The sequence below is a fragment of the Panicum virgatum genome, chromosome 5N (assembly GCF_016808335.1).
Source record: "Panicum virgatum strain AP13 chromosome 5N, P.virgatum_v5, whole genome shotgun sequence".
Lineage (NCBI taxonomy): Eukaryota > Viridiplantae > Streptophyta > Magnoliopsida > Poales > Poaceae > Panicum > Panicum virgatum.
Genome location: NC_053149.1, coordinates 5795116 through 5897851, shown reverse-complemented (window position 1 = coordinate 5897851; position 102736 = coordinate 5795116). Strand labels below are relative to the sequence as shown.

At 49.2% G+C, this 102736-nt stretch overlaps 7 protein-coding genes and 2 long non-coding RNA genes across 14 annotated transcripts in view; 4 read left to right on the top strand and 5 right to left on the bottom strand.

Moving 5' to 3' along the window:
* Positions 1-16340: 16340 nt before the first annotated feature.
* On the bottom strand, positions 16341-22459 carry LOC120672192 (protein kinase PINOID 2-like). 5 transcript variants are annotated; one of them, XM_039952496.1, is made up of 5 exons: positions 22388-22459; positions 19225-20272; positions 18803-18913; positions 17996-18565; positions 16341-17492 (listed from the first exon to the last, which is right to left on the bottom strand). In XM_039952496.1, exons 3-5 carry the CDS (start codon positions 18844-18846, stop codon positions 16601-16603), a joined length of 1506 nt encoding a protein of 501 aa, XP_039808430.1. In that variant the 5' UTR covers positions 18847-18913; positions 19225-20272; positions 22388-22459; the 3' UTR covers positions 16341-16600. The 5 variants fall into 5 exon arrangements, with proteins under 5 accessions (XP_039808430.1, XP_039808431.1, XP_039808433.1 ...); XM_039952497.1 differs by lacking the exon at positions 22388-22459 and having other exon boundaries at positions 19225-19392; positions 19574-22124; XM_039952499.1 differs by lacking the exon at positions 22388-22459 and having other exon boundaries at positions 19225-19389; positions 19574-22124.
* Positions 22460-26852: 4393 nt separating this feature from the next.
* Positions 26853-30261, top strand: LOC120672194 (monothiol glutaredoxin-S4, mitochondrial-like). Its single transcript, XM_039952502.1, has 7 exons — positions 26853-27013; positions 27328-27402; positions 28321-28497; positions 28614-28713; positions 29056-29122; positions 29659-29737; positions 29846-30261. Exons 2-7 carry the CDS (start codon positions 27334-27336, stop codon positions 29909-29911), a joined length of 558 nt encoding a protein of 185 aa, XP_039808436.1. The 5' UTR covers positions 26853-27013; positions 27328-27333; the 3' UTR covers positions 29912-30261.
* A 571-nt stretch (positions 30262-30832) lies between these two features.
* Positions 30833-34437, bottom strand: LOC120672193 (acyl-protein thioesterase 1 homolog 1-like). Its single transcript, XM_039952501.1, has 10 exons — positions 34254-34437; positions 33770-33859; positions 33580-33685; positions 33208-33244; positions 33025-33094; positions 32823-32927; positions 32344-32494; positions 32172-32254; positions 31283-31376; positions 30833-31192 (listed from the first exon to the last, which is right to left on the bottom strand). The coding sequence occupies exons 2-10, from the start codon at positions 33801-33803 to the stop codon at positions 31105-31107; spliced, it is 768 nt and encodes a 255-aa protein (XP_039808435.1). The 5' UTR covers positions 33804-33859; positions 34254-34437; the 3' UTR covers positions 30833-31104.
* Positions 34438-41026: 6589 nt separating this feature from the next.
* Positions 41027-41479, top strand: LOC120674462. Its single transcript, XM_039955642.1, has one exon. It carries the CDS (start codon positions 41027-41029, stop codon positions 41477-41479), a length of 453 nt encoding a protein of 150 aa, XP_039811576.1.
* A 12189-nt stretch (positions 41480-53668) lies between these two features.
* Positions 53669-54689, top strand: LOC120675726. Its single transcript, XR_005675460.1, has 2 exons — positions 53669-54046; positions 54533-54689. It is a non-coding gene; the product is annotated as an uncharacterized LOC120675726 (long non-coding RNA).
* Positions 54690-68098: 13409 nt separating this feature from the next.
* Positions 68099-71634, bottom strand: LOC120676670 (cytochrome P450 734A6-like). Its single transcript, XM_039957995.1, has 5 exons — positions 71134-71634; positions 69893-70116; positions 69560-69807; positions 69083-69461; positions 68099-68978 (listed from the first exon to the last, which is right to left on the bottom strand). Exons 1-5 carry the CDS (start codon positions 71402-71404, stop codon positions 68517-68519), a joined length of 1584 nt encoding a protein of 527 aa, XP_039813929.1. The 5' UTR covers positions 71405-71634; the 3' UTR covers positions 68099-68516.
* Positions 71635-94779: 23145 nt separating this feature from the next.
* LOC120676006 lies at positions 94780-95719 on the bottom strand. Its single transcript, XM_039957215.1, has one exon. It carries the CDS (start codon positions 95487-95489, stop codon positions 95112-95114), a length of 378 nt encoding a protein of 125 aa, XP_039813149.1. The 5' UTR covers positions 95490-95719; the 3' UTR covers positions 94780-95111.
* A 4476-nt stretch (positions 95720-100195) lies between these two features.
* On the top strand, positions 100196-101165 carry LOC120674313. The gene is made up of 3 exons (XR_005675050.1): positions 100196-100304; positions 100402-100539; positions 100673-101165. It is a non-coding gene; the product is annotated as an uncharacterized LOC120674313 (long non-coding RNA).
* Positions 101166-101633: 468 nt separating this feature from the next.
* Positions 101634-102736, bottom strand: part of LOC120674312 (boron transporter 4-like) — a 6837-nt gene continuing 5734 nt past the window's right edge. The window contains exons 9-12 of one of the 2 annotated variants that reach the window (XR_005675049.1): positions 102627-102736; positions 102405-102533; positions 102147-102282; positions 101634-102051 (exon numbers count right to left, since the gene is read on the bottom strand). The exon at positions 102627-102736 is cut by the window's right edge and continues 158 nt beyond it. Coding sequence is in view for 1 of the 2 variants with exons in the window: in XM_039955484.1 (XP_039811418.1) it covers positions 102019-102051; positions 102405-102533; positions 102627-102736 (272 nt within the window). In the remaining variant the exon portion in view is untranslated. The remainder of the gene's footprint in view (positions 102052-102146; positions 102283-102404; positions 102534-102626) is intronic. The other variant, XM_039955484.1, reaches the window with a different exon arrangement.

Here is a 102736-nt window from a genome sequence, read left to right as displayed (position 1 = left end):
CTTGCAACGATGACCAACGCAGCAAGTGCGGTTTCCCCTCGGCAAATGCCAATAGTTGAGCCGCAAGTTGATTGGAGCACAAAGATAGCTGAAGTGATGAGGGAGCAGTTTGGTTTGGGGCCAAAACAACAATCCGTTATGTACAAGACTCCCTATCCTCCGGCTTATGATCAGATTCCTCTCCCACACAAGTACAAGATGCTTGACTTCACGAAGTTTTCAGGGCAAGGAGAAGTTTCTACGATGGAACATGTTAATAGGTTCCTTCTATAGTTGGGAGAAGCGGGCAACCAGGATGCACTCAGTGTCCATTTGTTCTCCTTGTCTTTGTCTGGATCGGCCTTTGCTTGGTTCGCCACTTTGCCAGCAAACTCCATATTATATTGGGCCGATCTAGGGAGACAATTTCATCAGTTCTTTTTCTCTGGGATTACTGAATTAAAGTTGACCGATTTAACCGACTTGAGACAAAGAAACGATGAATTGGTTGCTGCTTTTATCCAAAGGTTCAGAGATGTCAAGAACCGATGTTATAGTTTGGTTTTGTCTGATCAGCAGTTGGCCGATGCAGCATTTAATGGACTCTTGCCGCACATTAAAGATAAATATGCATCGCAGGAGTTTGAAAGCATTAGCCAGATCGCGAGTCGGATGACAGGAGAGACTCGATCCTACGAGTCCAAGAAGCCTTTTCAGAAGAAGATCAACTATGTGGAATATTCTACTAATGATGAGTCTGAAGAGGAGCAAGAAACGGTCGCATCGACTGAGTGGATATAGAATAGCAAGAAGCCGGTGACGTGTCCATTTGAAAAGAAAGAGCCTGAGTCGTATGTGTTTGACATCACCAAAGCCGACAAGATCTTTGACTTGTTATTGTCGGAAGGGTTGATCAAGTTGAAGCCACACCACAAGATTCCATCGAAGGACAAGCTCAAAAATATAAAGTACTGCAAGTGGCACAACGCCACGTCGCATAATACAAATGAGTGCAAGGTCTTCCGACAGTAGATTCAGATGGCTTTCAAACAAGGGAGATTGAAGTTTGAGACTCCCAAAAAGACGATGAAGATCAACGGACATCCTTTCGCCACAAACATGGTTGATGTGACCAGAGATGAAGGTTCTCCTCAAGCTAAGATTCTGACGTCATCATCGGCCAAGAAATCTGGAGCTGTTGATCCTAAAGCGCAGATAGCGGCTGATGAGGTCAAAGAAAAGGGTCCGATGAAGGATGCGAAACGTTCATCGGCACCACATAGACATGTAACGTCTCAATTGCTATTGAACAAGTTTCGGCGTGATCGTGAAAGGTGGCAGTGTAGAGAAGAAGAAGAGCGACGCGAGCAAGATCATTGGAGGTGTCCTTTCTTTGTCTACTGCTGGGAAGAAGGGTTGACATTGCCATCGGCATATGATTGTCCCGAATGCAATGGTCAAGGTAGCCGATCATATGAAAGGTCGCGTCATGAGCCCTATCGGTGTGAACACACTCCTGTGCATGATCGGCTAGGAAGAAAAGTACTTGTACACGATTGGCTAGAACAGATGGCCGACGACAGAGTGCAAGATGATCAGCCGATGCGAAGAGATCCAGAATGCGAGCCTGATCGCTCAGATCAATCCCAATGGTGTCCAGGAGGTTTGACCAGGTCTCAAAAGCTACGTGTTCAAAGGTTACGCCAGCTGGAGATTATGGAGGAAGAACAAGAACGGACTCTGAACAAGAAAGGAGTCAAATCACAAGTCTGGCGTGTCAAGGCTAAGGCCGATGGTGAATCGGCCAATAATATTTCCACAACGATCCAAGCAGTCGGTTCTTCAGAAAGTTCCTGATGGATGAGTTCCTAGAGGAAGAAGGGAAGTTGGGGTATGTGTTTACGTCGGTCGATTTACTAGAGGAAATTGACATCGGAGATGGTGATAGACCGAGGCCGACGTTTATTAGCGCCAACTTGGATCCCAAATACAAGCAGGAATTGAAAAGTTTATTAAGAGAGTACAAAGATTGCTTTGCTTGGGAATATTATGAGATGCCTGGCTTGGATAGATCTATTGTGGAACATCGTTTGCCTATAAAACCGGATATCGGCCATATTAACAAGGAGCGAGGCGATGCAATCCTAAGATTTTGCCAGATATAAAGACCGATATTACACGGTTAATTGAAGCTAATTTTATTCGACACTGTCATTATGCCGAATGGATTTCTAATGTGGTTCCTGTTTACAAGAAGAATGGCAAACTGCGAGTGTGCATTGATTTCAGGGATCCCAACAAAGCTACACCGATGGATGGTTACCCTATGCCGATAGCTAATATGTTGGTAGATGCTGCTGCTGGGCACAAAGTGATCAGTTTTATGGATGGCAATGCTGGATATAATCATATTTTTATGGCAGAAGAAGACATCCACAAGACTGCATTCAGATGTCCAGGACATCTCGGTTTATTCGAGTGTGTAGTCATGACCTACGGATTAAAAAATGCCGGTGCTACGTATCAGAGAGCCATGAATTATATCTTTCATGAACTCATTGGCAAAATTGTGGAGATATACATTGATGACGTGGTTGTGAAGTCAAAGGGGTACCAAGAACATTTGGCCGATCTGCGTAGACCTCTAGAATGCACCAGAAGGCACGGTTTGAAGATGAATCCAAACAAGTGTGCTTTTGGTGTATCAGCTGGCCAATTCTTGGGTTTTATGGTGCATGAACGAGGAATTGAAATTAGTCAAAATACTATATTAGCTATCGACAAAGTTGAAGCCCCTACGACGAAGGTTGAACTTCAGTCATCGATCGGCAAGATTAATTTTATTCGAAGATTTATATCTAATCTGTCGGGAAAAATTCAGCCGTTCAGTTCTTTACTGAAGTTGAAGGCCGATCAGGAATTTGTATGGAGAGAGGAACATCAGAAGACATTGGATGAAATCAAATATTATCTGGTAAATCCTCCGGTGTTGGTTCCTCCCCAAAAGCACAAGCCGTTTAAATTGTATTTATCGGCTGATGAGCGTGCTATCGGATCGGCCCTTATTCAAGAATTTGAAGGAAAAGAAAGAGCTATTATTTTGTGAGCAGAAGGTTGCTGGATGCTGAAACCAGGTATCCTCCTATTGAGAGATTGTGTCTTTGCTTATACTTCTCCTGTACCAAGCTTAGACATTATTTATTATCGGCTGAATGTGTTGTTGTGAGCAAAGATGATGTTATTAAATATATGCTCTCATTGCCGATTTTAAAAGGGAGAATAGGGAAATGGATTTTGGCATTGTCAGAATTTGATTTGAGATATGAATCGGCTAAAGCAGTTAAGGGTCAAGCCATAGCCGATTTTATTGTGCAACATTGTGGACCAGAACTAAACATGGTAGATCTTGTTCCTTGGACTTTATTCTTTGATGGATCTTCGTGTGGGAATGGTTCTAGAATTGGTGTGGTGCTGATTTCCCCTCGGGGGACAAATTTTGAGTTATCATTTCCGATCGAAACCTCTGCAACCAATAATCAAGCTGAGTATCGTGCTATTCTCAAGGGAATTCAATTACTTCGAGAGATCAAAGCCGATGCTGTTGAGATTTTTGGAGATTCTATGCTGGTGATTAATCAGTTAGTTGGGGAGTATGAATGCAAAGATGATATTTTACAATTATAACATGAAGAGTGTCTCCGGCTGCTGAAAGAATTTAAGAAGGTAACCATCGAGCATGTTCCCAAATTTCATAACAGTGATGCAAATCGGCTGGCTCAGCATGCTTCAGGATATCGGCCGATGGAAAGAATAATAGCCTCGGAGTTAACGACCGATGATTGGAGGAAAGAAATTATTGATTATTTGAAAGATCCATCCAAAAAAAGTGAACAGAAAAATCAGATTCCAGGCAATCCAGTATGTATTGTTGGAGGAAGATTTATATTATCAGACGATTGACGGAGTTTTGCTCAAATGCATCAATAAAGAAGAAGCTAAGGTATTAATGGGTAAAATTCATGAAGGGGTCTGTGGATCCCATCAATCGGCCTATAAGATGAAATGGGTGATTAGGAGGAACGGATATTTTTGGCCGACGAAACTGGAAAATTGCTTCACATATTACAGAGGTTGCCAAGAATGTCAGAAGTTTGGGAGCATGCAAAGAGTTCCTGCGTCAGCCATGAATCCTATAATCAAGCCGTGGCCGTTTAGAGGATGGGGATTTGACTTGATCGGCTAGATATATCCTCCATCCAGAAAAAAATCATAAGTTTATCTTGGTGGCTACTGATTATTTCACCAAGTGGGTTGAAGCAATTTCTCTGAAAAATAATACATCAAAAGAGATGATTGAATTCGTCAAAGAACATATTATCTATCGGTTTGGTATTCCGCAGACCATTACGACCGATCAGGGTACTATGTTTACGTCAGATGAATTTGAGAAATTTGCTACTGGAATGGGTATTAAATTGCTGAATTCTTCTAGATATTATGCCCAAGCTAACGGTCAGGCAGAAGCGTCTAATTAAGGGGTCATCAAATTGATCAAGAGAAAGATTGATGAATATCCTAGAAAGTGGCATACTGTACTTCAGGAAGCTTTATGGGCATACAGAATGGCTTGTCATGGTACTACAAAGGTGTCTCCATATCATTTGGTATACAGACATGAAGCTATTCTCATATGGGAGTTGAAACTTGATTCACGGCATGTCACGTTTCAGAATCAATTGACGGCCGATGAGTATTCTGCTCTGATGAAAGATGAATTAGAGGATTTGGCTGGCCATTGGCTGAAAGCTCTCATAAATGTTGAGGCAAATAAAGCCAGAGTTAGCCGATGGTATGATAAGAAAGTAAAAGCCAAAACCTTTGAGCAAGGGGAATTGGTTTGGAAATTGGTACTGCCGATAGGAACAAAGAGTTCAAAATTCGGCAAATAGTTGCCGACGTGGGAAGAACCATTCAGAGTAAACAGATGCGTTCCTGGCAATGCCTATATTTTAGAGACACTCGAAGGGGAAGAGTATTCTAGAGCTCTTAACGGGAAATATTTGAAGAAGTATTACCCTAGCGTTTGGGTAGATGAATAGCCGATTAATTGAGTTATCGGTTGAATTGTTATGGCCGACACGATATGTGTCGCCCTTAGTGCAAAAAATCTACACAATCCAGATTGTTTGAATTCGGGCCAGAGTTGTTTTTTTGCCATGTCAATTGGGAGATTGCAATGGAAATTAGCAAGAAAAAGGAAATACTTCATTAATAATACTATTTACAAAGGGGCCGGTCTAAGGATCTGGCCGATACAACAAAAAATTGTTTCTAGGAAGGTGCTACTCCTAGAAATCTAATCATCGGCAAAGACATTGCCGATGACCGCCTCTATACTGACATCTTCGGAGATGGCGGCGGCTGCCATCTCCATGTTGTCGGCGAGCTCTTCGAAGGCCCACCAGTCTTCGCTGCCCAACGGGAAGCGGAACGGTTCGACCTGCAGGAGATCGTGACCGGTCTTGAACTGGGCCGTGGCGAGGGCTACGGCGGCGCCACGGCGAACCCCATGTCTGGTGACCTCCCGAATGCGGTTGGGGATGTCCTGCAGATGGGCGGCGACGGTGTCGCGGCGCGCGTTAACCGACTCCATGGCGGTGGCTGCTGCGGCGTGGAGGGTCTGAACCTGCGACTCCAGGACTGAAGCAAGATGTCAGAAAAAGTGTCAGAAAAACAGGAAAGAGCAATGCTTCGGAAGGGGTGACTTACAAGCAACCCAGGAGTCGACGGCGGTGAGCTGGGCCTGGATTGCCCGATCGGATTGCGATGCCTCCAGTTCGGTGGCAAGGAACTGAGACCAGATGGTCTCCTGGGAGTAATTCCGCCGAGCTCCATCCTTCTCGCGAAGCAGCTGGCGAATGAACTCCTTGGTGCTCTTAGGAACACCAGGGAAATGGGGTCCCTCCGAGTTGGAGGAACTGGAAGAAGCATTGTCACTTTACAGAAAAGAGGCAGAAAAGTTAGAAATCAAAGTTGAACAAAAGCATGGCAATCCGAAGATAGAGGAAAGAAGGGCTTACTCCACGCGGCGATGAATCACCGGCGGGGCATTAGAAGGACCCTCATCGGGGCGCTTGGAGCCCGCCATTGCTACAGAAAGACCTAGGGTTTTTGTTGGAAGAAGAAGGAAGGAGGCTCTGTAGCTAATGGAGACTTATTGTCGATACAAGGGCGGAATGTGATATTTATGGCCCAGTCTAGGTAAGTGAAAAGACGAAAGGTGAATCGGCGCGTTGGGTTTGTGCGGATGGAAGGTGAAAGGCTAGGGGCAAAGAAGAGTTTTACCCAGTTGTACGGGGCAAGCCGTGTGCACGGAGTACAAGGAATGGCTTTGAACGCTGGTTGGAGTAATTTCGGAATAAAATAAATTATTCTGAAACTGGGTGGCATGTGTTGACACCGTTTTTTGACACGTGTCAAGGAAGGTGATTTTTGTGAAGAGAATGTGGCTGATTTGGAAGAAACCAAAAGATGTACAGTGTTGGAATCGGCCGATGGAGTCCGTCCGATGGACCAGAGGAATATGCCGCGAAGATGCTGATTTGTTCGTTCTGGTGTTCGGCCGATGGATAGTTGCCGATGAAGTCAAGGAAGGAGGAGAGGATCCGGACACTGCGAGAATCTTGATGATTCGGTTGTAATATTTAAAGTAGTTTATCTTTTAGAAAATCTTTTCTTTTTAGTCAAGTAATGTTTGCCGTAATCGGCTAGGACTTGATAGCGTTAGGCTATATATACCACTTGTAAGGGACCGGAAAAACTTGATACACATCCAATACAACAAACTTTATGATTCCTTTGCACTTTTTCGGCGACTTCGGCTTTTCTTTTCTTTTTCGACGAGTTCTTTCAAGTTGATCAAGGATGCCTCACATTCGAGCGACTTGATTTGCTGGTGAGTTTTCGTTTTACCGAGTATATTTGAGCTTTAGCTACCGGGCGCATCGTTGTGGCTTCGTTCAAATCTATTCAAAAGTTATCGAATTTATCTATGCTTTGACTTCCGGGCGTATCGCTGTCGTCTCATCTAGATTTATTCACCAATTATCGATATCGGCTAGATTTGTAGGTTTTTCTACGCTTTTTGGCCATTATCACATCTAAAAACATACTAGATCGGCTTTAGGTTTTGGAGTAACACCTTTGTTATCTCAAGAGCCGGTTTAGATCTGTTTTTAGCTTCACATCATCTGAGTTATACATTCGTAACTTAGATCTTGTCATACATACACGATCGGCTGCTCTAAGCCGGTTTTGTCGTTTAGTGTATCGACTGATTCTGCCGATACGCTCGTTTACTATGCTCTTGTATTTAATATCTTTTTGTCGTCTATAGTATCGGCAAAGCTTGCCGATACGGTCATCTGAGAGATATTCAGAATCCTAGCCGATACACTCTCGAATTTGACTTTGTTTTCTCCCTTGTCAATTTCAGGTCAAATTGACTGGCACGCTTGGTTGACTTTTCCGTGCTTGGCGAACACTTGCCATCGGATTCCAGTGTGTTGATTTTTGTGTCAACAGTGATGCAATCAACTCGTACCAATCCCACACCGTGCATCAATCTATACATCTCATATGAATAGATTGCAAAACCCTAAACAAGCATATCTTTATATGCACATCCAGACCAAAAGTTAAACATGATCGCTCTGGTACTACTGTTAGGAAACACTACGCTAGCGATAAGGATCTCATGCAAGCAGATGATCATGGAGCGTTATCCCTCGACGCGCAGTGTAGCGGAAGATGCGTTAGAGTAGACTTGTCCAACGTAGGTGCGCATCGATGAAGAGGAAGTAGATCGCAGCTCGCGGTTCCTCCTCCTAATCCCACCGATCAACACCACAGCTGTGGCGGAACCACCAAAAACTACTGGTCCCGGGTGCACTGATCTTTGTTACTAAGCAACTCTGACCTAAATTGGCACTCACCGGTAGTTCCTCGAGTGAAGCCTCGATTAAAGCCACGCTATTCCAGGATCAGCAGACAACACTCACATGAAGGTGAGCCCAGAGATTACAACACAGAACACTTCATACAACTCAGAGTGATTGCAGCGGAAAAGAAATTTATTACAAACCATGTTTAGAATAGTAAAGTACTACAGAGTTCCATCTACTCAAATTATTCAAGTTTCATTGTTCAGCGGAAGCATTAAAAGATAACTAGCGAAATACGTGACGCATCGATAAAGCCCGTACGAAAGCGTCACTCAGCAGGAGGGCGATCAGCACCAGCTGAAGAGCCATCCCACTCAACAGACCAACCCGGAGGCAAGGTACACAGTCAAGTAAGACTCGCAAACAGATCTTCAAAGTTAGTACCTGAAAAACAGTGCCACAAGCAAGGCTGAGTATACTAATACTCAGCAAGACTGACCCGTCACCGGATATAACATAGTCCGATAACTAGACATGCAAGGCTTTTTGGTTGGTGGGGTTTGTTTTGCCAAAATGCCGCTAAATGTTGATCCTTACTTTCAGATTTTTACTTAGCCATATTCTAGTTGGATTAACCATTCTAAATTTGCAGCTAACTCTACACAAACATAGTAGAGCAACCTATTTAATCAACCAGCAGTATTATCATCATCATGTTCCACTTGTTACTCTGTGTGACCGAAAACATTAAGCAATCTTCATGCCGTGAGAGGCGGACAATTCCGAATCGAATTTCAACCTGGCCAGGGGAACCTAGACCACACGTATGGGAACCCAGTCACCCACACAACATTTCCCCTTTCTTTCCAGTCCGTGGATCCGGAACATCCTCCCCGACTACAGAGCCCGACGTCTCTGCACCCGTACAGTCGCGACAAAATATAAACCCTACTTCTACCAGGAGGGTGCGAGATCGTTCCACTCGCCGATCCAATCAGGTACTTCAGCTTATCGATTACCATATTTCTCGGCATGTGGCTAGTACTTTCAAACGCTTAACGAAATGAGCCACACACCGCGACCTTAGCCATTTTTGACTACACCAGCGGGGTATCACAACTACACAACCCCGCCTGTTGTCCTTATATTTCAGCAGGAATTAAAGTCAGTACAAAACCTATTTGCTCACGAGAGGCAGGAAACCTCTCGACTTTTACCGTACCTAGTTAGCGGGGCAACTAGTCGAGAAAAAGATCCGGATAACAACATAGCTACCTAGGGATCATGCATCTAAAGTTTTCGATCAACGCCTAGAAAACTTAATTGCAGCAGGAAACTATTACTACACATTATAAGTAGATAAATGAATAATAATTCGGAAAATAGTGGGATTATGCTCCGGGGCTTGCCTTCTTGGTCACTGTCAGGCAGAAAAGCCTATGTGGCTTGGCCTAGGTCTTGAGACAAGTTAGCACAGTTCAAAGAGACCTCCTGATCCACACGAGTCCGCGGGCACCAATTCGTAGTCCCCGTCCGCGAGATTAACCGTTTCTATATGCAATGCAAGATTATGAGTTATTCATGAATAACGATTTCTTTCCTTCACGATAAAGTTGTAGTTCAACAAAAGTGAATTCAAGGATGATCTTATCAATTCCATTTCATGGGCAGTCATTTATAGAGTATTAAACATGACTATGTTTCTTCATGAGTGGGTGGGGGTTTTGGTTTTCATTTTTAATTTAACACATAGCATGCTTTCATTATTTCATAACAACAAAACTACTAATGAGCTAGTGATGAACAACTAAGTAACACAGATCCAAACTTAAGCATGTATGGTATAAATTTCAGATTCTAACAATAGAGCAAAACCACAACTATTCATGTAAGTAGATTACTCTAGTTACTTCACCTTTTTGTACAGATCGTTTAACATGGGTTCTGGTGCTACAAATTTTATGGGAGCATCTACAAAGCATCTACTCAGTATTGAAATTTTTCCAGATTTTATTCCCTTATACAATAGAGGTGACAAAAAGATCAAAAACAGCAAGCCATTAACCAAGATTAATTCTACAGAGAGTTATACTAGGAATATGGTTCTCAAATTTTTACCAGAGCCTATTCATAAACTAAACATACTCCAGAAAAATTATCAAGCTTTATATCCACAAGATAGATTAGTTATGCAATTAATTTAACATGAGTTAGCATAAATTTCTCACAGTTCAAATGAACAGTAAAGCATGTGAAATTTTTATTACAAATAGATCATACTCTACACAAGAACATGTCAAAAGAGAAAGATCAGATATGGTGTATTTTACTCAGAAAAAAATGGTAAAACTAACCATAAGACGCTAAGCATGGTTATTCACCAAAGCAAAACTCAGTAACTGCAGCTCAAAATTTTTAGGCAGGATCACAGAGCCAAAAACAGACTTCAGAAATAAATATAGATTTTTCTGAGCATACAAACTATATATGAAGAATTAAGTTGATTAAACAAGCTTAAAACATGGTATATAGAAAATTAACTCTAATAAATATGAAATTTTTGTATTAACAAGGTTTCAGTTACACATGTACTCAGTAAAAATTTCAGAGCAAGTTCATGCATATGTTTTCCAGTATTAAATCGAGTAAGCCAACAACAGATTAGAGAATCTTGATTGTTCAAATATGATAATTGTTTTGGTTGGGTGCCATCTTTTTACTGTGAGTTTAAAATTTCAGTAGTGATAACATATTCAAAAATCAAGGTCAATTATTGAGTATAACTTCATGAACATGCATAGGGTGATTTTCTTATTCTTTTTCCCAGATTAAATTTGGTTGAGTTTCTGCAGATGCGACTGTTACAAAATTTGTAGATCTTGTTATAAGGATTCCAGATCAGTTGAGTTTACATTTTTATGATTTTTCTGTGATTTATTATGCATTTTAGAAGTTCACTGGTATACACTGGAATTCTTGCAAACACACCCTTGAACAAAAAAAAAAGAAATTACAACCGGGTCCTTCGCTGGCCTTCTCCGCAGTGGCATCTTGCCGGTGGTGTTCTGCTAGGCAGGGCTTATCGGGGCTGCCACGGGGAGGCGCGTGGGAGAGTAGAGATCGAGGAACACCTACCCTGGTCGGCGTTCGAGGCTTCGGTGCACGGAATCGAGCTCGTCGGCGTCAATGGCGGAGCGGATGTTCGGGTCGCCGGCGTTGTAGGTGAAGGAGAGCTCGGGGTAGGGGAACAGGGCGCGCACGAGCACTGCTAGAGCTTGGGGATGCGCCTGGGGTAGATGTCGTGCTCGGTCTCCCTCGGAGCTGGCCGGTCCGCGGTGAGCTCGAGCTCGCCGGCGGCGGCGCAAAAGGGGAACGGCGTCGGGAAAGGGAATGGGTTCGATTCCGCACGCGTGGAGCTCAACTGGAGGGTGGAGAAGCTCGTGGGGTGGTCGGATGGAGGAATGCAGGGCCGAGGTGGCTGGTCCGCGCGAGCTAGATCTCGCCGGCCATGGCGGAAGGAGGAAGAAGGAGAAGAAGCCGCGCGACGGTGGAGCTCTGGGGGTACTTATAGGCCAAGGAGCTCCTGGACGAGGGAAGTAGCGTCTGGGGGAGGCGGGTTTGGGTTCGGGGCGCACGACGGCGAGCGGGCGGAGCGGCCAGCGGCGCTGCGCATGGCGAGGGTGGCGTGGCGGCTCGGGAGCGCGCTTGGGACGCGTGTGCGCGTGAGGAGGCGCCAAGGGGCGGGCCAGGTGGCGCTGAGGGGTTTCCCCGGGTCCATTTGGCCGCGGGCGCGCGGTGGACGAAGTCCACCAGCGGCGTACGGCGGGCGGCGCGAAACAGAGCACCGGGAGGAGAGAGAGATGAAGGTGAGGGCCTATCTGTGATTTTTGAAAATCCAGGGACCTATCGGTAAACTAAAAATATATCCTATTTTGAGGGCTCAAATGAAAAAGTGTTGAATACCAATTTTGCATAACTTTTCAAGATCTACAACTTTCGTGTTATGAAAATTTTCATTTGAAACTCACATTTTGAACTATTCGTAAATTTACAATCTTGCACAAAAGGGCTTTGGTTTTATTCTGTTTTTGACTGATTTTTGACTGAAATTCAATTGAGCACATGTCATTTGAAGTACCTCCCATGAGCCAACAAAAATTTTGTGCACATTTTTGAATTGAAATTTGAGTAGTTTTTCACTCCTTTTTCTTTCTCCTTTAATTTCTTTTGTATACTTTGACTTTTATTTGACCCCTTCTTTTTGAATTAATTTCCCCCATTTTTCTTTTAAGGTTAAATAAGGTACAGTGATATGTATTTAAGTGTACTGACACCTGAGGTGTCACAATAGTAATGCAGCGGCGCCTCCTCGGAGTCCACACGTACGGGGTGGGAACGCCGTGCGCCGGTGTGCTAGCACGGCGCGCGCGGCTAGGGTTTCGTGGAGAGGTAGAGGGGGCAGCAGCTAGGGCTTGTCACGTGTAGGTTGTGGCGCCCACAGCCCCGCCCCTCTATTTATAGACCCTGCTAATGGGCCGTCGCGCCGGAAGCCCATTAGGGTTCTAATCCTACTCGGATCATATCCGGCCCACGAGTGATTGGCTTAAGGGCACAACCCAACACATCTTCCACTAGAACGGGTCTCTGTTGCATTGAACCCAGATGTGAGCACTGTATAAAGCACTAGCCCGAGCAGCAAAGCAGAGCACAACAGCGAGCCAGCATGGACAGCTTAGAGATCTCTACCATCGCCGTCCTTAGCCTTTTTGTCTTCCTTCTGGCTTGTGGCGGTAGTTTGCTGGCCCGCGAGTTCGTCCTTCTCCGAGCCGGCGTGGCGCCACTAGAGGGGCTGGACGCTGAAGCACACCAGAGCTCACGACCGCTTCCTTCATGCGGGCACAGTTGATAATCAAGTTGTATTAGGGTGTCTCCAAGCAGGGGCGGATCCAGGGGGGCTCAAGCCCCCCTACCCCATGTAGTCCCCCCCCCCCCCAAACAAATTTCAACCATAAATGATGAAGAGGAAGGAGAAATGGAGAAAGAAGAAAAGGGAGGAGTGAGAAGAGGAAAATAACCCCCCCCCCCTCCCCCCTAAGTTTCATCCTAGCTGTAAGACTCTGGGAAGTGGGAACAAGGGCAAAAGATTGGAAAGGATGTGCATGGTGCGGCAGTAATATGGCAGAGTATAGTTGGATTCATTCCTTTTTTTATCAACTGGTTAGTGATCAATTACCTCAGGTCAAGTTTATATGTATTTTTCACTTTGTGTTTCAAAAGGATTAGATAATAAGGTGTTCACGTAATGATGTTCTGTGTAACGTAGCATTCGCTTGCTAGAAGAAAAATATAAGTGGTCATTCGATATGACGAATGTTTGTATGAGAGTTCTCACATCAGTCTGGCTATTATTTAAAATAATATATGATTTGACATGGGGCGGTTCTATATATGTTTACCTTAGCTTATTATTGGAACCACAGTACACATCAAGCAAATAACAAGTTGAAATATTTATAGGGGAAAGCAAACCAATTAAGACCTACCTAGGTATTTTGGCCTGCTCCGACATCCAACTTTTGTTATGCCATGGTAATATTCTTTGAGCCTAAGAGTAGGTGGCAGATGCACGAAAAGCTATTGTTTATATGCATGGTTGCGTATTGATATCAATAAAAATTCAAAATATCATGTGTTTCTGATAAACTGTTTATTACTGTGAAATTATTTTTATCTCCCGTGATAACGTACGAGCATGCACTTAGTTTTTTTTAAATCTAATTAATCTAATAAAGGATTTCCACTTGATGTTTGCGCAGCGGCGAGATCGAGTTTCAATAAGCACAGCCGAGATGCTAAACCATGCGTTCAATCAGCCTGCGTTTCAACAAGCTAAGCACAGCAGAGATGCTAAACCCCCAGGCGTTCGATCTGCATTTCACTGCTCATACCTGGTCCCGTTTGGTTTGTAGCGTGCTAGTAAATAGTGATATTTTGACTGCTAATTACGGTGTCAAACAAAACTAATTTCAGAATTCCCGCTAGTGACCCAGAAGAATCTAACGAGGTCTTTGACCGTGCGATTAGAGGATAGTTACTGTAGCATTACTGTAGCAAATCATCGATTAATTACTATCATTAGATTCATCGCGAAAAGTTACACTCATCCCTGAGTCTATTTTACAAATAGACTTTATTTAGTACACCATATATCTCTGAGTCTATTTTACAAATAAACTTTATTTAGTACACCATATATGCGAGATTTTTTTTAGAATGGAACAGAACGGTGGAAACAAATAAGACCCTGATCATCGAACGCATGAACACACGGCTCCATTCCTCCAGACGTCCGAGACGCCCCAGCAAGGCACGTGCGTGAGCAGCGTACGCGTGGCGCGCGTTCTCGGCACGGCGGAGCTGGCGATCCGTAGGGTCTTCTTGGATCACTCTTCGCGCCCGCGATCTGCAGCCGGATCAGGCTCTGTCCATCGATCACGGGCTGCGACGACGATGCGATGCGATCGATCATGTGCGACGCTTCGGCATGGCACTGCACAGGCTCCGGCTCGTCGCTGCATTGGCGACGCGAGAAACTAGAGCAGGAAATGGAGGAGAGAAAAAATAACGGAGAGCGAGCACAGTGCGAGACTGACATGGGCATGCAGTGGGAGGAACAGTGGCTTCCACATCCGGGTTATGATGCGGGCCGGGCAGGCGCACCTCATCATGATCCCCATGGCCGTCCCCTCATCATTCGCCCCTCACCCCTCCTCTCCTCTGATCGATCGAGCCCTCTCTCTCGCGCGCGGGGGGGGGGGGGGGGGGGGGGGGGGGGGGGTTGACAGCCTGACAGAGTGAGTGAAAGAGTAAAAAAAGATCGAGCTGTGCATGACGGCAAATCCACATCATTGTCACCCGATACGCAGCCATGATCCATCCATCCGTTCTTGGATTCTCGCCGTGTCCAACGAACCGAGTCATCAGTACATCCATCTCTACACCTGCACGTATACCGATCGTTCCTGGGTGTATGGCTCTTGCTTTCTGGCCGAATGATTGTGTACGCTATACGTACAGATAAAAAAAAAAGTAGATGGCTCCGACACCAATATGTATGAGTAGCATCGCTAGCTTTCACATATTGATAGCCAGAGTTCACCAGATCAGATCGATAAACAGGAGTAACTTTCCTTTGCCGGCTTCGATCTCGACCGTCTGGTCTGAAACTTCCATGCATTTTATTTTCTCGGATGCTATGTAGGAGTACTTGTTACTCCCATACGGTCTTCCTGCTTTATTTTTAAAAAAACTTCCATACGGTCGGATGGCAGGCAGATCACATCCGGTGCGTGCAACGGTGCGTGCGTACGTGCACCGCGCCGCCGCCGGCCATCCTCCGCACGGGCCAGCCGGGGACTCGCGATCGGGTCGGGCGGGTGCGACGCGCCGGCAAAAGGCGGGAGGGCCGGGGCGCACGTACCGACGGATATCACGGACCGGCCAGGGGGCAAGCAATAGCGCCGCGCCGCGCCCTGTGCGCCGAGAGCGACGGCGCCGCCGGCCGTAGCGCCCCGCCGGCTGCGACACCTCTCCTACCAGCTAGCCCGCCCCTGGCAGGGCAGCAGCCAGCCTGATCAGCGCACTGCGCACCGTCCGTGTAACTGGCCTGATCGAGATCGCGGGCTACGGCGAGATGCGACGAGCGAGCGAGGGAACGCGCCCGCCGCCCACCGCCGAACGGCGATGCGGGTGGTAGCCTGCCCTGCTGTCATCAGCGCACCTGGGAGACCGACACGCAGCTGTCGAGGATCCCCTTTCGCAAGCGCTGCGACTGACATGTGGGCGCCGTGGCCGCGCATGCCAATGACTGCCGGTAGAGACACGGACACGGCTGTTCGGCAGGTAGAAGAATCAAAGCTAGCCGTAGAACAAACAGACTCTTCGCCAACGGCCAACGCGCTAGCAGACTAGCATAGTCTCTGGCGACTGGTGGCGCAGGAAACTGGGCGTCCAGAGAGAGAGAGACGCGTGACGCCCGGTTCGAGCCGGCAAAGCTGCATCGGCCGGGGGAATGGTGCTGCCGACTTGCCGAGTGCGCGGGCGCGCGACCAGGTGGTGGGCGCTGGGCCGGGCGCAGGGGAAACGGGACAAAACACGCGTGCGCGGGGGCACCATGAGAGCCGACCGGCACGGCGCCCAGGGCCCCCGCCCGCCCGCCGCACCATCCACCCGCTCCCGTCCGTCCGCGCCCCATGCCAATGCCAACGCCGCCGCGCCAGCATGTCCATCTCATGTCTGCCGCCTGTGCGCCTGCCTGCCGCGCTCCGTGATTTCAGCTCGATCGATTCGATCTCCCATCTCCCCTGGCATGCCTGTACTGCAAACACACACGCTTTCTTGTGACCAATCCATGGCACGTCCAGGAAAAAAGATTCTTCAAACAAAATCGATGATCGATGATCATGTTGGCAGGCAGCAAACTGTAGGACAAAAAATGAGGAACAAAAGGTTCAGATTTTCCCTGCAAGCTAGCCGCACCGAGGAGCGGTTTTTTTTTGGCCAGCACAGGTAGCCACGATCCCTACAGCTTGATGCTCCTCCGGTCGTAGTACGTGCTACTGTATGTACACTTCCACTAATCTGCCGACGACCTTCAGACAAGATCGACGACCTACAGCTTAGAAGTACTCGAAGCGCTCGTCGGACCGGACGGGGTTGTAGGGCTCCCGCCGCTCCTTCCTGCTCATCACCATCACCTTCTTCGGCGCCGGGGGCACCGCCGGCAGCGGCTTGGGCACCTCAGGCGGCCGGACGGACCTGACGAGCGCCCAGTTCACGCCCCTGAAGAAGCCGTGCCGCTTCACCTCGGCGGAGCCCGTGCAGCCGCCCAGCCGCTTCTTGGGGTTCTTGGCCAGGAGCTGGGCCATGAGGTCCTGCGCGCGGAGGTGCTCGTCCCACTCCCTGCCGCTCGCCGCCGCGACGCGCGGGAACGCCAGCGGCTGCTTGATGATGTTGGCGAGGGTCTTCTCGTTGCTCTCGCCCTTGAACGGCGTCCGCCCGTAGATCATCTCGTACATGAACACCCCCAGCGTCCACCAGTCGACGGCGCTGCCGTGGCCCTGCCCGGAGATCACCTCCGGCGCCAGGTACTCGTGCGTGCCCACGAAGGACTTGGACCGCGCCGAGACGGGCTCCACCACCAGCTCCGGGTTGGTGGTGTCCGCGGGCTCCGACGACGCGCCATCCGCGCTGGCAGCCTCGTCGTCGCCGGGCTTCTTCGGCGCGGCCTCCTCCTTCGCGTGGCACTTGTGCACGCCCTTGAAGAGGCACGACAGCACCGGCTGGATCGGCGGGACGCAGGACGGCTTGGCCGGGGCGTTGGCATTGTGGGGGAGGCTGTTGTGCCGGAGCAGCCTCGGGACGACGTCGCACTTGAGGGAGAGGTCGAAGTCCGAGAGCATGATGTGGCCGTCCCCACGCACCAGGACGTTCTCCGGCTTGAGGTCCCTGTACACCACCCCCATCATGTGCAGGTACTCCAGCGCCAGCACCGTCTCCGCCACATAGAACCTGCCATCATTCGTTCCAAACCATATCAGTTCACTGTCAGACAGAGATGTATAATCTGCCGTCCTTTCATGAAAAACCAACAGTCTATTAGTAAAGTTCATATACTGCTAGCACGTTTCTCCTTTTCGCGCAAAGATGATCATGTCTTTAAATTGCATTCAACAATGATTTGGAGAGGATAAATATCTTCTGATTGTGCGTACAGTGGGGATCAGCATACATGTCCTTGCAGCTCAAATCATTAGCTTACATGAAGCCCTAGTGGTTCAAACAGATCTGTTTGGAAAGATTGACGCGGCAAGACAAAAAGAGCCTGCTGAAAGCTAACACGGATGCACATGAAAAGAGGATCACTAGCTTAAAGCGCCATGCTTTTACAAAAGTGACGCTGAAACAAAGCTTGACCCTGGAACAGAACTTTGCTTACCGTTCCACAGCCACAGATGTGAGGAAAAAAAGATGCTCATGCAGTCAAGCTAGCAGGTTTAGCAAATGGACAGTACCTGGCGGAGGAGATGCTGAACCGCTTGCCGGGCTGCCGTTGCCGGGCCACATGCAAGTCCCCGCCGGGGCAGAACTCCATGACGAGGCAGGCGTAGTGCGACGCCTCGAAGTCGGCGTACAATGTCGGCAGGAAGGGGTGGTCGAGCGTCCGCAGGATCTCGCGCTCCACCTCCGCTCGCCGCAACTTCTTGCGGAACGCCAGAGCGTCCTTGTCCACGACCTTCATGGCGTAGAGGCACCCCGTCGACCAGGGCTCCCGCAGCTGGCAGAGGTAGACATTCCCAAGGTCGCCGCTGCCCAGGCGCCGCACCAGGCGGAAGTGCTCCAGCCCGATGCGGCCAGCGGCAGCTCGGACGCGCCTGATGGCCTCCCACTCGGCCTGGTTCGCCTTGTGGGGCTTGTGGCGGCATGAGGGGGCTGGTGCATCCCAGCCTCCGCCGAAGGAGCGCCCCGAGACCGAGCTGGAGCTGCCAATGTCACTGATCCAGCTCCGGCGGGAGCCTGGCGCAGTGAGCGAGGACCGGCTGCTGTCGTAGTCGGACTCCTCTCTGATGGTAGCCATTGATGCTCTAAGACAGGAAGGTGATGCAATGAGAAACCAAAGAGAAGCTAGGCCTTCCTCTCGCCTCCCAATACCCAGTGTTACTATATAAGCAGCTGCTGGACTGTGGTTGCCATGAGCTAACGTGTGGTCGTGTGGATGGCAAGTTTAAAAAGGTTTAAAGTAACATAAGCCAGCTTTATACTGTAGAGTATCTATTGTTAAGTATATAACTATTCCCCAGGATCTAGCAGAGTTGATTCACCTTTTTTCTCCATTTGCATGGATGATTATATAGGCAAGAATCATTGCATCATTGGACCCCCAAGGCTAGTTGGAAACTACCTGGCTCAGTGTCCTCAAGCAGCTAGCTGCACTGCACCAAAGTAAACCCAGGCATAAAGTAACTAAGTATAGATGGGTAAAAAGCATTTTTTTTAAAAAAAAGAAGAAAACTGGAATCGTGCAATAAACATTGTAGCAGTGCAGGTGCGAGCGTGGTGACATTGCTTTATGCCTTGGATGGATGGGTCACATGAAGAACCAACACCAAGTAGGCTGCTTTGAGATTAAAGAAGAGATGATAACTGCTAAAGCTTTGCAGTTGAAAGTTACACATGCATGGCCCGTGCAGAAGCAATAACACAGCCACCTCACAACTTATGAAATTATATTAAAGACGCTTACCCTTTCCTTCCTCTGCTATCCTCCCACTCCTGCCTCTTTTCTTCCTCTTTTGGTACGTATCTTTAAGGGTTCATTCATGTGAGTCCATTTAGTGGCCACGTCAACCACCCAAGCTTTCCATCTATTTCTGCCATGCCTTCTTGGTGCCATTACCCAGGCTGGTCGCTTCTGTGCGTGAAGCAAGAAGGATAAAATAGCATTAGGCCAGGTCTTGTTTGTGCCAACAACTGTCCACGTTGAACCATGACTAGTGTTGATTCTTGCATGCAGGTCATATTTGCAGGGCAATATTGAGCAAGTAAAACATTTGGACACCCAATTACAAAATTCTCAGGGCATTGTAACTCACCGTACATACGATTGCAGGAACCAGAAGACAATAACAATAGATGAAAGCAAGCAATAATACAGGCATCGTAGTACTACTAGGAAAAGGGACGCCCAATTGTCATGTCAAACTAGCAGTGAGAAATAGTGTTTCAGTACCCAACTTCCCATCAGGCATCATGGACCAAGCATTAACACCCAATTGCCTCAGATTTTCCATGTTTTTTGGAACCTTTTTGCTTCTGCCAGTCGAGCACAACAGCCATATGTCATATATACGCCCAGGCCAGTATCAGGTCAATGTATTGTACGATCCTGCCTGTTCTCTCACAACCAACACTGCAGAAACAATGCAGCATGAAGAAGTTGCTGGGGCAGCTCCAAATGGGATTGTGGGAACACTGAGAACACCATATCTTGATGGCAGATCTGCGTGCCAACACAATGTCTGGTCGGTTTGGACAGACCCCTTTTGCAGTTTGCAGCTGCTATCTCACAATAGTTACAGCTATCTTTTGCCCAAAAATAGATAATCACGATTAGCAACTGAGTAATAATGTATATGTATGTCTAGGCACCAGACATTATAGCTTATAGGGCGGCATGATCCTTGCTGCATTTACATTGTAGATCCCCTTCTGTAGATTCTTGAAAATTAATAAGGATTGTTACTGGTCCAGAACACAGATTCGTAACAAATTCATAAGTCATCAAAGATAGCCTGCATAGAAAAGACCACCATGTTCACAGCTTACAATGTACTAGTAAATAAAGAATTGAGCAGAAAAACTGACCAAACTATTAAAATTGTCAAGAAAACTGTATACATTGAAAAACGAGCTCCATTCATAAAGAAAGCACAAGACAGCGGCGATTGATCTCATAACTTAAGCATATGCATGAGGATTTTTGTATGAAAGAAAGCAAATCATGCAATAACATCATACAACTAAAAATAAACTTGTTAGCTACCATTCAACTAAGCATTGATCCAGAGTAATTGCATTCTAGAGTATTGCGTGCAAGTGGATCACTCTCTAGAGCCACAGCCACCTTTTAACTTTAGAGGACGAAACCATTGGGAAACACAAGAGAAAAGGTCTCTACTGTAAAGCACAACCCATTGGAATCATTGCCGAACAAGTCCAATTCAGAAAGCACCCTCATCAGGGTGAAAAAGTTTTGTTTCCCGCAATGATACCAACACTGTAGGTTACCAGATACCCTTACCGTTGCTTGCAGAAGAGCTCCAGTAATGATGGCCACAAAGCAGGACCACACTCCACAAACAAAAGGTAACGAGACAATAATAGAAGGAAGAAGGGAATATTCATCGGAGGAGCTGTCTAATCAACAGGATTGTGATATAGCTTAAACCTCTCAGTGAGGATGATATTTAATCGTCGGTTGTGTACTACCTCTCAACTGTTTTAGTAATCCATGAGTCAATGTACGGTTGGAGTTGGACCTGGTCCCATACTAAGGACAATTGTTTACTTAAAAATGATTAACAGGAAAAAAGTATGATAAATAAATGTGGACAGCTTGAACAAATGGTCCCAGGTCAAACAGTGTCTAGAATTTGTTTTTAGTGAGGCAACAGTACATCTGCAGAAAAAGACTCAACAGTTAGAATCATTCTGTCATGGGCCAAAACTGCAATTCATAAACAACAAATTGTGAGCACGTTTCCTGACATTGTCTAAGTCAGTGGTCCACAGTCCACAGTAGAAAGTATGCTGTAGATACAAGCAGGTACGGTCACTTGCTTGGTCCCCAAATAAATAAATATGTAGCTACCATATGGAACATATCATTAACGTAAATACACTATGATAAACAATATATTAAATATAGAATTGTGAATAACTTATAGATTTGAAATCAGCTATACCAAGGATGCAAAGGAAAAAATGGATTAAGTTCAATAAGCACAACATACTGCAGGGGCTAAGACTCACAAACATGCTTATGATTCTTCTTCCTGTAAATGCTGAACCAATTAAAAAGAATAGGCTGGATGTAAGGGTTTCAGATCAGCAGTAAGACTACCACTCTACCAGGAAATTTGAAATGTCAGTATAAGGTTCATAGCTACATTGGAATAATTTATGAGGTTGCCCCAAGAAATTCCAAAACTTGACACAAGGACTTATTTAGATAAGCTTTTCAAAACACCCTCTTGTATGATTCCCATAAAACTGTGGTCTATGCACCTTTACAAGGTATAGAGGTGGTGGTCGCTTATAGCTCTCTAGATTTCTACGCCAACTGATTAATGGTTTTGTGGTGGTAGGTTCAAAGATTCTGCTTCCAAACAAAGATCTCCTGCGAGAATGGTTAGATATAATCTATACGCCTAGCATTTGGGGAATAAGAGGTACTGCAAGCCTTAAAGCTTCACTTCATTGCCTAGAAGCATACAAACCACATACAGATCATTACCCACATTCTGTAACATTTACCTTTTCTGATTGGCAAATGACAAATCTATGCAAACTATCAACGAATAAATAGCAGTGCCGGAAGTGCAATATTTGATTATTAGTAAACCAGTGATACCTCTGACCTGTTAATAAGTACTGTACTAGTAGCTGCAAACAATCAGGCACCCTCTTTCGCTGCACTCCACACTTCATACGACGACTCAATACTACTTTCCCTACACACTCAGATAGTCAGTTGCCCCACAATACTAATCCTCTACCTCAGTTAGTCAGTTGCATCAAATCACCTTCACATTGCCCAGATTACTGCGAAGGCGGTGCCCGCAACGACACTGCATTACTTCGCTCCAACTAGTTTCAGGGGGGTCGAACAAGCAAAGAGCACGAACCTCCCGGGGATCTAGGAGACAGGAAGCCCACAGGCCACAGGGAACGCCACCTGCGAGATCTGGTTACCGATCACCACCGGAGAAACCTTGGATGTTTTTTATTTTTATATTTTTATATTTTCGTTTTTTATAAAAATATATTTTCGTTTTCGAAATTTACAGGAATATACCCCGGCCGCCCCGCTGCCGGGCGGCCGGGACCTGGTCGCCCCGCTGCGGGGCGACAGGGACTTTTCTGCAAAAATTTCGCGATTTTTTTTGCAAAAAAGCCCCTGGAGGACCGGTCGCCCGGCAGCGGGGCGGCCGGCCCCCCAGGCCGCCCAGCAGCGGGGCGGCGGGCCCCGGCCGCCCGGCAGCAGGGCGACCGGCTCCCCCACCCTTATATAAGGGTTGGCTAGTCCCTCCACCCCTCATTTGCATCACTAAAATTTCAGAAACCAAGAAAAGAGAGGGAGGGAGAGAGGCGAAGCCCTGCCGGATTTTCGAGCCGGCGACTGCAGGTAACCAAAATTCTTCTACGCTTTACAAATAGATTATGTTGTAATTATTTTTGTTGACACAGTAGATTAACAATCAATTTGTGATACAGTACATTAGCAATCTGATTGCGCACTTGTGATTGCCAGAGCTCAACACCATGGCCTACTCAGGATCCACCTACATTCCACGGAGTAAGGTGAGGGAAACAGTCCCCCAAGGAGTCCAGGTGCCTATGTGCTTTTGCGGATCCTTGTGCAAGCTAATGAAATCCAAGGTTTTGGGGGACGATTTTGGCATGAGGTTCTTCATATGCGAGAATTATGAGTATGATCCGCCCAAGCATTACGGCAAGGATCGAGCAAAGGTACTATAAAACACTATCAGAGTTTGCCACTTTCGGATCTGGTAATGACTTCTAACATGATTTGGGGAAAGACTCCACCGCCTCTATGTAATTTCGTGCAGTTGTTAGACACCGAGCAATCTCAGCAGGATAAGGACCATGTTGAGCGTCAAGCAAGGTGGGCTGCACAAAGGTGGCAACGAATGCTGCATGGAGAACAGATGGAGGAGAAGCGCAAGAAATATCAGGAAGAGATTCGGAAGAGGATTGCAGAAGTGTAACGTCAGAAGGCAGAGGAACGTGAAGCTGACATGGAGAGGAAGCGAGAGAGGGCCCGCCGTGCTAAGGAAGCAGGGCCTAAAGCTATTAGGAAGGGAAAATATCCCCGGTGCACTCAGTAAAGCACCATCATGTAATCCTGGCATTTTACATTTCCTAAGGCATGTCAGGTTTAGTCACAACACGAGGTTACCGTGTTGCATATGCCACTATTTTCTATTGTTAAAGTACCTAGTTTACAGCAAAGGTCTCAGCGTTATTTACCGTAGTAGTACGAACGCCTTAGGCCTCTACTTTATAATCGTAACATTGTTTACAAAATTGTATTGCAAGCCGGGAATTTATGGTTCGTAACCTACCTTATCCTTCTATTTTCAGTACACTACATTCAGTTAGCAATCTAATTCAAGCAACCTACACATTTGGTGTAGTGAGTGATCCCAGACTGCCTATGCCATATATCTCATGCCCCCAAGTGTGCACAGCGGTTTCTTTTCTGTAATATTCAGAAACAAAACTCTAGCTTTCAATCCAGATTCTGAACATGCCACAATGACATGGAAGCATGGTAAGTGAAGAAGTTGTGGCTTCTTGCATCTGCAAAACACCTTGCCTTCCGGCGTTATCAAGCAATCCTGAACCACCCTTTGTCTGCGGACACCCTGACCTATCCTGTCCTTGCATAAAACCTCAAACCTTTGATCATTTGTGCCCATGGAGACCACTCTATGATAGTGAGCCTTTTCAATCTTTTCTTTCATGTATTTAGTGATCATATTACAAAAACCACTCGTGGATCATTAAGTAAGACAGCAGCTGCCTGGTACCGCTCTCTGAAGTATCTTGTGCATCCGTACATGATGAACTCAACTATGCCAACAAAAGTAAATCCACGAACATGATGCATTACCATGTTGTAACACTCTGCGTGGTTGGTTGTCTCGATCCCATATCGACACTTACCAGTGTCGTATAGAATTGACCACTTCTCCTTAGGTGCATCCTTGATCCACTGTGTGAAAGGTCCGCCACCTGAACGTCTACGGCTGGAGGTTGAGGCCTGTTCCATTAGCAGCTCGGCGCACATGTTATCTAGCACCTGCCACAAAGCATCGAACTTCCGCTGCTGATTCTGAGTGCACAACCTCTTGAACAAATTCATAAGTTCCTTATTCTTGAAGCGCTCATAAAAGTTTGTACCTATATGCCTTATGCACCACCTACTCACAACATCTGGCCATAGAGGAGGTTGTCCTCGATTTCCTTCATATAGTTGCCTTATTGTTGCTAGAAGACCTGCATGCCTGTCACTGATGAGGCAAACATCAGGCCTTGCAGCAACAACGTGAATCTTCACACGTTCAAGGAACCAATACCAGCTCTCTGTGTTCTCATTCTCAACAAAAGCAAAGGCGATGGGAACCACCTGCTTGTTGCAATCAACTTCAATCGCTGTCAGTATTGTCTCCTTATATCTCCCTGTCAAGAATGTGCCGTCGATACACGGAACAGGAAGACAATACATAAATGCCCTCACACATGCACCAAGGCAGAAGAAAGCACGGAGCAGAAATCCAGGTCCCCCATACAAACTCGGTACAATGTAGGTATCAGTCGCGCTTCCAGAATTTCTCTGCACAATTGCTGACAGCATGTGAGACAGGTTATCATATGATGCCTCATATGTGCCAAACCTCATCTCAAATACCTTTTGTTTTGCCCGCCAAACCTTTGCATAGCTAATTTTGTATTGAAAACGGTCGTCTATGTCCCTAATTATCAATTTTGGCTCATAATCAATTTTGTCGAGAATCACCCCATACATCTTCTTGGCCACGAAAGTGGATGTGATGTTACGGTGATTTTGCGCAATAACAGTTAATCTACATGTATGTGGTGTAACAACTGAACACTCCCAGTGTGTCTTGTACTTGCCCTTGTAGGCATGTACTCGCCATGTACAATCGTCATTGACATACTTCACCTCATATTCTTTGCTGCTAGACTTCACAACTCTGAATTCCTTCCTCAACGATATAGCCCAAAGCTTCACAGCATCCTTCACAGCTTCAATGCTAGGATACTTTGCCCCCTGCACAACCTCATTCTCTCTGTATTCGTACTCATTACTCCTAATATCCTGTATCACTGGATTTTCAAAACCCTTGTCTCGCCATTCACCTAGCAATGGGTAGTCCTCATCGTCTGATGAGTCCCCACATTCTTCCATCATTCGAGCCTCCTGGTCTTCATTCTCTACATCTTCCACTATTCCAGGTATCCGCTCCCCCTCATCAGGTATTGAATGACATGCACGTTCTGATCTTCTTTTTCTCCTACCTGATCAGCTATACCTTGCGGCTCAGGTTCTATGACATGCATGTTCTGATCTTCATTTTCTTATTCCACTGCTTGGTTCATATGAGATGATGTACTTGTTGACCCTTCACGGAAATGAGCTGCCTTCTGGTGAATCTGAATTAGCATTACAAGAGGCCACCCGCGGTCAAGAGCTGCTTGCATGTAAGTCCGTCATTCTTCGGTATTTGTTATAAGCATCAACTCCCAGAAATCCCCTTCAGTTGCCCAATTCGTCACAGTCTGAACGGTTAGGAAATGAGTCTTTGGATTCACATTGAATATCTCGTGAAGGCATTTGCGTATGGAACCAAAACTCCTCTCTAAGGGTTTATCTATTTCACACTCTCTGCGTTCAAAGCTGATAGATTTACTTCATACACATCATGAGAAATATAGTAGTCACCATAATAAACTTGAAAACGAAGCTTACTCGAGATATCTAGCCACACAATAATGATATTAAACTGATTGCTAATCTACTGTGTCAACAAAAATAATTACAACATAATTTATTTGTAAAGCGTAGAAGAATTTTGGTTACCTGCAGTCGCCGGCTCGAAAATCCGGCAGGGCTTCACCTCTCTCCCTCCCTCCCTCTTTTTTCTTGGTTTCTGAAATTTTAATGATGCAAATGAGGGTGGGGGACCAGCCAACCCTTATATAAGGGTGGGGGAGCCGGTCGCCATGCTGCCGGGCGGCCGGGGCGGCTTGAGGGGCCGACCGCCCCGCTGCCGGGCGACCGGTCCTCCTGGGGCTTTTCTATAAAAATTTTCACAAAATTTTTGCAGAAAAGCTCCTGCCGCCCCGCAGCGGGGCGACCAAGTCCCGGCCGGCGGCCGGGTATATTCCTGTAAATTTCGAAAACGAAAATATATTTTTTTAAAACAAAAATAGAAAATATAAAAATAAAAAACTCGCGCCCGACTCGGTTTATTTTATCCGAGTTGGGCCGCCAGCGGATTCAAACTGGGCTTGAAAACAAGTGAAAGGCTACACCGGGCCGTATCCCGTGCTCGGCCCGGTAAATCGGAGAATGAGAGAAGTTCGATTCGCCTGCTCCGCTTCTCGTTCTCTCACCGGCCTCCCTTCTCCTTCGCCGCCGTCTCCCGACCCCGGCGGCGCATCCTCCCCTTCCTCTCCTCCTCGCCGTTGATTTGGTCTCGGTTAGTCTCCTCTCCTTGTCCCGCACCTCCTTCATCCACTTTGCTCGCGTCTGCTCGGCCTTCTCCTCAGCGGAAAATCCGCGCCATCACCAGAGCGGTGGGGTTCCTTATCAGGGCGGACCAAATGTTGACAATTCTCTCTACTGGCCAGACATTCTCTAGGGTTTTGCCGGTTTGCCCCCTATAGCGTGTAGCACGAGTTCGTTGGTACAGAGTGCCTGGGTGGGGATTAGCTGTTGAATTTTCTCTTCGATTGGTGGATCGTGGATCCCTTGCTTAATCGCGCTGTTTGTTGCCATATTTTTCATCTACAGGGTACCATGGCGAGATTAGTGTCGACCGCCCTCGTCAGGGGTCTCATGAGATCCTCCCGTCCATCAAGCGCAGCTGTAAGGCTCTTGTACCCATTCCCTTGACGTTGACTGTTTAATGTAATCGTTGTCTGTTACTAAATGCTACTGTAATGAAATTGTTTGGCAGAGTTGTGATCTTACATTGCCATTTATTTTCCTTCTAGTGTACCTTTTCATCTGGGGTTTGGGATTAGATTGCCATAACTTTATGCACCATTATCTCTATTCTGAGTTTCAATATTCTACTAGTGTGCAATTAGGTATGCGCAAAGTTTTTAGACTTCCAGTGCATTGGTTTTATTCTGAGATTCTAGTCGGGCAATTGAATAAACTCTATGCGGCTATACGCATAGTTTCAGGAACTTTAGTGCACCTACTTTGTACACATAATTAGGAAAATGTAATGCATTGTTTACAAGTTGTGTTACCTCTGTGGATAAGTAAGAATTTGTAACCCATGTATATTGCCTCATAGACTTCAAGACACATGCATTCTGTGTGCCATCTAATGGGGGGGGGGGGGTGAACCTTCTTGGCAAACGTACTATTGCACTTGTGCCGAACATGTTTAGTTTTGGCATAGACATTTGTTGTTAGTGTTTTAATTTGGTTATGGCCTAGTAAATATAATTCTCTGGTCACAACCTTCTATGCTTCTCCACCTCCATTTCTGTAAAAGAATATTATCCTACACGATCCAGTGATGTACTATACAATTCTTAAGCTCTCTCTCATGTCATGCATGATAAGGAACCAGACAACTGCACTGGTTGAATTCAGCAAGGCATATTGTGCATTTTTGTCATTTGTCTGAATATGTGATATGTATTCATACGAGATTATACTTTGTCCAACTTAAGAATGAGCTTACTGATGCGCATGTTGTATATAATGTTATACTTTTAATTTTTCATGTTGCATTCTTCTTTTTTTGCATGTTAACTGGAAGAGCAGGCTGTGTCACAACCCGCTATCCAGAAGTTTATGAACTACTCGTCAGGTCTTGGTGGTGCTCCTAATGCAATTGGGGACTCAACTACGACACGAGTAGCTGCTGATCCTGATACGCATCAAGATTTTCAGCCAACAAGCAAAAGTTCAGAAATGTCTTTTGATGACATCGTTGCTCAGGTATACATTTTACTTTCTTAATGAGCTTTCAGAGCAATTTGCATTAAATCATTTAACTTTTCACAGAACTAGGCATAATCTGAAACTTATGGTCCCCATAATAAATAATTTGGCAGGATATCAAGGAGCACCCTGTTGTAATCTATATGAAGGGTTATCCTGATGCTCCTAGGTGTGGATTCAGTGCATTAGCAGTCAAGGTCCTCCAGCAGTATGGTAAGTTGGCTCTGAGTGCTGCTTTTTTGAAATGCAGTTGATAAACAGGGGTGCTCAAATTCTTGACTGCCTGTTTGGATGTTGTAGTTTTGATAAACCTTGGTACCAAGAAACTGTAGTCTTAGAAACTAGAGATGTTCAAAACAACGGTTTAGAAAAAAAGAGGTCTGGAGGACTGCAGTTTTAACAATACCATTGTTTTCAAAACTACAAGGTTTGTAGCATCCAAACGCCCCCTAGCTTTTCAAAATGAAAGTATTTTGCAATACCATGGTATTCTTCCAAAACTCCAAAAATACTTTGCATCCAAACAGGTCCTAAGCCAGATCTCATATATTGCAGGTGTTCCGATCAGCGCTAGAGATATTCTGTCAGATCTCAAGCTCAAAGAGACTGTTAAAGCATACAGGTAAGCAGCTTCTTATATGATGTGCTGTTTGATGTTAGTATGTGGTGACAGCTTGTGCTTCGAAAGGGAAAGAGAATTGGACTGGGATGGATTATCTAACAGTTGGTTTAGCTTAAGATATTTCGTAGGAAACGTTTTTTAGGCTTAACTTCAAGACACAAGACGAGCAACTTCAACAAATGATCTCTGAACAAATAAGGGGGAAGATGACTAGAGTAATCATTTGATTAAGCTGATTATTGAAAAAAATCAGAATGAATAAAGTGGTTTGATTATTAAGTTGACATTGATGTTATGTTTTGCTCAGAATATCATCATCTAAATAAATAAATAAAGTAATTAGAGACAACAGTCTATCCTTTATCATGATGTTATCTTCTTGTTCTAGAGGCACTTTTTTGTTCAGTTAAATTGATGTGTACTGCAATGTATGAAACTGAGAAATGGACCGTCATGTATTGTTTATCTGATTCCCATACCAGAATCAGTAATGCTCACACGTAACCAACTTCACTATGTATTTTGCTTTATGCAAGTAACTGGCCTACGTTCCCACAAATATTTATCAAAGGAGAGTTCGTTGGTGGATCTGATATCATACTCAGCATGCACCAGGCAAGTCAGCTTATCAAGACTGGTTTTGAGTTACTTTGGTTACTGGATGATGTGGGTAGCATTTAACTGATAGTTTAATACGGAGTTTTACTTCACAATTTTCTTCAGAAGGGTGAACTGAAGGAACTGCTTGGCGACATTGCACAAAAAGGCGAACAAAATGATTCCTCATGAAACAAGTCATAGTATCCATTGCATAGCAAAGACTGGATGTCTTTCTCAGACGATTTTGGGTGACCTTGCAATGTCAGTGGCTTTGGATATGAATTTTTGGTTCTGATCGTGCCAATTATGATGAAGACCCCTCCGGGACTCAAAACAGGAGTAACCAAAGTTATCTTGCTTGATAAATAAATGCTACTGCACGACACCGTTCTTTGATGCATCTTGCTGACTACCTTAGTTTGAGCTTGATAATGCATGGGCACTAAGTTTCTTTTCATTTGAAGTGGATGCTCTTCGAAATGTATAATTAATCTTTGATGCTTATACGCACCAAGGTTGCATTGCATTCTTTACTACCAGCTAACACTCCACTGATCTGCATCCAAGATGTGTTACACTTCTACTCGTGCAAATACTGACGTGTATAAACGCAGGCATAATCATGTTAGGCTCTTATGGTACGGTAGTGATGGTAGTATGCAATTCTTTTTGAAAAGAAGGTAGTATGCAATTGTAGTGATAGACAAACAAAGCGATTTTTTTATATCGTACAAACAAAACGATTTGATTTCAGCCTTTCAGGCAGACACTGTGCAACACTGCAGAGTTACGCACATAGTGTGCACACTGCAGGCTTTAGTTACGCACATAGTGGACCGGTATATATGTACACAGGCAGCCATTAAGAATAAATTCAAATGGATCACAGAAGGCTAGAAAGCAGCTCTTATCTTCCGCTCCAGGAAATCGTGATCGTAGTTCACGAGCAGCTCTTATCTTCCGCTCTAGGAAATCGTGATCATAGTTCACGAGCAGCGTTTGAATCAGCAGGATATATCGGTACTACAGAGGCTCTGTAGAGCTTCTGCTGCTACGACTGCTGCAATAGCTGCAATAGAAGTGTTTTTAGCGGCTGGAGAAGGCTGCCGCTAAACCTTTTTAAAACACTGTTCACGATGAATCAAATCCAAAAACAAAACATTTGAAACAAACACCACTCCTGCCACAACCAAATAGACATAAACCAAAACGTAGAAAATTATAAGAGTACAGAATTCCCATAGACACGTGCGTAAAAGAAAAGCTACAACATGGCCGTATACCCAAGCCCGAATTTGCTATTAAACCATTTAACACCCTGGAACAAACACAGGTATTATTGGACACCTCTACCCCGAGTCTGTCTCGAGACAACTTTCCAATCAAGATGATGAAGTGCCGAGCTCCAAATTCGCCGTGAGCCATTTGCAGACTTCTTCCATCTCCTCTGGTACCGTGTAGTGCCCAAGACTTCAAGAGGAAATAGTAATCCTCGTGATTAACGAAAAATAGAAAACTGCTACGTAAGCAAGACGCAGCTGAATAGGGGAGGTGTCAAACCTATTGTATGACTTGAAGAGCACATTGGAAAATCCATTTGCCTTCAAGGCATCAGCAGATCTCTCCCCGTGCTTGTAGAGAACTACATCATCAGCTGCATAAAATGAAAGCAGAACATAAATTACAAAGGTGGCAATTTCTTCTTTATGAATCATCAGAAAGAACTTTTTACTAGTAGTGGGTTCCTCGTGTACCAAGAAATCAAACTTTAATTGTTGTCAAAATATGAACTAAATATCATGGAGGTGTGAGCCCTGAATACCAAGCCCGTTTGGTTTATGTTCTTGCAATCTATTTTGGGCAATGTCAAGAAAGTGACAATTTTTTTGAGGGGCACGACTACAAGTATAAACAAGGCAGCAAGTCCTTCGAATTCCAAGCAGCTACATAAAAAATAGGCTAAGCATTTGACAAGACCATTCAATCTGCTATAGAACAACAAATTTCCTAATCTGATTAACATACCACCTATTTTTCTAGAAACATATATGATCATTCCTGTTTTGCCCTAGAGAGATTACAACTGTTAGGTGAAGTAAGACAGCTAGTTTCTAATGGATGGTAGTTCAGGCTAGCGTCAAAATATAGTAGTTTGCTGTATGATATGTAGAGAGCCACGCACAGATCTGTTGTTAATATTAGTGTTACAAGCAAGATATAAACTCATTAGCTAGCCCCCCATCTTTCCTAGTGGATAACTATATATGTTAATATTCAATAGTCAGTTTATAATTATATATATTGCCTTCCCCTTGTATCATGTGTAAACAATATATAGCCTCCAGGATGAATGTTAGAACTTAGAACCCTCCCCACCAAGATGCTTATACCAAGCCAAGCACAATAAGAAAGAAATTCTGGCACGTTAAGATATAGAACAGATATGCACCTTTTCCATGACACAGCAAAAGAGGTATGGAAGAAGCCTTTTGTGTAGCCTCTGGTGAGGATTCAATTCTGTTCTTCAAGGTCCTGAGATAACAACAAAAAACATGAAGTACATCAGCAAAAACCCAGCAGCTTCTCCAAAACATAGACCACATACATATCACGGGACAAACCTGGCACATGGAAGCCAGCCACTAAGACCAACAGCCAAACTTAGGTTCACAGGGTATGGATTGCCATTTCCATATTTTCCATGAGCAAAGCAAGTTGCAGAGTACAGAGCAGTAGCAGCACCCATACTAAAGCCACCGACACCAAGCTTGACTGCAATTATCAATTGAGCAGGATGACCAATGGTACTGAGATAAACATAAAAATTCTGGTAAAATTCAGCAGTTCTTTTTTTAATCACCAATTTAACAGGTTGAATTAGCCTGTTTCTGCGAGAACATGCATGCTCTTTTATAAAAGTTCAAAAGTTTGATGAAGTGTATAGAACATATTAAGAAGGATTATCATAATAATAACAGCAAAGGAAATGTGATAAATCTCACACCTAGTATCTGTTTGATAAGATGGATGAATAAAATTAATAAATAATCAATGTAACCCATCAACAAACAAGAAAAGGGAAAAAACTTGGGAGCCATACTGTCAGCGGGTTCAGTCGACAACAAATTTGCAACATGTGCTGCTGAGGCATCCATCCCCTCGACATCATCAGGAGCATCCTCTGAAAGATCAGCAACATCAAACCCTGCAAATACAGAAAGAGCATAGGAGGGCATGTGTATTCAGACATATGGTGATCGTAAAAGGATATGACAACATCCTTGCACAAGTAGAAACATTACATGCTGTGGAGGGGAATCCTCCAAACACGGATACAGGTCTCGTAGGCGCAGTTGGGCATATCCATTTTATCTGAGTAGAGCAAAGATACAGAAAGAAAAATCATATTAGATTTAGCAAAAGAGGTACAAGGTCAATCCACCACAACTTATAACATTGCATATCAGATCTATATCCTAACTTACATTAGGAAGAGGAAGAGTTTCCAATAGTTGAGACCAGCTGCAAGCATAACATAAAATCCATCATTCATGAGTAACTTCCAATTCTAGAACGAAGAACTATCCCATTGATAGTACATGATTAGAGCATCCAGCACTCAAAGCACACAGGGTTATAGGACATGAAATTGATGCTTATAATGTGCTATTACAAACAATATACTATGGATAGTAAGACAACATTCTTCAGTAGCACTATCTAGTGTTAGTTCATACCAACTGAAGAAGGTACAGAGCATATGGCCATGGTCCATTACTTTATGAAACCTAAGCATACCAAAATTCCACAAGCATGCCAGTCACAGCTAGACGTTAGCTAACAGGGCGTTTCCATACCTAGCTCCATTGTCCCCAAGGCCGTGGAGCCAGACAATGGTGGCCTTGTGCGTGCCCTTTGGCCTCACCACATGCGTCCTCCCGTACTCGAATGGCCTCCTCGCACCTGCATCCAATGCATTGCATTCCATGACACCCAATCTCATTAAAACAAACAAAGGAGCCGCACCACCAATTGAACCAAACATACCGGACGCGACGGAGCTGCTGCCGCCGAAGCTCATCCCGCGAACAATCGCCGCGCCTCCACGCCCCCTCCTCGCTACAATGGCCGCCAACGCTGCAACCCCAACAACGACGGCGACGATTACAGCAGCCGACCAACACCAGCGGAGCAGATAAAGGCGACGCGGTGCGCGCGTGCGTACGAGGGAGCGGCGGCGGGGGCTTGGGGATCGGGAAAAGGCGGATTTGGGCGGCGGAAAGGGGGGCGCCTTTTGGGTGGCGGTGGTGGTCGCCCGGTGTGGTGGGTGCAGGAATCTACCGGAGACCGCAGCGCAGGAGGGCGCCACCACTGCGCCGCGCCACATGAGCGCGTGGCGGCGGTGGCAGGCGGGCAGGCACGCGCCACAGATGGAACAGTAAACTGGCAGCACGGATTCGGAAAAGCCGTCGCCCGGTTTGGGGAGGGGGAGGGAGAGGGAGAGAGGGGGGGGGGCTTTGGATTCGCGCACCTGCCGGCGGCGAGATTGTCTGGCGGCGGAGCCGAGGAGGAAGAGGTCGTCGTCGCGGGGCGCCGGCCGGCGAGGCGAGGCGAGGCGAGCTCGTTCCTGGCTCTCGCTCGCTCGCTCGTCGTCCGGAACTCCGGATCCTTCTGCGCGTGGGGGTTGGTCAGTTACGTTTGTGCGGTGGGTTGTTCCGTTTCGGCTACTATACTGGCCCTCCGAAACAACTGGGGGCTACGCTTGGTCGCTAGGGGCCTGATTGGTTTGCGTATAGCCACAGCCTGGCTCGCATGCTGCGTACAGGCCCGCTGTGGCCAGGCTCGCCGGGTGCGAGAGGTGTTTGATTGGTTTGCGTACGCCTATATACAGACTTGGTTTAGACATTGTTTGGCTGCCTGCACATCCAATGCAAAAGTGAATTTCTGTGTTTGCACGTTCTTCCATGCACACTCACACGCCCTCGCGCTTGCACCATCGGAGCCTGGCTCCAGGGAAACGGTCGATTCTCTCGTTCCTCCGGAGCCTGGCTGAGAGCAGCCTTTTGCATGCGCGCAACCTGGTCGAAGGAGTGGAGCAGGAAACCAAACACGCAGAGTCTGCATCCACCGGGCCTGGTTGAGCTGCATGCAGCCAACCAATCAGGCCCTAGGGCTTTCGAGTTACCAATTGTTCGGGTTTTTTGTTTTGCGAAATATACACACAGTTTCTTGTAAAAAATTTAAACATTCTTCAAAAATCATCGAACGAAAAAGAAAAAGAGAACTACTGAGAGTTGATGACCTTGTAGAAGCATTTGCCCTTGCTGCTCTTTCAAGTCAAGAGGATCAAAACATGGCCGGTAAACAGAAGAGGGGGAACATGTTCCGTTTAAGCATGGATGCATATCTTTAAAAATAGGGAAAATTTGATTCATGCCACCACAACTCCGTGAAATTGGGTTTCATGTTCAAAAGCATGCCACTCAATGGCATGGATTTCAACATGAAATCCAATTTCAAGAAGTTGTAGTGGCATGGATCCAACTGACCCTTAAAAATATATATAATAATACACAAATTTTCACCATTGTTTAAGTTAACAACCTCAAAAGCGATTCCCTCCTAAAAAGATCTTCTAAAACTCGGTTGTCTAACGAAAATTGCAAGTATGACATTTCTTTTTTGCGATTATGACAATGATATCAGAGTAAATGAGTAACTTATGATCTATGTAATTACATCTATTTTTTACAATGTAAAGAAGTATCATCTGCACCAGACATTCTTTTAAATCAGGACGACAAAGTTTTCACCAGATGCAATCATGGATACACGAACTTCACCACCACAGGACATGTCTTTTTCCGTGTGCTCAACTTGGATCATTTGTCTTTTATCAAAAAAAAAAAACTTGGATCATTTGCATTTCGTTCATCGTGTGCAAAGCAGCGAAAACAATGCAAAACACGATAGAATCGTCTCGTAGGATTAACCCTTTTGCATACAAAGCACGATAACTCGATAAGAGCGTTCTAGTACTGTTAGGCAGTGTAAGGCTGGTAGGAGTACATTCACGTTGCTACCAGGCACCACTAGTGACTGGCCCTAGACTCGGCCCATTACCCTTTTTTGTGTATGGTCGGAGATCGCCAGCTCATCGCTGACGGTGAAGCATCAAGCACGGATGCGAACAAAGAAGCCCCACGCAGAGTCGCAGACAAAGCGGGCCACTGGCCGGGCAAAAGGACAAAGGCTAGTGATGCCCGCGAGGCGCCAGAGGCAGGTGGGCAGGGGCAAGTGGGCTGAGCCGGCACGACTCGGATCCTCACAGTCGCAGTCGAACACGCCGCGCCGCTCAGGCGGAATGGCCGGCGATTGCTGCCACCGTTGGTCCGGCCGTTGCAGCAGCGTCCATGTGATTATGGCGTGGAACACAGTCGTCGTTGCCGGGGGCCGTCGTCCCCGTCATGTCATCCATCCCTCTGAAGAATCTGAATCATGGCTGCGTCGACTAGGCTTTATGCTGGGAAAATTTCTGCCAGACACTCACTCCGAACTTCTTTATGGGTTCCCAAAAAGAAAAATCGTACCTCCGAACTTGTGCAGAAACGGAGAGGAGAAGCCATCAGCAACTGGGCTGGTTTGCCCAAGTCAGTACTGGGCTGGTTTTAGGACATGGATGGATCTTCAGCCCGTATAAAGTGGGCCAACTTAAGTGGGCCGATTTCATGGGCCATTATAAATTTAAAGGAAGGAAGGAAGGGGTTAAGGTGGCCCCAATAAAGTCCAAAGTGATTCTGTATTTCTGTTGTCTTTCCACCTCCTTGGAAAAGTCCGAATGGCTTGTTTTTTTTTGGCCTTTTATCTTTTTCCAATGGCGATTGTTTTTTTTTTTTGAAACTATGGTGATTGTTATGAAGACATCATCATTTGTTCTGGTCAATTTCCTACCCTACGTCACAAATATCGACGTAGATAACCAGCCGTGATCCGAGGCGGATCCAGCGGTGGGTCGGGGGGGGGGGGGGCTAGCCCCCCCCCCCTATCGCCACCGGAGCCATGAAGGGTGTCATAATAGTGTTGTGTCGTTATAGCATTTTTTTCAGCCCCTCCTAAATTTTTTCCTGCCTCCGCCACTGTACCACCACAAACCAGAAAGACGATAGAAAGGCAAAGGACGACTATGGTAGAGATCTCTAAACTGTCCATGGCTCGCTGCTGCTCTGCTTTTCGCGTTGCTGAGCAGATCCTTTCTAGTGGCTCGCTGCTGCGCTGCTGTTCTCACCACAGGGTTCAATGCAACAGAGACCCGTTCAGCCAGAGAGTAAAACAAACCAGAAGGACGACAGAAAGGCAAAGGACGACCATGGTAGAGATCTCTAAACTGTCCATGGCTCGCTGCTGCTCTGCTTTTCGCGCTGCTGAGAAGATCCTTTATAGTGGTTCGCTGTTGCGCTGCTGTTCTCACCACTGGGTTCAATGCAGCAGAGATCCGTTCAGCCAGAGAGTAAAACAGATGCAATGTGACGGGGGTGTAAACCCGGGGCCCTGACGGGCCTGACTCGTAGAGGAAGGAGCCCAACGGATTCCCTGGGCCGGGCACGACACGGCCCGTCAACCCGTGTGGGCAGCTGTCTTCGCTCGTAAGGCAACGCGGCCGAGAGCCCGACCTCCCGGGACACGTGGCAGTCCCCCAACCAGGCGCTCCGGGTCAGAGCCATGCCGGACGACCCGGGTCGTGCGCTCCAAGGCAACCGCCATCCCTGACAGACGTGCCGGTCAAGCCAGGCCTCCGTGCAGGCTCCGCGACGACAGCTCCCCTTATCTTGCGGCGTAGAAATAGGCTACAGGACTCTCTGCCAGAGGGACAGTGCCGCCCGCACGGGCCCTGCGACAGTACATGAGGGGGCGTCAACGGACGACGCCTCCCTTGCCGTAATGATGGTTGCCCCTCTGCACTACCCCATTACGCCAGTGAGTGTGACCGGACGGCCCCGGCCTGACCTCGGTAAGGCACCCCTCATCGGGTGAGCTGTCCTACTGGCAGGGGCTACGCAAAGGAGGCGTGAGGTAGCCTTGCAGGTGGGGAACATAGGTCCAGGCGGACAAGACCGGAGGTGACCCCCGAGCGACCATCCGAGTGACCAGGCCTCCCCGACTGATCAAGGATGGGACAGCGCTTGGATAACCCGTTGCCCAAGAAGATCACCAGGATCAAGCCTCTCCACTCCCGACCGAACAAGTGGGTCCCGACAACTGACAAGGACTAAGGACGCCCTGACGATGCCAAGACACAACGCTAGATACATATAAATGGGGGACCCACCTTGGACTATAAAAGGGAAAGCCCCCAACGTAGGAAAGGGTTGGACTCCTAGAGGTTCGACACTGTTTGACAGCTTGTAAGCTCCCCTCTGAACTTTGAGCACCCAGGCTCGAGAGCAATAGATCAAGAACACCACCCCCCATACTGGACGTAGGGCACATTCGGCCTGAACCAGTCTAAATCCTCGAGTCTTTGCGTGCTAGACTATATCTGATCAAGCGCACAACAAACGAGCAATCGAGTAGTTTAGTAATCGCCTATTTCCCACAGCGACAGTTTGGCACCGTCCGTGGGGAGCGCTTTGTGCGTTCACTGCTTCGGCGATCGGATGGTTTGGATCACCCCATTCGCCGCTCCGGCAGCGAGCCGCGGCGAGGCGATCCGCTTCGGCTCCCTAGAGTTCCCCGCGATCCCCCGCGACGGATCGTGGGCGCCTCCACCGTTTCCGCCTTCCCAGACCTTCCGATTCGGGAGTTTAGAGTTCGTCACCGACCAGCTCGATGCATTGCGCCTCGGCGAGGAGGAAGCCGCCCTGGCGGCTGCAGAGGAGCCCGTTCCTCCTCCCAAGCCTCACAAACTGACACATCGGCGATCGGTTCGCTGGTGCATCAGGAAGCGCAGGCCATCACAGCCAACCCGAGCGGTGCTCCGCCGCGTCGCGCTGGCCAACGTCTCTCGGCAGCTCGCGGGCAGGCCTCTGCTCCCGACACCACGCTCGTTCTCGGGGAGGCTCCCGTTTGGCTTACACAACTCCGCGAGCGTCTACGCTTGGGAGCTGCACAAGGCCGCCCAAGGGTGCCAGCCCGCGTCCCAGTTTCGTCGGCATGACGGAGAGCTACCCTGACTCTATCCACGACCTCCTGTGCTATGAGGATCCCCTAAGTGATTCCTCCAGCACGGGAGACAACCACCTGGAGGGAACATCCGCGCCGCCGTGCATGTGCGCCATGGCCGACAACGACCCCCCGCCGGAGGTGGTGCCGCCTCAGCAGACGTACATCCCGCTGGACCACCACGAGCAAGCGCTCGCCAACGCGCAGGCCCATGACAGGGATCTCCGCCGTCGCCAACAGACGCCCCCGCCCGTGGACCAGCTTCCGCGGGCTCCCTCCGGGTTAAAGGGGATAAACCCTACGGGCTCCGTATGTCATCGCGCATGCGGAGTCAACCGCGACATCATCAACGACGCCCGTATGCAACTCCCGCAAGAGGTCCGTGCAGGCCAGAACATTGCGGCGGCTGCGATCCTCCTGCAGACACTGCCGGAGCCGGAGGATCCGGCCCAAAGGAACCTTCACTGCTAGGTGAGAAACCTGGTGGAATTCGCCGCCGTCCAGCAAGCGGAGAGCTCCTCGCTGCACCGCCGACAGGTCGCTGCCTCGTGTCCCGCTGGCGGCGCAAGCCACCGTGGGCGGGAACCATCCGAGGTACAGCACCCCCCGCCGAGGCAGCAGGCCAATGTGGGCGGCGCGCCAGCCCCAGCGGCGGCGTCCGCTCCTCTCCCACCGAGGCCACTAATTCACGACCGCGTCGGTCCCAACTACGACTCGCGTAGCGTGATCCAAGGCCGGCAGCAGGCGAGGCACCACGCCGACGTCGATCGCGCGGCCGCTCGAGCAGAGGATGCGCGGGCATACGCGCCCAACCCGGAGCGATCACCGCTCCAGCTAGGGGGACGCCCCTGCGACCCTGACGTGGATCGCGACCGGAGTCCGAGCCCGGACCCCACCGGACCAAACGCTTTTTCTAGGGCGATTCGTGGGGCGCCTTTCCCCCAACATTTTCGGCCGCCGGCAAACGTCGTGAAATATACTGGGGATACGAACCCCGGTGTGTGGCTGGAGGACTATCGGCTTGCATGCCTGGCCGGAGGAGCAAGCGATGACCACTTCATCATCCAGTATCTCCCAATATGCTTGGGAAAGAACGTCCGTGCCTGGCTGGAGTTCTTGCCCGCCGACTCCATCAGCAGCTGGGCAGACCTCCGGAAGGTGTTCATCGGCAACTTTCAAGGAACATATGTGTGCCCTGGCAATTCTTGGGATCTCAAGAACTGCCAGCAGGAGCTCGGCGAGTCCTTGCGTGACTACATCCGTCGCTTCTCAAAGCAGTGCAACTCACTCCCGGGCGTCGTCGACGCCGACGTCATCAGCGCGTTCCTCAGCGGGACGCACTGCAAGACCCTGGTCCACAAACTGGGGTGCCAGAAGCCGTGCACCACGCATGAGCTCCTGGAGATCGCCACCAGCCATGGTTTCGGCGAGGAGGCAGTCGGGGCCGTCTTCGAGTGCGACCAGCATGCGGCGAAGGCGAAGCGACATGACCGCGACAGGCCTTCCTCAAGCCGCGAGGACAGGAAAAACAAGAAGAATCGCCGGCCTCCCACCGCTGGCGAGGTCGCGGCGACTGAACGACAAGATCAGCGCCCCCTTAGAAACGACCACATCAACCAGCTCCTGGAGAAGCCATGCACCAACCATGGCTATCCGGTGAACCACAAGTTCAAGGATTGTGATATGATGAAGCGCCTCCTCCGTAGGACAGCCAAGACCGACGGCGACGGCCGCGGCAAATGGCCCGACGTCGACCAGGACAAGGAGAAGCCGGCGGAAGGAGTATTCCCGGACGTGAACCGGTGCTTGGTCGTCATCGGCGGCCTGGAGGACGAATGTTCCCGGTGACTGCAAAAGGTGCGGCTCCGCGAGGTATGTGCCGCCGCCAGTTCTATTCCCAGAAAGTTAAAGTGGGCGTCCACACCCATCATCTTCGATCAGGATGACCATCCGGCCAGCATCCCTCGACCTAGGAGCTACCCTCTCATCGTCGACCCCGTCGTCAGCAACATGTGCCTGTCCAAGGTGCTGATGGACGGGGGCAGCAGCCTTAACATCCTATACATCGACACCCTGGAGGCCATGGGGATCCCACGAGCCTGCCTGCGGGCCTCTCTTTTCCCCTTCTAAGGCATCTTGCCAGGCATGAAGGCGTACCCGGTCGGCAACATCAATTTGCCGGTCACGTTCGGCAACAAAACCAACTTCCGCACTGAGACCCTCACGTTCGAGGTGGTGGACTGGAAGGGGGCGTACCATGCCATTCTCGGGCGCCCCGCCTACGCCAAGTTCATGGCAGTGCCCAACTACACCTACCCCAAGCTCAAGCTGCCAGGCCAAAGTGGAGTCATCACGGTGAGCGGCTCCTTCAAGAAGGCCTACGTCAGCAGCCGCGAGTACTATGATCTCGCCACCACTGCGGCGAACTCGGCTGAGCTCGGCCAGTTTCACGCCACCACTGCCGAGTGTCGTCCTGACCTTGGCAAACCCATCCAGGCACCGGCCTTCGTCTCAACCGATGAGACCAAGTCGGTCGCGGTCGACGACGCGGATCCAACCAAGATGGTGCGGGTCGGCTCCCAGCTGTCGACCAAATAGGAACACGCGCTCGTCGACTTGCTCCGCGACAACAAGGACACTTTTGCCTGGAAGCCATCTGACATGCCGGGCTTCCCAAGGGAGGTCGCCGAGCACGAGCTCCGCATTTTGCCGGGATCCAAGCCCGTCCAGCAACGCATGCGCCGCTTCGACGACGAAAGGCGTAGAGCCATAAGAGAAGAAATTGCTAAGCTGTTAGCCGCTGGCTTCATAAAAGAAGTCTATCACTCCGACTGGCTCTCTAACCTAGTTCTTTTAAAAAAGAAAACTGGTCAATGGATGATGTGTGTCGATTACACCAGCCTGAATAAGGCTTGCCCCAAAGACCCTTTTCCTTTGCCTAGAATAGATCAGATAATCGACTCCACCACTGGATGCGAGATCTTATCCTTTCTAGACGCTTACTCGGGCTATCACCAGATAGCGATGAAGGAATCCGACCAGCTCGTGACATCCTTCATCACGCTGTTCGGCTCATACTGCTACGTGTCGATGCCGTTCGGTCTCAAGAACGCAGGGGCAACATACCAACGATGCATGCAAGCCTGCTTCTCCGACCAGATTGACTCGCCGATCGATCCCGACTATCCAGATCCGCCTCGAGCGATGGTCGCGGTCTACGTTGGCGACATCGTCATCAAGACGCTGCACGCGGACGACCTAGTCGCCCCCCTGAGCGCCACGTTCGCAAATCTCAAGAGGTTCAACATCAAGCTGAACCCCGAGAAATGCACATTCGGTGTGCCTAAGAGCAAACTTCTCGGGTACATGGTGTCCGAGCGTGGCATTGAAGCCAACCGCGACAAGATCGCGGCTATCACCAACATGGGTCCCATCCGCAGCATCAAGGGCGTCCAGAGGTTAACCGAGTGCCTAGCAGCGCTCAGTCGGTTCATTGCCTGGCTGGGAGAGCGAGGCCTGCCGCTGTACAAGCTCCTCAAGAAATCCAACACCTTTGTCTGGACAGAGGAGGCACAGGCGGCCCTCGACCACCTCAAGACCCTCTTATCCTCCCCACCGGTGCTCATGGCACCGGATCCTTGTGAGCCCCTTTTACTTTACTTAGCAGCCACCAACCATGTGGTCAGCGCCGCTCTGGTAGTTGAAAGGGAGGAGCCAAGACACGCCCTCAAAGTCCAACGCCCCGTGTACTTTGTCAGCGAAGTACTGACTGACACCAAGTCGCGGTACCCGCAAACACAGAAACTTCTTTACGCCATCCTCATGGCGGCCAAGAAGCTGCAACACTACTTCACCGAGCTCGAGGTGTCGGTCGTCACCTCGTTCCCACTCTGTGAAGTTGTTCGCAACCGCGACGCCGTGGGGCGGATTTCTAAATGGGCAGTCGAGATGATGGGCTATGACGTCAAGTTCGTGCTGCGCACGGCGATAAAGTCTCAGGCTCTGGCCGACTTCATCGCCGAGTGGACGGAAGTTCAAACCCCGACCCCAAAAATCTCTCACGAGTACTGGACCCTCTACTTCGACGGGTCAGTCATGGGACCCGGCGCGGGGGCGGGGGTTGTCCTGGTCTCCCCAGAGGGAGGCAAGTTCCAATACGCAGTCCGCCTTCACTTCCCTGCGTCCAACAACATTGCAGAGTATGAGGCACTCATCAGCGGCCTCCGCATAGCCATCGACATCGGGGCAACCCGCCTGTACGTCTACAGCGACTCCAAGCTAGTAATCGACCAGGTTATGAAGTACTCCAACTGCGAGAACCCCCTCATGGACTCATATAGCCAAGAAATCCACAAGTTGGAAGGGAAATTTCGGGGTCTGGAGCTCCACCACATCCCACGGAAGCAAAATCCTGATGCGGACGCTCTCGCAAAGATAGCCGCCGAGCGCAAGCCGGCTCCAAGTGGCATTTTCGTCAACGACCTGAACACGTCATCAGCGCAAGAGAAACCGCCAACCACAGACAGGACAAAAACAGAGGAAATAGAGCATGCAGAAAAAACAGAGCACGCTCCCTCCAACCCTGCCCCGACCAGATACCCGGGGGCCCAACTTGTCTGGCTACGGGACAATCCGACCCAAGCCAGACAGACAACACAGATTGGAGAGCCGACCTACTGGCCTATCTCCTCCACGAAGTCCTCCCTGAGGAACGCAACACAGCCCGCCGGGTAGCCCGGCGAGCCAAAACCTTCACTGTAATCGACAGCGAGCTCTACAAACGTAGCCCCTCTGAAACTGGCATTCTCATGAAGTGCATCCCCATTGCCCAGGGCAAGGAGCTCCTTCTCGAGATACACGCAGGGATCTGCGGCCACCATGCTGCACCACACTCCCTGGTCGGAAAAGCTTTCCGACAAGGATTTTACTGGCCAACAGCACTGCGCAACGCGGAAGAAATCGTCCGTGCATGCAAAGGCTGCCAGTTTTACGCCAAACAAACTCACTTGCCAGCCCAAGCCCTTCAGACCATTCCCATAACATGGCCGTTTGCCGTGTGGGGCCTGGACATGGCCGTTCGCGGAAGGATACGGGATCCGGATCGATTGGGAATCGGTCGGACACCCACGCACAAACGGGCAAGTTGAGAGAGCCAACGGCCTAATCCTCCAAGGACTCAAACCACGAATTTTTGACATGCTCAAAAAATTTGCGGGCCGCTGGGTGGAGGAGCTGCCGGCAGTGCTCTGGAGCTTGCAAACCACACCTAACCGGTCCACAGGCCTAACACCTTTCTTCCTAACATACGGCTCCGAAGCCGTGCTCCCTTCCGATCTGGACTACGGCGCGCCAAGAGTCAGAGCATTTGACCCAGAAACAGCAGCCAAAGCCCAGAGGGACGCCATGGAGGTCTTAGAGGAAGCAAGGCTAGCAACGCTGCACCGATCGGACTGCTACCAACAAACTTTACGCATGTACCACGAGAGGCGCATAAGGGAGAGGACGCTGCAAGTCGGAGACCTGGTCTTGCGAAGAGTCATGACGACGAAGGACAAGCACAAGCTCTCGCCGCCATAGGAAGGACCCTACAGCATCGCAGAGGTGATACGGCCAGGCACCTACAAGCTAATAGACTCTGATGGTAATATTCTGACCAACTCTTGGAACATAGAACAGTTACGGCGTTTCTTCCCGTAAGAAGCACTAGCGGCTCAGTCCAAGTGCCCCGACCCAGCCACTTCCGGCTCGGAGCACTCGGGGGCCCGACACCTGTCAATTTTTTCTCCTCACCGCACAACACAGTGCACTCACCCGGCGCCCTGACCCAGCCACTTCCGGCTCGGAACCACTCGGGGGCCGGACACTGCATCTTTTTCGCTCGCAACACACAAGCTCTCTAGTCTCTAGCACCCCGATCCATCCACACTTGGCTCGGAGCGCTCGGGGGCCAGACCATGGTCTTCGACCATCCTACTTTCTGTTGTTTTTTGCCTCTACAGCCTCTTGCCCTGAACACTCTCAGGCCGAGGCGCTCGGGAGTCTCACTAGGTTAAACTGTGCAACACACGCACACCGGTCTCTCCTACCACACAACACACAGAAACTCCCATAACCAAATAAAAAAGCAAACGTCAGAACTTTTTCAAAAAAACAAACCCGAGCGAGACAAAAAATAGAGCAAAAACATAAGAAGCAAACACGAAATTAAACATAATTAGGAGCGCCACACACACGGTGAATGCCCCAGATGTTCACCCAAGCCGCACGAATGGCTTGGGGCACAGCACTTACATACATTTCATATTTAAACAAAATAAAAAGCTGGCCACCGGGCCCCTACGGGCCGTCCAGCTCCGGGTCCGAGCCGCGTCGCAGGAGGTCGTCGACGTCCATCTCCGCCGCGACGACCCGCCCGAACCCGGCAAAGTCCAGCATGGCCCGCCGACGAATAGCCGCGCTAGAGGTCTCCGGGAAGCCGGGGTCGATTCCCCCGAGGTGCACCCCGGTGCGCAGCCGGACGAAGGCCAATGCGGCGGCGGCGCCACGACGGATCCCCAGCCTCACCGACGAGCGGATGATCTCAGGGAGGGAGTGGAGCTGATCCACCCGCATGGGCGCCTGCGGCTCCACCACACGGAAGACAGTGAGCGCCGTCCGCCAGGGCCTCGCGCTGGTCCTCCACCTTGCCGAGGCGGCGCTAGAAGTCCGTCACCTCGCGTCGGACGGTTTCCAACTCCTCCTCCAGCACTGCGGGCAAAAATGGTAAAATGGAGGAAAAATAGGGGATGGAAGGCACGATCAAGAACAAAACTCACCGAAGGCACGGTCCTGGGCGTCTGCGGCAACATCTCTCGCCGCGCGCGCCTCCTCCTCGACCGCGCCCCAAGCCACCTCAACCACCCGGAGGCTCTCCCGCAGGTGCTCGATCTTGACCGAGGCGGCCGAGTAGCGCCCACGTGCCAAATCGCACTCTCGCTGCAGCACTGGTATGTCCGGGTGAACTTCTGTAGGGTCGGATTCTGAGGATGAGGCGGACGGCGCAGGCAAACCCGGCGCAACAGCAGCGACACCCGACGGTGCCGCGATGACTGGCGCCGGAGGCGCAGCGGAGGACGAGGCAGACCCACCGGCAGTAGCAGCAGACGCCCCAGTACCGTCTCGCGCCAGGAGTCCACCAGACGAAGAGGAGTCAGAGGCGACGAGGCCACCCGACGGCCCAACGCCACCTTGCCCCGCGATCCATGTGCCAGGACCCATCGACGGCACCCTTCCGTCATATGGTAATTATCAAAAACATAACCAAGCAAAATGCGCAGACAGATGAGCAAGGACAGTGCCGGAAAATATCTTCCCCGGAAGAGTTCGCGGCACACCCGCGGTAGGCCGCGCGGCGGGTTGCTGGACTATTCATCGCGGGGGTGCTTGCCGTCAGCCATCAGAGAAGACGACGACGACGACAAAGGCGGTTAGCACCTTATCCTCCTTCTTTTTCCCCCGCGCCTACACCTTTTCCCTCTCTCTGTCCTCTCCTAAAACTGGCAGGTAACAGCGTCGACGGAGACAAGGCGACGGAAGGAAGAGGGTTAAATAGGCGATCGTCGTCATCACGCCGCAACGGTTCCCGAGCGAAGCGATGCCTCGAGACACAAACCGACACGGACGGACCTCTCCCCAGCAACCGGCGCAACGCATCGGCTCCACGGGTGTGTATTCCACGGTTCCTATTAAATCCCCGTCGTCCATTCGTTTCCAATTGTAGGGAAGATGGCGAACCATTTCCATGCCTCAAACGAATCACAATCGCACGATTCGATTTCAAGGTTCGAAGTCCAGTCCGCTAAGGGCTCCGCGCCGCCTTGACCCAAAGAGCCAGGGAAGAAAAACCAAAACGAGCACCTAGCGGCCCGAGCCCGACCTGCCCCAGCCGCAGTCGGGTCGTCTCAAATTTTCTTGTCTGATCCGGCCTCTAGCGTTCCACGGAATCCCCTCCAGGGGGGAGGCCTACTAGGCCCCCCGAGCTGGCTGACAGCTCGAGTATCTGACTAGAATCCAGGCTGTAGAGCAGTGAAGTGCTCCCAATGGAGCTCCGTCGACCCGGTCGTCCGTGGCAGGGTAGGACTTCACTCGGATTGCCCTTAATTGGGCGTACCCGCTATTGAGCTCACCGAATCCGCCATTCCGGGCCATCTAGGTCAAGTGGAAGGATTCACCTCCTCCGATCGCCATAGGTCGCAGTGGAGTCATTCATCGTTGAGGCATGAAAATAGAAAAAAAAAATAGTGCGGCAAACTAACAAACAAAAATGCCCCAGGGCGAATCTTATTCCACTTATCATCTCCTTGAAACAATCGTCCAGAAGCCGTTACAACAAACGAAAGCTTGCTGTCCTCGACTCGGGGAAACAGCGGATACAATGGATCAAATCCATTTACTCCCACAAAGGGAGCAACAAAAAGGGGCTAACGCAACGGCTGCCACCTGGCAAGCTGGATGACATGGCCAAAGAACGTCGCAATACTTCTTATAGCACCTCGCAAGCCTTCTTCCAGCACCAGCCGCACCAAGAGCCCTCAGCGGAGGTAGAGGCTGACGACGCCGTCGAGGAGGGTTTAATGGAGCTGAGGTTAGCCCACACCCCTCGCCGACGCCGCTTCTGGGTATCTTCCTCAGGCACTGGAAGACGGGCCATGCTCTCCTTCCCACGGTCGCGCCCGCCTTCTAGTCGCACCTCAGAGGACCGTCCGCCTCCGAACGGAGGCGCGGAGACCCATCCTGGCTGCAAGACCACCCTGCCAGATGAGAGAGGAGCCCATGACCGTCCCCCGCTGCCACGAAGCATGGCGCCAAGCTGTGCCACCTCCCAGCTGTACTTGGAAGATGAGGCAGCGGATCCGCAGCTCTGCGCCAATGGCGCGTAATGCACCCGCCCGAAATCTCGAGGTTGTGGCACTTGCAAGAAGGACGCAGAAGGGCGACCCCCGCGGCAGGATAAGTCCACCACCACCAGGACTTCGAGCCGGCGCCTAGGAAAGAGTCCAAGGAGGCCACCAGAAGCCGGGAGCCCCCCTCGTGGATTGGCAAGGGAGCCGGCAGACCAGTGGCCTGGATTGCCTAACTCCAGCAGCAAGCCCTCGAACTCCTCGGCGCTGGGTAGCGGTTGGCGGGATGAACTCGTTGACGAGTTCATACCTGAGGAGGATCCCCCCGCCGTTCGCAAGCATGTAACCACAACATCCCTATTTATAGGCAATCGTGGACACGAACGGCCCCAACACTCAGCGGGCCGGCCAAACAGGACACACCAAAGGCCTCCACCTAACTGAACCCCCTCTTGAATGCCGACGGGACGGCGCCAGCTCGCCAAGCAACCGCCGCGCCATTCGGGGCACGATCACCGCACGACCCACCAATGGGAGGCCGTCCCGGGCGAGGGGGGAAACGAGGCGTCCGCAACGTGGCGATAAGACGGGACGACCAGCCTCAAGATTCCACAGTATCAACGCTCCAGCCGGCCATCAAGACCGGCGTGATTCCATCACGCTAGCGCTGGCACACATCAAAAGCAGGAAGCGCGGACAGGCGGATGGGACGCCCCGGCCAAGGGTCATCAAGACCGAAATCCAGCGGCTCCACGATTACAAAAAATCGCAGAGCCACTCGGGGGGCCTCTGACTGGGGTGTAAACCCGGGGCCCCTGACGGGCCTGACTCGTAGAGGAAGGAGCCCAACGGATTCCCTGGGCCGGGCACAACACGGCCCGTCAACCCACGTGGGCAGCTGCCTTCGCTCGTAAGGCAACGCGGCCGGGAGCCCGACCTCCCGTGACACATGGCAATCCCCCGACCTGGCGCTGCGGGTCAGAGCCATGCCGGACGACCCGGGTCGTGCGCTCCAAGGTAGCCGCCCTCCCTGACAGATGTGCCGGTCAAGCCAGGCCTCCGTGCAGGCTCCGCGATGACAGCTCCCCTTATCTTGCGGCGTAGACATAGGCTACAGGACTCTCTGCCAGAGGGATAGCGCCGCCCGTGCGGGCCCCGCGACACTACAGGAGGGGGTGTCAACGGACGTCGCATCCCTCGCCGTAATGATGGTTGCCCCTGTGCACTACCTCATTACACCAGCGAGTGTGACCGGACGGCCCCTGCCTGACCTCGGTAAGGCACCCCTCATCGGGTGAGCTGTCATGCTGGCAGGGGCTACGCGAAGGAGGCGTGAGGTAGCCTTGCAGGTGGGGAACATAGGTCCAGGCAGACAAGACCAGAGGTGACCCCCGAGCGACCATCCGAGTGACCAGGCCTCCCCGACTGGTCAAGGATGGGACAGCGCTTGGATAACCCGTTGCCCAAGAAGATCACCAGGATCAAGCCTCCCCACTCCCGACCGAACGAGTGGGTCCTGACGACTGACAAGGATGAAGAACGCCCTGACGGTGCCAAGACACAGTGCTAGATACATGTAAATGGGGGCCCCATCTTGGACTATAAAAGGGAAAGCCCCCCACGTAGGAAAGGGTTGGACTCCTAGAGGTTCGACACTGCTTGACAGCTTGTAAGCTCCCCTCTGAACTTTGAGCACCCGAGCTCGAGAGCAATAGAGCAAGAACACCACCCCCCATACTGGACGTAGGGCATATTCGGCTTGAACCAGTCTAAATCCTCGAGCCTTTGCGTGCTAGACCATATCCGATCAAGCGCACAACAAACGAGCAATCGAGTAGTTTAGTAGTCGCCCATTTCCCGCAGCGACACAATGTAATTCACCTAGTAACATGCCTCATCCATCTTTGGTAGGAGATCTGGTCACATGCTGATCGTTCTAAATGTAGTTTATGTTGCATTTTGAGCAGGATAAGCATTACTACTCTGAACTATAAGAATAAGCATTACTATTCTGAAAAGAACACTGGATTGGCTACATGCCATTTTGAATCATTCGTGACCATTATTTCTATGGGACTAGGACAAGGAAACTTTGGAATTTGGTAGGTGAATATGAATAATGAAAAGTTCATAGAGTACTTCATTGTCACACTCTGAAATTTTTGGATTTCAGGATGTGATTAAAATTAAAAATAAATTAACAATTTTATCGTAATTTTAAAATTTTCCCAACATTTATTTTCTTCACAGGGAATTTAGTATAAAAGAAGTTGTATATTGGTTGTTGTTTTTCAAAACTAAACAAGGTTATTCTGTTTGTGTTGCATTCATGCCGCCTTTGCATTATTTATTGATTGTTGTTCAATTTGAATTTGAATTTTTTGAATTTAAATTTAAATTGAATCTTTTTGACTCTATTTAAAAATGCAAAACCCTTCCCCTTTACCCTCTCCCTTTTGGCCCAGCCCACTTCTCCTTCTCCTTCTCTTTCTCCGTTTCCTTTTTTTCATTTCTCCTCCGCAGCCCAACTTGCGCCGGTCCATTTTCCTCTCCTAGCCCAACCCGGTGTGTCCCTGTCCTCTCTCTTCTTGACGCCGCTGGGCGGGCCCCGCTTGTCAGGCTCGTCTTCCTCCCGTGGGCGAGCAAGACACTGGCCGAGTCCGGCCGGCGCCCGCTCCTCCCGCTCTACACCTTGGCCCGCACGCCGAGGCTGCCCCTCACCCCTATTTAAGCGCCCGTACTTTTTTCAATTTAGCCCTTTTTGTAAAGATTTACACATTCAGGCCCTTTTTGAAACGATTTGTGTTTCTAGACCCTGGGTGTCGCCGCCACAGATCGTGGCGCCGAGGTTACACGTCTCGGCGCCACTAGTCGTGGCGCCGAGGTCTGGGCAGGCATCCAGCGTGGCTCCAGCGTGGTTCCAGCGTGGCAGGGACCTCGGCGCCACAGATCTTGGCGCCGAGCTCAGCGCCACAGGTCTTGGCGCCGAGCTTGGCGCCATGGATCTTGGCACCGAGCTTGCTACCTTTACCATGCGCCCTCTTCCCTTTCCCTAGCGTGCCTCCATTGTTCATCCTTCCTTCTTGGGTTTTCTCTCCCCCTCAACTCGCCCAACCCTTGGATTCGTCGTATTTGACCGTGAAAACTTTGATTTCGTCCGTAGATCGTCAAGAGCAAGGTATTCTCTCTCACCTCCTAAATTTGTGCGTTTTCATTTGGTCTATTGTACGTATATTTTTGAAATTTAGGAACTTAGGGTTTAGGTTGTAATTGTTGTAATGTGTATTATGCAACTAGGATGCCTAGGCGGGGCAAATCAAAGAAACCCCCGGTGCGGGTTGGTGATGCTTTTGTCTGTTTGCCGCTGCCTAGTGGAGTTCCTGTATCGATGTGCTTCTGCGGTGATCCTTGTAAGGTAGATGTGTCCGTAGAAGAGGACACATATAGACAGAGATATTGGATGTGTGCCAACTATGCCTTCGATCCAACACCTCGTCAGATTCGCATTGGGTTGCTGGTTAGTATTTATGTTGTGTATACATTTACTTTGATATTATTACAAATCGTGTGTGAATATTGTGTAACAATGGATTGTTTTGTAGACCCCTCCCCCGCTCTGTGACTTTGAGCAGTGGATTGACACAGAGATAAAGGAGGAGGACAAGAGGTATATGGAGATGTGCAAGCCATGGGAAGCAGAGCGGCTGGAGATGGTGGAGAAGAGATGCCATGAGGAGGCAGTAGAAAAGGAGCGGCAGGAAGAACAGCAAAGGAGGCTGGCAGCTGAGCGTAGGGAGGAGAGGGAGCGAACGTTTGAGCGTGTTCGCCGTGCCAAAGCCGCAATGGAGGAGAATCCAGATGCTTTGAGGAAGGGGAAGTGGCCTCGTTGCACGCAGTAGAATGCGTGTGTTCATTGGGCAAGTCTAGCTAGTAATGAACTATGCTGGTCGACTGATGTCGTGCTATCATGTAATGAACTATTAGGTGTGTGCGGTGAGCTATCATGTACTCTAGTTTTAATATGTTGTCATCATTCTGTATTTCAGTATAATTTTGTGTTCTTATGGCACTTAATATGATCATAGTATGTGAGGTAAATAGTCAACATAATCTGATAGAATTAAAGACATTCAACAGGGGATTTTATAAAATTAAACAGAGACAACACATGAAGTGACATGTCTGGTGGTGTACAATACTAGAATGATAAGGTTCTGGACATAACCTGACATGCCTTATTGCACTAAACGGGAGAAGAAACATTGCATGTAGCATCGGAATGCTACTAGGGTACTCTAGTAGTGCGGCCAACTAACATATTGTTCTGCACCTTCTCCATAGTATGCTTCCATTGCATGTGGTGCTGGTGGTGGTGATGGCGACGATGTAGGACCCTGGTTCTTGTGACAGGGCAGCTGCAATTAGGAATAGTGCACATTTGCTGTGGGGTGACGCCATCATCTTCCTCTTGGACAGCAGTGCTCACTTCAGCTTCTAACTCGAAGATACGATTCTCCATCTAGTTAGTATACGCACAACGCAAAAGTTATTACCGGTACGTTATCCAAAACAAGAATGAGCCGACAACTACTTCTACTCAAAATTTGGTGTTCAGATACACAATATAGATTGCTAAAATAGTAATAAAGTGGTAACTATATTGCTAACTAGATAACTACATTTTCTAAATTCATAACTAAATAGCTAACTAGATAACTATATTGCTAACTACATTGCACTAACTACATTTCCTACATTGCTAACTATATTGCACTAACTAAATTACATAAATTGCTAACTATGTTGCACTAACTAATTTTCCTAAATTGCTAACTACCTACCTTAATTTCCTAACTAACATTGTCTAACCAATCTTATCTAATCGAAATTGACTAACAAATCAAATCTTATCCAACATTGTACCTTCAGATTTGAAGCGGGGGAGCAAGACGGGGGTGCTGGCAGCCGGCCCAGGTGCCGCGGCCGCCCCAAACGACGGCGGAGGGGCCGAGAACCGCGGTCAGGCCGAGCGCCCCCCAAGACCCGGCGGCCGAGCCGAGCGCCGCCGCCGCCCCAAGCCCCGGCGGCGGGCACGAGCACCGGGGTCGGCCGGGGGAGCCCCGCGCGCTGGTGGCGTGGCCGGCTGGGCGGGTGGCTGGCAAGGAACCTGTGGCGGCGAGGACCAAGGGGGATGGGTGGCGCAGCCGGACAGCGACGGCGGCGATCGGGGCGGCCGGAGGGGGACGGCGGTGACGAACCTAGTGGGCGGATGTGAAGGGCGGCGGGCGCGACAGTTCAAAACGAAGAGCCTTTATGAATTAGCCTCGGCGCCAAGATCTGTGGCGCCAAGATCTGTGGCGCCGAGGTCCCTGCCATGCTGGAACCACGCTGGAGCCACGACTGGTGGCGCCGAGACATGTAACCTCGGCGCCACGATCTGTGGCACCGACCCCCAGGGTCTAGAAACACAAATCGTTTCAAAAAAGGCATAAATGTGTAATTTTTTATAAAAAAGGGGCTAAATTGCAAAAAGTACGGTTTAAGTGCCGCGACCCCATTTATCTTCGTCTCGCGCCGCCGCCATTGCTGGAGCTCGAGAACTCGGAGCCATCACACCGTGAGCAGAGGCGGATCCAACGGTGGGTCAGGGGGGCTCGAGCCCCCCCTACCGCCACCAGAGCCATGGAGCCCCCCTGGAGCCCTCCATGGATTTTTGGTCCAAGAACAAGCAGTTGGGGGAGGCTGGAGGTCTGTCTCAAGGTAGAAGACGATTGGTTGGGCCGTCGGGGCGTCGTCCTGCTCATGCGTTAGTCATCATGGTTTCGGCCCACTAAAAACACTTAAGCCCAAATGTCCAGCTGCTGAACTGCCAAGGCCCAAAGCCCAACCGCACAAGCACAAGGCAATAAGCAACCCTATCCATCCATCCGGCCAGGGGCCAGGGCCATCGAGCGGAGGCGACGGCCAAGCAGCGGTGGCGCACTGCGGCGAGCGCCCCGCGGCCGAGCGCCGAGCGGTAAGCGGCGTGCTCCCAGCCGGCCAGGCGTGGCGGCACGGCGAGCGGCAGGCACCCCGCGCCCCGCGGCCAGGCACGGCGAGGGGCGAGCGGCAGGCGGCGCCCGCGGCCAGCCGGCCAGGCGCGGCGAGCGGAACAGATGCAAAGCAGTGGTGCTGGCGTGCTGCGGCCGGTAGCTGCAGGGGGCCAGCCGGTCAGGCTGCCAGGGCGAGCAGTCGAGCACCCAGGCTGCGAGGCACCAAGCAGTGCGCTAGCATAGCAAGAAATTAGGTGAATAATTTAAGTTAAATTCTTGTTTAGTTTTTTGTCTTATTGTCCGTGAATATGTGTGATTCAATTTTCATTTTGAATGATTGATGATTCAATGTATTTGATTGGTAAGACAAACTTAGAACCGTACACACATATTTTTCAAGTTCCAAGTGCTTCAACTCCACATACATATTTTTGAAGTTCAAGTGCTTCAACTCCACATACTAATACTAATGAGAGCACATCTCAACCAAAGAAACCTAGAGCAGAGTTTAGTTCATTTGAATTAATTGGGGATCCGAGAAAGTGCAAACCTATTGATGATTATCAACCTGGAAAGCACAATGTATTTGATAATGGATGTGAAAGATGGCTTGCACGATATGAGGGAAAATGGATGGGAGCCATTACTAAAAAAAAGTGAAAATTTTCTGTGAGAAAAATGACTAAATTCATAATAGGTACATATATGTTAAACTAATCAATTATGTCTATTTTGTGTAGATTGTTTCTTCGGATGAATAATGGGTGTCACCGACACGCGTGGCGTCTATTAGTTTCATAATCTGGCTTTTCAGTACGAATAACCCACATTTTTTATTTTCCATGATGTATTTTGTGATTGAACGATGTTTTAATATAAAACTACTTCAAACTATCATATTTATTTTTTAAAGAGTGTCATAATAGTGTTGTGTCGTTGTAGTATTTTTTTCAACCCCTCCTAAATTTTTTCATGGCTCCGCCACTGGCCTTGATTGGCATTATATGGTGGGCAGTGGGATACCCAACATCGGCGTAGCAATGCTACCATCTTGCTGCACATCAAGCTCTGTGCAGACGACAACAAACTGTCCCCTGTCCTCTTTTCTTCCACGTCATTACTTGAATCTAGAAATATTAGAGAATAATCAAATGAACAGTGGCCCTGCATAAGGAAACATCGGCTTTGTTTGGTTTCATGCATTCTAGAAAATAGTAACATTTTGATCGCTAATTACGGTGTCAAAAAAATAGTTTGTAAAACCAACTCCAGAGCACTTGCGCTAGGAACCCTGAAGAATCTAATGAGGTCTTTGACCGCGTGATTAGATGATGGTTATTGTAGCATCTCTGTAACCAATTATCGACTAATTACTGACATTAGATTCGTCGCGAAAAATTATATCTATTCTTGAAAAAGTTTTGCAAATATACTTCATTTAATACTCATGCATGCGAGATTATCTTTTCGGGAACCGTGCGTGCTAGAAATCCTAGCATAACCAAACAAGGCCATCATTTAAAATCAGAATTTCAGGGAAACGATTGCTGCAACTCACAGTTCAGGCTGAGACAGCAGAAAACTGAAACGTTTGGCAGCTGGCAGAAAAAACAATGGCAGAAGTTCAGATCACCCCCCAAACTATGAGGGGTGGATTACATAACTCTCTCAACTATGAAACCGGATATTCTATCCCTGAACTTTTCAAAACCAGTTAAATTACCCTCTGAAGCGGTTTTGAACGGTGGTTTGCTACAGTAATGCGGTTTTGCTATTTTCTTTTTTTATTTATTTTGGTTGAATCTTTAAAAAATCATAGTAAATCACAGAAAAATCATAAAATAAAAAATCCAATTTTGTTGGACTCCACACAAGTAGATCTATACAGTGAACACATAATATGTTATGTTTTAGTACAATTTTTTTACTTTAGATTTAGATCTATTTTTTTGTAATTAAATGGAATAATTCATAGCCGCAGTTTCTATGGTCCAATTGAGGTGAAATTTTTTATGGTGGGCTTATTATTGTATGTTTGAACTATAATAAAAATTTCATACTCGTTGGATCATGTATAACTTAGTTATATATTTATTTATATTTAACAAGCATAAATCTAAGCATAAATGTAAATAAATCTATAACCCAGTTATACATGATCTAATGAGTATAAAATTTTTACTATAGTTCAAACATACAATAGTAAGGTCATCATAAAAATTTCACCTCAATGGAGCCATAGAAACTGCGGCTATGAATTATTCCATTTAATTATAAAAAAAATAGATCTAAATTTAAAAGAAAAACTTTGTACTAAAGTATAGCATATTATGTGTTCACTGTATAGATCTACTCATGTGAAGTTCAACAAAATTGGATTTTTTATTTTATGATTTTTCTGTGATTTACTATGATTTTTCAAAAATTAAACCAAAATAAATAAAAAAAGAAAATGGCAAAACTGTGTACTGTAGCAAACCACCGTTTAAAACCGTTCCAGAGGGTAATTTGACCGGATTTAAAAAGTTTAGAGGATAAAATATCCGATTTTATAGTTGAGAGAATCATGTAGTCCACCCCTATAGCCGAGGGAATGATCTAGAATTCTGCCAAAAACAAGCGGCGCCTAAAGGCTAGAACCTCCTCCTCCGGGCTCCTGCATGGCTCCACGCCTGCACGGACCGGACCCAGTGTCCTGCCCTCCTCCCCTCCCACACCCTCCACTCAAATCCCCCCCGCACCGAGGGCAAAAAAACACGGGCGGGCGATTGCGATTGCGACCCCGCGGAACGCGCCGCCGCCGCGAATGATTGGGAGAGGGGAAGGGAGCGCGTGACCGGCGCGTACGGGGGAGCCGAACGCGATGCGTGGCGGGCGGGCGGGCGGGCGGGCGGTAGATGATGACAACCGCAAGCGGGCCGCGACAAGATCCACGATCCTAGGAGGCGCCGGTACATGATCGCCCCCTTTTCCTGCCTGGATTTTTGTTCGCTTCCTCGCCCGCGCTTTGTCTCTACCAGCTTGGAGCTTACCGGATTCCTGCCCCAATCATGGAGGGCTTGCCCCGCGCTACGGCGGCTGTATCTTCATCCTTGACTGTTGCTGCAAGCTGCAGCGCCGCGGGGTGCGGCCGGGATAAACTGGTGGGGATGTGGCGTTACGGATTTCTGCGAAAGTTAGGGCCAAATTTGCGCCGAGTTGAACTGATTCTGCCCCGATCGAAGAATGCACAGTAGGATTACGGGCTTAATGCAACGCGTCGTCGTTCCGCAATCCGCCAATGTACGCTGCACACTAAGTTTTGCTGATCGCACGGAGAAACTGAATGTGGTACACCCGTTACACATTCAGTCCTCGGATTTTATAAATTCGTTTAAACTGTAGACTAATGGTAAATACTACATAATTAGTTTTTTTTGGAGCAGTTATGAATGATCCGATCCGTTTTAACTAAGACTGTAGTAAGTCATCTTAAAAGGGTATGTAACATTAATCCATTTTCTGAACTCTGTTGTCACTATATTGCCTTCATGCTCTATTCATCATTGCATAATCTCCTCCCGTTGCTCTTGGACAATGTGATAAAAGTATTAGTGGCTCGCAATGCATTCTATCCGAGATATCCAAGTCCTGCATTTATCTGCAAAACTGCAGGCTCCGGACTGTTAGCAAACACATGCACTGACCAAAAGGAACCGACTTACAATATTGATGGGGCCTTGTTCAATTTAGTTTATAGCAAGGTCACAAAAATCTCCTAAAAAAGTTAATGACATGCAGAAAAGCTTTAGCCAAATACTTGTGGCAGAAGGTATTGGATAGACTACGTGGAAGGAAGTCCAGGTGATAAGATCCACCATGACAGAGCATGATTGTTGTGGCAGTAGATTAGAGGATGGGGGAGCAGGGGAGGGAAATAATATTTGGGTGGTAACTGTGGATTCAAGAGTGTGCTATGTTGCTACTCCCTCCGTTCCAAATTGTAGTTCGTTTGACTTTTTTGACTCCAAGTTTGACCACTCGTCTTATTCAAAAAATTTGTGCAAGCATAGTCAAAATTAAGTCATTCTGAAGGACCTTTTGTTAATAAAACATGCCACAACAAAAGAAGTGACATTTTGTATAAATTTTTGAATAAGACGAGTGGTCAAACTTAGGGTTGAAAAAGTCAAACGAACTACAATTTAGAACGGAGGGAGTAGGAGATAGGATCTTGTGCCAAAGTGATAAGGGATGAAAAATCAGAAAATGTTTTGTGTAATGGCACGGGGGGAATGATGGTAGGGTTATGTCCTTGTCAGTGATACGCCTAAAGAATAAACCACTCTCAATAGCCGATGCACTATTCCATAAAAAAAAAGCCGATGAACTAATGGTTTCCGTTTGTTACCAGCGAGATGCCCTTTTTTAGTTCTAGCACTATATGCGTAGACTCTCCATATCTTGTCCATGTGAAGTGGCTAGCGGCTAGCAGAGCGTGCTCTCAGGCAGCCAGCAAGGGTTCAAGTCTCGCTTTCTTCTTAAAATCAAAGCTGGGGTGCAGTCTGTACCTTCTCTTCTAGTCTTGTCCATGTGATTTATTGGGATACCGCTGTTCAAAGTAGGGTACCTACTATCCTGCAACCAGAGCTGTAACACCCTAAATCACAATTGCATTCAGATACAGTACATAAGCAAGGATGAATGCAGACTGGTCAGCTCAGCCTCCGATACTGTAAATATGCTCATTTCTGAATTAAATGCATACTGCTATCCTGCATATTTTCTGCCATCAGCTATTCTTATAGTGATAATACAGTCCTCCTTCCTGCACCATATCTTGCACACTTAGTCCAAGAGGCATTTTATTGCCAGTCTTGTTTACATGTTCTTAAGTAATTGCAGTTATTTACCAACCATTTTTCTTAGGAAAGCAGTGGCATATTGATGAGTTGGTATCAGTCCTCAGACACATATCTGCTCCATTCTGGTTTTTGTTGACTGGTGGGATGGAGCAGGCAGCAGGTTTTCTGGTCAAGTAAAAAGGGGTTCAACTTCATCATTATTCTAGGAGCATGGTTAATTTGGAAGCATTGTAATTATTGTGTTTTTGATGGAGGGACCCCTAGCTTAACCCGGGTCATCTCGACTTTTAGAGAAGAAGCACAGTAGTGGTCAGTAGCAGGGCCTCAAGGAGTGTCTTATCTCCTTGCCCTGGCTCCTACCTCCTAGTTCTTTTTAGGTCTTGTGGTCTGCTACTCTGGTCCTGTCTTAGTTTACTAAAGAGACAGCTTAGGGTGTGTTTATATTGATGCGCAGTTCTCCTGCGAAGACATATCTGCTCCATTTACCTTCTGTGTACTCCATATATCTGCACTGTTCTTCCTATTAAATGACTTCTTTGTTCCATAGCCTATTCAATACAGGGAGTAGAGTTTTGTTCTGATAGCTTTTCACATCCTGTTCATGTCAGACAAGATGATAATTCCCTTATGCTGGTGGCAATGTTTTACAGTCGTCCGACTAATCGCAATTAGTCGCAATTAGTCGGGCTTATCATTCCTGTAACACCGATAAGGAGTAACGACTAGGTCTGGGCGACTAGAATTCTAGTCGTCCGATTAGTCGTCGATTAGTCACGATTAGTCGGCCAACTAGGCTGAAAACGATCAATTTTGCTGTAATGGGCCGTGTTCACTAGGCGTTTGGACTACTAGGCTGGTATTAGGCCCATTAGATTTTAGGTATCCTCTGAAGAAGGAGATGGTGCAATGCAAGAAGGTTGTTCCTTCGGGAATTAAAAGGTTCAAGCAGCACCTTGCTGGGGGTTATGGGGATGCAGTGAAATGTTCGAAAGCTCCAGAGATGGTTAGGAAAGACATGCATGCTTACTTGAAGAAGAAATCAAGAGTTGTGCTTGTGCAATTAGATGAAGGTTAACAAGAGCAAGGGCTGAAGCTGCAGAGGGTGAAAGGGGTGAAGTTGCTGAACAAGAACCAGGAGAACAAGGAACAACAAGAGCAAGTTCTGGGACAAAGGTCAAGCATGCCAAGATGAAAATTGCTCAAGCTGCAATCACTTCATTCATAGTTTCTGGTCCAGTAAAACCACAAACACAGAAGTACTCCAAGTCAGTAAGTTCCATGCTTTGTCATCCACCAGAAGTAGTAGTAGCAAATAGGCATCAATTGAGGACTTCTCAACCTACTCTAGAGCACTGCATCATTGCGGTTTTCATGCTTAATATATACAATGTAATGTATAGTATACATATCATATCGGTCCTGGTATGATAGGATGACTATATAGATGACTAGGCTCGACTAATCGGCCTGATCGACGACTAATCTCGACTAATCACCTTATCGGTGCCATGGCGACTAGGTTCGACTGGACGACTGTAAAACATTGGCTGGTGGAACCTCCCATAGTAAGGAGGATAGGAGAAATGAGCCGTGCGGTAATTAAGTTGCTCATCATTTTTAATTGGCCTACTGTGCCAGACTACCGGCCACTATTCCCTTACATGTGGTGTTACACTTAAAGAAGAGAGGAGCAGAATCACGTGAAGGACATGTGATGGCTTGGATTCTTAGATCAATGGCACGATCATCGTACCTGCTCTTGCATATGATACGACGGGTATGACTCACATATTCCCATGTTGGTATGTTTCTTTCTGACCTGTGACAAGTTATACGCCAATCAATTTGGAAAGCTATGGGTTATCAGCTTTTCAGTTCTATAAAAAATGAATTATGTGATTTACAACAAAATTGTAGATTTGTTGTTTCTTAGAAATTGTTAATTAATTTTATACTTTTCTCCTTTTTATCTTCACTGAATATGTCAACCTTGAATGTCAGGCAGGATCTATGCTTAGAAGCTAGGATATCATATATTAACAAATTAAGGAAAGTTATTGTTGTGATTTGACTGAACCCATACAAAAAAAACTCACTGTAATTTCACATAAAGAATTGTGCAGGCGAGCATCTCATGATGTATCATGGTTAGGTGTAGCCTAATAAAACAGTGTAAACATTTAATCACATTGATGCTTAAAAAGTGTTTGAACGTTTTATAAGAAATAAAGTATTCAGTCTATCGAGATATTGATGAGGATGTTAGTCATAGAATCAAAGCGGGATGGATGAAGTGGCGCCAAGCATCAGGCGTCATTTGTGATAAGAAGGTACCTCAGAAGTTAAAATGCAAGTTTTATAGAATGGCGATTAGACCGGCAATGTTGTATGGTGCGGAATGTTGGCCTACAAAAAGGCGGCACGTCCAACAATTAAGTGTTGCAGAAATGCGCATGTTGCGTTGAATTTGTGGTCATACAAGGATGGATCGAGTTCGAAATGATGATATACGGGATAGGCTAGGGATAGCACCAATTGAAGAAAAGCTTATCCAACACTGGCTGAGATGGTTTGGACATGTCCAACGGAGACCGCCAGAGGCACCAGTGCATAGTGGTATCCTAAAGCTTGACGGTAATATGAGGAGAGGCAGGGGCCGGCCAAAGTTGACATGGGATGAAACAATTAGAAGAGACTTGAAAGACTGGAATATACCTAGAGATTTGTCCTTGGATAGGAGTGCTTGGAAAGCCGCGATTCATGTGCCAGAACCATGAATAATGGTCTTTGTTGGGATTCAACTCTAGTCCACCCTAACTTGCTTGGGATTAAAAGGCTTTGTTGATGTTGATGTTGATGAAAGTATTCAGTCTATCAAATATTTGATTAGTATACTGAGAAAAGTATAGGTTAGCATTAATTATAAATCCACAATATAATCTGTCTATTATCATCCGTGATATGCTTACATTGCTTATAAATATGAAAGATCCAGAAAAATATGAACTCGAATCATGACTGGACAAACATTGGTGGTTCGTTTTAAGGGGACTGCATGATGAACCTACAGGGTTCCATGTGACATAACTGAGTTTCTATTAATATTCATAAAACTGGTTACTTAATACTTGGCTAAACATTTCGGCCCCTTTTTTCCCTGTTCTTGTTCATTTTGATTGCCTTACATGCAAAAGGGTCAAGCGTTATCATGATTTTAGACAGTAGTTCGGGTTACTCATTTATCTCAGTGGGTGTCTGGCTGTCTGCACCACGTTTTGTTCTCTCCATTTGAAGTAGCATTAATCTGACATGTATGATTTCTTAATTGAATGTTTGTGTATTTGCTAAATAGTTCCATCTAAATCTGAACCCAAAAAATCCTAGAAACTTGATGTTTTCATGTTATTTAGCACTGAGATGCCTATACATTTTTTGAATTGTGTGGAAATGAAAGATTTTCTTACACTAATTCGTTTATGTATGTCCACTTACCTTTAGAGGTTAGAGCTTGGTGTTGTACTAATAGCACATAATGTTTTCTACAAATTCATTAAATTGTGCCTCTGCCACATACTGACATACCAATTAGTACATTTGATCAAGTATAGTAAATAACAAACCACCGAGCGAGTTATCAAAGGTATGTAACAGACTTTTTTTTTGTCTTTATCCTACCCCTATCTAGTACCTACCAGACTCATTATTCTATTACCCTATCTTGTGTTAATTGTGCATATCTCCTTGAGCATTGTAAACTTTAGGACATGAACAAATTCTTCGACTTTGGGTTGAATTGGTTGGCGCATGCAACTCAATATGGTATCAGGGTCAGATGTCTCAAGTTCGAATCCTGGTGGGCGCGATTAAACAAAATAATTGCAGCCGACTCCTATTTCCATGTTCGAGGCTTAACAGAGCCTGCACGTGAGGTGGTGTGTTGAAGTATAAGTGAATTGCCCACCTCTTCTCATCAGTTTAAGCTTTTGGGTTGAATTGGTTGGTGCATGGCTGCATGCAGCTCGATAAGTTCTGATGCATGGTTACCAGCTATTTAAGAGGTAGTTTGGATAAACCATTCCTCTTGTGGATTTGAGGGGGTCGAAGGGGATATGAGCTATTTTTTCCCTCAATCCACCAGTCCCCTCCAATCCACATAGGGAACGTACATACCCAAATAAACCCTTAGTGGATATGACTGTTAGCCTGTATTTGCTACTCAGATCACGAAGATGGGTACAAATGCATGGATATATAGAATAGAACACTATGTGCTATATATGCTACATCACCAAATATATGTGTTGTAACATGCTCTCAGTTTGGATGACCATCACCATGTCAATGGGTCAAGCCCCACTAGAAGTTATAGTAATGAAACACTTGTACTGATCCTGTTTGCTTCCTGCACTGTGGATGCCAGTGGATGCAGCTAACATGATAACAATAGCATTGAATTCATTTATCAATTAGCATAAAGGTAGGCAAGCAACTGCTTGCTTTGAGGGCAGTGAAAGCGTAAAGCACTTCAATCATCAGAATCAGCTTAGCACCCTGCTACTGTCTACTATTCCCCAACATATTGGCATAATTCAAGGACGCCAAGGGCCACAACGGTTTTGGCATAGGTTTACTGCTCCAAGTTAATCAAACTAAAAGAAAGCAAACATGCTACTTGATGAGGGATTAGAGTAGCACAATGGTCATGGATCTTAGGTGATGTACTGCCAGTACTGGGGACCTGTAATGGTACTAGTTAACTAAGTAGATTTGGGGTCTTCGAGGTAAGTGTATGAGCTGGAATCCATTGGGTGCGAGGGTGCATTCCAAGCATGTCATGCTCATCACATCTTTAGAGTTGTGAGAAGGTTTGGTTGTCGTGTGAGTTTCCCTTTGATTTGATTTCTGTGGTGGTATTGGAATTAGGGGAGAGCTTGGGGGTTGTTTGTCTTTGTTAAACTACGGCGTTCCACACCCCCGATCACAGCTGTGCAGGCGTTGGTCGGACGGCTGTCGGAGGTACAGTTTGTTAACAGATGGGAAGCTTTCTGGAGGATCTGCTGTGCCATGTGACGGTAGACCCTCTGGATCCTGTCATTTGGTCTTAGCCGGAAGGTACGGGAGAGGGGAACTTTTATATGTATTTCCTGTTACTTGCTCAGTGTTTTTTTTTATTCCAAAATTGGAGGTCTGTGTTTGGTGGTAGAACCAGTGGTGCAATACACAATGGTGGACCATTAATTAATTCATTCCGTTGCTCAGCATGTGCTCTATTATTTTTCCGTACCAGCGCCTCATTTTGATTCGGACCTTTGCTGCTTCTTGTTAGTAAATAGTTTGTTTAGGCTTTTAATTTTTCCATTTGTGCCAATCAGTTTCAGGACAGCTACACCCTGTAGGTGCTGCTGAGAAATGACAAAAGAACTTAAATTAGCCCTGGTACTAGCTGACAAGATATTTGTGACGTCTATTCAAATGCCAGTAAATTAAAGAATCAAACGTGGTGTATTGCCTTGGTGTCTTATAACAAAAGTGGTATTTGTATCTGAAAAGGATGAATAGGAAAGCTTAGTTTACAAATAAATATGGAATCCACAAAGCTTTCAGTGGTACCCTTTTGACTGTGCATTTTGAGAGTTTGGGTTGAATGTTTTTGAGTGTTTTGCAGTGACGGCTGGGCCTTTCTATGTGTGTCACTTAATCAGTGAATTGAAGTGCATATCTTATTTATTGTTAGCTCATATTATTTTAAGTAATATTAAATTACACAGGTATAGAATAGTCTAGTTGATGAATGGCTGCACTGGATGGGTTAACAAGTGACCCTTCCATCATTGCACGAGAACGTACGGCATCCATTTGTTTTGTAGTTGGCCTGACTTAAAAAGGCAACAAGGTTCCATTTTAGTACTGGTAGCCACTTTTTGTAACGACAAAGTTATGTGTCACCACTTGGAGGTTCTGTCTGAGTGCAGCTGTTGAGCAACCTTTAGTTTTTTAGAAATGCAATATCAATATAGCATTGGAATGTATTGTCCTGATTAATCTCAATCTCCTTTTTGTAGTATGAATAATATGACATGAAGACTGACGATCTTTTTTGGGAAGCTCCCCAAGCATGAAGCATCTTTCCTGGAGATTCACAAAGTTGACTAGCTAGCAGCAGAGATCTGGGTCTTGTTGGGTTTGTGCTGTGCTAGTGAATAGTGATATTTTGACTGCTAATTACGGTGTTAAACAAAGCCAATTTATAAAACCAACTTGCTGAACCCCGTGCTAGTGACCCTGAAGAATCTAATGAGGCCTTTGACTGCATGATTAGAGGATGGTTACTGTAGTATCACTGTAGCAAATCGTCGTTTAATTACTACCATTAGATTCATCGCGAAAAGTTACACTCATCCCTGAAAAGGTTTTGCAGATAGACTTTATTTAGTAAATTATGCATGCGAGATTCTTCTCCAGCGTAGAATAGCGTGGAAGAAACCAAACGGGGCCTGGAGATTATTGGTGTCGTGTACAAGCTGCTGTGGGTTGCCCCAAGGAAGGGAACCGGATTGCACAAATTAACAAACAAAAGAGACTACAGTAGAGAAAGGACAAGAGATGATTCCCTGGTATTAAGAGATCCAACTTTCCCTCCCTTTTCTGCTCGTTGTATCCATTTTGAATTTGATCATCCTGCAACATGCATCCAACCATCCTAAAGTCAGAATCCATGGTCCTTATCATTTGCTGCTGCAAAGTACTTCTCTTTGCATGCTTCAATCACATGAATGATGAGTCCGGAAAAGAAAGCTAGCCTGTTATGATCATTGCCTGCAGAAATCTAACGTTGCACAGTAGTGTATGCTAGTTTTTGTATCATGTCTTAAATTTGCATCATGTATTAGGATCGTTTACAGATGTTTGTGCGGTCCCATGCTGTCTGATGTTTTTCACCATGCTCTGCAACGGTCCTAACCCTCCTAGTGAGACTAAACATAACTTACCCCTGAAAACATGTCCAGGAGCCGCTCGTTTGTTTACATTTCACGCCTTTTCATGCCGCCATCGTGATGATAAAGGTGTTTCTAGGCCCCCGGATTTGATAGTAAAGCTTTGCTTCTCATGTCGGCTAGGGGTAAGTAGAGGGCCCAGTATGTCCAGTTGTGTGGTATATGCAGTAGTTTAGTTAGCACTAACAGTATTCGTGAAACAATCAACAGGTTTAACCTATTGCAGGTTTATTCTAATCACAAAGGTGATCATGTGGTGTGTTGGGGTCACATGCTCTTTAGCATGTCAATTGCCTCATTTCTTTATGGCACGTTGCTAGGATAGGGAAGAAGAATGTCATCTCACTAGTATGGACAATGGAGGGCAAGGAAGGATGCCCTCCGGCACATGCCTTCTGTTATGGGGACCAGTAACACATGGGAGCTACAAATCTATAGCTTCCCTTCGAGAGGAACAAGGAGGTGGCCCCCTTTGGAGATCTCTAAGATGAGAGCTTTCGTCCCCATAACACCACCATTCCCCTCCCCCTCCGAATTAAATTGCATTAACCAGTGGTATGAATCAAAGCGATTAGTTAAACCTTGCAACATGTTAGCTTTCAGTTGTGTTTTTCCGGAGACCAGTGGCTACATTTCCGGCGTGGCACAACACAAAAGTGATAGTAAAGATGTAAAAATCACTGCAAGTCTGAATTCAAATGTGTTTCACTGTCTTCTATTCAGCATTTCTGAAAGGAATAATGTGGGTAGCAATGAAGCGGCAGCCCTGAAGGAGATTGGCAATATCTTGTGGGGAAGAATGTGCTAAGGTGTTGGATGTCGTGCAGCCATGAGTTTTCTGATTGCCCAGTTGAACCGGACTTTGGGAAGAAGAGAGAGGCATTTGCATTTGATGGAGGCAACTCTCCCCCAGGTGGCGAGGAGAGCCTGCGCTCCACCAGGCCAGTGCACTGGCTGCTCTGTCAATGCCTTTGCCTTTTTTTCACGAATGAGGTAAAAAGGAGCCCTGCGCTTGAAACTTTGATGCTGGCAAGGCAACTATGCGCACCGGCATCATGCTACCACTTACACCCTGTGAAACCTGTGAATCTGTGATTCAGGATTCAGGAACAGTCGTTGGGGTATATGTAAATGCTGCTGCACAAATACAGCACACCAGGCAGTACCTTTTGTTACCCTGGGGATCAATGATTGGAGTCGTAGGCATATGGCAGGTACTTCAGGTTTTCATTACCCCTGGACGGCGGCCTGTTTGTGCTAGATGGTTTCCGCAGCTTGTGTTTGTGCCCGGTGGCCCTGATTCTTTACGACCCCAAGAAGCAGCATGAGCGTCCAGCAAATCACAGCCGTATCAGTCTACTAGCAGCAGCACTTCAGCCGTCACTCAGTCTGGAGGTGCAAGACATCCCACTGTGCAAGGCGAGACGTCCGTGCCTGTATGGAGACCGGCAATTGTTTAATCCCCGTAGAAGCCGGTAAGCAGGTGAGCGTAGCGAAGTTCTTGTGCCCCATGAAATGAATCTGAGCTGTACTTGGCATGATCCAGATCCGAAGCTAAATTTGAATCATTTCTGCAGATCCCAAGAGCAAGCCCCCCGCCTGCCTGTCGCAAGTACTCCTCGCTCGCCCAGACGCTCACTGCTCCCCCACAACCCCGGTGGAGTCAGGCCAATCCAGCGGCGTTTGCAGGTGGCCGTTCCACGCTCTCCATGCAGCGCGGCGCTGCTGCTGTGCCCGGCCAGCGCAGTCTGACAGTGGAGATGAACAGTGGCAGGGCCGAGCGCCACCACCACCACCACCACAACCGCGACAGGGCCGGCGGCCCCGCGCCCACTCCTCGCCGCGGTCGGTCCGATGCGGCAGCGCCTTTATGGGGAGGCCGCGAGGCTCATCGGCCGCTACAGTTCTGGTCCTCTGGTCGGGCCGCGGCCGGTGGCAGCTTGGCTGGCCGGCCGGTACTGGACATGCCTGGGGCGGCTGGGCTGGGCGCCAACACATTGATGCCTCTCTCGCAGGGAGGTGGCATTGGCAATGAATTGAATCGGAGCTGATGATGGATGGATGCATTGGCCGGATGGTGGCGCTGGCAGATCAGACCAGAGCAGGTGCTGATGATTCGCGTCGTACGCCGCCGCTGGCCGCTGCGATCGGCCTGGTTACCCACTCCACTCCACCTGCCGCTGCTTTCTTGGCCGCCGCGTTTATTACCCCCGCCGCCGGCTGCGGCGTGGCAGTGTGGCACACCCGTTTGTCCCCTTTGCGAGGCACTCTTAAATGGCCAGCACCCGGCAGGGCACCCATCTCTTCCTTTAATGGCTTGTGCTCTGCGTCGCAAGAGCACTGGACCACAGAGGAGAGCAGAGAACAATGACAGGGAAGTAAACAGACGCACTGTGGCGCCACGATCCCGAGCATCATGCATGCATCTCCCATACCATACGCCCGCATTCCCCATTCTGGCGCTCGCTTTCTCCCTGGTCACTTTTTTTTTCATGTACCAAGAACAGACGGACGGGACACGACATGTGTACAGTTTGCAAACCTTCAGACACCAACCACGCCCGGCAAAACCTCATCCGAGATTGGAAGGAAATCATCAACCCAAAAGACTGAAAAATTGGGAGGCACAGGTCAAGCAGCAGGCCTTCTAACATTGCTACTCGCTCGCTTCTTCTCTACTAACCTAGTAAAGCTGATGATGGCATCTTCAGCAGGATTTGTGTTAGTGCAGCAGTACAGGTGGTGCTTGCGCTTCTTCTAGTCATTCTCTCTGGTCGTGGTAGCTGAACTTGCTCCGATGAACTCTGCTCTTGAGGGCAAAGCACAGCACATCCTGAGCGATCGACACTGACAAGTGACAAAGGGTTAGTAGCTCCATCATCTTCTCACACTTCCCGGTCGCGATCGGATGGTTCGGATGGTGGTCGCGGCCGGAAGATCACGGGCGCCCCGTACTGCGGGTGGAGGAGCATCAGGACCGTGGGCGCGTGGAGGTAGCTGGGCGACAGCCGGAAGTCGAACCGCTGGAGGATGATGGCCACCGCGAGCTTGGCCTCCAGGAGCGCCAGGTTCTGGCCGATGCACATCCGGGCGCCCAGCCCGAAGGGGATGAACGCCGTCGGGTGCCTGGCGGCCTGCGCCACGCCCTTGGCGAACCGCGCCGGGTTGAACTGCGTGGCGTCGGGGCCCCACAGCCGCGCGTCGTGGTGCACGGCCATGATCGGGATCAGCAGCTCCGTGTCGCGCGGGATCAGGCACCCACCCAGCTCCACGTCGGCCTTGGCCCGCCGCACCGTCGCCACCGCCGGCGGGTACAGCCGCAGCGTCTCGTTCAGGATCATCCCGAGCTGCCAGTGGGCCCCACCACGAGAAGTCAGCGCATCGCTGCGGCCATTTTTGTTAATCTCAAGTCATCGGAGAGCTCCGTCGGGGGCAGCACCAGCTTACTTACCGTCTTGAGCTTGGCGAGCTGCTCGCGGGAGGGGATGTCAAGCGCGCCGCAGACGTCGAGGACCTCCTGCCGGGCGACCTCCTGCCACTCGGGGTGCATGGCGAGCACGACCGTGGTCCACGTCAGGAGGTTCGACGTCGTCTGCTTGCCGGCAAAGAAGAACGTCTTGCACTCCTCCACGATGTCGTTCACGGTGATGGGGCTTACCTTGCCGCCGTGGCTGTTCGCATTGATCATGAGCCCAAGGAGGTCCTTGGCGCACCCGCTGAGCTTCTCGCCGTCCGATGCTTCCTGCCGCCGGCCAATGACCGTCGCCAGGTTCTTCCTGATCTCCTTGTCCAGCTTCCACGAGCTTGTGTTCTTCTTGGTTGGCAAGAACCTGTAGACATCGACGCATGAAGCCATGTCAATTAATCCTTCGCATAATTAGAGCGTAAAACTCGGATTATGACGTCATGTCGGCTGATTGATTATTACCTGTATCCAGGGATGAAGACCTTGCGGAACGCCTCGGAGGCGAAGGCCATGAGCTGGGTCTGGAGCTTGAAGACGGCCTTGCCGTCCTCGTAGCTGCGGCCGAAGGCCGTGCGGGTGATGGCGTCCTCCGTCACCACCTGGAACCACTCGGACACGTCGATCTCGACCTCGCCGGACCCCGCGGCGGCCATGTCGCGCCACTTGTCCATCATGTCGACCACCGTCCTCCCCACGAACGGCAGCAGCAGCTGCATCGCATCGTTGCCGTCAGTACAATTCATCACGAGAGGAGATGACTCTTTCGTGGCAGCATCAACAGGCTGGCTGGCGGACCTTGAGGTTCTCCATGCGGAACGCCGGCGTGAGCACCCTGCGGCGGTGCGCCCACTTCTCGCCGCGCAGGCTGACGAGCCCCTCCCCCTCGAGCTGGCGCACCATGGGGTGCGACTCGTAGCGGTCGAAGTGCTCGGCGCGGGACACGAGGATCTCCCGGATGAGGTCGGGGTCGGCGACGGCGAGCCTCGGCGTCGGGCCGAACCATATCAGGAACGTGGAACCTGGAGCGAGAGGCAGCAGGATCAGAAGCCAGGCACGGGCCGTGAGCGTGGCGAGCCGACGACGAGGCAGCCAATGATTGGCCAGGAAGGGAGGCCATGTTACACCACGTCAGCCGAGCAGGCATCCCACCAGCCGCCGAGGAGGCAGGCAGGGACGGGACACGGCAGGGCGAGATGCCGGCCGGCGATGCCGACGCACGGCGTGCGTGTACGCGCCGAGGCGGAGCAGGTACGACACCACGCCCTGCGCAACCCCCGCCGCCGCATTGCACTGTACGCGCTGCTGCCCTACCGGATGACAGCACGACACGAGGAGAGAGAGAGAGAGAGAGAGAGAGAGAGAGAGAGAGAGAGAGAGAGAGAGAGAGAGAGAGAGAGAGAGAGAGAGAGGAGCAGTTGGCGGCGGCAGCGGCGTGGCGACCGGTGGGCCGGGGCGACGACGCGGCTGGAGACATGTCGCGGCCGCCCGCGGACGGCGGGCGACGGCCGGGGGCGCGGGAGTGAATGGGATGGGGACGGTGGCGGGGCGTGACGGGACGGGACGGGGCCGTGGCTTCATGTCGCGGGGCGGCAAGTAGGGGAATAGACCCTGGCCTGGCCACCTAACCGGGCTGCAGCCGGGGGACAGCGAAAACGAGAGACAACTACGGCAAACCGCCCCGACACACCCAGGCGCCTCGACATGCCACTAAATGCGTGTCGCCCAAAGGCGGCAGCGTCCTGGGAACACGACGCATGGCGGACGCGGCGACCGCAACTTGCTGCTGCCGCCGCCGACGCCGACGCCGTAGCCATGCCCGGCAGTGCTTGCTCCCCTCTCGATCCCGTGTTCCCTCCGTGTCTTGCCGTAGCAGATGTAGCCACCGTAACGGAGACGACGGAGGAGGCAGCTAGTAGTCAGCTAGCTGGCTAGGGGAAAACAGAGCGTGGACTCTGCCTGCTGGCGAGTCGAGACAGAGGAGGGAGGCAACCGGCCACGCACGCACGCAGCCGATGGAAGCCCGGAGGTGAGCGTACCGTAGATTTTCCTCCAGTGGTGGTAGAAGGCGAGGACCCGCGGGAGCACGTTGTGGGAGCGATAGGGGCGCGGCATTGGGGCGGCGGAGGCGGCCACCATGAGCGCCACCATCTCGCGGACGCAGCCCACGAAGAAGCGGTAGCGCGGGCCCCTGATCCCCTGCCGCGCGAAGTGCTCCTCCACCCGCCGCGGCCGCCACCACAGCACCTCCATCAGCTTCGCCGCCACGTACGCCGCGGCTAGCACCGCCGCCGCCCACCCCCACCCCATCAGCAGCACCACGGAGGAGAGAAGCGAGAGCCGCCTGTGCTCTTGCGTGTCAGTTGTACTAGCTCAGTCGCTCGGCCAAGGCAAGCAGCAGCTGCAGCAGCTTACCGCGTGAGGTGGCAGGGGAGGAGAGGGGGAGACGTGGTGAGGAGAGGAAAAGGAGGCGAGGCGGATTTATATAGCAGCGGGGATCGGGGCTTTGGCCGCTGGCCACCACCCCGGTGGTGGTGGTGGTGGTGGTGTGTGTGGCATGTGTAGGATTAGTTACCGTGTGTTTGGTTGGTGGAAGAAATCCAACCCGGACGGGTCGAACCCATTTTTAGGATGTTTGGATGGGGAGGAGCAGGGGTTGGAGCGGACTCAGATGGAAATATACGGTCTATATGCGGATCGGCTCCGTCCGTTGAAATCTGGCAGACGGAGCCAACCCTGATTTCCTCACCAGCTCCGCCGCCGGCGCGGGCGCGGGCGCCCCCCCGCTTGTGCTTACACCGGGCGCCGCACCGCCGCCGACCGCCTCGGCGCTCCCGACCCCGATCCCGCCCTCCGCCTGGTCGCTGGCCCCCGCCGACCCGGCCCTTGCCAAGGCCGCCTCCTTCCTCGCGTCCTCCCTCACCTCCTGCTCCTCCCTCCCGCGCCTCTGCACCCTGCTCGCCTCATTCGCCGCCGCCCTGGCCCAATCCATCTCCCTCCCGCCGCCGCCGCCATCCGCGCCCTCGCCCCCTCCGTTGTCCGCTCGACCCGGCCCCGTCGCAGCCGATTCGCCTCCTTCGTCCCTGTCGGCGGCGGCCGAGCGCGTGGGGCGGCCGGAGGCGGGGCGGCGGGCGAGTGCGTGGGGATTCGGCGGCGGGCGAGCAGGCGGGGTGGTGGGCGAGCGCGTGGCGATTTGGCAGCGGCGGCCTCCGGCGGCGTGTGCCCCTCCTCTCCGGCAGCGCGGGCACCTCCTCTCCGGCGCCGAGGTGAGGAGGCCATGGAGGAGAAGCGCCCCTGCTTCTGTATCTGTGGGAAGAGGAAGGAGTCCATGAGTATGACATGTGGGACCCAAGATTACTGTGCTAACAGGGTTAAAAATGTCATCCATCCCCTGTTTTTTGTTTTTTCAACCAAACAAGAAATATGTTGGTTCTATACTCAAAACTAAAGATGAAACCAAACAAGAAATGGGTCGGCTCCATCCTAAAATGAGGGATGGAAACAACCCATCCTACTAGTCCCACGACCAAACACACCGTTAGTTCTAGGCGGAGCCCGTGCCCGGCTGTAGCGTGGCGAGCGCCGGGCGGGGCGGAGGAGCAGCATGGTGAATAATAAAAAATGCGGGAGGAGTAAGCCGGAAAGAGAGCCGGCGCCGCTGGGGCCGCCGTCGCGGGGATTAATGGGGTCAACCCCGGATTGGCAGCTTTGTTTTCTTTCGGGCCCGGCGGCTCTCCCGCTGGCGCGCTCTACCAGCGCTGTTCCATTCCACTCGCGGTGCGGCAGGGCTCTGCTCTGAGTCCGCGAGCTCCGCTTGCCATCCTCCCGCCCCGGGCCTCTGCTGCGCTCTGCATATGCTCTGCTCTGCTGGTCTGATATGCTCGCAGTATCAATGTATCATAGAGTGCGTAGCAATCAATGCACAGCATGGCTTTTATCCTCTTCTCTGCTTTGACAGTTACGGGCATTGTGTGCGCCAGCTGATGCAGCAGCACGCAGCATGAGCAAGCACAAGTGAGTAGTACACCTCTGGCTGTGTTTAATCCCTCAAACTCCTCCAAACTTTCCAAACTTTTCATCACATCGAAATCACATCGAAACATTAAATATAGCAAATGACCCATGCATGGAGTACTAAATGTAGGTAAATAAAAAAACTAATTGCATAGTTTTGATGTACGTTGCGAGACGAATCTTTTGAGCCTAGTTAGCCTATGGTAGGACAATATTTACCACATACCAATGAAAATACTACAGTACTTTTTGCAAACACTTTTCGCATCCTTTTCGCAACTAAACACAGTCTCTGTCCTCTTGGAGCCCTAAAAAAAAGAGTACCTCCTCTTGGCTCTGAGGATTTTCTCAAAAAATAAGTTTGGGGGGTTTGTTATGTGACTAGTCTTTCTTCTGTCATCAAAAGAATAGAACTCTCACTTCTTAGGAAGTCAAACATTTTCACAGTTTACCAAATTTATACAACATAATATTAACATATATGTTACGAAATAAGCATCACTAGATTAATCATGTAATATATTTCAATATTAAATCTCTTTGAAGATATAATTGTTAATATTTTCTAAAATTCGATCGAACTTAAAATTATGTGACTCCTCAGGAAGCCAGGAAACAAGAGTTGCATTCTTTCGGAGAAGAAGGGAGAAGGTGTAAGGATGGAAATGGATTGGATGAGTATGGAAACGAATTCGAATATCTCATACATCTGTTTTTCTGTTTACTTCCAGTTTCTATCCCCTAGAATACAAACAGATCGGATATGCATGGAAATATATTCGAATATCTCCAATATTTATTTCCTGTTTCCTTCGTGTTTCCATCCCTAAGAAGGTGAGTGGCCCCCTTTTTACGGTGGCTTTTGTGTGGCCGGGCGTGCTTTGGGGACTGGGCTGACGAGATTGATGAGATCTCTTGGGTGACATGGTGGCTGGCTGTGGCTGCGCCTCCTTGTTGTATCAGCTATGGTTGTTCTTCTACCTTTCGGGGATGGAGGAGGAAAAGGTTGTGTGGCATGTGGGGCACCCCGCGAGCCTGGGGGCGCAGAAGAGACAAAGGCCGCCTAAAATCCTTGCTTTTTGCTATAGGATCATTTGATTTTTAGTAGGTGGGAAAAAAGTGAAAGGTGACTGAAGGGGAATTGGAGCTACGGCTACATATGCTTTGCGCCTTGCAAAATGTTAGGCTGGTAGGCTTTCATTTCAAACAAGAATTACTACATGTTTTGTTTTCTTTCCTATGAACACTGCCTGCATCTTCTTCAGACTGCATGCCACGCAACAGTCTCCACTTGCGCGCATTCCTCCTCCTCTGGCGGCTGCTGCTGCTGCTTTCCCATGTGGTGACTGTTGCAACAGACTCCGTTTCCGCGCCACCCTCTCTTTTCCCGGTGGACTCTTGCAATCCGTTTCTGGTCCGTTTTGTTTGTTACGCATCAAAGCCCCCGTAATTGGAGGGGGGCCTTATCTGCCACTGCATGTCTCTCTCTCTCTCTTTTTTAACAAAACTGACGCCCAATACATTGATTGCATCTTGTTCTATCGTAACGTGCCAACGGAACAATTCCGTGCACTGCTCTCCATTTTTTGTGAGGAACTCGAGTGCGAAAACTAGGTAGGGCTGGAGAATACACTGCCCTGCAACTTTTTTTACCACATGCTCCTGTGCTACTGCTACTGCTACTGGACGTGAATGCGAGTATTTCCCATGCCAAAGTTGACACATTGATGTGATTCATGGAACCAAGAAGGTAACAGATAAAGCTGCCAGCAGGGCGCTGGCTTCGCTGGGCCGAGAGATCTGAGCTCTTTGTGCCAAAGTGTCCATTGATGACTCAGCATGATTGAGGGGAAAGTGTGTCACAACATGTACATGTTGCCTAAAGCCTTGCTCGTCCTACTGCCTTAGCCCTGTTTAGATGCACTTAAAATTTCAAAACTTTACAAGATTTTTCATCACATCGAATCTTTGAACGCATACATGAAGTATTAAATGTAGCTAAATAAAATAACTAATTATACAGTTTGACTATAATTTGCGAGACGAATCTTTTGAGCCTAATTAACCCATAGCGGGACAATAATAATCAAATACAAATAAAATGCTACAGTACTTTACATCCAAAACTTTTCGCATCTAAATAAAACCCTAGCGTTAGCGGTGGTGCACGCTATCTCGTAGCTAGCTTTTCTCCGGCGACATGACATCACTACTACAGATTGGGCCATTTGTCCCGGTTCTAAAGGGCTATTTGTCCCGGTTTTGGAACCGGGATTCGGCCGCCGGGACAAAAGCCCCTGTAGGCTTTTGTCCCGGGTGGTCGAACCGGGACAAAAGGTCCCTCACGCTAAAAAATCTTTGCGCCCTGCGGGATTCGAACACAAGACCTATTGCCTAGCGCATGACTTACTTATCAACTCACCTAAGTAGTACATGTGACTCAGTAAAGAATAACTCCCTTTTGAACTATCACGTGGAGGGGTCTTTTATCCGGGTTGGTAACACCAACCGGAAAAAAGGTCATTTTATCCAGGTTGGTACCACCAACCGGGATAAAAGGATCACCCTTTTGTCCGGGTTGGTGTTACCAACCGGGATAAAAGGGTTGGGCCTTTTGTCCCGCGTGGAGCCACCAACCGGGACAAAAGGGCCCTGTCTCCCCCGCTGGCCCGGCTAGCTTTTGGACCCGGGACAAAAACCACCTATTGTCCCGGGCCTAAAGACAATCGGGACAAATGACCTAAAATAAAGACTTACATTTCGTAGTAGTGCGTTGCACAACAAGGCACACAACTGGCGGGCGGGCGGGCGTCGCTGGGTTGGACGCCACCGGAGCCTCCCCACTGCTCACCTGGCGTGTCGCTCGCCTGCTTGGGCCATTTCTGCTCCCCTGCTACGGCCGGGGCGGTAGATTTAGCCCAAGCATGTGAACACGTAGGCTCTGCACGTATCTGAAAATCTGAATCAAAAGGGGGTGTGTGTGTTGTTAGTGTGTGTGTCCCACGCTAGCTAGCTATGGTGTTAGCCCATCAGTAGGTGATTGGCTGTAATCTTCTTCTTTCAGCTTTCTGATGAAGCGTCAGAAATTCAGATGTGCTGTGGGCTGTGGCACTGGCAGCCTGCTGCTACCAGCACCGGGCGATCGACGAACAAGATCCAGGCTTGATGGATCGGGCACTGTTGCGCTATGAGACGCTGTGCCTGTGCCGGCCGGCGAGGAAAGAGCCAAAGTTTCCTTCTGGGTGCTGTGCGGCCGATGTGAGGAGCTACCGGCTTAGGCTGACCACAGCGGAGGGAGCAAGAGCAAATTTGTTCCCTCCTCGTTTCCCACGCTCTCTCTATCTATAGTACTAAACAGTGCATCTACAGTGCCAAACAGTGATTTATTCTTTCATTTCCTCCCTCCACTATGGACGGTATTGGGGCACTGCATCCATGCTGTGACCGCGTATGGCCATGGCCGGGCGGCCGCCATGAGCGGCTGATGAGCTAGAGCTAGCTAGGGCAGGCAGGCAGCAGGCGGCAGCTAGCTGGTGGCCGGCCAGTCGGGAGGGAAAAGATTTGACGTGCCATGCATTGGAGAGCAGGAGCAAGGCAAGGGCGGCCCAAGGCTAGCACTCCAGGTTACATCTATCCGTGCCTAGTTTACCTGACGCCCACTATACCGCGGCCAAATTATGAATTAATTAATATTATTATATTTATCTCGTAAAAATTAGTTAAACTATATAATTAATTATTTTTTCAACTATATTTAATATTATATGTATTTATCTGAAAATTCGATGTACAGATATTACGCAAACTTTTTTTTTAACTAAACGCCCCCTAAATAGGAGCAGCCACACATCGATCGCCTACAGCTCGGGCACAGTGTGACGTGACAACGTGACGACGTCATGCGCCGATGGCGTGGTAGTGCGTGCTTGTTCGTATTGCCCCGTTGCCGTCGCATCTCTCCTTGCGAGCCGGCCAGTTCGTGGCATGTTGGAGGGGCAGGGCTCGAGAAACGGGGTGTGTTTAGATCCCAAACTCCTCCAAATTTTTTAAATTTTTCATCACATAAAAATCACATCAAAACATTAAATATAGCAAATGATTGATGCATGAAGTACTAAATGTAGGTAAATAAAAAAATTAATTGCATAATTTTGATGTATGTTGCGAGACGAATCTTTTGAACCTAGTTAGGTCATGCTAGGACAATATTTACCACAAATAAATAAAAAAATATTACAGTATACTGCAGTGTCCGATGTGACTTTTTCTACCCGTTTTTCGCGGATCTAAACACACCCACGGACAACTTCAACTGCAACGGATCGATTCAGTTTCAATCGGTCGTGGTCATTACGTCCTATCAATACCAGCAATTATTTGATTTTTCAGTGCATTCAGTGGTGGAGCGAGGATTAAAATTTAAGCACCTATTCCTTATCGTATTCTAACCAATCATACTTGACAAATCACAATGGCGCCCGGGATGTTCGTCGGCCAACAGGAACAAACAGCGGCCGCCATAGGCCATAGCTCGCCAGACTGGTGGCTCCGCATTTTGTTGATAAGTAACCAATTAGTACTGACAGATGATCAAAGGATGAATGAATGGACATCACCAAGCAGCATACTCCTATTGGCAGGATATGCAAGTGTTGTTGGCACCAATTGGATGTGCCTATGAATCTATGATAGAATGGCCTTTCCCTATTGCCAAAATGTATCGGATGTGCGTGCTAGTGATGGTGGACACATTACACGTCGTCAATGCATCGAGCTAGCATTATGCAACTACACCACATTCCATCCAAGAAATTGGTCGGCAATTAATAATTGTCGATTGAAAGGAGAGGAAGCATCAAGCAAGAACAGCCAATAATAATTGGAAGAAGAAAAATAAAAATGTGTCTGCGTGAGAGAAAAAGACCACCACCATTTCCGATATCTAGGCATTATGCAACTAGCTAGGCAAGTGGGTGTCGATGATCGAGCTTGAGCGTGACGGTGCGACGCGATGCGGTGCAGCAGTGTCACGCAGAGGGAAAGAGGCCCCTAAATGCAAGCTGGAAAAGGAAGAAGCTTCTCACGGGACCCGATCGATCTGACGGATGGGATGGGACGGGGGCCCCGGATTGGACGCTTGCGGATCGACCATTCGTACGCATATTCCTGCCACCACCGCGCCCTTTGGCCTTTGGTCACCTCACCACACTCGCATCCGTCACAGGCTCACACTCCCCCACGAAATGAGACGATAGCGCCCACTCCAAAAAAAATTTCAAGTTTTTACTTGGGAAAAAAACACTAACGGATCATCATCAGGAGCATCTCTGTCTCTGTCTCTGCACCTGCAGCCTGAGGCCTGTCCTATTCTTTTTTGGAGCTAACCGATCCGTGCTACGACGACGACGATGCATTGCAGTAGCACGCAGCCACGGTGATCAGATCATCGGCGGCAGCTCGCCTCCTTTTCTGTCACGTGCCTTCTCTTTCTTTTCTTTTCCGTATGCTCAACTCGCTCCTCTTTCTCTAGATTTCGAGTAGACTCGACTATAGATTCGCCGGCATGCACCTTTTGTCCCAGCTCGCCAGCAGGGCAATCATGCAGAACATTTTTCAAATACAATAATAAACTCATCCAGTTCTTGCGTCGTCTTGCACATATTTGACGACAATGTTTTTTTTAAAAGAAACATATCAGTGCAAACCAAATTCTTCGTGCGAACCGTGCAAACTCTAATTTGGGCCACCGAATCAACATCCAACGATGATTACCCAATCCAAAGACGGACGGTTAATAGTAAAATTACCCAATCCCCCACGCCTTTTGGATGTTGATCCGGTGAGGAATGTTGAGTACTCTATCTTGCCTGTGATGAGTGAATTATCAACCGTGTGGTGTGATCGTGCGCTTGGTCTTTGGATTGCAGGTACACGGGCGTCGAGCGTCGACGGAGAGCTGCCGTGGAGGAGCTCGGGCTGGGTGGCAGCTGTGGCGTCCACTCCTGGATCGAGAGCGCAAGCTGCGATGAAAGGCGGGTTTCTTGGTTTGCGCCACAAAACCAAGCAGGCGGACGGCGGTTGAAGATGCCAAGTCGTGAAGGCACGGGCGTCGGTCTCAGGACTGACGGAGGTGACGGGCGTCGACGGCGTCTAGGGCCTCGCTGCGGGCGAGGAGGTGACGGGCGTCGGGCGGCGTCTAGGGCCGTCAGAAGGCCGAGGCGGGAACGGCGTCTAGGGCCACGGCGTGGAGACGGGAATCTTCCCGCGCGAGGTGTTTTGGCGGTTTTCTCAAAACCGGCCACCTACTCGGGTTTCGCGGACCCTCCAAAACCGCGGACCGGAACTTCGTCGACGTGGCGGCATCGCAGCAAAGACTTCGAGTTGAAGAAAGAAACTCCACCGTCGATTGAGTCTGTACAACGGGCTGCTGCAGACCCGACCGGTCTGACCGGTCCCATGGACCGGTCTGGCCGCAGCAGCTGTGTATAAATACCTCCACCAGCCCGTGGCTGGTTGAGTCTCTTGAGTCTTTTTGTATTCTCTTGAGAACTCTTTGTGACGATTCCGATGCATCTAGCCTAGTGCCAAACCCCCTGGAATCGTGAGTTCTCACGAATTGGAGTTTTTGTGTTCTTGAGAAAACCCCAATCCAATTTGATCTTCCCCCGAATTCTCAAGATTCTTTAATCTTTTGGGAGAGATCTCTTGGGGATATGTTCACGGGACAGGTGTGAAGGTATCCTCCAAGTTTCGTTGGATTTAGACCTTGTTTGCTCGAGATTTGCCATTTGAAGCTTTGGTTGCTGGCTGTCTGGGAGCGACCGGTCTGGAAATTCAATTTCCAGCCCGACCGGTCTGTGCTAGCGGTCAGACCGGTCTCGACTCAGCAGTGCTGTTATTTGGGGAGTTTTTCTCGTTTTGCTTCCGCGAAGTTTCCTAGGGTGTATTGCTGTGAGATAGCTAGTCCATAGCTATTCTCTCATACCTTAGGTTGAAGTTTTGCGGTGATTTTGGGATATAGGCCGACGGATCAATTTCGAAAGAAATTTTGATCGGCTCCCATTCACCTCCCTGTGGTCGCCAGTCTCGGTCCCTCAATTGGTATCAAAGCTTGGTTGAGGTTTTCAGTACCATAACCGGTTTGAAAACCACTTGGCGACCATGTCGAGTCTTGGGAAGATCCCGGTGTTTTTCGGCGAGGACTATGCCTACTGGAAGGTTCGCATGAGAGCCTTCTTGCAGAGCATGGGAGCCGAGGTCTGGGATAATACCAGGAACTAGGCTTACGAGGTGCTTGCCGTTCGGACCACACCTCTTCAGGTGTCCGAGCACGAGGCTAACGCCAAGGCTATCAATGCCTTGTTCGCTGGTGTTTCTCGTGCGGAGTTCTCACGCGTCCAGGGTTTTCAGGAAGCCCACAAAGTTTGGACGTGCCTTGAGAACTACCATGAGGGCACACCTCAGGTGAAGGCCAGACTGTTCGATACTCACCGGCGTGAATACGAGAACTTCACACAGGTGCCGGGTGAGAGCATTGGCGATATGTTCAGTCGGTTTCAATCGATTGTGAACAAAGTCAATGCGAACAGATCTGCAGATGCCCTTGAGTACACAGAGCACGAGAAGGCCCTCAAGTTGCTCTACGCACTTGACCGCTCTGTGTGGGATCTCAAGGTGAACACGATCATTGAGTCTGCTGGCTACGAGACTCTGACCATGAACGAGCTTTTCAGCAAGCTCAACGCCACAGAGGTGGATAACCAGACACGAGCCAAGCTCAATAGTGCCCCTCCTTCCAAGAGCATCGCTCTTGTGACTGGCCCATGTGGATCGAGCTCTAACGCTAACTCTGCTCTTGGCTATTCTCTTGCCTCTTTGCCTTCTGTTATAGATGAGCAGCTGGAGACGCTGGGCGATGACGACTTGTGCCTCCTCATCAGCAAGTTCCAGCGCGTCTACCACAGCAGGCAGAGGAAGAAGAACCCCGGGTGCTACATCTGCGGCGATTTGAACCACTTCATCGCCGATTGCCCCAAGAAGTCCGGCGGTGGCCAAAACAACCACTTCGACTACTACCGCCACCACGATCGTGACGAGGGAGGCTCCAACAAGGAGCGTCGGCACCACAAGCACCGCAGTCGTGACCGGGGAGGACGCTTCGACAAGGAGTCGCTCAAGAAGCGCTTCCAGTACAAGGCCAAGAAGCGGGAGAAGGCCATTCTGGCGCAGCTCAGCGACCTCGACAAGAGCTCTGACACCGACCGCTCTTCTTCAGTGTCGGTGCAGATCCCAACAAAGCCATTACCCACCTTAGCTAGACCTGACTAGCCACCACGGGATCCACCAAGGGGCCATTGACCTATCTATGAGGTTTAACCGAGGCCTAAGTCACACAGAACATATCCCTTCTCCTTGGTCACCCGTTGCTCTCAGCTCTCCTGATGGCTATCAGACTAACTAGTGGGGTTTATGCTAAGCCGTTGCCCATACAACGGTCGAGTGGTTTGCACGAAAGTGGAGTTAGGTGAGATGTAACACCAACTCGGTCCTTAGGGGTGACAAGATGGATACCTCCCTTCCTTGCCCTGCCACACAGGCACGAGCACACCAAATCGGCAAATCACACAGAAGTGACATCCATCCCGTCTAGACTCATCTTTCGAAAATCCACTTTTATCCCTTCCCACACACACACCTTTTCTTTTTATAAAACAAGTTGTAGCAAATAACAGGTCCTAAGCATTCTAGTATCGATTAACGTCCAAGCAAAATCAGACATTAATCTAGGTGGTCAAGGAATGGTTATCACAAATCAAGGGGTGGCTATCCAACCGTGTTTTCATGCAAGCAAAACATATGCAATTTTTATAAAGCAGGCCATTGGCTTGTGTTTATAAAAACTAGGACAGAAACATGCATCAAAGGATGGGATTGAACTTGCCGTCTTCGAAGCCATCGGGGAGATCCTGGTCGAAGCACTGTCCTTCGGGCTCGGGGTCGCGAAGCTGGTCCTCGTTCACGGGTTCGCAGCACTGCTCGTCAATGGGCTCTCCTTCGTTCACACCGTGGTCTACGACACGTACAAACAAACACACAATCAACAAAAGGAAATAAAAGTTTTATCGTTGAGCTCGAATCGGGAATGATTAAGATACAGAGTTTGGAGTAATGTTTTCATGTGGTTTCCTAAAAGCATGGCCGAAACTAGGTTAAGAAAGGCGTGGTAAAGTTTCGGGCCGATCAGAGTTCGTTTGGTGCATAAAATAATAGATTTTTATAAAGGTTCGTGGGTCGGATGAGGGGTCAGGGGCCTAGTTGTAATTTTTGGAAATATCTGGGTTATTCTGGAAAGGTTTTAGGATGTATTTAGAATTTTGTTTATACGTGGAAGGGTTTATTTTGATAGTAGAGTAAAGGGCAGGGGTCTTTTTGAATAGAAACAAGAAGTGGAAGGGCCCTTTAAGTAATAGAGGGAAGTGGGGGGGGCTATTGGCAAAACTGCCATCCCCTTCCTCTCCCCACGTAGAACATAGGAGAGGGGAGGGCGGCGCTCGGCGCCGGCGATTCGGCGGCTTGGGGGTCCGGCGGCGGCCCGAGGTAGGGGGAAAAGGGGCAGCGGGGTGTGGGGGATCGATTCCCCGGCTCACCTCGGCTTGGGGCGCGGCGAGGGAGCGGGGCGACGCGGGCCGGCGGTGGCGGCTCTATTGGAGCGTGGCGGTGGCGCTGGTACTGGGGAGGGGAGGCGGCGGTGGCCTGGGCGGCTTCGGTGTGGAGGAGCGGCGCCGGTGCCCCTTTTATAGGGGTGCTAGGTCGGCTAGGCGGAGCGGGGTAGGTGCGGGTGGGTGAGGCGTCCGACGGGCGGCACGGGTCGGAGTAATGGCGCTCTGGCCATGTCTGTCCGGCGCGGAGCGGCGTGCGGCGGTAGCGCGGGCGTCGAGGCGGCGAGCAGTGCCGCTCGGAGCGGGGCAGCGGCGGGCGACGCGCCGTGGTCAGGCGAGCACGTGGCTCAGCGGCGAGCGGGACCGGGGCGGCCAGCGAGCGGCGTGGCCACGCGGGTGCGCGCGCGCCGAGACGGCGAGCGACTCAGGGGAGTGGCACTGGCGCGGACCGGCGGGCAGCGCGGGCACAGGGGCTTGGCAGCGGCGAGCGGCACGGCGTGCGGCGCGAGCACGCGGTGCGCGTGCGCGTGTCTCGGTTCGGCGCGCCGGGTGCGCTTGTGAGCGAGGCCGCGGCAGGGCGTGGGCGCGCGCACGGTTGGTGCGCCGCGGTGCGCGTGTTCGTGCGCAAGCGCGGGCGGGCGGCGGGTCGGGGTGTGCGCGCGGGCGGGCGACGGCCGAGCGGCGTTCGGGGCCGGCGGCGCGTGCGTGCACGCGGCTCTGTAGCGTGGTGAGGTCAGGGCCGAACCCGGCGGTGTGCGCGAGCGAGGTGCACGGCCGGGGTGGGGAGCGGCTCGGGATAGGGAGGTGGCGCGGCTGGGTCGCGCAGCAGAGGAGGAAGGAAGGCGAAAAAAGAAAGGGAGAAAAAGAAAAAGGGAGGAAGAAATGGAAAAGAGGAAAAAAGAAAAGGAAGGAAATGAGAGAGAGAAAGAGAGAGCGGGAGTCGCGGCGCCACCGGCGCTCGGTCGGCCACGCGCGGCGCCTGGGGCGCGTGAGCGCGACGCGCGGGTCGAGTTAGAAACAGGGTGCTGGATACGGGTGTCGGGTCAGGTCCTTCGGGGATCGGAAGATCGGAACAGGGAGGTTCCCGGAAAGTTGGGGTTAGGGTTTTAAGGAGGGGTCGGGTTCAACGACGAGAAACAGTTTTAGCGCACGATTTAATTTAGTGAGTTTTCGGGATGTTACACAATCCCCACGTCAGAAGCATTTGTCTCCACCACAAACACCTCATTGAAATCAGGTAGAGCTAACACAGGTGTAGTAATCATAGCTTGCTTAAGAGCCTCTAAAGCTTGTTGGGCTGCCTCAGTCCAAAGAAACTGTCTGTTCTTAAGCAGCTGTGTGAGAGGTTTAGCTATGCTCCCATAGTGCTGAACAAATCTCCTATAATATCCAGTCAGCCACAAAAAAGCTCTCACTTCAGTAACAGTTTTGGGTATTGGCCAGTCCCTCATAGCCTGAATTTTGTCCACTGATGTTGCCACTCCTTGTTCTGAAATGATATGACCCAGGTATTCAACTTGCAACTGAGCAAAGGAACACTTACTTTTCTTCATGTACAATTTATGCTGTCTCAGCACCTGTAACACTTGTTCCAGATGAGATATATGGGTAGAGAGGTCAGGGCTGTAAATTAAAATGTCATCGAGGAAAACCATCACAAATTTTTTGAGAAATGGAGCCAACACTGCATTCATAATGCACTGAAAAGTGGCTGGGGCATTGGTTAGCCCAAATGGCATAACTTTAAACTGATAGTGGCCATGACGAGTTTTAAAGGCAGTCTTATATTCATCCCCAGGTTTCATACGAACTTGATGGTACCCTGACTTCATATCTAGCTTTGTAAACTAGCTTTGTAAAATATTTGCTACCCCCAGCTCTTCAATAATCTCTTCAATCAAAGGCATGGGAAATCTATTCTTAATGGTGAGGTCATTCAGTCGTCTGTAATCAATGCAAAAATGCCAAGAACCATCCTTCTTCTGAATTAATAGCACTGGAGAGGCAAAAGGACTGGTACTTGGAGTAATAATCCCAGCAGAAAGCATATCTTTCACTTGGCGCTCAATCTCATCTTTGTGCATTGGAGAATATTTATAGGGTCTAGAGTTCACAGGAATAGCATTGGGCAGTAAGGAAATGGTATGATCATACATCCTTTCAGGGAGTAAAGTATGTGGATCCTCAAACACATCTTTATAAGTCTCCAGCAGTTTATCAATCTCAGGATCAGTTGTAGGTGGGGGAGCTAGCTGGGATGGTGTCACCACAACCAATGCCCATATATCATTGCCCTTGAGCCATTTATACACCTTTTCAGCAGACAACAGAGAAACATCCTGAGTGGGTAGTTGCACCCCCTTCAACTTAACTGATACATTTTTGTGAGTGAATTCCATAGTTCTGGCTTCCCAATCACACACCATAGGACTGTGAGCTTGCAACCAGTCAAAGCCAAGAATAGCATCAAAGGCTCCTATGTCCAAAATTTTCATGTCAGACAGTAGGGTAAACCCATCACACCACCACTCCATTTGTGGTACCCATTGATCAGATACTAACACCTGACCATTTGCTAGTTTGACTGAAGTAGGAATTGTTGGCAGAGGTGTAATACCCACTTGTTGCAAAAATTGAGAGCTGACGAAACTGTGTGTACTGCCACTGTCCACTAAAGTGAGCATAACTTTGTTGTGAACCAATGATCTCAGCTTCATAGCTGCCCCTTCCTCAGATCCAGCCAATACATTCAGAGAGAGCTAATAGAATTCAGTAGTAAGGGAATCTTCCAATTCTATTTGAGCTACTACTTCTTCAGACAATGGGAGGTCCAGGTCATTGACCACCAAAGCATTTACCTGAGCTTTTGGTATCTGAGAACACATAGCAACATGAGCCGGCTCATACTTCTCCCCACAGTAGTAACAGAGATTGTTGGCTTTTCTATAGTTTAACAGTTGCCTTTCCTTGGACATGGAAGAAGAAGCTCCCCCAGGTTTGGCATCCTGACGAGGAGGCCAATGCTGCTGCCTAGGGGTACCAGACAACTTCTGTTGTTTTGCTTTGTCTTTCTCCAGAACCCTTTGCTGAACTTTGGCAAGTAAAATTGCTCTATCCACAGTCTGTGGTAACTGGGATTGAACCACAGCTCCTATGTCATACCTCAGGCCTCGCACAAACTGAGACACAAAGAACAAATCATCAAACCCTTCATTGTGCATGCAGATTTCATACTGCAAGTTTTCAAAATCAGCAGCATACTGCTCTACAGTTGTTGTCTGAGTCAGCTCAATAAGTTCCCCCATAGCATCCCTGTAATCAGCAGCCCCAAACTTTTCCTCCACCGCAGAAATAAACGACTTCCAATCCGTGAGACCATATTTCCTCTTAAACACTTGCAACCATTTCCCAGCATTATCATCCATATGAAGAGAAGCAAAAGTTGCTTGCATAGCAGGTGGAACATTGTACAATTGAAAGTAATCCTGACACTTGGAACGCCACACCCGTGGGTTGGAACCAGTGAAACGTGGGAAAGCTAACTTAGGGAGGGCGTGCTTAAGACGATGCAGCGCCTCAGCACCACCGCGCTGACCAACTCTATCCTGACGATGGGGAAGGACAGTATGAGATGTACCTTGGGGACCCTGGTGAAAAGGATTGTCTGTGGAAGCGTCGGAGGTCGTGGGGCTTGGTGGCTCGCCGACGGGCGGTCTCGTGGAGTTCAGCATCAATCGAGCCACTGCTTGTCCCGTAATCTCGACTTGTTGTGCCAACACCTGTTGATCCTTCATCATCTGTTCGACCACCTTGGTTGTCATATCGTACTGTGCTTCTAACTTGATCTGAGTGCCGAGGATGTCATCGACCCTGGCGAACAGCAGATCGAAGTTATTGGCGACCTGATCCCAGCGTTCCTGCGTTCGCAGCGCTGATTGCTCCATCGCTGAGAGCACGAACTGAGTCTGAACTGAAGGCTCGGGGGGCGCCGTGTTGACCACACCGGAAGTAAAGCGAGCGCGACTCGAATTGATGTTACCCCGAGGGGCTCGAGAGCGTCACTAAGCCGACGGGATGCAGCAGTCACACACCGGAACCCACGAACCGCGCCGAGGAGTTCGACGCAGCGCCGCAATTTAGACCCAATTCACGAGATCGCTCTCTGCGAGATCCCCCAATTCCCCAAACTAAAACCCTAAGCGGCAAAAACAACTTTGTGGACGACGGCGCAGGAGCAGCTAACCGTCGCTTGGCAGTGGACGCACAGCTCGGAAGGGAAAACTCGGCGGAGCAGATCGGGATCACAGTGATGGAAGATCCGACCGGGGAACGGGATAAACGCAATCGAATTGAGCGGTGGTGTGTCTAGGATAACCTGAATCTGATACCAAATGTAATGCCCCGTGGCCGCGGATGAATCGCGACGTGAGATTTCACAAGAGGATCAAATTCGGAAGGGAAGCGGGCAGGGCAGAGGTCCCTGTCGCCGGCAACCCAGAACGGTGTTCATCACAAGCAAAATCACATCCCCTCCTTACAGAAACCGTGGGGATTAAATCCCTCACCACGCCCACGCCACGCCCGCGTTTAAAGGACTAATACGCCTATTACAAAGTACGTTTTCACCTCACACACACGCACTCGGACAGGGCATTACAGCCCTCCTTCCTCGCCGGAGGCGCGGCGGGCGACGGCAAACGCGGGGCGGGCGGCGCGGCGGCCGGGCGGGCAGGGCACGGTGGGAGGCCGCGGGGCAGGCCGTCGGCGCGGCGGCGGCTCGGGCGAGGCCGCGGGGAGGGCTGCCGGCGCGGCAGCAGCGTGCCGGGCGACGGCGACCGCCCGATCGCGTCCTCCTTCCTTGCCGGCGGCGCGGCGGGCGACGGCGAACGCGAGGGCGCACTACTCCTCCCTCGCCGGCGGCTTCCTCGCGGCGGAGGGGCAGGGCGTCGTGATGTCGTGGCGCCACGCTGGCGTATAGAGAAGGAACGGGGAGGCCGCTTGATTTGAAGGAACGGCCGCCTCCCGCTTGGTTAGCGGAGGGAGTAGCGTCCACCGCTGCGGAGGAATTTTCGCTATCCGCCTCCTGCAGGAGACGGCAGCATACCCCGCTGCGGGCAGCCTAAGATGCCAAGTCGCCAGCTGGCATGCACATATATGAGAGTCTACGACGTGCAGGTAGAGGCCGGGTAGGGGCTTTAATTTATTTGCTTGGGGTTCGCCATGGCATCCTTTTCGGCCACCAGCACTGTCGTGCAACTCCTGCCTGCATGCACGGGAGGAGGGCCCAGGGGATTGACTGGTCACGGACAGCGGCCGGCGGCAGGTCCATCCATGTCCAGGGTGCAGGTCCATGGAGACATAGCTATTGCAACCAATATACCATAGCTATAGCATGATATTATAGTATTCGGACATGCATGCTCTGCTTGTTAATTCTGCCTGCCTTCCTCACGTGTCCCAAAATTAGCCACGTATGCAAATGCGTTCCTGTACCACACTGTCTGTTAATAATGTGTTTGTTGCACTTGCTTGGACTTCATCTCTCTCTCTCATGGTGTGTAGAGAGACCATCGGAGGCTGAAACCAAGCAAGGCCTGAGGATGAACGATGTTTTTTTTTAAGGAAAACTACGGTGCACAGGCATGGAAGAACCATCGAAAGGAAACTTTGTTGGGCTGTTGGCATCGGTGGACGGACGAGCTGGGGCCCGGCCCGGGTGGGAGCGATCGATAATATATGGGCACGTCGGGCCGGGCCAGCGCGGGGCTCGCTCTCTCGTACACCTTGGGCTGTTGTTGGTTGCAAAGTTGCGCCAGCGGAACCTGGGCTGTAACTTGGGCTCAGCATACAGTCCGCGTCCCTAAGACTTTTTTTTCGGTACTAGGGAATGATGCTAATTTTTCTTCCATTTGTTATTTATTTTCTTTCTAAAAATAATATATATTTTTTCTTTCTATAAAATAATGATGTCAATTAATATCATTCCAAAATCATCAACCAACAATGGCATGTATGCTAAAGTAAAGTAATACAAGAGGTGGGTATACAAAATAGCTGGTGTAAAAGTAATAGAATTTTGGTGAAAAACATTGACGAAACTAATCTCCTCATCTCTTTCGTCAAGTTGCCTAACAAGTGGGGCCTCTGTGAGGTCTAGATGGGCTTAATTTTGATAAAAAATATTTTCAATTATTTCAACTTTAATTTTCGGGTATTTGCATCCCTTCTTCCTTCTAGATGCCGAGACCGCGTTTGGTCTCTCTGTACCCGCAAGTCGTTGCGGCTTGTCTCCCAGAAGAAAAGAAAAAAAAAAGGCGCGAGGCCGGAACGCAACGCGGCCGCGGCGGCTCAGGACGGAGTCGGTTGGAGTGAGCTCAACAGTCAGCACACGGCCGGCCGCCTTCGAGAAGAAGCTAGTGCTGGCCTGCAGCCTGCCCGCTGGGGACGAGACACGATCACACGAGAGGGCCTGGCATGGATAAGCAACCGGCTGGACCAGGTAACCGACGTTGCGGTTGCGGATAAGCCAACCGACCGACGACGGGCGCCGCCTCATGGTCCAGCCAGCCACGTCATGCCGGTGCCGGCTCTCGAAACGTTTCAGTTTGCAGGTAGAAATGATACGGCGACATGGTCTGAATCGGTTTTCCAAAAAGGAAAAAAAAAAAGAGGGGTCTCAAACCCTGCTGATGCAGGGAGAGGAATTGTTCGCCACGTCTATTTATCGCGCGCGGGGGACGTGACGCGTGGCAGAACTTTCATCTTCAACCTTGCGCCAGGGGAGATGCGGTGGCGAGCAAGAGCAGGAGGGTGTGGTAGAACCACCTGAATTATCACGGCTTAAATGCGCTGGCCATCACCATAAAGTCAACACTGACACAAACGTATTTCAAACGGAACAATTCTTGGTCTGTCGGGTAACGTCCCACCACCGGTTCTCGGATCGAACAAGCATACCCCGCACGAAGGCGAGTCCAGAGATATTACAACCACATATTTTACAACACAAGCTTAGTAGTTATTACAAACCAGTTCGAAGCATTATTACATATCCAAACTCAGTAAAATAGTTATACAAAACATAACTTTAAGTTTAGAGTTGAAAAGCAGCGGATAGAAAATACGACGGCTACAACACGTCGCAAAAGTATACCAAGCTAGCCCAAGCCGGATATCACTCGTCAGGTCATTGCCGGCCGAAGACGGATCCCATTCTACGGACCAGCCAGGAGACAAAGAGCAGGGCCAAGACAGACTAGCGATCTGGTCCTCAAAACTCATACCTGAAAAAGATTTCAACAGCAAGGCTGAGTATTCTAATACTAATACTCAGCAATACTTAACCGTCAACGGGTATACCTAGCCCACCTAACTAGACTATGCAGGGTTCTGTGAGGCACTGGTTTTCCTTTTGCTGAAAATCAATAAAGAGTAGGTCCTTACTTTCAAATTTTAGCTTCCAAGATTCTAGTTGATTAACCATTCTATGTAAGCAACTACTATTCAACAATGGTAGAACTTTAAGCAAACATCAAGATTAATCATAATAATGTTGCTCTTTATTACTCTGTGTGGCAAAGATATCAAGCAATCCCAAACCGTGAGAAGCGGATGTTTCGAATCGAATTTGTTAACCTGGCCAGGCAGACCTAACACACACGTTTGGAACACCGTTGGGTCGTTCCCAAACAATCGTTTGCCTTTCGTTCCAGCTTGTGGATAGGGCCTTTCCCCCACTACAGAGCATAAACTTCCTCTCTGCACCCGTGGTGTTGATCAACAATAATATATAAAAACCTATCTCTAAAGAGAGAGTGATAGGTATATCCACTCCCCGGTCCGATCGGCTACTAGGCTTACCGCGTACCATATTTACGGTATGTGGCTAGTACGTTCAAAAACTTAACCAGCACTACCACACACCGCGACCTTAGCAAGTTCATCAACACAGACGGGGTCTCACACAAGGTCATGATATCGAACACGACCCCGTCCGTCGTCCTTATATTGATAGTAGAAAGTAAACAAGCAATTCCTATAGAACTCGCGAGTGACAGGCAATCACTCGACTTTTACCGGTCCTATAAGCTTAGCAATTATTCGAACTCAGGTCTAGTGTTCAGTACATAGGTTCCTAGGATCATGCAACTAGGGTTTCAATTCAAATCCTAAGAACTGTAAATGCACAAGTAAGTAATAACGATAAATTGTAATAATTTGAAATATGGGTTATGTCCGGGGCTTGTCTTCTCGGTAGTCGCTAGCTAGGTTAGCCTTGGGCTCTTCCGAACTTTGGTCCGGGGCTTCAGTTAGTACAGCAGTGTTCACCTGGGCTTCTGGATCACCTCCTTCAGACTTCGGGATCAGCTCGTACGTCCCGTCAGCTAACACCGTAGTATCTATATGTGATGCAAGAACAGTATTATAAACATACACACGATGTGGTGAAGCTGCAGTTAACACTAAGCAAACAAAATTAACACACACATGGGCAGTCATTTATGGAGTAGATAACTAACATTTCTAACTACACAAGGCATCATGATCAACAGCACAAAAGAAGCTCACTAACTTCATAAATAAGTTGTAGTTGATTCCTATAGCTTGCAAGTCATGGTTTGCTAATAATTAAACAACTCAGCACACATTCAGTAGTAAAATCAGCAAAAATTTACATCAAACAAAAGGTAAACAGAGTAATCTATCCTGCAAATTTCGTACCAAATCATGCAGCCATTTATTCAGAACAATTCATTTATTCAGACAACACCTAGAATAAGATTGAATTAAACAAGTTAGACCAGAGCAAAATAGAAGCTAGAAATTTAACAGAAGATCGACACAGACCTAAATTAGCTATTTTAAAATTTTCATGATTTTATATACAAATAATTAATTCTGAGAAAATAAGCAAAACAAACAGAAACAAATAAAGATTCAATTTTAATTCCTGTTTTAGACATTAACTGGTTCTCACATTTCACATGAATGAACATATGATCAAAATAAGGCTCCAAAAATATTATCAGGATTTTATAATGACATAAATTATTTATCACAATTAAAGTTCACTTAATAAGCATTAAATCATAGCTATAGCTACACATGAGAACTGACCACGAAATTTTTATAGTAACCCTGGAATCACATGATTACTCTACCATAATCATTTCACAGAATAACATTGCCTCAAACATCAGTTATGGAAAAGATAAAAGCAACTAGCATTTAAGCACTAGTAACACAAATTTATTTTTATAGCAAAAACTCTCAACTAACACCCAACATATTATGATTCTAATGCATAGATCTACTCTCAAGGATTCCAAAACATCTAGATTTGCCTTTTTCTGATTTTTCTACGAATTTCTAAGGAATTTCAAAGTTTACAGCCAAAATAACAAAAAGATCCTTGCTGCCACTATTCACATGAGTCACGGGCTATGCAGATAACCCCCTAGGGTTATTTGAATTCTAACAACTATATCCTTGGTCGTAGGGGAGAACAGAGGAAGGATGGCCGTCCTTTACCAGCGGCTAGGCTCGCCGGCGGCGAGGAAGAGGTTGGGGGAAATGAAGAAAAGATCGAGCCGCACCCTCTGGTGCTCGTGGCGCGACGGGAGATGGTCGGAGGAGGGCGGTCCACGGCGGATAGGGTTGCGGCGGCGGAGGGGATCGACGGCAGGGGTGCTCCGGTGAGTTCTGGGCGAGGAGAAGTGGTCTGCGAGCTGCGCGAGGTCAAGGCAAAGCTGATGGTAGGGTCAGCGTGGGCGGAGGAGGGCTGCAGTGGCGGGTTCACGGCGGCGTCGAGCTTGCCGGCGTTCGGTTGGAGCGGCTGCGTTCTGGGGTGTTGGAGGCAGGGAGCTGGGAAATGAGTGCGAGGATTAGGATGCTGGGGTCATCTGGATGCTGGGGCGCGTGAGAGTTGGGGGCCTGGGGCTCTGCAGCGAGCTCGCCACCGCGACGGTGAGGTGCCGGCCGCGGAGCTCGGCCATGACGGCGTGGCGAGGGGAGGGAGCTCCAGCGCGCGGGGAGGTGGGTCCAGGGGTTCGTGGGGGCGCCTCGTGAGGCGGCAGCGAAGCAGGACGTGGCCGGGACAGGCCCCGAGCGGCGGGCGGCGCGGCGCTGACTTCCGGCGGCGTGAAGCAGAGGAGCAGGAAGGAGGAAGAAGAAATGTGGACTGCTTTGTAATTTCAAAAAATTTCAGGGACCAGTCTATAAAACAAAGATAACTTTTAATCTAGGGCTCAAATGAAAAAGTGCCCAACATGAAAGTGTTCAATTTTTCAAGATTTACAACTTTGATGTTGTGCACAAAATTTATTTGATCAAAGTTTAAAGAGTTATTTTTATAAACATAAAGAGGATTTGAATTCAAAGGACTTTTGTCTTTTTCGAGGCAAATTCACTTTAAATCTGGACTAAAAAGTAAAGTTTGCTGCCATGTAATGATTACATTGAATTTTTCAAATAAACCCTCCACAAAAGCAATAATTGCTCTCCCTATTCAAATTAAACTATAGAAAAGACCTTACATTAAATCATAATTACACATTTGACCTTGTAATTTTGCAATAAGGTCCTTGATCAAGTAAAATGAGCACATGATGCATAAAATAAATGCAATTATATTGTGCAGACACCTAGGGTGTCACAGAGGGGTGGCTGCGAGGGATGATAGGTGGGCGGAGCGGCCGGCGGCGAGGTCGCCGCCGGTCGGGGTGGCGGTGGAGGTGGCGGATCTTTAGGGTTTGGGGTTGCCGGGATCCAGGGGGAGCTCCATGATCACTGGACCTAGAGGAGGGGGCCGGGGGTGGCGGCGACTCGGCGGTGGAGGTGGGTTGGCCGGCGGAGGGCGACGCGGCGTGGGAATGCCGCCGGCCGGGCGGGGCCGCCGGCGGGGGGCGAAAAGAAGGCGGTACGGCGGTGTCTGGGCGGTGCGGAGGCGACCTCGATTAGTGTAGTGCGGTAGAGGGCGATGGCGGAGGCGGCGGAGGCGCCGCCGGAGCCAGGGCGGCGGAGGCGCTGTTCATCTTCCCCGCTGGACGCTTCTGCGATGGAATTGTGGGAAGTCACTTAAAGCGACGAATAGACGCCCCGGAATTGTTTTCTTCGTGTTCAGCCGTTACTCCATCGGTGCTCTCTGCATGTAGGAGTACGGTGCAAGCCATCCTCACAAAGTTACAATAATCGGAGTGAGGTTAGTTTAACGCCGAGGTCAGTTTCAGCAACGCAACAAATAATAATTGTGAGGTTTGACAGTCCCCAAGTGCGTTGCCGTGCCGGATCGGTGCTGATGCTCGACATGACTAGGATGACAGGCGCACTGAAGTTTTGTTTAGATCATTTTGTATTTTTGGAAGGAAATTTTTAACAATTAAATTATTAAATATAGATTAATCACAAAACTAATTACAGATCTCGTCTGTAAACTACGATACGAATCTAATGAGCCTAATTAATCTATCATTAGAGCATGTTTACTGTAACAATTTAGTATCTAATCACGTCCTAATTAGACTCATTAGATTCGTCTCGCGATTTACAATCCATTTGTATAATTCGATTAATTTTTTAACTATATTTAATACACCATACAAACGATTTATAAAATTTTACATTTTGTGTTTGGAGATCTAAACAGGGCATGAGGCAATTATCTTGGGCTGCTCGACGGGGACAGGAGGGCTCAGCGACCAAGTGATGAAAGGGACGGCCATTGAGGCTTCTTTTTTTTTTAATCTTTTTGGAAAGATGAGGCTTGTGATTGAGAGCAGATTGTCAAGGAACTTCAGTTCCAAGCTACCTGTGCAAGAAACCCACAGGCACTCCGGTGAGCTTCTCCTCCCGATCAAGCAACAACCCGCTGTGGGCTTGTCTGATTTCTGATGGAGACCTTCATCAGATAACTGAAAACTGAGGTCATGGAGCCTACTCTTCGCACTACTCCTCAAACAGAGAATTTGGGACAAGCACTGCATACTCTTCAATTGAACCGGTTCAAATCAGGTATTTCGAAGAAGAAAAAAATGTTATCAGGACAAACCGGAGCATCATACAGGCAGGATTTTCTCCATAACATTTCGGTGCAAGAACTAGTGTTACACGGCTACACACACCCTGTGAATTAGCTCATTGACACCGGGATTGGGAGGCTTGTCGCGGCCGTGGATCGGGTCGGGAGGGGCCCCATGCTAATATTAGTCCCCTCCTCTAATCCATACTCCCTAACAACACCACCATCACCACGAGGCTTGGCTTATTTTATCCTAAACAAATTGAAGAAACATGGAAAGAAGCATGTATATACACGGCGATTGGTATTCGCTTCTCGCCGGCGGTGGCTAGTGCTTGTCAGGCGAGGCGGAGGCGAGGCGGGAGGCGATGGCGGAGTGGTACATGGCGTCGTGGAAGCTCTCCGTCTCCATCATCCGCAGCCGCAGCTGCCGCGCCTTGTCCTCCGTCAGCACGCCGAACCTCCGCGCGGTGCGCTGGTGCTGCGCCGCCGCCTCCTCCTCCGCCGCCGCCGCGGCCGGCTGCGCGTCGATGTAGTCGGGCTGGCCGGACCACCCCAGCAGCGGCGCCCACCACTTGGCGCCCCCGCCGTCGGCGCCGGCGCGCATCCTGGCCCCGCCGGCCGCCGCCGCCGCGCACGGCCGGGCCGCGGGCGCCGGCGCCGGCGCGCGGACGGAGAAGGCGGCCATCCCGGACGGCAGTGCCATCTGCACAATCTTTTCTTTCTTTCCCCTTGGGCTTCGGCTTCGATGTGAACTGCGGGCGGGTTGGAACTTAGAAGTTTGGAGCTGGATGTGCTCCGGCAAAGGTGGTGGTGGGATTATAAAGCCGGCGAGAAAGAAGGGCGGAGGCAGGAGGAACGGGAGGGAAGGAAACAGACGAGTGGATAAGCCTGTGGGAGCGGGGCCGCGCGGGCACGCGGCGTGCACCGGGCGGCGCGCTTTTCCGCGCGAGCCATCGCTTTTACGGTGGTGGAAGGGGAGGCCCAGGAGGGGGGAGAGCTTGCCCGTGGCACCTTTTTCATTTTTATATATAAAAAAACAAAATTTCAAAAATATATACCGAATAGAGAAATTTTCGAAAATATATGTCGAATAGGGGGCGACAGGGTGTCCGTCGCCCACTGGATGGGCGACAGAACCTAAATGTAAAAAAATATATTTAGGTCCTGACGCCTAGGGCGCATTAAACAGTGAATTTGTAAAATTGATATAAAATCGTAGAAAAATTGTAAAATTACAAACTCAACTGTTCTTGATTCTATGAAACAAGATCTACAACTTTTGTTACATAAAGTTTTTCATTTAATCAATGTATCTAAATCAAGAAAAATAGTTCTCGTACCTAGAAAAATCTAAAATAATTCATTTGGTCTAGTTGTACTTATCTAAAATTTAACAAACTTTTTTTATAGCTCTTAGGAAATAAAATAATAGTACTGTAAAAGTTATGGCTTCTAATACTCAGTATAGCAGCATGGATAAATAACCCATTTAAACTAGACATATTGCAAGATCTAATTTAAAAACTTATTCTAGAAATGTTTTCTGGGCCTACCAATTTTGTACAAGCCTATGCTCATCATATGCAACACTCTGGCCAAAGATGACAAGCATACAAAGGATGGATCTTGAGATTTAAATAAAAGTGCATTAAATTGGTATTTAAAATAGAGCAAGATACATTGATCAAATGAAAAAACTTTATGTAACAAAAGTTGTAGATCTTGTTTCATAGAATCCAGAACAGTTGAGGTTGTATTTTTTTGATTTTTCTATGATTTTATATCGATTTTACAAGTTCATCGTTTAATGCGCCCTGGGCGCCATGACCTAAATGTAAATTTTTGTTTATATTTAGGTCCTGTCGCCCATCCAGTGGGCGACAGTCACTCTGTCGCCCATTAGGGGCGACAGTCACCCATTTTTGAAAATTTCCCTATTCGGCATATATTTTTGAAATTTTGTTTTTTTAAAATATAAAAATGAAAAAAAACGCCTTGCCGTCACTGCGGTCTGGGCTGGCCAATTGGGGATCCCTTTACCGTCTGTTTGGTTGGAGAGTGGGACGAGCCAGGTCGGAGCGGACTTGTCCCCACGGTTGTTTGGATCGAAGAGTAGAGGGTTGAGTTGGCTCTAAAGGAGAATATTCTCTCTAGATGCGGGTTCACCGCATCCCTCAAAAACTGGCGGACGGAGCGAACCCACTCCCGTCCGTGGCTCGCTCCGTCCACTCCGTCCGCGCCCCGCCTCCTGCCGCGCCGCCCACCGCCTCCTGCCGCGTCGACCGCCGCCTCCAGTCGCGCCGCACGCCGCCGACCTCGCCTACCATCGCGTCGCCCCACGCCGCCCGCCACGATGTCCCGCGCCGCTCGCCTCGCCTCCCGCAGCGGCCGAGCGCGACGGCGGCGCCCGCACAGGCGGCGGCGGCCTCACCCCGCGCGGATCCGCCGGCGGCGGCGGCGCGCGCGGATCCGGCCGCCTAGGGCGCCGGCGCGCTCGGATCCGGCCGGCTAGGGCGGCGGCGGGCGGCGGCGTCGGCGCGCGGTGTAGGGCGCGGCAGTGGGGGCGCGCGGGCGGCGTCAGCGCGTGAGCCGGAGGAGGAGGTGGCACGGGGCGCGGAGGGGGGCCGGCCAGTGGCAGGGGGCCGGGCGCGGGGTGGGGGGCGACGAGCTGTGCCCCCCCTCGGGCTGAGGAAGAAGATAAGGGTTAGAAAAAAAAAGAAAAAGAAAAATGTAAGAGGTTGACAGGTGGGGTCTATTGGTGGCAAATGGGACCCTCATTAACAATGTTATCATGCCATCCAACCCGTATTCCCAATTCCTTCAACCAAACATGAAATGGGTTCACTCTTTTCCCAAAATCAAAAGTGCAACCAAACAATAGATGGGTCAGTTCCGTCCCCAAAATCCGGGTTGGATCCAACCCAACCCATTGATCCCGCAACCAAACACATGGTTAGGCTTTTGGGCAACTGGGACGGGACGGCTCGGCGGCTCCTGTGCCGTCGGGTTCGGGGGAATCCGTTTCCACCGTTCCACTGGCGGGTTTTTCCCGTGGGCAACGGTGGAGCAGCGGCGCCGGTTTGGAGCACTCTTCTAGTATTTTCTCTGTTTTTTTTCCCGGAAGCTGCTATTTTCTTTTTTCTAGAAGAAAAGGAAACGGGGCGATGGTTATTCGACGCGGTTTGCTAGACCACGGCTGAGCAGTCAGCATTTCAGCAATGTGAGCAAAGATGACAGCAGGGCTAAGTTTGGATCTCCCTGAAAAATCTGGTAGTCATCGAGATGTTTGTTGAAATTTTAGCAAATCACACAAATCTATTTGGTCACATACTCATACTATATATTCCCTTCAGAGTTAAGATATCCATTTTCTACGGTCGCGAAAAAAGATATCCATTTTCTACATGGCAACTCTTTTGGTAGGACTTCCTCTTGAAAAAAAAAATCAACAGGGACTGACATCCACGATGATCTTCTCAATAAATTTGGTTAAGGGATCAGGGGATGGCCGGCCTGGTTAGTTACTCTATCCGTGGAGTTTGCGGTCACGGTTTGATGCCCGGCGGACGCGCTTTTGCTAGAGAGGAACAATCCGCCTGGGAGCAAATGCTTCTGGTGCCTAGCGTCCTGAAGGGGGGCTACTCTAGCCTTTGGCCCCTATAAATTTGGTTAAATTTAGCATACTTTCACTTAATTAGGACAATCTTCGAAGTACTTGTATTAGAACGAAGGGAGCGTGATATTATTAGTTTGAGTTAGGAGCCAAGCTCAGCGCCCTGATATTAGCTGGTCAACTTAGTTTAGTTTGGCTTTGGTTGGAACAAAGAGCTGATTGGTTTGCTACCCAAATTTTGGCATGCCAAAGTTTTGGCAAGCCAAAATATAGGCAAAAAAATTGCCACCATTTTGGTAAGCTAAATGTGAGATATTGACAGCTCTCGGTAACAAACCAAGTACTGGCCAAAAAATTTGACAACTTTTGCCTAACCAAAACGTTGGCATGTCAAGAATTTGGCAACCAACCAATCAGACTTAAAATCAGAAATATATTTTAGGACAAAAAAGAGTACAAATATATAATTTATTACCAGAATCTAAACCATTCTATCAGCCCAGTTAGTAGAATGAGCTCCTCAACAAGGGCGAAGGGTTATGTTTCCCTGATGCCGGTGCACCACGGTTAAAAAAAAATTCCTACAAACATACTCATATTTACCATATAATATTCTGGTTTTATCTATGTTCTCGATGTGATGCCCAATGAAGCGGTCTGCCACCCTTTTGCTACGCAGACCTTTCATTCTTTCAATTCCCAGCTCGTGCGAATAAAATCTTTTTCTCTGGTTTTGTTGCCACGCCCGACGGTGACCTGATCGGGCGTCGACGTACGTGGACGGATACTTTGGTCGCCGGCGCCCGGCGAGACGGTTGCCGCTTGCGGCTTGTCCGCGACCGGCAACTGGTCCAACCGCGTGTGCTGCTGCCTCCTGCCTCGCTGGCTGGCATGTCCCGGCCTGCTGCCATCGCGGCGAGAGGGACCCCTCCGTGTCCGCTAGCCGCGGCGGCCTCCGCGACCTTGCGCGTTTGCCCGGCCGCCGAGGCGTGGCGCACGTGGACGGCCCGCTCCGGTAGACGGGTAGCAGTAGTAGTTGGTAACCGAATGTACTGATTGCTCCGGCGTCTGCGGCGCACCGGCGGCAGGCTGGGCGGCCGATGCCTCGCCGCGCGTGTGGCTTGGCGCGGCTTCGGCCCCGTCCACGTGAATTCATACGAACCTCCGGCGTCGACGTGCCGTGTCGTCGTTGCGCGCAGTTGCTCCTCGTTCGTCTTCTACTAGATGTAGGCTTGTGCATTTCGCGAACCATTTTTTTTCACCTTCTTATGTACAAGAAGAAAGATCTACCTTGTGTACCAAACTGGCCATGATTCTCTATTGGATTCGCACCTTGATCTTTCGCGTTAAAAAGGAAAAGAGTTCGCTTGCAAACGAGTTGACAACGATCGAGGACAGAGGTGGTGATCGAATCGTTGCAGGGTACGCTGGATCTGGAACTCGTTGACAACGATCGAGGCGGCCTGCTGTTCACTTCGGCTTAAACTCTCAATGAAGGAGTAGTAGGAACAGCGTTCCCTGCAGTGAAGCTCATCAAATCCACGCGGTCGCCTCATGTTTGCCGTTGGCATCTCGAAACATTCTTGTTTGACACTTCTGACTGCAAGTTTTATGATCGAGCCAGACACCAGTACGTGCGTGCAATGTCTGAATATCCGAGCCGCGGTACATATACCCAAGGTGGAACCGGGCTTAGCATATACCGCGAGGATATTCGCTGGGAGAAATAAAAAAGAAATTGGATAGGAGTGTAACACTGCTACACCAGTCGCGTCTCTTTCCAGGAGGAAGTAACGAGCTGCCTGGAAAGCAGCGACGGGACGCTTTCGGACCTGGAGGTGATCTGGAGTGCTGATCCGGGCGAAAAGAACATCCGGGCCGGGTCAGCAACAGGCGGGCTGCCAGGTTGGTAAAAAAAAGAAATCTGCACCTTATCAAAGGAGGGATTTTTTTTTTATTATGATGATGATGGGATTCTTGTGTCACTTACTTACGAGGTTAGACCCGCATGTCAGTGACCTAGCTGCAAGGTGAAGAAGTACTGCAGATGATCCATATCCCTCTATTATACATCAGCATGTAGAATGACGTGGAGATATAACAGATGAGGCCAAGAATTCTTGGATAAGTACAACATCAGGTTGGTGTTTGTATATAATAAGCTATAATAAGAAGACCTGGTTTATGCTTTTGGTTACTTTGCACAACAGTCAACAGGCGCAACTTTTGTATTTGATTCATGACCATCTGTATCATCATATTTTTTTTGTCAGGGAAAGGCCCACTTCGAGCAGGCCTCAACGAGGTTAGCAGCAGCAGCAGGCCGGTCGATCGAAAAACGAAAGGCCCGCTCTCGTCAAATTGGCCCGTACGGACGACGTGCGCCGCCCGTAGGCCGTCACAGCATACGAGGCTGGCGAGCAGAATAGCCCGTAGGTGAGGGGCCCGGCCGAGCCGAACCGAATACTGCTGGTGGCTGGTGCTGGGCCGCGGGAGAAGCTAGTCGCGCGCCGTGATGACGTACTGAGTCTACAAAGCGGTTCGTGTACACGCCGTGTTATAAACACAGTGACCAGCTGTGTCTATTTAATCACCTGTTTATCATATTTAATTATCATTTAATCCGTTTAAATAGCTGTTTAGTTCAAATAAATACTCCCTCTGTCCAAAAAATAAGTCATTCTAGAATTCAAATTTTGTCCCCAAAACAAGTCATAAATTAGTGTCAAGTATGGCTAATAAATAGGAGCAGTTACTTTCTTAATTTGTCCTATTCCATATGTGTAAGAATCAATTAATATCAAGTATGGCTAATAAATAGGAGCAGTTACTTTCTTAGGGGGTGTTTAGTTTCCAAAAATATTTCTACAGTATCTATCACATCGAATTTTCGGACACATATATGAAACATTAAATACAGTTGAAAAAAATAACTAATTATATAGTTCAACTAATTAGAACGAGATGAATTTTTAAGCATAATTAGTCCATGATTGAATATTATTTATCAAATAACAACAAAATGTGCTACAGTGCCAAAATTCAAATTTTTTCACCAACTAAACACACTCTTAATTTGTCCTAAAATTCCTAGAATCACTTTCTTTTTCGATGGGGGGATTACTGCTTAGACTAACACTGCGTGCTGGACAATACGACCTGCTCGGCTGCTCATCAGTCAGCTGAGCATGTTCAGCTATGTTCTTCGTTGTTAATCGCCACATTCACGCGCACTTTGTGCTCAAAAGCAACCTGAATGTTAGTACAGTCTGACACGATTTGCACAGTCGAAGAGGAGCAGTTTAACAACAAAACGAGGCAAGGGCCCTCCGTACAGTATTTAAATAATGATGTTTGATATGGTTCTACTCGGTTCTCAGCCAATTTCCCTTTCATATCCGAAGATTATCTTGCATCTGTTCACTCTTCTTACTCTTTCCAATGACTCCTAGTTTACGCTATCTACCTGTCCTTACAAATTACACCTTCCATACAGATGCATTTGGGTTAAAAGCCCAAGTACAACACCATCAGTAGTACATTACGTGGCAACGATATTCACCTCAACAACTGCAGCTTGAGGATCATCACTTTCTATAGAAAAAACACTTCCCGATCTTCACAGGCTCGGCTGAACGGCATTTGAAGGAACCTGCACCAGTGGAGGTGAAGCTGTTAAATCCACAGAACGGAGCCCTCCCTTCTCTCTCCAAGGAAAGAAAGAGAAAGGTGTGAAATATGCTTAACTCGATGTAAAGGACCATTTCGAATTTGGGCCAGTGAACATCTGCCTATGTTAGCAGCCACTGACATGCGTGGTGCGTACTTGACTACTTGTTCTTCCAAAGAAAAGAAAAGAGCGCAAAATTCAACTGGTTGGCTCCTATTTGAAGCCAGCAAAAAAAAGGAGGAAAAGGTTAGAGGGTAAATCAGTTAAGCCATCACTAAATCATCTCTAATCCCCTTGTACAGCTATTGCGGTACAAAATGCGCGCCCATTATTACCTGAACCGGTCTTTCTTCACGTAGGCTTGAAGTTCTGTGCTTTAGCTCTCCACGATTAGTTGTGAGTTCATCCAATATCTCAGCATCCGGACGGCTAATGCAGCTTCCTACCTCAGATACTTCATCCTCCTGTGCAAGGAAGCAAATGTCAGATTAGCCAAAGAAATCAAACATACAAATCACTGATGCACAGATTCAAGTGAAGGCAAGATGACTTTATACCAGTGTGTGTTCGTGGGGGACGCCGTCAAGTTCTTCATACTCTGCTGCGTCCAATTCCCTCAATAAGATTGGGTCAAAAAACTTTGGGAGGAGATACTGCCTGATGAGTA

Coding starts and splice junctions, on each gene's coding strand:
- LOC120672192 (XM_039952496.1), bottom strand. CDS start 18,846: ATGATTCTTGCCTATATAATCATCCATGCAAATGGAGAAAAAAG. Junction 18,566..18,802: donor CATGCAAATGGAGAAAAAAG/GTGAATCAACTC, acceptor TTCCTGTCTTAG/AGCATCAATGGCTACCATCA. Junction 17,493..17,995: donor TTCAGCATCTCCTCCGCCAG/GTACTGTCCATT, acceptor GAATGATGGCAG/GTTCTATGTGGCGGAGACGG.
- LOC120672194 (XM_039952502.1), top strand. CDS start 27,334: ATGGCGAGATTAGTGTCGACCGCCCTCGTCAGGGGTCTCATGAGATCC. Junction 28,498..28,613: donor TTGATGACATCGTTGCTCAG/GTATACATTTTA, acceptor ATAATTTGGCAG/GATATCAAGGAGCACCCTGT. Junction 28,714..29,055: donor CAAGGTCCTCCAGCAGTATG/GTAAGTTGGCTC, acceptor CATATATTGCAG/GTGTTCCGATCAGCGCTAGA.
- LOC120672193 (XM_039952501.1), bottom strand. CDS start 33,803: ATGAGCTTCGGCGGCAGCAGCTCCGTCGCGTCCG. Junction 32,495..32,822: donor GTCGACTGAACCCGCTGACA/GTATGGCTCCCA, acceptor TGATAATTGCAG/TCAAGCTTGGTGTCGGTGGC. Junction 31,193..31,282: donor CTCTTCAAGTCATACAATAG/GTTTGACACCTC, acceptor TTCCTCTTGAAG/TCTTGGGCACTACACGGTAC.
- LOC120674462 (XM_039955642.1), top strand. CDS start 41,027: ATGAAGGCGTACCCGGTCGGCAACATCAATTTGCCGGTCACGTTCGGC.
- LOC120676670 (XM_039957995.1), bottom strand. CDS start 71,404: ATGGGGTGGGGGTGGGCGGCGGCGGTGCTAGCCGCGGCGTACGTGGCG. Junction 70,117..71,133: donor CCACTGGAGGAAAATCTACG/GTACGCTCACCT, acceptor CTCTCGCTCCAG/GTTCCACGTTCCTGATATGG. Junction 69,462..69,559: donor GTCTTCATCCCTGGATACAG/GTAATAATCAAT, acceptor CGATGTCTACAG/GTTCTTGCCAACCAAGAAGA.
- LOC120676006 (XM_039957215.1), bottom strand. CDS start 95,489: ATGGCACTGCCGTCCGGGATGGCCGCCTTCTCCGTCCGCGCGCCGGCG.